This window comes from Danio rerio, chromosome 11, assembly GCF_052040795.2.
Source record: "Danio rerio strain M-AB ecotype USA chromosome 11, GRCz13ab, whole genome shotgun sequence".
Lineage (NCBI taxonomy): Eukaryota > Metazoa > Chordata > Actinopteri > Cypriniformes > Danionidae > Danio > Danio rerio.
The window spans coordinates 14,841,202-14,974,856 of NC_141031.1; the positions used below are offsets into that span (position 1 = coordinate 14,841,202).

The following is a 133,655-nucleotide window of genomic DNA, read 5'->3' on the forward strand; positions in this document are numbered from 1 at the left end:
GTGCAGGATGTGCTAAGGCATCCTTTTTCGCTTCAGATGCTTTCACGAAGCTTCAGAGAGAGTCGATAAGAGTTTTCTCTGACTGTTTTGACAGAGAGATAGAGAGAACGAGAAAGCAGGCTACTTCTCCTGGTCCAGAGTGTGTGATATGTGGCAGTGGTAGAGCTGGGTTTCTCTCTCGCCTGGCGTTCTTTGGGTCCGGTCCTCCAGAGCATTATATATTTTTACCAATTTCCTAAAAGAGCAACACGTTCGTGCAGCGCGTCTTTTTTAAGACGTTGCTCCGACTGTGCGTTTCTGGATGTGGTGGTTTCCTGTCCCTGGGTGATGGGCACAAGCGCTTCGTTTCATGCCTGGGGGTGCTGTGGTCGATGCGGTGCTCGTGGACAGTGCATGCCATTACTGCGGTGGCATGTCTGTTGAACAGTTATGATCACGGCTTGCTCTTGCAAAAGGGTTTACCCACCCCAGTTTTCCCCCGCTCCATGGTGGGCACTCGGGCAAATCTGAGGGTTACAGTGGGAGTAAATCTTCCGCCCTTAAGCTTGCGGAACTCTCGCTTCTCCACACATTTGTAAAAATACATATTTAATGCTTTGTTTATTTTCCACCAATAAACATGGAGCAAATTATAATAATAATGTAGATTAACTTGCACGCATATCTACATCAATAATCTGTAACAAATTATAATGTAGATTAAAGTGCCCGCATATCTACACCATTATTACTGTAGTAAATTAGCTCAAGGTTATTCTTCCCGCTCCTTTCCGCCGTTATAATGTTGCGAGTTATGATTTAGATTTTAGTGCTCGCGTACCTTCTGGACCATTATATTGCGGACTAGCTTAACGGGAGAAAGATTCATTTGAATGGGGCTTCAAATGAATCGACTCTTTAGATTCGAACAAACGAATCGTCCAATGATGCTATCAAAATAAAAACCCATAAAGTTTGAGCAGGGTAAAAAGATCAAAGTTTAAGACATTTAAAATAAAGACAAAAGACAAAATAAACTTTGTTGACTACTCTAACAAAAACTAACACCTAACACAAACACACATTCATACAAGCATAGGAAAGAGTAACGAACCTGAAGTAAAAGGTTGAGAGGATGTAATGATGGAAAAACCTTGGAGTTTGTAAGAACAAACCAAGCAAACCAAACATAGTCAAATTCAATAACCCTTCTATTGTCTCTTTAGGGTTAAATTTAGTTCACACCAGTTTAGATGTTGGGAGAAAGGTAATACTTGCGGTCTGTCCGTGATATCAGAGCTCCTGTTGTCTGACCATGTGGTTCGGCTGGCTGTTCCTTTGTTCCCGCAAGGTTTGTAGTGCGGGTGAGTCCGTGTTTGAAGTTGAAACAGCAACAGGATTCTGAAATGTGAAATGTCCGAGCTGTGCGATTAACCCTTTCCGTCTGGGTTTCCGCCTGTTTTCTTGGAGGTTTCTCTGCTTAGGTCCCGTTTTGAGTTTCTGAAGAAGTTGCAGAGAGTTTGAAGAAAAGTTTCAAAACAGCGTGTTTCAGAACAGAGCCAAGTTCAAGAGTTGCGGTTCAAAGAGAGACGGGGAGAGAGTGAGAGGTGTAGCTTGGTCCTAAGTTTTATAGGGCAGGTTCGGATCCACCCTCCATGGCAAGTTGACCAATTAGAAGCTAACTTCCTGGAATAATAAGTTTACGGCTCTTTGTCCGAGGCAGAAGAATTTGCATAGGCAAATTTTATGCAAATCGTGACAGAAATGTAAAAGTCTCTAAAAATGTTAATATGTTGCACACATAATAAAATAAAATGTCAGCGATCAATTTGTACAACGAGTAAGCTTTTCGGAAAGTCTAAACACGAACAGTATAAGTGCTTGTTTAGCTTCGGTACAGTTAAACATTATATGCAGAGGCATTAAAACCAAAAATATTAATACAGGAGAAAGGGAAACTTTGCAAAACACATGATTACACAAAGAGAGTAAAGTTTATATTAAAACATCAGTGTTAAACAAGCAGCTTAAAGGGTCCTGAACCGTTCTTTGTTCAATGCCGCGTGGCACATTCCTTTTAGGTCGTAAATACCTTGGAATCAGGTTTCGAGTCATTTCTGGGCAAAGTTGGCTCGGTTATGGAATAAAAGCAAAATGATTTTGTGTTTGGTCGGCCATATTTGTTACATGTTCCATCTAAGTTTCGGAGAAAGAAGAGCTCCATCCTCAGATGGTCCCCTTCTCACTTGATGACACCAAGGCTCAGATGTCCATCGCTTTATCGGAGGATGGGCTGTCATTGCCTGACTTAGTATTAGAACCCACTCCCTCCCTCTGGGGTAGCAAGAGCAGCATTGGATCTAGAAGCAGACATGATAATCATGCTTTCCTGGGCTGCTTCTGCCGTCAGCCAGGAGATGGTTTATCCCTTAGCCCCCGACCGGACCGACTAAATAGGTGTATTTGGAGGATTAAAAAAGCAAGACCTTCTAGCCTCCCTTCCCTATCTTCCCGGAAGTGTACAGTAGGCTCAGACAGTCTTGGAGAGAACCTTTTTCTGCCCGATCTGCGTGCGCCTCCGCCCTCACCACACTTGATGGTGGAACAGCCAGGGGGTACGAGTCGATTTCCCAGATTGAGAGAACCATTGCGGGCCCGTGTGTTACCTCTTGCTGGCAGAGTCAGCCTTGTCTCCCATCCAAGACGTGTTGGTTATCTACCTCTCTCGAAGCCTGAGCCCTCACAGCCGTGGGCCAGGTTGCTTCCATCATGCACACGAGGGCCACCTACCAGCGTTACCAAGCGCAGGCGCTGGCCCAGCTGCACAAGGGTGGTTCCAACCTAGGCTTGTTACGAGCCTCGCACTGCAACCGACTCAGCTCTACGACTCACAAGTCCACTGCATGTGCCCTGGAAAGGACAAGGCCACATTAGTGGTCCAGGAATGCCACCTCTGGCTAAACCTGTAGAAAAGATATGCGCAAAGTTGACAAAGTTTGGTTTCTTAACTCAACCATTTCTCAGGCCTGCCTGTTCGGCGACACCGTCATTAGATTCACCCAGGAATCCAGTCAGATATGATTGGCTGAGTCATCTATCGGTGGGAACATAAGACTGCTGCCCCTCGCCGAACCATCCAGAGCTTGTTGCCGAGGGCGTCTGCTTGTCCACACCTGCTCCACACCTGCTCCACACCTGTCTGCGTCTCCGGCAAAGCGGCAGTGCCAAGCACTTTGCAGGCAACCAGTGCTCCTCACCCCAGGGCTCTGCTAAGTCCAGTATTCTGGCCACAAAGTGCCCCTGAGACGGGCCATCTGGAAAAGAGGGGACAAGCTCCTTCCCCGGAGGGGGGCCGGGCTCTTCATCCAACGGCGCTTAAAAAATGCCATCAAATCCTCAAAGAAAGAGATTTTTTCCTTTCCTCGAATTTGACAGCCCAACACTGCCAGTCTGGGATGCCATGCCTTCCAGCTCACAGGGTCGGTGCACTTCGCCAGTGGTTCGCGAGGGGTGGGAGGACCGTCTCCCTTCTCTCACACTTCCAGCCACTTCTCGGATCCTGGGTGCTAGGTGAGAATGAGTCTTTCTCCTCCTGCTCTTCCGCAGGACCCCAGCGCTCCCCAGATCAGCTCTCCCATTCCACGCTTCCCCACTGCTGGCACGTCAGTGACAGTAGCGATGAAGCCATTAGCGAGGGCCTTGCCTGCCTGGTTAGCACGGGCCAGCCCTGGGCAGTGGGTCATACGCAGGATCAAAAAAATCGCGAATTCGGCCTTCCAATTTTACGGGTGTTTATCTCTCCAGGGTCAGCACTGTGCCCGCCATTGTCTTGCGAGAGAAGATTGCTGGCAAAGGATGCAATCTAGCCGGTCCCTCCAGCCAAGATGGAGAGCGGGTTTTAGCCTGTACTTCATTGTATCTGTTACGTATCGGATGCACCCCGCTACGCACATAAGATTAAGGATGACCACTATTAAAAGAGGTCACCCGGAGTCCCCGTTCCTGCTCCCCAAGCACACACACACACACACAGGCCAAGTTGTCAAAAGAGGTATCAGATTTATTAAACCAGTGGTTCTCAAACTGTGGTACGCGTACCACTAGTGGTACGCGGGCTTCCTCCTAGTGGTACGTGGAGGAACCGCTGAACAATGAAAGAAACAATTAACACTTTTAATCCTTTAATGCGTAATATAACATCGATGTGATCAGCATTGGCTGTTTTGTGAAGCGTACGATCACAACGCTGTGCTTAGAGTGTTTATTTTAGTGCACTGTGTCATAAGCTGTTATAAATCATTTCCCGAAGTTTAAGAATTGATTCTGAAGCGTGATTTGACTGACATGAAAAGTAGCCAATCACAGTCGACCTTGTCTAGTTGCGTAAAACGTAAGGGCGGGACAAATGCTTTCTGTGTTGCAGAGACAGAAAAAACAACTTAAAAACAAATGTTTTGTTGGATTAATGCTTCTCGGATGTTTTCACTATAGAGATGTCTAGCAGAGTAATTAAACCGCGGACATATTTCCTGCCTTTTTGATGATCTTCATACACGTTTCGCTCTCCGACAGCCAGTCTCTCGCCTCTGACCTGTCACTCCTCTAAATACATTCTGAATGGCGGCGCGGGAATGGAAGTATTGCGCAATTACTCATTTCTACAAATGTGGCGGGTGCTCTATTTTAACACGAGAGCGCATTCATGTACGCAAATCGCTAAAACAGATATGTGAGCTCTTAAATAGGCTTTTTTCAAATGAACTGCAAGTCCTCTCAGGATCGCCCGTGTGCTCAGATTGAATACAATCGCGATCTTTCCACTATTAAAGTAGACATTATTTATCTTTGTTCCTTGACAAAATTTAGTCAAAAGTATTCAAAGTTATTAAGTATTTAGAAATAGATTGATACATGATCGATGACAATGCTAATGGTCTTCTTATGTGTTGTGAAGTGAAACTTACTTTTAGCAAAGGTGGAATTTTTTTATTTCTTTTTCTTTACGACAAAAGAATTATGCTGGAAATGTTTCTGGATGAGGTATTTGTGTGATTTATACATTTAGCTGTATTCTGATCTGTCTTAAAGCATTACAGGTCAAAGCAATCCGTTGTTACTTATTGTTTATTTATCAAAATTAACAATAAGACTCTTAAAGTACTGCTTTGATAAATGTAGTGTTGTCATTTCAAATACCTCAAGTAAAATGAAGTCATTTGTTTTATTAATTTTTTTTTACTGACAGTGTACTTGTATTTTTTTTAAAGTTTCTATTTTAGATTAGGTTAAATGTAAAATAAAATCTACATGTGATGTACAGCTTTTTAAGAAACAAATTTGCCATATTGTAAAGAAAAATAGTGTAAAATATGTAAATAAAAGGCTAAATTAAATATTTTTACCATATACTTCAATTAAACCTTTCAAAGCTTGTAAATATCGTTTAAAAAAATGGGCAAAAAGTGTCTCTATGGCCTTAAAGATTATTTGGTAGTTTTACCAGTGCTATTGAAAAAGATTAATTGTCATGAAAGGAAAAATTGACCATACTTTCTTTGTTAGTGCAATTTCCTATACATGTAGCTTTGGGATTTAAGCAATTAAACCATTCAATCAGGTTTCCACGTAAAAAAGTGATTTCATAATGAAAATCAGATTTTTTTTTTCAAAAGTAACCAACTAGTACTTTTTAAAAGAGTACTTTGTACTTTTACCTAATATTAATATTATTTACTAAAATTTGTGTTATTTTAGCAGCGTAATAGTATTTTTACTTGAGTACAAAAAAGATTTCACAAGCATTTAGTGCAGGTTTATTATATTATTAATATATGATTAATAAATATTATTTTTTATGTTTTTTATTTGTATATATTCCTATGCAATGTTTTATGGGTTGCTGAGAATACTTTTCAGGTCTTCAATACATGTCAGTCTTGAAAAAAAATATAGGTGCTGGAATTGATTTTCATAAGGCTGTGCCTGTATGAACCCTGTCATATGTACATTTAACATATATTTCAAGATTTGTCTGAAAGTGTAGGAATATGACATATAGCCTATATTTATAAGATAAAAGCAACATCTCCAGCATTGATGAATAGGCTACAATGAATGCTTTAGATTTAAGTACAGCAGTTTTCTTTTTACTTTTTAAGAACAGCGCCATTTTTAATGAACTTTTAAAAGCACATTTTAACAAAAACTTTTTTTTTTAATCTGCAAGCACAGTTAATGTTCAGACTATTTCAAATGTTTAAAGTGACTGATAATAATACATATTCTTAATAATAGGAATTAATCTGCATCGTTTTTAAACTGCACACCTGTAGCTGCTTAATTAGGCCTATGACGCTATTTTTTTAATACTGGTTAAAAAATAGCGTCGTAAGGTGGTACTTGGAGAGACAATTTTTTTCTAAGGTGGTACTTGGTGAAAAAAGTTTGAGAACCACTGTATTAAACAAAAAGATCAATATCAGAATCAGGGAACAAAAAGGCCAAAACAACAAACAAAACAAGGTACGCTACCTATTAAACCTCTTACCTATACCAAAAATAAAGTTCCATAATAAAGCATACAATTCTAACCTCCATAACTAACCGCTAAACAGGAGAAAACTGGACAAAAGAAAAAGGGCCTTCCCTTTGATCATTCAGCATTAAGGTAAATATTAGTATCTCACCAGATAACTTTGCAACAGGGTTGTAGAAAGGCATTAAACAATCAGACACCGCTAATGCAGGTTACCGTCCTATTACCGTATTTAACAGAGTATCTCACCAGATTACTTTGGAAAAAAGGTTTCAGACAGATCACTGCCACACAGAGAACTCAGAGCGAACTGCTCAGACACACACACACACACAATAGCGAGGGGAAACAGGAAAAGAACTCGACGAGGAGCGTCATTGGCGTGGCTTTATAGCTGGCGCCGCCCCTCTCACAGCTGCACCTGATCTCCTCTCATGTGGAGAGAGAAAGAGATAGATAATGGAGGAAACACACACAGGAACAATACACACTAGCATTGTCAAAAATAATGTTACTCAATATGTAACACTCCTCCCCACCCATAGTAAAAAAAAAATTACACCTAATTTTTTTTGTACTGCACACTTTACACAGAGCTTTCAGCACCAGGAGCTCTGGACAGCGCATCCGCGATCACATTCTCAGTCGCTTGTACACAATTTTTAAGAATTCCTGCAGTAAAAGTGCCCAACACATCAACCGTTGATTCGCATTAAACATGCGATTTAGAAACACCAAAGGGTTGTGGTCGGTGTAAACTTTGATCGGGAAACTTGAACCACCCAAATAAACTTCGAAGTGTTTCAAAGCTAGCAACAAAGCAAGGGCTTCTTTTTCAATTGTGCTATAGTTGCACTGGTTTTGGTTAAACTTCTATGAAAATTAGCACACAGGTTTTAAAATGCCAGTTTCAGCACTTTGTAAAAGGACAGCTCCCGCTCCCACAGCGCTTGGGTCTACCTCCAGCTGAAAGGGGCGCTCAAAGTCAGAAGCAAAGAGAACAGGTGCGTTGCTCAGCAGATCTTTTACACCATTAAAAGAAAGTTCACACTTGGGAGACCAGCGAAATACGTTGGAGGGCCGAAGAAGATCAGTCAGGGGAGCCACCAGGCTGGCAAAGTTGCGGCAAAACCCTCTGTAATACTCGGCTATGCTGAGAAAACGGCGCAGCTCTCGCTTGTTAGAAGGCTTGGGAAAATTCATTATAGCCTCCACTTTAGCACTGACAGGGAACACTTGGCCCTGCCCCACACGTTTACCCAAATAGGTGACATAAGCTTTGGCAAATTCGCATTTAGCGAGGTTTACAGTAAATGACGCAGCTTTTAATCTTGAATTTATCTCACGTAAGGTTTCAACGTGCTCCTCCCACATGGAAGAGTACACCACTATATCATCTAGATATGAGTCACAGTTTTTGATATCTCGTAAGACAATGTTCATAAGTCTTTGGAATGTGGAAGGGGCGTTCCTCATCCCGAACGCCATCACCGAGTACTGATCAAAGAAGTCTGGGGTGACAAAGGCAGAAATTTCAGCAGCTCTTGCACTAAGTGAGATTTGCCAATACCCTTTATGCAAGTCAAGCTTTGTAACAAACTTTGCAGGTCCAATTTTGTCGATACAGTCATCCATCCTCAGCAAAGGAAAACAGTCAGGTTTAGTAACTGAATTTACTTTTCTAAAATCAGTGCAAAAACGAAAAGATGCATCGAATTTCGGAACTAAAAGGCAGGGGGAGCTCCATGCACTCTGAGATGGCTCTGCTAAACCATGAGCGAGCATGTACTCCACTTCTGTTTTCATAATTTTGCGTTTAAAAGGATTGACTCTATACGGGTGTTGCTTGATCGGAGAAGCGCTGCCAACATCAATATCATGACTCAAAACATTCGTGCGAGACGGAACATCTGTAAAAATCTCTGGGAAACTGTGTATCAAGCACATCACACTGTCTTTTTGACAATCACATAGGTAAGACAGACGGGAATTCAAGTCCTTTAAAACTACGGAGTAACTCCCCACACACACTGCGTCACAAATTTCCACTTCCATATCACTCTCTTTCGGATCAGCTGGCACTCCACTGCAGATTTACATTTCACTTCGCTGGGATTTCTTGAGTAATAGAGTTTCATCATGTTGATATGGCACATTTTGACTTTCTAGCGACGATCAGGAGTTTTTAACACGTAGTTTGTGTCACATACGGGCCCTCAAATTTAGTCTGGAGCGCAGAGCCTGGCACCGGCAGTAAGGCGAGCACTAAATCACCTGGCTCAAATGAACGGGCAACACTCCGTTTATCATATTGCTCTTTTATAGACGCTTGAGAATTGGTAAGGTGAATTTTGGCAAGCTCACATGAGCACAACAAACGTTTACGTAATGAGTTCACGTACTCCGTTACTGGTACAGTAGAAGACTCACTCGCTAGTAACTGCTCATTCAAAGCTTCAAAGGGCTGTGAAAAACGTGGCCATAAACGAGCTCTGCCGGACTATATGCGAGCAAATCTTGCACTGTTTCTGTCACAGCAAACATTAAAAACGGGAGGCTCTCTGCCCAATCTTTGTCTCCATCGACACAGTGAATACGCAGCATTGTTTTAAGCGTTTGGTGGAAGCGCTCTAACGCTCCCTGTGATTGCGGATGGTACGCACTGTAGACTTGATGTGACACTGAAATTGCCTCGAGCGCACGCTTAAACTGAGTTGACATAAAATTTGTGCCACGATCGGTTTGAATTACGCGAGGCAGACCAAAGAGCGAACATAATTTAATCAGCTCCTTCACAATAGACTGAGTTTTAATGTTGCGTAAAGGTACAGCTTTGGGAAATCTAGTGGCCCCGCACATTAGAGTTAAAATGTACTGATAACCCTGTTTAGATTTTGGAAGGGGGCCAACACAATCCAAAATCAAACGCTCAAAGGGCTCACCCATCACTGGTATAGGGTGCAAGGGAGCCGGCCGCACGACTTGATTAGGCTTCCCGGCGACCTGACACGCATGACACGAACGACATTAATTCCCGACACTTGATCTTAGACTAGGCCAAAAGAAACACTTTGTGATGTGACTAAAAGTTTTATTAACACCAAAGTGTCCTGCCATGACGTGGGCATGCACTAATTTCAACACTGCCGACCGATATCAGGCTGGCAACACAATTTGATAGATGGGCGGTGTGTCTGGATCAACCACAGACGCTGATGTCCACTTACGCATCAGAATTTCACCATCCCAGAAGTATCCAATTCTAACTCCGTCTAACTCCGACTCAGTTTTGACAGCAGAGTCAACACAATAAGACAATAACGGGTCGGATTTTTGCGCTTCACTCAATTGTTTACGACCAATATTAACAATTTGATTGTCCAATTTGGTTTCATTACCACTCACCACATTGTCATCCACTGACAGAACGAGCTCGGTAAGATCCAAACGCAGCAGAAACGAATCGGACAAATCAACAGAATCTTTAAATTTCCGTGACTGCGAGTGTGTGATCACACAGGCAGGGAAAAATTTAGACATGTCGGTTATCTTAGCATCATTATTATCAGGACAATCGGACTCAATTGGACAGGGGAAAACACTACCTCCGGCCAAATCGTTCCCCAGAATAAAATCTACCCCTTCAACGGGAAATTGTGCGAACACCCCTACTTTAACTACTCTAGTGACAAGTGCAGATTTTAAAAACCCAGAATGAACCAGAATTCTGACACAACCCAGTTCAATTCCGCGAATTAAAACATCTGAACCAGTATAAGTCCTCTCCGACAAATGCAGAATGTTCTCCCGAATGAAGGAGTGGGCGGCACCAGTGTCCCGCAAGATGGATACGGCTTTCACGGTCTCCCTTGGAGACGTGGAAACCGAGCCCTCTAGCAGAAAAGGTTTGAAGACATCATTGTGCAGCCCAGTGTTCTCAGCCTCCATCATTCGAGGTTCAGTTACTGCATGTGCGACACTTTTAGTTTTACCGGACGCATTCTTTAATTTTCATGCCTTGCACTCCGAAATAAAATGATTCGGATCAAGGCAATTAAAACAAAGTTGTTTTTCTGTACGACTATTTGCTCCACCCACAGGTGCTCTAGTGCGGGCAGTCTCTGGCTTCACGGGACACGTATTTGTGAAATCTCTCTCACTATCAACTTTAAAATTTCGAAGTGGGCGGGCTGCAGGAATGACAGCGTGGTGAGTGAGTGACACATCGGCCAGTGTAGCAGCTTTAGACAGGGTAGTGACTTTTTGTTCATTCAGATATAAAACCATATTCTCAGGCAAACCATTTTTGAAGTCCTCCAACAAAATTAATTCCTCGAGACCTTCAAAAGTCGTAACCTCAGATGCCGTGCACCATTTTTCTAACATGGTCTTTTTATCGCGAGCAAACTCTAAAAAGGTTTGTTGAGCTTTTTTAATATGGCCCCTGAACTTCTGCCTATATGCCTCTGGCACTAATTCGTACGCCTTTAATACAGCAGCTTTATTCACGTCATATTTGAGCGAATCTTGCATGGACAACGCGGAGCACACCTCCTGCGCCTTCCCCACAAAACTGCTCTGCAGCATAATCGCCCACATTTTTTTTGGCCAGCCCAATTTGCATGCCACTCTCTTGAAAGCAATAAAATAAGCGTCCACTTCCGACTCTGTAAATTGAGGAACGAGTTTCATATATCGACTGGGATCGAAACGACTACTCTTAGCAGCTTGCACTTCTCTCGCTTCCTGGCGTAGTTCTAATTCGCGAATACGTAATAAGTGAGTCTCATATTCTTGCTGTTTAATTTTAAACTCGAGTTCCTTTAACTTCAGTGCCACATTCACGTCGTAATCTACTGCAGGGGAAGCAGCGGCTTCGAGCTCCTCTGGAAAGACGCCTTGCGAAGTCAGTTCAGAGAGAAGTTCGGCTTTAATTTCAGCTTTCGCTGCAGCAGATAGAACAGATATTTTATCATAAAAGAACGGTGGGCTATGGCAAATCCTAGATCTGCACGTTTTGAACCGCTGTTATCACAAGCTGCCATTCAGAATGCTTACGCAGAGGTGCATCCTCTGGTGTGTTCGTCCTCTGGATTGGTCTGCAGCAATAGACCTGAAAGACATGTACTTCATGTCTCCATACTTCCACGCCACCATCAGTTCTTCGATCTGCATTTGAAGGTCAAGCCTGGCATTACAAGTCCTCCCCTTCAGGCTCTCTCTCTCTCTCTCTATTTCTTACTTCTCGGGTGGGAGCTGGACTCAATCACTCCTCTCCCGAGAGCCCGCCCAGCTGATGCTGACCTTTCTGAGAGAGTTCGACAGAGAAACTGTGGCCCCACTGATATTATTTCAGAGACTCCTCGAGCATATGGCATCCGCAGCTGCTGTCTTGCCGTTGGGTGCTCCACATGAGTCCCCTTCAGCATTAGCTTCATGATCAGGTCCTAAGATGTGCATGGCTTGCGAGCGCGCACCGGGTGAATGTCACTCCACTGTGTCGCCGTGCCCTAAGACTCTGGACAGACCCTGGATTTCTACAGTCCTGTGTGCCTCTAAAACAAGTGTCCAGGAATGTCATTGTTTCAAAGGATGCTTCCAGTTGCGCTGAAGGCCTGTGTGGTGTGGGCATGCAGCTGTGGGTCCATGGTAGGAACCTGGCTGCATTGGCATTTTAATCGCCTGGAGCTGTTGGCATTGTATCTTGCGCTGCGCTGTTTTTATACTAGTGCTGGAGCGGAAATTTTGGCTGATCAGGACAGACATGCATAATACGCATTTCTCCAGTGAGCCTACTTCCATAGATACTGTGCAAAGTCAGGGAGGATGAGGAACAGTGTTATATATTGTGCCTCTCTGGCTTTATCGACCTCTATTTCAGCTCTCTCCTCGTGATGGCCTCTCCCTGGCACATCCCCTGGAAGAGGCTTTTTCTCTGGCATAGGCACCGTTTAGCACATGTGCCCAGATCTATGCCTCCATAGATGGAGCGTGGAGGACTAAAGTGACCTACAGATTAGGTGATTAATGTCGTCACTCAGGTTAGAGCACCCTATATGAGGCATGATTATGCCCTGAAGCTGTGTCTATTTGCTGTGTGGTATACTTTTCCCTGAGAAGGTCCCTGAACATACCAGATCAGTGTGATGCTGTCCTCTTTCAGTTGGTTTGAGCTAAGGCTGTCCACTCCGCACTGAGGAGATGGCATTAGGATCATCCCCACTCAGAGGACGCAACGATGGCAGCTTGCTAGGAAAGCTTCACCTCATCATCCCGTTCCCAGAGACGCGAGATGTGGATGTTAATTCTCTCTTAGGAGAGGTCTGCTCGATCACTTGACTCAGTATCTTTAAGATGTCTGTCTGGGTAGACAGCTCCGCTGGTCGCATTGGCATTGGTCTAATGGGCAGGTATCTGGAGGGATTTTCAGTCAGCAAAATATGCCAGCATTTTGGGCTGACCTAGTTTCACATTTTTTCTGAGACCCCGGCTCACCTAGGTCCCGTAGGTTCCTACAGCATTCTTTTTAGACCACGTAGTGAACCTGCAAGCGCTACCCATGGAGAAGGCTGACCCAGCTCCTTTATTGCTCTGTCCTGTTTGCGCTTTCCATATTATACAGACCGTACTCAGAGGTTTAAGATCCTCTGAGTAGCTCTTAATTTGTTATGAAGATTGGCAGAAGGGACGAACCATATCTAATGGCCCGTTTACACTGAGTGGTATGGTACGGTTTGGTTTGGTTTGGTACGCTTTTATGGCTGTTTTCACTGTCAAAAGGCGTACCGAACCAAACCGTACCGTACCACTTTTTCGACTCAACAAACTGCAGAAAAAGGTCCCAAAAGGTGGAGCTACACGCGCAGCTGAACGCTATTGGTTTACAGGGATACGTCATTCGTAGACTCAACAAGCCAGAATGTACACAAAGGACCCACCATGTTTGAAATACACAGCGAGAGATTACAGCGGAACTATAAAAACATATGCAGCCAAGGTCGATCCTGCAAACAAACCCTGTCGTCATGATAAACAGCCACAAAGCCATGGAGAAGAGCAGATTCACCCTGTGCCGTGTAGTTTTTAACGAGCCAGTCTGAAGCCCAAGTGGTTTCGCTTTCTTTCTTGCGCTCGCCGCGCGTCTCTATCTGAAATAACAAACTTCTTGATCTGATGATAATAACATGCACTTGATTATTGACAAGCTTTGGAAACCGATCCTGTGAGAAGCTGACAAACGAGAGTGACACATTCAGAAAGAAAAGGACAAATGCGAGAGTGGAGCGCGAGAAAAAAGGTGAAGCCAATGAGCACGTTATTTCTTCAGCAAACGTGAACAAACTGCCTTGTTTTAATCTTTATTATCACCTTTTGGACTAATATGAACTGGGAATGATTGAATGACTCTAACAGAGGCTTCATGTGCTGATGAAGATTACAGACACAGATGAAAGGTTTTCACTGACTGTACTGTAGGCTATACTTTGTGTTGTTTTGAACCTAATTAACGACGAAGTGTCTGCTTTGTGTAGTTCTTCTGTAGTTGGTAACATATCGGAGACTTTAAGGGTCTGTATGTGTTCATATATGTTCATTTATTTATTTATTTAATATAATTATAGACGTTACAGTAGGCTATTTCGCACCGTCATTGATCTGCAGTTATAATCAACTCCTGTTTATAGAAAAGTTAGTAATAAACATTTATACACAAGTATTTATGTGTGTAAAGCATCTTTTTTTTGAGAAGTGCTTTTCATATGATATGTGAACGACCTATGCAGCTTTATTGTAGACATTTTCTCGAGCGAAAATGACGTCGACTGAAACTTTGTCATACACCACGCTCACCAAAAGGGTACCCTTGGTAGTGGAAACGCAAGCCTGATAAAGGTGACCCGTACCGACCCGAACCGTACCATACTGTACCAGTCAGTGGAAACGAGCCATAACATATATGGAACATACCAGCTGAACAGTGGATGCCATCTACCTCTCTTATCTGAGCCAGGGTGAGCTTTGTCCCCCAGAAGAAAGAGTGCACTTCATTCGGGGTGCGCATCCTTTTAGGCATTAACACGTGGCGCCTCTCTAACAGACATTGTAGAGCTGCGGGCTGGGTGACACCTAATACATTTCTGAGATTTTTTTTTTCATCTTTGAGGGGAGCCGATTTCTTCATGTGTGCTGGAAAATCCAGTGCTGGTGAATTGGTGTTTTTTTTTCTCTCTAACACAAAGATACGTACGCTTTCTCGCTTTGTCAGTTGAGTTCCCAACTTGGCGAACACTGCAGAGTTCCTCTGAGGGCCCCAGCATTTGACTCAGCAAAGAAGTCAAGTGTTGGCCCGTTACATTGTTGGCATGCCCGCTGGTCAGGCTACATTCTGGGTATTGGTGCCTGCTATGTGCGATCCCCCTGGCGATATGCTCACTCAGCCACAATGTAGTTCCCCTCCAGGTGGACCAGTGTCTTCCCTTCTCGCTAACCATCTCTTTTTCATGTACTCCCCCTTCTCAGGGCTAGCCTATATGTCTTCTTGCCACCAGGGCGAAAATGCCATGTTCCTTCACCACAATAATTGCCCCTTAGCTATTGGGCGTGACAGATTCCTCAGCTAGAAAAGGATGCCTAAGCTTGGCACGTGCTGCGTTCATATTTCAAATTGATTGTAAGTGGTGTCAGCTGTGCATGTTGACACTGCAACTCATTGGCAATTCATTGGCCTGTTTATATACTCTTTTAGATGATCGTATTCTGATGAAATCCCCAAAGTGGACGTTTCCACATAGCATTTCCATTCCTCCCCTTGGGGAACGGTGGTTACTTATAGTAACTGGAGCGTTTTTCATATACACAAGAGATGTATAACTGATTGTTGCATAGACTTAATACTCATCATTCATTAATTTTCCTTTGGCTTAGTCCTTTGTTTATCAGGGGTCACCGCAGCGGAATGAACCGCCAACAGTATCTGGATGAAGCCTTGATGATGCAAGCTCAATAGAGCTAGTGACATCACCTTGAGGGGTGAGGTTAGGTTAGTGCATTAAAAAGCATTGGATGCAGCTTAGATTGTACTGCACCTGGTCTGCATCCAAACCCCTCTCCAACTATTCCAGCATATGTTTTATGAAGTGGATGCCCTTCTAGCCACAACCCAGTATTGAGAAACAAACATAGGCCGTACTCACACTATGTACAGTTGCCTTGAACCGGGCCAAAGCACGCTTGTCCCGTCTTCCCCGACGGCCCGCACTCACATTACAATCGGGTCTGGGCAAGCTTACGTCATCAATGATGCGCTGGTGGTCAGGGGCGCTCTCATTCAGCACAGTGGAGATTTCTTCAGTTATATCGTTTGGGATGCTGTAACACGCAGTCAGACATTTCGTCGAAGAGATCAGCCACTTTTGACGCTCATAAACAATCATAAAGCCCTCGTGCTGCAGGGGAATTAGGAGGTTTGCTGAAGGTGCGCAGCTGTCGTGCAGTGAGAGGGTTGCATCTTTAATAAACTACGGCAGTTTGAGTTCATTAAACAGTAAGAATTATTAATAAATCCATATGAAACAGTCCCTTAAAAGTCATGTCTCGCTTTCAGTTTCAGGCTTTGGTGCGTTTTGCACTCACACACAAGCGTACCGCACCAAAGCCCAAGTGAAGCACGCACACCTCTTCCAACCGGGTCAGGGCCGGCCAAGTGAGCCTGAGCCTGATTCAGCGCACTCACACTTCTTAAACGATCTGGGAAACGGGCCTGGGCACGGTTCGGATAGCATATAGTGAGTACACCCATACACTCTCCTCTCGCATTCACACACACACACACTAGGGCCATATTTGTTTACCTAAACAAAATTTATTACTAAAATGTATTGATGTTTACCCAATTCATCTACAGTATAACACATGTCTTTGGACTGTGAGGGAAACCGGAGTAACCTGAAAAAAACCCACCCAAATATGGGGAGAACATGTACACTCCACACAGAAATGCCAATTGGCTTAGCTAGGACTCGATTCAGCTACCTTCTTGCTCTCAGGTGACAGTGCTAACCACTAAGCTACATTGCCATCTAGATTTAATATATTATCACATATTATAACATATTCACACAAAATCATTTAAATTAATAATATAAAACTGGGGCAGCACAGTGATACAGTGGGTAGCATGTTCGCCTTACAGCAAGAAGGTTGCTGGTTCAGGCCTCAGCTTGGTCAGTTGGTGTTTCTGTGTGGAGTTTGCATGTTCTCTCCCGTGTTAGTGTGGGTTTCCTCCGGGTACTCCGATTTCCCCCACAGTCCAAAGACATGTGCTTTCAGTGAATTGGGTTGGCTAAATTGTCTGTGTGTATGGATGTTTCCCAGGGATAGATTGTAGCTGGAAGGGCATCCTCTGTATAAAACATAAAAACGAAAACGTATAAAACGAAAAGAAAATAAATTAATGAATAAATCTATTATGACTAAGTAAAGTTGAAAGTGCCGGCCAGTTTGTTATTTGACTAATAAATGACATAAATAGGCTACAGTTTTTTATTTAAAACTTTAAAAGATTGCCTTTTTTCTAATGATATATGATGAAATTAATTTGCATTTTAAAAATAAGTATTTTATTAATTTCTCTTAATGTATAATTAAATAGAAAATGAGTTGAATAATTACAAAATGTTCCACATTTTAAGAAAAAAGAGCCACCCCTTACACCTGGCTGGCTATGCAAGGCGATAAATGGCGATGTGTCATTCTTGTTTAAGAGCTGACATGCAGCCTTTTGAATCATGTCTGATTGAATATGAGCCTGGATATAACAAGGGCCCAGAGAAGAAGTTGTGCAGCATACTCTGATAGTTTCTTATACACAAGAGATGTATGAAGGATTTTTGCTTAGATTTATTATATTATCACACATAATAATACTATTAACAATCCAGTTGTTTAAATTAATAATATTCAACTGTATAATTATATAATTAAATACAATTTTAAAATATACATTTAATATTTATTATAAATAATCCTTCTAAGTGTAAGTAAGTTCTTTCTCACATTAAGGATTACAAATGTATAACTATGAGCAGGTCTGCAAATGCACTCTAACAAGAAATATTGTTTTCTCTTTTTTAAAATGTAGAAAAATTCATGACAATTGCTTGCTTTTTTACACTCATTTTGGAGCAAATTGTCTATTAGATAATGGTAAGCTACTGTAAGTCATTTTTAATGAACACGTGATTGGGTAAATGGGTCACAGGAGCAACCATTTTTAATAATATATAGTCAATGCAAAATCAAGTATTTAAACTTATTCTCTTTACTGCATAAATATTTATAGGCTCGTAGTACCTTTTACATCCATGTAGTGGCGACAAAGCTTTCCTTTAATGGTCAGATTGGGCCATAGATCCTTAATACAAAATGTCATTATTCACGTATATGTACAAAACTAAAAAAAAATTTTCAAAAAACGGATACTTTTAGTGAGTTCAGAAACATATGCTACAGTGTGAATGTCTTAGAGTTCGTTGACACGCGACTTTCTTTCCGGGTTGCGGTGGTCTGATAATAAGGCGCAGAGAGAGGCAGATTCAGGGGAGGGACGCACGCAGCAGCAGCTCCTGGTTTCACAGCTCTCACACAGGGAGAAGACACTGGGCTGACACTAATGCTGCTGCGCCTCTGATAAAACAAACAAACAGCCGGGGAAATAACCTGAAATTTGAGGGGGAAACAGCATTGAGACACTATGGAGTGAGTATAGCAACTATTCTTAATTTAGTGGGCAGGCCAATGTACCGCTGGCCCTTAGAATGAGTGAATAGAGCCACACCTGCAAAACATCCCAAGCTCTGCTCTTCTCTTGCCTTTTTTGTTCAGTGTGATTTGCTGTTATCATCGGGGCTCATTTAAACGATATATTTTTAATAAGCATGTTTTTCTTTTCTTTTTTTCTTTTTATTGTACCCTTTGTCTTTTTTGTGGTGGTGTATAATGTGTGCGGTAGCGGATAACGGTATGACATCCAGCGGTGAGCAGCATCCAGCACACATGCGCTATTTAGCCCGTGCTGACAGAAATAGGCTTCTCCTAAACGGCTTTGTCATTCAGTGCAGTTGTTTACATGCCTAATTTAGAAACAGCATCTCTTTTTTAAATCTTTGCGAATTTGCGATAGGCTACTTGGTTATCAAAAATGCTATTCATCTGACGTGTGTGTTCAGCACAGCACAGAACCGTGATTCGAGGCCGCTCGTTCTCTATATAGTTCTCTATACAGAATTTGTACAATTTAATTGTTAGGTTCATCTCAAGTTTTTTGTATAACGCTTTTTTATTTACAGTAACTATTGTTCCAAAGCTGCTTCACAAGAGGTGTACATTATTAGGGTTCAATCAAAATCATAAAGTACAGTAGTCAATGATGTTATGTATTTGAGTATTAAATTTCACCTCAAAAATACAGATTAAAAAGAACAAATAGTTTTAAAACTTGGTTTTGCATGTAAATAAGCAGCACAGAATATAGGGGATCACTTTTTAACAGCTTCTAAGATATCCATCTCAACAATCATTGGCTAAAACTCCAAATAATAATTGTATATTCCCATTCCAAGCACACTATAGTGAGGGTTGACAAACATTCATCGTATTTTCCAATCAGCTTACAGTTATTTTAACAGCACAAAACATGTTTGTTCCCTGCAGGCACAGGACATCAACATACCATCATATTGACATTGTACGCCAATGTACCTCAATGTCATGGGCACGTTGGATTTTGTTTGGAAATGAAAATCAGGTTGATGTCAGAACCCAAAGCCAGGGTCAGGCTTACCAAATATCTACGTCTAATCGTGTTACACATTGACGTTATGTGGACGTTACCACTATAACATCTATCAGACGTTGGATTTTGGTCGCTTTCAAACACAACCTAAAATTAACCAAACATCAACATAATTTGACATCATTTTTGGATTTCAAAATAAGCTAGCCATTGAATTTTGGTCACCTGACGTCATGATCTAAATCTAACCTAATATTAACGTCTTATCTTATGGTGTTGTGTGCCTGCTGGGTAATCACAAATTGTGAAAAAAAATGTAGTAGAAAAACAATGGATGACCATCAGACAACTCTAACATCTAACATTAATTGCAAGTACATTGCAATGCTTGCAACTATAAGTTAAATCTAAAATCTAATTGGTGAATTACAAATTTGCATACAGAATTGTGAATGGTTTTCTTTTTTTCATGCATTTGGAGAATGAATTGTGGTGGATTTATTTTTTAAACTATTGCATTTGCCTGTTTCTTATACCTAAACGTCTGGTATTTTCTCAGAGACCTACCTTTAATGTTTAAAAAAAAATGAATTACACTTTAGCATTTGTGTAATGCTAAATGTTGCTAAATGTTGAGAGATGCCAATAATAACAGAATCAGAATCTAATATCACTATGACAGATCCTTTATTCTGTATTGTGATGTAATTAAATAAAATGAAATGGAAAAACCTGTGACAGTGCGGTTCCTGATTGGATGGAGGCAGATTTGAATGCAAAATGCATGCGATTGAAAGAAAGACTTAGGTTTATGTAGATTAAATGATTAAAGAGATCAGACATACATTATGTGATACAAGTCTGTCATGTCACTGCACTGTTAACAATTTCTGTAAATTACACAGTATTTAACTGTAAAATGAGCTGTAATTTACCGTAGAACAATTATACAGTATAGAACTGTATTTTAAAGTTGCATTGTGTGAAATATCCCATGGTGCCATTAAAATACAGTATGTTTTAATCGGCTGTAAATGGAAATACAGTATTTATACTGTAATTAGATTTACAATAAGTTACTGGCGAACTGCTGCCAGTGAGTTACTGTAAATTATACAGGATTTTTTTTACAGTGTGGCAGACTGGAATATTAAATATTTTGTTTAAAAAAGGAATAATGGTTAAAAAAATTATAATTTGTTCTCAAATTAGCGAGGGTTTTCTATTTCATGTTGACTTTAGTTGACAATGTGTAGTTTTACATTTATTTACTTCATCATCTATTTTCACTATCAGTTTTTAAATGATATAAAACAAATAATAAGACACAATAGATTTCTGTCTGTCCCCTTTGTGAATCTGAAAGGACAGACACTGTACGTCTTGACTGGGGCTTTAGCTAGAAGAGCAGAAACAACTGTTGGCAGACTTAATTACTCTAATGTACTACACTAGAGAGAGGGAGAGAGAGAGAGAGATGAGGGATAGACTGACAGTTGCTCTTGGAATCTGAATGAAAGGCCCTGCCCATATCGGATGACACATGCCTCTCCATTAGTGACTCGCAGAGGTCTGTCTGAAACCCCATAAATGACCACTCCGTTCAGAGGAGGATGAAATTAGTCGCTGTTTTATTGGCCCATTGAAAATATCTTCTCTGAAATATGACCTGAGCTGCTTTTAGCTGCAAAAAAAAAAAAAAAAGTTAATGGAAATTTTGTGGATCAATCTATTGTGTATTTTAGTTACAGTGCTTAGCATAATTGAGTACACCCAGTTTTGAAAATAAATATTTTTAATCTATTTCTCAGTGAATATAAGCAATGTATTTAGGTGCATTTAAACAAAACAGATTTATTAGACAGATATATTTATTAAAAATATATTTTAGTCACCAAAAAAAAAAATTTAAATTGAAAGATAACACAATTAAATTCAAGCAAAATATTGCAAAAAAAAAATCACAACCTATAAAATAAAGCATTCAGCTCAGGCTTCAATGAGAATGTTGATGGGCACACCAGTTCCTGTTGATGTTGCTTTGAAACTCAGCATGTGTACCATTTGCCCACTGTCGTCCTTCCCTCTTGCTTATGAAGTGCTGATTTCTGCCACATGTGCTAAGGAATTCTGTGAGGCTTCAAAGGACTCATCAGACTCTGTGTCTGAGCTCAGCCCTAATGAACAGGCCTGAAATTGCTATGTCAGTGTTCCTAAAGAATGAAGAAAACTGAGTGGGAAACAGCAAAGAATTAGCAGCAAGGGGGGAAATGCTTTTCAATACTCATCATCATACATTATGCTACATTCTTCCTGTACATTTTATTATCCTCTTGGCTCTGATGTTCACTATCTTTGTCATATGAGCTCACGATTGTCTCCTTTATCTGCCATGTCCAACACCCTTTGTTGACAATATGGGGTTAGCTTGTATAAATTAGACAGTCATTTTAATTCAGTTCACTGAGAAAATCGCATGTAATCCCATAGGGAGCTTCCTATTTTAGTGTTGTGAATAGTGTTGATTTCAGTACAGGGATTTTGGAAATGGATATCAGTCTGTGAATGTAGTATCATAAGATTATGCCTTTTCAGCAGTGGATGGAGTAATTGGAGTAAATGTAATTTCTTTCTGTACTTAAGTATAGATTTGGCTAATTTGTAATTGTACAGAGTATCGAATATATTAGCGTTTTTCACTCTTTACTACATTTTAAACTACTCTTACTACACTTTTAAAGACGTAAATGTACTTTTTACTCCACTACATTTTAATTGACAGGGAATTTACACTTTACATTTTGAATGGTGACTAAATTCCTCTTCTGATGTTTATTTTTAGTACAAAGGAATAGTATTACCATCTACAACAGTTATTTATTTTAACTCCAGAGCTGTGGGACCCACCACTCTGCACATTTGGTGTGTTTCTTTTACAGCTCTGCATCAGGAGTGTTTAATGGCAAAGATATACAAAATGTGCAAAATGGTGCAGTTTCAAAAACCGCATACATCCCTATTATATAGTATCTACAAAAACAGTATTTGATTTGAGAGTAGATTGTCCGAATTTATAATATTGGAAAACCGGAAGTATGACCCACAAGCTACTTCTAGATTCTGAAATGTGCATCCAATTGACACTTTACTATCCAATGAGACCACAGGAGATAATTAATGAATGGGAGTGAAGTGACCCAACTGACGTGGGTAGTCATGATATTGACGACATGGAAGATGTAGTACATCTGAATTTTATACCCATATTCACAGGGTGAGAATTAGACCAATCGGAGTGGGATCAAGTTTTTTCAGTTATGTTCGGTAATGTGCCTCAGTGTACCAAAGTTAAATATTGAATTTACTTACATCTAATTTATTAATCAAACTTTTATTTTTTTTTGAGGGATATTGAGTGGTTCTCAATAACATTGGTGATATTAAATAAAGGGTGACAGGTTTGCATTCCTGCACCTATTAAAGGATGACCATGAAAGACTGCACATATTTTTTATTTTACTGTTTAACTTACATGTGTAAGCAAGTGTATACTAAAATACAAGCTATGCATCTAGTTTTATGGACACCTACAGTACAAAAACCTTTTTTTTTTTTTTTTTTACAATAAACATGTTTTTTACGCTGTCTCTAGATTTGCCGCTATATTAATATTTTTTGCGCAGACGTGCGTTCACAATGGTATGAACCATTATAAGCGTTGGTCAAATGCATATTAACATGTTCTTCATGAGGTGTGAAGGGGAGTGTATATATCCATTATATTATATTTTAATGAATTATCCAGTTAACCAAGGAGATCTTTTTTTGGAGGATACTGGTTTACTTGTCATTCTACCCACCGTGATGCCCATAAAAGAAACAAGTATGAGAAAATAAAAACAACAAAGAATAAAAAATTATTAAAAACAGAATAAAAAAGAAAAAAGAAAAGAAAGACGTAATAGTGTGATCTGTCGGGTGTAGCACTGTGTTGTAAGTCTAGATTTGAATGTGCCTAATGTTGTAGTACATCTGATAATTTCTGGAATCTGATTCCAGCAGTGAGGAGCGCAGTAGCTGAAGGCGGATTCACCCTGTTTTGTATTCAGTGAGCATATCTGTAATGTATTGAGGTCCTAGGCCATTTAGTGTTATGTAGACAAGTAATATTTCTTTAAAATCTATTCTGAATGTAACTTGGAACCAGGTTAAAGACCTGATTTTCTGGTTTTGGTCAGAATCCTGGCAACAGCGTTCTGAATGAGCTGTCTGACTATCTTTTTGGAGGGCCAGTGAGGAGTCCATTACAGTTATCCAACCTGCTGGTGATAAAAGCATGAAATAAAGCATTTAGTTTTTGAGATGTATGCTTATTTAGTAACTGCTTTGACATGACTACTGAAACTCTGACTGCAGAATCACACCTAGATTCTTGACCTTATTTTTTGTTGTTTGACCTAAGAGCCAAGGTGCGCATTCACATTGAGAAGCTCATCTCTGTTCCCAAATGCAATCACTTCAGTTTTCTCTTTGTATAACAGAACAAAATTTTAATACGTCCAAGTGTTAATTTCATCAATGTATTGCCAGAGGGGGTCAATGGGGCTATTTATATCCAAAATATTATATTTTAACGAATTACCCATTATTTCAAGGAGATCTTTTTTTGATGGAGACTGGTTTACTTGTCCAATTTTTGAAAATTTAACTGAGTAGCTTAAATTGGCCTTGAGTGTTTATAGATGTTCAAAGTGGTGACCTTGATGTATTGCAGTATTTATTTTACTTTACACTGTGATGCAAAAATATATATTTTAATTTATATTTTTGAATATTATTTAGTTTTGTTTTGTATCGTCCACTATTCTTTTAATACCACTGACTTTATTATATGAAGAATTTTTAAAAAATGTTTTTATTTAGTATCCTATAAAATGTGCGTGAACTGGATGTTGTTCGGTGTACTTTAAACTGATTATTGAGTGGGGGACGGAGCTTTCTTTTGTGCATTGTTCACTCATAGAAATCTAATAAGAGAGACGTGGTTAAAAAAATATATTGGCTGAAGGCATCAAACTGACATCAACAGAGAAGGACCGCCATTCAAAGATGGAAGCAAATGATTAGACTTTGATTGAAGATTACCAAAACAAACATTTTGTTTCAGTGGATTAACTTGCATGGATGAATTGTTCACCTAAAGAGTAACAATGTGTGCTTGCAAAATAAATATTTAAACAACTAAACTAGGATTTCACACAGACTGTAGCCGCACAAATATATCAATTTTTTTTCATCAAAATATCCAAAAATTTCTAGAAAAGTGTTTGCATATTTTGTAAACATACATTATCCCAAATGTTTTAAAAATCTTTGTGACATGGATCATATCCTGTATCAACTTAAAAATGTTGTGGATTTTATTAGACTATATGTTTTATAACTATAGAACTAAAACATAATGTAAATAGAATGAATAAACAGCGCTGCTTCTTATTCAATGTGATCTCGATGCAGAAGAAGTTGACTGTGGCATAATAAAAGTAAATAATTTCAGAATGTACATTTTTGGGTGACTTAAGACTTAATTTTTTAAAAAACAAAACACATTTACGTTGGTCTCTTAGCTCAATGAGAAGCACCACCACAATCCAGCCTGTGATCTCCCGCTGCTCAGCTGTGCTTGTGATGACTCTGTAACCAGACGTGATTACTTTGCTGTGACGCTTCTGTCTTTGAGGCCACTGAATGCCTCAGTCTCTAATGCTGAGCCCAAAGGCATGAATAGCCCTTCACATGGTGTTAAACAGACTATAATCTAAGTCTGAATTCATCTATAGAGTCTGAGTCTATGCTTCAGGCTATGTATTATATTTCTTCGACTGAATTCGGTTTGGAAATTTTTAGACAATAGATTTATGACAACAGATATGATTTCAAATATTTATTATAAATTATTTCCACAATGAGCAGCAGTAGTAAAAGTCAGTGAAATACTTAGCATTGACATTTAAGTGAGTTATGGTTATTAGTTTTGCAGGGTCTTTATTGAAGCATGGCTCATTAGGCTGATTCTCTAGGGTTCTGCTGCTGGAATGCAAGACTTTCTTATGTGACATGATCTGTGATGCTAATTTGATTTGTGTGGGAACTGTGGTGTTTTTATTTTCTTTTATTAAATTTGTTCTGTTTTGCTTTTGTTCATGATCTTTACCCCATTATTTATTACTTAAAGGGCATGTTCACTCAAAAAGCAATTGCACCAGCTCATTCAAAGACCAGAAACGTATCAAAAGACATAGTCAACATCCATGTGTCTTCAACAATTCAATTAGATTATCAAGCTACAAACTATTTTTGTGTGCACATAAAAAAATGACTTTTGCTCCTCTTCGGTTGGGGAACTTCAGTGCTATAAGTGGATTTGATCTTGGAAAATCCACGTATGGGAGGATTCGGTTCAGAAGCCGCTTGTCTGAAAGAGTATTGAACTGGCCAATGAAGCAATGAATTGGCAGCGTAAGCTTGCGCAGGTGTGCTTCATTGCCAATTATCCCAGCATATAAGCACACCTGGAGCGAGCAAACGCCATCCTTTTCGCTTCAGAGACTTTCTGATCGAGTCGATGAGGGTTCCTCCTTCTGTGATCCAGCGATTCCGAGCGAACGAGAGCATTCTTCCGGTCCAGAGTGTGTACACGCAACTGCAGACGGTCGAGCTGGGTTTCTCTTTTGCCTGGCGTTCTTTGGGTCCGGTCCTCCAGAGCGGTGCGTATAAAGTTGCAACTTCACAAAGAGAGCAACACAGTCGTGCAGCACGTCCTTTTCAGGACGGCGCTCCGACTGTGCGTTTCTGGATGCGGTGGTTTCCTGTCCTCGGATGATGGGCACGGGCACTGCGTTGCATGCCTGGGGGGTCCAGCATGTTAATGCGCTGCTCGCGGGCAGTTCATGTCATCATTGCGATGCCATGACTGTTGCGCAGTAAAAGGGCAAAAGGGCAAACCACCCCAGTTGTCCCCTGCTCTGCAGCGGGCACACGGGCAGATCTGAGGGTTAGAGATAATCCATCGCCCACGGGCCCACGGACCTCCCGCTCCTCCAAGCGCTCCATCCAAGCTTCGGGCGGGGGAAGCGATCCGTCTAACAGATGGTAGCCCTTACGCTCGATGACACCAGAGACCAGACGTCCACCGCGGCATCGGAGGGTGGGCTTTCATTGTCCGATGATGATCCAGACCCGCTCGTCCCCTCCGGGCAGGTGAGCACTGTCAAAACGAATCCTGAAACGGACATGTTAGGCGTACTTTCCCGGGCTGCTACAGTCGTGGGTTGGAGATGGTTTATCCCCCAGCTCCGTGGCAGGACCAACTAGAGGGGCGTCCCCTTCTTCCCGGCGGCCAGGGGGTATGTGGCGATTCCTCAGGTTGAGTGCGCGATGGCGGTCAATCCGCGCGGCGCCTCTTTTCCAAATCCAAAGCTTGTAAGTCTCCCATCCAAAGCTTGTAAGTTACCTGCCTCCCTCGGAGCTAGAGCTTACAAGGCTGTGGGCCAGGCTGCTTCCGCCTTGCATGCGATAGCCACCTAACAGCGCTACCAAGCGCAGGCGCTGGCCGAGGTGCACGAGGGTGGGTCCAACCCAGGCTTATGAGCTTCGCACCGCAGCCGGCTATGCTCTTCGGACTACTAAGTCCGATGCGTGTGCGTTGGGGAGGACGATGTCCACACTAGTGATCCAGGAGCACCACTCCTGGCTAATATGCGCGAGGTTGACAAAGTCCGCTTTCTTGACTTCCCCATATCCCAAGCTGGCATGTTCGGCGACATCGTCTGTGAATTCACCCAGGAATTCGAGGCGGTAAGAGAGCAGTCTGATGGGTAATGTCTTATCGACAGGTCCGTAAGCCCGCTCCACCTGCCGTGCCATCCATACCTGCTCCTCGCTGAAGGTGCCCGCCTACAAGAGCTGCACCGCCCCCGCACACGCCTCTGGCGAAGCGAGCGCGTCGAGCACCTCGGAAGCAGGCAGTCCCCCCTGCTCAGAACGCCGCTAAGTCCAGCAACGGACCGCGAAGCGTCCCTGGGACAGGCCATCTGGAGAAGAGGGAACTTGGGGCCCCATTTCCAACGGCACTTTTTACTGCCATGAAATCATCATGAAAGAGCACTTGTCCACTTCCCTGGATGTGACAGCCCGAAATCTGCCAGTCTGGGATGCTATGCTTTCTAGCTTGCAGGTTTGGTGCGTTTCACCAGTGACTCACGAGCGCTGGGAGGACAGTCTCTTTTCTCCCACCCGAGCCTCTCCTCCAGAGCTCGGTTGCGGAGTGAGAGCAAATCTCTCACCTTCAGCTTTTCCGTGGGACCCGCGTGCTTCCCGGATCAGCACACCCACTCCGCGCTGCCCCACTGCTGGTATGTCAGCGATTGTAGCGATGAGTCCATTAGCGAGAGCTCTGCCTGCCTGGTTAGCGCAGGCCAGCCCTTCGCGGTGGCTCATACGACAATCAGACTCGGCTATGCGATTCAGTTTCCGAAATGGCCCCCCAAGTCATGGGTGTGTATTCACTAGGGTCAGCCCCCTGTCCGCCCCTGTCTTGCGAGAGGAGATTGCTGTCCTCCTGGCGGAGGATGCAATCGAGCCGCTCCCTCCAGCCGAGACGGAGAGCGGGTTTTACAGCCTACACTTCATCGTGCCCAAAAGAGCGGTGGGTCACGGCCAATCCTAAATCTGCGCGTTTTGAACCGCTGTCTGCACAAGCTGCCGTTCAGAATGCTCACGCAGAAGCGCATCCTCTGATGTGTTTGTCCTCTGGGTTGGTCTGCAGCATTAGACCTGATGGACGCGTATTTCCATGTCTCCACTCTTCTTCGCCACCGTCAGTTTCTGCGGTTTGCATTTGAAGGTCGAGCTTGAATGGCACGCGCGCACACCGAGTCTCTGTTACTACGCTGTGTCGCCGCGCCCTCAGCCCTTGGAGCAACCCCTCGTTCCTACAGGCCTGAGTGCCTCTAGGACAGGCGTCCAGTCTTGTTGTCGTTTCAACAGACGCTTCCAACACGAGCTGGGGGGCTGTGCGTTGCGGGCATGCGGCTGCGGACTTGTGGAAAGTTATCCAGTTGCATTGGCATATTGCCTGGAGCTGTTGGCAGTGTTCCTCGCTTTTTTTCCGGTGCAAGAGCGGCAACACGTGCTGGTCACGATGGACAGTACGGCGGCGTTGGCGTATATCAACCGTATGGGGGGTATGCGCTCTCGCCGCCTGTCTCTGCTCGCCCGCCGTCTGCTCCTCTGGAGTCATCCGCGGCTGAAATCGATGCACGCCATTTACATTCAGGCAAGCTCAACCGTGCAGCCGATGCGCTCTCACGGCAGCCTTGCTTCCTGGAGAATGGAGACTCCACCCCGAGTCTGTTCAGCTGATATGGGCGCAATTCGGGGAAGCCCAGATCAATCTGTTGCTTCCCCCGAGATTGCTTATTGCCAGTTGTTCTTTTCCCTGACCGAGGGCTGCACTGCACTGGCTCACAGCTGGCCTTAGGGCATGCGCAAATACGCGTTTCCCCCAGTGAGCCTGCTTGCGCAGTTACTGTGCAAGGTCAGGGAGGACGAGGAACAGGTTGCTGGTTGCGCCCCTCTGGCCCAACCGGACCTCGATGTCAAGGCTCTCCCTCCTCGCGATAGCCCTCCCTTGGCAGTTCCCTTCGTAAGAGCACCTACTCTCTCAGGGACAGGGCACCATCTGGCACCCTCACCGATTTTTGGAGGTCCTTAGACGCGAGGAAGACTTAGGTAACCTCCGATTGCGGTGGCCAATACCGTCACTCGGGCTAGAGCCCCCTCCCCGAACGCGCCTATGCCCTGAAGTGGAGTCTATTCACTGAATGGTGCGTCTCTCGCAGAGAAGACCCCCGTAATTTGCCAGATCAGTGTTGTGCTTTCTTTTTCGCTGAGAGTAGCTGGAGAGCAGGTGGCGCCATCCACACTCAAGGTTACATGGCTGCCATCTCCGCTCTCATGACGCGGTGGCTGGCGGCACTGTGGGAACGCATAACCTCATCATCCGGTTCCTCAGGGGCGCCAGGCGAAATAATCCACCCCGCCCCCTCTCATGCCCTCTTAGGATCTTGCCCTCGTTACAAGAGCCGCGTCAGATCCCTTCGATCCTCGACTCAGTATCTTTCTGTCCCTGAAGACAGCTCTGCTAGTCGTGTTGATATCGATTAGAGGGTAGGGGACCCGGAGGCATTTTTTCAGTCAGTGACTCATGCCTGTAATTGGGCTGGCTTTCTCTCACGTCCTGAGACCCCGCCCGCGATATGTGCCAAAGGTTCCTACCACTCCGTTTTAATACCAGGTAGTGAGCCTCCAAGCCCTTTCTTTATTGTCCAGTTCGCGCCTTGCGTATTATCCGGACCGCACTCAGAGTTTAGCAGCTCTTCGTCTGTTATGGCGGTTGGCAGCAGGGAAGTGCCGTATCGAAATTAAGTTTTCCCACTGGATTGTGGATGCCATTCTCTCGCTTATCAGAGCCGAGGTGAGCCGCGTCCCCCGAGAGTGCGTGCGCACTCCACTCGGAGCATCGCATCCTCTTGGGCGCGCGCACACGGCGCCTCTCTAACAGACTTCTGTAGAGCTGCGGGCTGGGCGACACCCAACACATTTGCAAGGTTTTACAATTTGCGAGTGGAGCCGGTTTCCTCAAGGGTATTAGGTAACCCTTTGGTGATTGAGGAAACGATTCGGTAGGGTGTTGAAACACGCTTGCGGCGCCATTCTCCCTAACACGGAGATATGTGCGCCTTTTTATCTGTCAGTAAAGTTCCCCGTCAGGTGAGCCCTGCAGATTCCTCCGTGGCCCCCAGCACTGACTCAGCGGAGGAGTCACTTGCTGGCCCACTACGTTGTTGGTCTGCCCGCTGGTCAGCCTGCGGCTTGGGTATAGGTGCCTGCTATGCATGATCCCCACTAGGCGATCCCATATGCTTATTCTGCCACGGTTAAGTCCCCCCCCCCCTGGGTGGACCCGTGTCTTCCCTCTCCGCTAACCACTTTTTCTATGCGTACTCCCCCTTCTTAGGGCTAGTCCATATGTAAATTCTGCCATCTATTCCCCCCTTGGGTAGCGGATGGCCTCCGCAGCGTCCTCGCTATCGGGATTGCACGCTTCCCAACGTACTGTCGTATTCCTAGAATTATCTAGATGCTCACAACTTACCAAAAAATATATCTAAATCCGTAAAACTTCTGTTATAGTGGGATAAGTTAGGGCCAGAGACACGTTGGAGGACCGCGCCTCCCATGATGGGGGTGCGTCACACTTGCTTGACTATACCCTCATCGGGGGCGTTGGTAGGGTGCAGTCATTATGGCGTTTTCCATAGTTCTCCCATACGTGGATTTTCCAAGATCAAATCCACTTATAGCACTGAAGTTCCCCAACCGAAGGGGAACGTTTGAGGTTACAGAAGTAAACCTTCGTTCCCCGAGGAGGGGAACGGAAGTGCTATACTCCATCGCAATAATGACTGTCCCTTAGCTGTTAGAAAGTCTCTTCAGCTTAAAAGGATGGTGTTTGCTCGCTCCAGATGTGCTTATATGCTGGAATAATTGGCAATGAAGCACACCTGCGCAAGCTTACGCTGCCAATTCATTGCTTCATTGGCCCGTTCAATACTCTTTCAGACAAGCGGCTTCTGAACCGAATCCTCCCATACGTGGATTTTCCAAGATCAAATCCACTTATAGCACTTCCGTTACCCTCCTTGGGGAACGAAGGGTTACTTCTGTAACCTCAAACGTTATGTGCACTTATGTACAGTAGGGCTGCTCGATTTTAGATTATGAATATTTAAAACTATTATCAGTAACATTGATTCATATTATATGTATGTTCATAAATGCTGTTAGACTCCACAGAAAACCATAAAACAAAACATGTTCTATTTTAGTCATCTTTGCTTGCATAATTTTTTATTATATTTTATGCAGATATATGAATTCTTTCCAAGTAGAGTTATTTAGGTCATCTTTTGTGAATTCTATTCACATTGCATATTATAATATATATTGCAGAAAAAACAAATATTGCAATGTCAGTTTTTTCCAATATCATGCAGCTCTAGTCTTCACTGTAGAAATTGAACTTGATTTGTTACTTATTAAAGCTGCAAAAGTCCTTCAGTCAAGAGCAGTTATTTTGTCAATAGTAACTGGATGCAACCTTTTTGATGCAAGCTGAGATTGCATCACTCAGCGATGCAATGTCAGACACAATGCACTCAATGGAGTGAGTGACGTAGTGACTGTGACAGGTAGGGTTAGGTGAGCACATTAAAAAGCATTGGATGCAGCTCAAATTGCACTTCACCCCTCACGATTTTATCCCTGTCTTTTGATGTTTGGTTAATAGTGATAAGCACTATCAGCAGCAGCAATTATAGCCCGCTTTCAATTTAAGAGCCACCCGGTTTACGATTTACAAATACATGAGGCTTTTCTTTTTGAACTCTTTATGTTCATTACACAACAAACAATGGTTCATGGAAATAATCATTAAGTGCTGTGTTTTGACTAGTGGTGGCCCGTGAATAACATTAACATCCAGCGTTAACACGAGACTCCTTATTGTGCGATTAAAAATATCGCAAATAATCTATTCTCAATGTTGGGTTGAGAGCTGGGTCTATTCTATGCAAGCTATGGTGATTTTAGCGTGGATGTATACCTGACCGGTGAGCTGTCTGACAAAAAAGTGCACCTCTGAAGCAAATCAGCAGGATGCATGATAAACTGCAGCTCTGCAATTACACTTTAACTCATGAACATTTCATTCATGCCACCATGACAAACTGGGGTATTAGACGCAAATAAGGAGTAATGACTGGTGAGAGTGTTATGGAATGTAATTTAATTTCCAAATGTGTGTGTGTGTGTGTGTGTGTGTGTGTGTGTGTGTGTGTGTGTGTGTGTGTGTGTGTGTGTGTGTGTGTGTGTGTCAGTGTGTGTGTGTGTGTCAGTGTGTGTGTGTGCTGTCCTTTACTGACAGCCGCATATGTGGATCTTGTCGGAAAATGACGGATTACATGACGGTAATAGTTTGATTGTTTTATTTACTTAAATGAGGCCACTAATATATGCATACTCCACATGTCTTAATTCCATTTCTGTTTAGTTCAGTTATGAGTTAAATTAAGGTAATCAAAAATCACTATTTCGAGCTTATGTAGGCCTACAGTTCTAAATTCATGTTTAACTAAATAAACAGTTAGTAAACACAAGTACATCTTATTGAACATACTTCATTTTCAATTCAATTCAATTCAATTCAGCTTTATTTGTATAGCGCTTTTACAATGTAGATTGTGTCAAAGCAGCTTCACATAAATGGTCATAGTAACTGGAACAGTGTGGTTCAGTAACTGGAACAGTGTGGTTCAGGTTTTAGTGTTTAAGTTCAGTTCAGTTCAGTTTAGCTCAGTTCAGTGTGATTTAATCATTACTGAGAGTTCAAACACTGAAGAGCCAATTCATCGATGCGTAGCTCTACCAATCCTGAACCATGCGAGCCAGTGGCAACAGCGGAGAGGGAAAAAAAAACAATTCATCACCAATTATCATAGTACAACAGTTTCTCAAGCAGTTTGTGATGCATTTTGAAAACAGGAGATGGTCTAATGCACAACCTGGCTTGAGAAACCTGTTCTCAAAGACTTATTTGGGTAGCACACATATTTCGAATGCCTTCAGCAGAATTCAAATCAGCCATTTCAATCTAGATTAATCTAGATTAATTCCGAGATTAATCTAGATTTTAAAAAATTAATCTATGCTCACCTAAGTTTTGACACAAATTTAGCATTTAATTGCCCTGTTAGCCGGGGACCCTAAGCTAAAAGATGACTTTACATGTGTGTGTTCTGTTCGTCTCTGAGGCTGAGCACATGCACACTACAGCACACATTCTCTTTCTTACCTTCAAAACGTGAATGAATTGAATACACTTCAACTAATGAGACACGTTCCATAATGCAAAAGTCACATTATGATTTAATTTATTTCATTATGAAACGTTGCTGAGGAGCGAGTGCAGACTGAGGCAGGATATGATGTAATAATCAAATGTCAGCAGCCAGAATGAGCATGAAGTGTAATAAATAAAAAGCACAGCACTTTTATGAACATGCAACCTAGTATTCTCATGGCTTGATAATATTCTTTTTTCTGGACTCATAGACCATTGCTTTCAAAGGAAGATGAAGGAACTTTCTGATTTCATCTAAAATATCTTAAATTGTAATCAGTAAATGAACAAAGGTTTCAGGGGATTGGAATGACTTGATGGAGTGAGTAATGAATCACATCATTTTCATTCTTGGGTGAACAATGCCTTTTAAAAAGATATGTAGCGCCTGCGTCAATTTGTTGCCGCTTAAATGCTAAACCCGAGCCTTTTTTTGTGATGCAAAAAAGCAAAAAGCGTAAATATCAAAAGGCATACAGTTCTTGTAATGTCTTCTTGTTTATTATTCAAAAAAAACTTCTTGACATTACGTTTTCATTTTAAATTTGGCCAACAAAAAATGCAATGTCCACGCAACCCTATGACCCTCCACCATGATCACATGATAAACAATTAACCATTTCATGTTTACCACAATCCAGCCCCTAATTATTACAGTCATAAATATGGAGAAATAAAAATTCTTCTTGATTCATCTAAAAAGGACGAGCAAACTAAGTGTTCATGTTTTATTGTTTCTGCCTTTGTTAACAGCTTTGTCAATTTTACATGTTATTCACCTTCTGTTTCTTGTATAAGAAACAGAAGTTTACTCAAACTATAAATATGTAGGTGATTTTTTTTCAGCCTAATTTTTTGTTAAAACCCTCTTGCTACCTTGCAATTTTTTTGATCCGACTTTATATTAAGTGTCCTTAACTACTATGTACTTACATCAAAAAATAAATAAATAGGGGTTGGGTTAGGGACAGGTTTGGTGGTGTGGGTAGGTTTAAGTGTGGGTTAAGGTGTAGGGAATGGTCAGCAGTGTATTTACAAATGTAATTACAGAAGTTTATTACAGATGTAATTACATACAGGTATTTAAGCAAGCATAAGTACACAATAAATACATGTATTTACACAATAAGTACATTGTAACAAACTATTAGTTTCTGTGTAAGTACATATTCGTTAAGGCCACAATATAAAGTGGGACCATTTTTTTTGTGTGTGATTTTTTTATTATATTTTGAATTTAAATTTGAAATTATATTAGTAATTGATAATATGGCAACCAGCACTTTGAGATTTACAAAAACATACACAGCCAAAACAAACTTAATACTTTATGATACAATCCAGTTTTCCGAAATGAAATGGTTGGTTTCATGGTTGATTTTGACAACTAGTTCAACATCTTTGTATGTAATGACTCAAGTAATGCAGTGAGGACTATTAGTTTTATATGCAATAACTATTCAGCATTTATGAGTTCAGTTAATTTTGGCTGACATGACAAAAGCAAATGATAATGTTATAAAACAGCAGAGAGTTGTATGAAAGCATTTGATGCACGTCCAAAAGCATTTGCAATTTGTTGAAAGAAAGGAGAAACTTCTACTATGATGTGCACAAATGACTAATTGTTTTGAGAAATGCATTAACTGTTGTGCAAATGTAAATAGTGAGAAATGCACCAAAGCCACTAGGAAAAACTGTAAAATATAAATATCAGTATTAAATTTTGCCATGACAACTAACTAAAACAAAATAAGTTTAAACATTAAAAGCTTAATTCCAAATGTGTTATTTTGTGGTCAGAAGAAACAAGTGAGAACAAGTGAGTAAACTTTAAAAGTCCTTTCAGTTTTGGGTGAATTATCCCTTTAAAAAAATTAATTAAAAAATGTTGGTCATATTAATAAATAAAGATATGAGCGTTGACGACGCAGTGGCACAGTGTAGCACGTTTGCCTCACAGCAAAAAGATCACTGGTTCAAAATGGGTCACTTGGTGTTTCACTTGGGTTTCCTACAGGTGCTTCTGTTTCCCCCACTGTCCAAAGACATGCGGTATAGGTGAATTGGTTAAGCTGAATTGTCTATAGTGTATGTGTGTGAATGAGTGTGTGTGGATTGAATAGCATCAGCTACGTTAAACATAAGTTGGCGGTTCGTCCCGCTGTGGCGACCCCAGATTAATAAAGGGACTAAGCTGAAAAGAAAATGAATGAATATATGAGCGCTACAGATTTATAGGCCTTACATTAATTTTGCGTACTTCAGACTGTGAGAAAAGAAAGAAAGTTGGCAGCATTAATCTATTATCCAAGTCTACAAACTGTGCTGTGTCAAAAACTTGCTTAAACCATCCTCTTAAATGACTTCTGCGGGGCACTCCCACAGTCATGGGGTCTCAAAGCTGTGCTTTTTCACAGCAGGAGCACATTTGCTCATCCACATGACCTCAAAACATCTCTGAACTGTAAGACGTGAAATGCTCTAACTGCTGAAACTGTGAGAAGAATGTATTCATACAGTGTTGGCAAGATTAGGTTCTGCTTTATTGAGTGGAAAAACATCTGTTTTAGTTCTCTAGCATGTCTGATGTGATTTCTTTAGGGTGATGCCTTGAATTCCTGCTTTTTCGTAGACTGTTTCGACCAAGCGATGCATGTCAAAGGCAGCTTAGTTTGTGAAATATGTCAATAGTTTGACATCTAAGACAAGTATAATATACCTACAATAAACACAATAGTTCTTTTTGAACTCAATACTCTCCAGAATTGAACTCTCTCATTATTGGCCAATAACATACAGATGTGGAGACAATTGTGGGTATGTGGGTTTTGTACAATCAGACCCTTTTACTTAGTATTTTTGGTCTGTTTTGCAGTTGTTTGTTTAAGGGTACTGTTGGAGCAGGCAGACTTATAACCAACTACAATACAAATTTAAAAATTCTCTTCACCATCAGCCATTCATTTATCTTATCCTAGATAGCATGCGGGGGTACTGAGAAAAGGTTTTGACTGATGCCGTCATCACAGAATGCAAGGAAAACTCCTTCAGACAAGCTCATGAAGAAAAGCTTTTTTTATTCTGACAGTATTTTTATTTACTTAGTAATAAATACATCTTCCACTGACAGTCCAGACAATTTATGTGGAAACACCTGTGTCACCGACTCGGTCCCAGTCATTCCCCTCCCCTTAGTATTTCACTAAGTTGGACCTCCGCAGTGCATATAACCTCATCCGCATACGACAGGGAGACGAGTGGAAAACGGGGTTCTCTACAATCGACGGCCACTATGAATACCTCGTTATGCCCTTCGGCCTAGCAAACAGTCCTTCCGTGTTCCAGGCTTTTGTAAATGAGATATTTCGAGACATGCTCAACAAATGGGTCATAGTATACATTGACGACATCCTGGTCTACTCCAATTCACTATCTGAGCACATTTAGCACGTCAGGGCAGTGCTCAAACGCCTCATCCAGAACCAGTTATATGCAAAAATCTCCAAGTGTGAGTTCCACCAAACACGCATATCGTTCCTGGGTTACATCATCAGCCCCGAAGGCGTGGCCATGGACCAGCAAAAGGTCGACCTGAAACCATCCGACAACTACAACGATTCCTGGGCTTTGCCAACTTCTACAGGCGCTTCATAAGAAACTTTAGTTCAGTTGCTGCTCCACTTACCGCCATGGTAAAGGCCGATAACGCTCGCCTAAAATGGAACCCAGACGCTACTCGAGCCTTTACTCAACTCAAAACCCGCTTCTCCAGTGCACCCATTCTGCGTCATCCTGATCCCGAGCAACCCTTTATTGTTGAAATTGACGCATCCAACACGGGCATTGGAGCCATCCTGTCCCAAAGATCCCTAGCCACGAAGAAGCTCCATCCCTGTGCCTTCTACTCTCGCAAACTCAACTCCGCTGAGCGGAACTATGACGTAGGAAATCGAGAGCTCCTCGCCATGAAGGCGGCGTTAGAGGAGTGGAGACACTGGCTTGAAGGCGCCAAACACCCTTTCACTATCATCACCGATCATAAAAACTTGGAATATATCCGCTCCTGTAAACGTCTGAACCCTAGACAGGCAAGATGGGCTCTGTTTTTCACACGCTTCGACTTCCAAGTCACATATATCCCTGGTTCGAAAAACATCAAAGCAGACGCTCTTTCACGCCTCTCAGACGATGAGACCTCAGAAAACAGTGATGAACCCATTATCAAGGATCCCCTAATTGTCGCTCCCATCCAGTGGGACATCAAACACGAGATCCTTCAAGCCGCCGAAACCAGTTCCACGCCACAGTCCTGTCCAGAGAATAAAATCTTTGTTTCCCTGTCACTTCGGGAGAGGCTCATCTCCGAGGTGCATGACCACCCCAGCTCCGGTCACCCAGGCAGCACAGCCACCGTGCAATTAATTCAATCCCGCTATTGGTGGCCATCCATAAACAAGGACGTAATCAGCTTCATAAACAAATGCTCACCCTGTCAGATGTCTAAACACTCCCGTCAATGTCCAGCTGGACTACTCCAACCCCTGGAGGTGCCACACCGTCCCTGGTCACACATCGCCATAGATTTCGTCACCGATCTACCTATATCCCAGGGCAAAACCACCATCCTTACTGTAGTAGATCGATTTTCTAAATCCTGCCGTCTCATTCCCATACCCAAACTGCCTACAGCCATGGAAACAGCCGAACTACTCTGCGAATGTGTGTTCCGATACTATGGTCTCCCCGAAGACATCGTGTCGGATAGAGGTCCCCAATTCACATCTCGACTCTGTTCAGCATTCTTTAAAAATCTGCAGGTGAATATCAGCCTAACATCCGGCTACCATCCCCAATCCAATGGGCAGACAGAGCGCTTGAACCAGGAGATTGGCAGATTTCTCCGCACATACTGTCACTCCAACCAGAATGAATGGGCTAAATTTCTTATGTGGGCAGAATATGCTCAAAATTCTTTGAGAAAGGCATCAACCGGACTAACTCCATTTCAATGCGTCCTGGGCTTCCAACCTCCTCTCTTTCCCTGGTCCGGAGAGACCTCCGAACTCCCCGCTGTGGACACCTGGTTTAAAAGCTGCGAAGAGGTTTGGAACGCAGCTCACACTCACCTCTCTCACGCCGTACGGCGTTTCAAGGAACAAGCCGATCGACACCGACGTTCTGGTCCCATGTATTCACCAGGACAATGGGTATGGCTTTCCACCCGTGACTTACGCCTCAAACTGCCCTGCAAGAAGCTCAGCCCCAGGTACGTGGGTCCGTTCCAAATTGAAAGACAAATATCTCCTGTTTCGTTCAGACTGACACTCCCTAATCATTTCCGTATTTCTCCCACTTTCCATGTCTCTCTGCTCAAGCCTGCTGTTGGTCCAGCCGAGGCGGATAGGGAGGTGGCAGCCGGTGAACAGGGTCCCCCGCCTCTCATGATCGATGGTGAGGAGGCCTACCAGATCCACGAAATCCTGAGATCCAGACACCGGAGTGGACAACTCCAATATCTCGTTGATTGGGAGGGGTACGGTCCGGAGGAGAGATCTTGGATTAACCGCAAGGACATCCTAGACACTACACTACTGGAAGAGTTCCACTCACAACATCCGGATATGCCGGCCCCTCGCCCCCGTGGAAGACCCCGGCGTCGAGACTTGCCTCACTTCAGGAGCCGTTCGTTGGGGGGGGGCTCTGTCACCGACTCGGTCCCAGTCATTCCCCTCGCTGGCCAGCAGAGGTCACCATCTCCGGACTTCTAACCATTACGTCATCCCTTCACTCTGATTCCAGCACACCTGTTCTCCATTCCACTAATGACCCACGTACCACATATAAGCAGCTCACACTCACTCCACAGTGCGAAGTCTTGTTTAGCCCCGGCCAGCATTTCTGAGCGTTCTATCCTGCCTGATCTCCCGTTTACTACTACAGCCCGTTTCACGACTCTGCTCTGTCTTCTGCCTGCCCTCAACCAAAGCCTGTTTCCTCGGACTCTGATTCTCGCCGCCTGCCCCTGACTAAAGCCTGTTGCACGGACTCTGATTCACGCTGCCTGCCTCTGACCCAAGCCTGGTAATCACACTGTGTCTGTCATCTGCTACTTCCCCTTTGATGTGTATGTTGTATGTCCGCACAGCCGTGCGAGTTGTTGATGTTTAAGTGTGACTTAATAAATACTGCAAAATGGATCCCTCCGTGTCAGTCTCCCCGTTACAACCTGCATCTTCTGCTTCAAACTGAATGTATGTCCAAACATTCTGAATGTTGTTGTTTTTTTTTGAGAGAATAAGGAATTTTATTTACATTTCAGGCAGATAATTAAATAAAAATAGATTTAAACGATAAAAGATTAAATGAACTGTTCAAAATGAAGAAAAATAATTCTTTAAACACTTTCTTCCCAAACTTTAGTGAAGCATGTTTGAAATTATTACCATAAATTACCATACCTGTCAGCATTGAGATGCAAAAATATGGGACATTAGTTAGCTTCAAATGATAGAATACATTGCAAACATTAGAAAATGTTGACAATAAAATAAAAATCATAGCCTTTAATAAAAACAACGGCCAATACAGAAATCAAAACAAGTTATAAAATCTCATTCACTTTTTCTTCCCTTTATTTAAATATTGATAAAAGTTACTCTATTAATTTAGTGAAGAGCAGTAAATATTCTCTCATTTTGTTTTGTTTGATAATAGAGGTGTCACTGTAAGAATGCCCAGATCTAAAGGCTAATGAAAGCCTTGTTTTGTGAAACGGACATGTTTACATAAAATTAAGTGTATTCTGCGGCTGGAAGTTAACGAGAATTATTTAGATTATTTATTAAATTTCCCATTAATTGTATTTTATGAATGCTTACCCCAACCCTAAACCCAACCCTTACAGTAATGTAAAGACAGATCTGGATCTGGAGTCTCCTCTATTATCATAGCTAGTTAACCATGTGGATGGATGAAATCAGCCTTCTGAACCTACCAGTAGGCGTATTCTCTTGAACAGCTCTTGCAATATATCAGATTTGTGATCGGCTCTATGTTGATGACACTTTCATTTTTTCATTGGGGATTTTGATTTGTATGGTATTTAAGTATTTTAATAAATAGTTGTTTGCAGTGTTTGTGTTTTTAAGCTTGCAATTCATATTGTGTGTAGATAATGCCTTCACTTGTAGAGACCATCATATTTATTTTAATAAATCAATTATGCGGCCAAAATATACAACCAAAAAAAAAAATCACTACAGTTATTAAGAATTACAAGAACAAATTATTAAATTACATTCAAAGTTATGTGTTCAAATGTGGGTCATTTTTAAGCTACTTTTTAATGGGACTAACGGAAAAGAGCAACTTGACTGAGCAGCGTAGCACTTTTATCTTACCCATCAGTGACTCTTACATAACATTACATGGCTACTTGGGCTTTCTGTTGACAGCTATTAAAGCATTAAGCTAGTAAAGGAAGTCTAATCAGCTGGTGAGTGGGGCGTTCTGACCGGACCGGCTCTGAGATCCTGCTGTTGTTTTTGCTTGTTGTGATAAGCATGTGACGGGAGAAAAAATTAGCCAGACACATGACCCTCATTTTTCTCAGCCTTAACTGTACAGAATTCTGCAGCTGTGAATAGATTTCACCAAAAGAGAAAACAAAAATTCAGTGTGAGGTCTGAGAAGCATGTTATGTCATTTTACAGCTGACAATGCTGACCTACTAACCTTGAACCCAGCACAGTGTGGCAGATTCTTTCTGAGGTCAGTTTGCAGAGAATGGTTTCTTTTTCTGAAGCATTTATTCTGTTTGTAAAGCTAATTAACCTGCGTATTTGTTCTTTTTTATAGCAGGCAAAAATAATTAAATATATCCATATATACTTTGCCATAAAATGAGATTCTTAATTGGAGCATTAGTCTTGTTTCTTGTCCAAATATCTAAAAATTCTTACATCAAAAAGTATTTTCTTGACAGGTAAAAAAAAAAGTCTTGTTTTCTTGTTTCAGAAAAAGAGTTACACAAGCAAAATAATCAGTTTTGTTGCTTAGAAATAAGACTATATTGCTTACCCCATTGGCAGATTATTTAGCTTATTTTAAAGGGCTCCTATTTTACCTCTTTTTTAAGATTTAATATAAATCTATTGTGCCTCCAGAGTGTGTCTGTGAAGTTTCAGCTCAATATACTCATCCGATTATTTATTATACCTTTTTAAATCTGTGAAATTCGAACTGTTAGGACATTGTAGCTGTTTTTGTTGCCTGTGCCTTTAATTCGAATGAACTGGTTCTCCCTGCCCACTGCTCTCTTGTGCGTGTCAGAAAGATAGCCTTCACGCAGATAAACAGCACAGTGACAGACAATGAAGCAAATCTCGCTTACTACAGTAAGAACTTTCCCCACTGTTATTTGATATATTTGTTGTGAAGTTAATTCAAGCCTTTCTGTAATGATGAGTCACAACCTCGTTATAAAGTTAGCTCATTTTACAATGCAAGATACAGGTTTAGCTTTGCACTGTTTTTGCATGACAAATGTGACAGGATAAACACTAATATCCACTGCTGTTTGGACATAAGTTATGCTAATGTACAAAATAAATCAGATTTAGGTTCACAAACCAGGATTGAATTGTCGTTTTTATAATTGTACTGATACTATGCGGCTGTGATGATGAATTACGTCGCGATTTTACTGTCCTTATTACAAATATGTTTTAAAAAGGTTTTAAACACATTTGATGATGATTGATGATCACAGCGAGCTCAACAGATCTTTTAATACCAGTTGCTTTGCACACGTCTTGTGGATTATATGCGTTACTACTGAGACATGCTAACATGTGGCTGTCAATCAATTCAGTGGGTGGGGAAACAGCACTCTTACGTCATGTTGTGGTGGGCCTCCAAATGGGAGAGATTTGAATCCTGTTATAATGTCAGGAGGCTTAAAAAGGAGACTTATTGTGTTTCTTTCACTCCAATATGACTGTGGACACACTTTATCTACAGAGTTCTGTTCAAACAGCTTACAAAAGTTAGGTACCCTTTAAGGAAAAACTCACTTCATTTTGACATTATTTCTGAAAACAAGACAACAAGTTTTACTGGTCTAGAAAATGCTTTTTGGTTTAAGAATTTGTAGATATTTTGACTTAAAACAAGACAAAAACAAAGAAAATACTTTTTTAAAGTTTGAAAGCTTCAAATGCCATTTTTTGAAGTAAAATAAAAAATTTTGATGCCACCAGTGCTATAAGCATGTTGATATTCAAATTATTTTATTAATAATATTGCACTGTGAAGAAAAATGGGTAAAGCAATACAGAGTTCCCCTCCGGGGGGAACTTCAGCACTATAAGTGGATTTGATTTGTAAAATCCACGCATTGGGAAGGATTCGGATCAGAAGCCGCTTGTCTGGAGAGTATTGAACGGGCCAATGAATGAAATTAATTGGCAGCGTAAGCTTGCGCAGGTGTGCGACATCTGCAATTATCTCAGCATATAAGCACACCTGAAGCCAGCAGACGCCATCCTTTTCGCTTCAGATCCTTTCTGAGTGAGTCGATGAGGGTTCCTCTTGCTGATCAGCACTTCAGAGCGAACGAGTGTGTCTCCCGGTCCAGAGTGGGTCTTCGCGGTGGCAGACGGTCGAGCTGGGTTACTCCCTTGCCTGCGGTTCTTTGGGTCCGGTCCTCCAGAGCGGTGCGTATAGTTGCAACTTTCCTAAAAGAGCAACACAGTCGTGCAGCACGTCCTTTTCAGGATGGCGCTCCGACTGTGCGTTTCTGGATGCGGGGGTTTCCTGGCGCATTGCATGTTTGGGGGTCCAGCATGTTAATGCGGTGCTCGCGGGCGGTTCATGTCGTCATTGCGATGCCATGACCGTTGCACAGCTAAGATCGCGGCTAACTTTCGCAAGAGAGCGAGCCACCCCAGTTGCCTCCTGTTCTAAAAAAGCAGCGGGCGCTCGGGCAGATCTGAGGGTTTCAGCGGGAGATAATCCACCGCCCACGGGCTCGCGGACCTCTCGCTCCTCACGGCGCTCCATCCAAGCTTCGGGTGGTGAGAGTGATCCGTCTAACCAGATGGTAGCTCTCACACTCGCTGACACCGGAGATCAGATGTCCTCCGCGGCATCGGAGGGTGGGCTTTCACTGTCCGACGAAGATCCGGACCCGCTCGCCCCCTCCGGGCAGGTGAGCGCTGTCAAATCGGATCCTGAAGCGGACATGTTAGCCGTGCTTTCCCGGGCTGCTTCGGCCGTGGGGTTGGAGATGGTTTATCCTCCAGCTCCGCGGCCGGACCGACTAGATGGGTGCTACGTAGAGGACCAGAAGGCGAAGCCTTCGAAGCCTCTCGTCCCCTTCTTCCCGGAAGTGCACAGTAGGCTCACGCAGTCTTGGAGGGCACCTTTCTCTGCCCGTGCTGCGTGTGCCTCCGCCCTCACCGCCCTTGACGGCGGAGCTGCCAGGGGGTATGAGGCGATCCCGTCAGTGGAGCGCGCTATCGCGGTCAATCTTTGTCAATCAAAGTTCGCTTTCTTGACTCGCCCATATCCCAGGCTGGCCTGTTCGGCGACACCGTCGGTGAATTCACCCAGGAATTCAAGGCGGTGAAAGAGCAGTCGGATGCGATGGGCAATGTCATCTATCGGCGTGGCCGTAAGCCCGCTCCGCCCGCCGAGCCATCCACCTCCGCTGTTCCACCCGCCAACGAGTGCTGCCCCGCCCCCGCCTGCGCCTCCGGCCAAGCGGGCGCGGCGTTTACCTCGAAAGCAGGCAGCCCCTCCTGCCCAGGGCGCCGTTAAGTCCGGTAAACGGACCGCGAAGCGTCCCTGAGACAGGCCATCCGGAGAAGAGGAAACTTGCTCTTTCCCCGCTGGAGGGCGGGGCCCCGATAACAACGGTACTTTTCAGTGCCACCAAAACATCAGTAAAAGAGCACTTTTTCCCTTCCCCGGATGTGACTGCATGAGTTCTGCCAGTCCGGGACGCGCTGCCTTCCGGCTCGCAGACTCTACGTGCTTCGCCAGTGGCTCACGAGCGCTGGGGGTACGGTCTCCCTTCCCTCAGCCCTCCAGCCCCCTCTCCGGAGTCAGGGTGCGGAGCCAGAGCGAATCGCTCTCCTCCAGCTCTTCCGCGGGACCCTCGTGCTTCCCGGATCAGCACACCCACTCCGCGCTGCCCCACCGCTGGTACGTCAGTGATTGTAGCGATGACTCCATTAGCGAGGGCTCTGCCTGCCTGGTTAGCGCGGGCCAGCCCCTCGCGGTGGCTCATACGCACAATCAGACTCGGTTACGCGATTCAGTTCGCGAAACGGCCCCCCAAGTTTACGGGCGTGTATTTCTCCAGGGTCAGCCCCCTGTCCGCCCCTGTCTTGCGAGAGGAGATTGCTGCCCTCCTGGCGAAGGGTGCAATTGAGCCGGTTCCTCCAGCCGAGATGGAGAGTGGGTTTTACAGCCCATACTTCATCGTACCCAAAAAGAGCGGTGGGTCACGGCCAATCCTAGATCTGCGCGTTTTGAACCGCTGTCTGCACAGGCTGCTGTTCAGAATGCTCACGCAGAGGCGTTCGTCCTCGGGATTGGTTTGCAGCCATAGACCTGAAGGACGCGTATTTCCATGTCTCCATTCTTCCACGCCACCGCCAATTTCTGCGGTTTGCGTTCGAGGGTCGAGCGTGGCAGTACAAGGTCCTCCCCTTCGGGCTCTCTCTGTCTCCGCGGGTCTTCACCAAACTCGCGGAGGGTGCCCTAGCGCCCCTTCGGCTCGCGGGCATTCGCATACTCAATTATCTCGACGACTGGCTGATTTTAGCCCACTCGCGGGAGCAATTGATTATGCACAGGGACAAGGTGCTTCGGCATCTCCGCCTACTGGGGCTTCAGGTCAACCGAGAAAAGAGCAAACTCGCCCCCGTGCCGAGGATTTCTTTTCTCGGGATGGAGCTGGACTCGATCACCATGGTAGCGCACCTCTCCGAGGAACGCGCTCGCCTGTTGCTGAACTGTCTGAGGGAGCTCGACAGCAAACTAGTGGTCCCACTGAAGTTCTTTCAGAGGCTCCTGGGGCATATGGCATCCGCAGCCGCCGTCACGCCGCTCGGGTTGCTCCATATGAGACCACTTCAGCACTGGCTTCACGATCGGGTCCCCAGACGCGCATGGCACGCGGGCACACACCGGGTCTCGGTTACTGCGCTGTGTCGCCGCGCCCTCAGCCCTTGGAACGACCCCTCGTTCCTACAGGCCGGTGTGCCTCTAGGACAGGCGTCCAGCCATGTTGTTGTTTCAACAGACGCTTCCAACACGGGTTGGGGGGCCGTGTGTCGCGGGCATGCGGCTGCGGGCCTCTGGAAGGGTGCCCAGCTGCATTGGCATATCAATCGCCTAGAGCTGTTGGCAGTGTTCCTCGCTCTCCACCGCTTTTTACCGGTGCTGGAGCGGCAACACGTGCTGGTCAGGACGGACAGTACGGCGGCGGCGGCGTATATCAACCGCATGGGGGGTATGCGCTCTCGCCGCATGTCTCAGCTCGCCCGCCGTCTGCTCCTCTGGAGTCACCCGCGGCTGAAATCGCTGCGCGCCATTCACGTCCCAGGCACGCTCAATCGTGCAGCCGATGCGCTCTCACGACAGCTGTTACGCCCTGGAGAATGGAGACTCCACCCCGAGTCTGTTCAGCTGATATGGGCGCGATTCGGGGAGGCCCAGATCGATCTGTTTGCTTCCCCCGAGAACGCTCACTGCCAGTTGTTTTTTTCCCTGACCGAGGGCTCTCTCGGCACGGATGCACTGGCCCACAGCTGGCCTCGGGGCATGCGCAAGTATGCGTTTCCCCCAGTGAGCCTGCTCGCGCAGTTTCTGTGCAAGGTCAGGGAGGACGAGGAACAGGTTCTGCTAGTTGCGCCCCTTTGGCCCAACCGGACCTGGATATCAGAGCTCTCACTCCTCGCGACGGCCCTCCCCTGGCGGATCCCTTTGAGAGAGGACCTACTCTCTCAGGGACAGGGCACCATCTGGAACCTCCACGTGTGGTCCCTAGACGCGAGGAAGACTTAGGTAACCTACCGACTGCGGTGGTTAATACCATCACTCAGGCTAGAGCCCCCTCCACGAGGCGCGCCTACGCCCTGAAGTGGAGTCTATTCACTGAATGGTGCGTCTCTCGCAGAGAAGACCCCCGAAATTGCCAGATTAGTGTTGTGCTCTCTTTCCTTCAAGAGAAGTTGGACAGCAGGCTGTCGCCCTCCACTCTCAAGGTTTACGTGGCCGCCATCTCCGCTTATCATAGCGCGGTAGCTGGCTGCACCGTGGGAAAGCATAACCTGGTCATCCAGTTCCTTAGGGGTGCTAGGCGAATTAATCCATCTCGCCCCCCTCTCATGCCCTCTTGGGATCTCGCCCTCGTTCTCACGAGTCTGCGATCCCATCCCTTTGAGCCACTCGAATCAGTATCTCTAAGATTTCTGTCCCTGAAGACAGCTCTGCTGGTTGCGTTGGCCTCCATCAAGAGGGTCGGGGACCTGGAGGCATTTTCGGTCAGTGACTCGTGCCTGGAATTCGGGCCGGATTACTCTCACGTCATCCTGAGACCCCGCCCCGGTTATGTGCCCAAGGTTCCTACCACCCCCTTTAGAGATCAGGTAGTGAACCTGCAAGCGCTGCCCCCGGAGGAGGCAGACCCAGCCCTTTCTTTACTTTGTCCAGTTCGCGCTCTGCGCATTTATGTGGACCGTACTCAGAATTTTAGATCATCTGAGCAGCTCTTTGTCTGTTATGGCGGTTGGCAGCAGGGAAGTGCCGTATCAAAACAAAGATTATCCCACTGGATTGTGGATGCCATTTCACTCGCTTATTCGAGTCGAGGTCAGCCGTGTCCCCCGGGAGTTCGTGCACACTCCACTCGGAGCGTTGCATTCTCTTGGGCGCGTGCACGCGGCGCCTCTCTAACAGACATCTGTAGAGCTGCGGGCTGGGCGACACCCAACACATTTGCAAGGTTTTACAATCTGCGAGTGGAGCCGGTTTCCTCAAGGGTATTAGGTAACCCTTTGGTGATTGAGGAGACAACTCGGTAGGGTGTTGAAACACGCTTGCTGCGCCATTCTCCCTAACACGGAGGTACGTGCGCCTTTTCTATCTGTCAGTAAAGTTCCCCGTCAGGTGAGCCCTGCAGATTCCTCCGTGGCCCCCAGCACTGACTCAGCGGAGGAGTCACTTGCTGGCCCACTACGTTGTAGGTCTGCCCGCTGGTCAGCCCGCGTTTTGGGTATAGGTGCCTGCTATGCGTGATCCCCACTAGACGATCCCATATGCTTATTCCGCCACGGTTAAGTCCCCCCCCTGGGCGGACCCGTGTCTTCCCTCTCCGCTAACCACTCTTTTGCTATGCGTACTCCCCCTTTTTAGGGCTAGTCCATATGTAATTCTGCCATCTATCCCCCCCTTGGGTAACGGATGGCCTCCGCAGCGTCCTCCCTATCGGGATTGCACGCTTCCCAACGTACTGTCGTATTTCCTAGAATTATCTAGATGCTCACGACTTCCCAAAAAATATATCTAAATCCGTAAAACTTCTGTTGAAGTAGGATAAATTAGGGCCAGGGACACGTTGGAGGACCGCGCCCCCCATGATGTGGGTGCGTCACGCTTGCTTGACTATCTCCTCATCGGGGGTGTTGGTAAGGTGCAGTCATTATGGCGCTTTCAATGGGCTCCCAATGCGTGGATTTTACAAATCAAATCCACTTATAGTGCTGAAGTTCCCCCCGAAGGGGAACGTTCGAGGTTACTAAAGTAACCCTTCGTTCCCCGAGGAGGGGAACGGAAGCACTATACTCCGTCGCCATAATGACTGTCCCTTAGCTGTTTGAAAGTCTCTTCAGCTTAAAAGGATGGCGTCTGCTGGCTTCAGGTGTGCTTATATGCTGAGATAATTGCAGATGTCGCACACCTGCGCAAGCTTACGCTGCCAATTAATTTCATTCATTGGCCCGTTCAATACTCTCCAGACAAGCGGCTTCTGATCCGAATCCTTCCCAATGCGTGGATTTTACAAATCAAATCCACTTATAGTGCTTCCGTTCCCCTCCTCGGGGAACGAAGGGTTACTTTAGTAACCTCGAACGTTTTTATGGTACATCATCAACAAGGATTCATAATGGAGGCATAAACACTGACTATGTTTACATGGACATCAGCAGTGGTGGAAAGAGTACTGAAAAATCATAATCAAGTAAAAGTACCATTACTTGCCAAAAAATGTAGTGCAAGTAGAGTAAAAGTATCCAGTAAATACTGTTCAAAGTATGAGTAAAAAGTAGCCTTTCAAAAGTACTCAAGAGTAATGAATATTACGCTGTTAAAAGCTGATGCATTTACATGTAATTTGTGGATATGTGTAAACGTAACATTCTGTAGCGCATCTAGTTATTGCCCAGCAGGCACACAACGTCAAAAGACGTTAATAGGTTAGATTTAGGTTGTAATGTCAGGTGACCAAAATTCAACTTTTAGCCAGCGTCTAACGATGTTATTTTGATGTTCAATAATGACGTCAAATGATGTTGATATTTGGTAAATTTTAGGTTGTTGGAAAGTGACTAAAATTCAACGTCGAGCCAACATCTTAAACCAATGTAACTGACGTCAAATACTGATGTTTATTTGTCAGATATGGCAACCAAAGTTCAACGTCTGATATACATCGTAGTGGTAACGTCCACACAACATTAAGCTGTAATGTCATTAGATGTTGATATTTGTTAGGTTTTAAGTTGGACATTGACGTTGGCCTGAGTTCTGATGTCAATTTGATTTTTTTTTCCAAACAAAATGCAATGTCTCCATGACGTTGGTGAACTTCAATCTGACATCATGTTAATGTCTTGTGACTGCTGGGTGTTAAAGGCCATTTCAGTCATCATACAGTCAACATTGTCATTCTCAAAGTCATCTTTTCATCAGTGACATCTAAACAATTGTCTCTGGGTCAATGCGTGTAACGATTTTGGACATCATTTTGGACACTTTTAATGCTTTCAAACAGTTTGCAGCAATTATAAATCGACCATGTCTTGAGGTAGTTCATTATGAGGTGATTTACCTTCTGTGTGCGATTTGATAGGACAGGAAGTAGTGACTGCAGGAGGAAGGAAAGTAATGTAGTAAAAGTAGTGATACAGCACTAAAAATATTAATCATGGAAAAGTGAAACAGCACTAAAAAAAGTACTCAAGGGAAAGTAAAAGTACACGATTTTAAACTACTTAGTAAAGTACAATTCCTGAGGAAAAACTACTCAATTACAGTAATTATAATTATTAATGATAACAATGAACAATATTATTGTATATATAATGATATAATGAACAATAATAATCCTGTTTTACATGTTAAAGAACATAGTTCAATTTATTTATTTATATATTTATTTATTTGTTTGTTTGTTTGTTTATTTACATTATGATTTCAATGTCTAAGTATTAAATTGTTAAAATTACTATAATTAATATTCTTAAGAATAAAATGTTCTTTTTTCTTTGGAAAAGTGCACTGATGATGCTATTATATTGTCATTCTGCCATTATAAAATGAGTGGCATAAAATGGTCTTAAAATGACAATATATCACCCATTGCAGTATATTTTTGTGCAATATATCGTACAACAAATAACAGACATCATGGCAGGTCTAATTAGTGTCATATTGTTCAGATGCTTTTATAGTTATAGGTTCAGTATAATTTCTTGTTGGATAGTAAATCTTTTTATGAATGTAGTAAATTTCATGTGCATTTTGAAACATATTTATTATGCATTGATTAATTGTTTTATATTTTTAGACAGATTTTTTTTTACCATAAGTTCATGCACAGCATATGTAAACAAATATTTTGGCTTATTCTGGCTTATTCTACATTTCTGTATTATTATTGTGCATCAATCATGTCAAATAAACCTGGAAAAATGTTAATAAATTCAATTAATTTTGTCAAAGTATTGCAACCTCTCCTGCTTACTAAGCCCCTACTATATGATTTAGCTGCTTTTTTCTGCTTTTTTAGCAGAATTTTTCTAGTGCTATATTGTTTATATTGAATATATTGTTTTGCTAAAGTATCAGGGGAAGAATCTTAAAATGTGAATTTCACATCTACATCTACTTCTATTACTAAACATTTCTGTTGGTGTGAATAGCCCTTGCCGGGTGGGTACAACTGTTTGTCTGACTGATTTCAGGCATTGGAAATATTCAAGAAAACCTAATTGAATTTGAATAGCATACTACTCTGAGTTGCATTGTTTTTGGAATACTACTTGTCCTGCAAGCAGGGTGTCTGTGGGGTCCTAAAAAGTCTTAAATTCACTGAAATATTGTGTTGTAGATCTTAAATAGTTTTAAACCAGTTTTATTTTTTTAATTTCTATGAACAGCTATTAAACTGCGCTAACATTCATCCAGTCACAAGCACAATGGGGTATATGCACACAGACTTTTAAATTCAGCCAGCCAGCCTCAGCTTTTCCAGTGAACTGTCTTTCCATTATAAAATTGCCACGTTTAAGGTCTGATTTCTTTAAAAATCTGAGATCTTCACTGCATGATAGATAAACGATTTAAAATGGGTCAAAGACCAGACAAGAAGCACTGCATTAAATTCCAAAACAAATTTGACAGTTTATTTTACACCAATATTTTATATAATAATAGAATTTTTGTGCACGCCTGTTGATGCTGACAGCACTAGTGATTACGTGGTCTTTTTTCTCATTTTACACTTGAAAAACGTAATGTATGCTTAAATCTATTCAATTGAATGTATTGTAATTACATTACAACATTGATGCTGCAAAAGGAAACTCGTAAAATTAAAAATAGTCCCATTAAGCTTTCACCGGAAGTTTATCATTGGCTGAAAAACACTAGCTGTGCATTTAGCCCATTAAATAAACAATAACTCGATGTACCAATATGGTGTATTTATCTTCCTCACAATAACATTTGTTTAACAGTACTCAGTGTATTTATAGCTACCTGGTTAGGACTAAAACTAATTTTAGTTTCTAAAACTTGTCAATTTTTTGGTTAAAGTTTTTTTTTTTTTTGGTTAAGGTTTTTGTTAAAAAGCTGTATTTTTCAAAGGCAGTTAAAAATCTTTTCCAACCTTAGCATTTTGCCTTATAAAAAGTCTAAAATTTAATTCACAATTGTCTTTAAAATGTCTTAAAAAGTCTCTTACATATGACTTGTAGAAACTTGCAAAAGTCACATTATATGATTACATTGTATGCTTGATGAAAAATATTGCTGAAAGAAAAAAAAACACATTTTACACAATAATGGTCAAAGTAATTAAATTAAAATTGGCTGAAATGTTGAAAACAGGAATAGAGTTGACATTGACAGGAGCCGTCTATCACTCTAATACAATCCTCTCAAATCAGTCAGAAACTGGACAATTATTTGGTATCACACACTGTAAAAATTGTAATGACAAACAAAATTTTTAAGTTAAACAACGTTTAACTTAATAATTTTCAGTCAGTTTAATTAATGTAAGTTGAAATGACTAGAAAAGATAATTTGATTCAACTATTTTTTTTTACTGTGCAACTTCATTAAATATAATGTTGTTTTTTTTGTTAACATTGGAAATATGACATGTATGGTAAGGGGTTTCTCTTGGTTTCTCTTGGATATTAAGGGTGCTGTTGGTTATTTTGGTGATTGATAAGCTGATTCAAATGGTTGTTAGAATGGTGGTTTTTGTATTTTTTGGGCTGTTGAAAGAGTGTTGGCTGTTAGTTCAGGTTCAGGGTGGTTACTGCAATAAAAGTCTCAATAAAAAGAGCACAATCATTTATGGTTACACATAATGGTTTGCACATAATAATATTAATATAATCGGGCAGCACGGTGGCACAGTGGGTAGCACTATCACCTCACAGCAAGAAATCTCTAGTTGAAGCTCAGTTGGCATTCCTGTTTGGAGTTTGCAAGCTCTCCCTGTGTTTGCGTGGGTTTCCTCTGAGTGCTCCGGTTTGCCCCACAGTCCAAAAACATGTGTTATACAGTAGGTGAATTGAATAAATTAAATTGGTCGTAGTGTATGTGTGTGAATACAAAAGTGTATGGGTGTTTCCCAGTGTTGTTACTGGAAGGGAATCTGCTGCATAAAATATATACTGGGTAAGTTGGCGGTTGATTTCACTGTGGTGACCCCTAATTATTAAAGGGACTTAGCCAAAAATAAAATAAATTAATAAATAATAATATGATGATGATCATAATGATGGTGAAGTTTGTGTGCAGGTTTACTGAGAACTGAGACACTGAGCATGTGATTCTTGTGACAACAAAACAGTGCATATGCTTATTTATTAAAACCTCCTTTGCAATTTAATAATCACACTAAACCATGTCATAATTTCATTTTTGTTTTTTTATTAATCATGCAGCCCTGTGCTTAATACAGCCTAACTGTATCTGATATTCTGCTCTACTGACTTCCTAAACAATGCCGAAAATGAAAACTCCCCAAAGTGGCAAAATGTAATCAAAATCATGTTTGCGAGTAGCTATATGAAATACCAACACAATCTCACGGTAATTCGTTACTTTTTGATTTAGTGGCTAATTGTTATAATTCGTATGACCTAATTTATACAATTTAGTACAATATCACTTAATGATGGTTGGATTTAGGGGTGGGGTTGGGTGCCACACCTCCTTTTTAAAATCATACAATTTTGTACAACTGAACTAAACTGACAAAAGGTAAAAGACTTATAAACAACTATTTCGAGTATTTCCTGGTATTTTCCTGGAAATATAACTATTTTATGATTTTGTCACTAATCTGTATGTTCAATTCATACTAAACTGTATGAATGAAATCGCACAAATTCATAGTAATTAGTCACTAAATCAAAAAGTTACGAATTACTATGAGATATCATTATAAATACTGACAATTGCTAGTTGGTGGGTAACAAAATGATGAATTAATACAATACAGTGTATAAAGAATGACATCCATTTTTTTAAGTGATTTGCTGTTTCTAACATAGGCAAATCAAATTATATTTTTTGAAGATTGGCTGTTCTGGCATCACTGACAACAGTGAATCAAATAATGGGATAAATATGAGCTGATGAGTCCAGAGCAGTGATTGCCCATCTTTTACGTTTCTAATAACTCTAACCTGAAACATGACTGCTTTTTTTTTAACAATCTTTTGTTTATAATTTTTTTTTTATTATTAGCTTGTTTATTCTGCAAAACCCAAGATTGTGGCAACACACCCCTGGAGTCATTCTGCCAATACAAAAACACTGAGATGGTGCAAACGAATGGTTCTCTGCATTTTAGAGACGGATGATCTTGGTGAGAATGGATCTAAGACAGAGTAGCATGAATTTGATATTGCGACTATGATGATGGTCTGTTCCATTCGGTTCCATTTTCAAATGGGAAAAACACGGTAAATATGGTCAGGTCACTTTAAAACTATATAAATATCTGGATTTGCGGAAATGTTTTATAGCTAGTCACGAGCCATTGGCAGGTGTGGCAGTAAGTTGGTTTTAGGCCCTGAATATGAGCTTTCAACATAAGTCAGTGGAATTTTGTCACCTATTTTATTATGAAAAAAGTAGTATTTTCAAACCTATCATTTAATGATGGATTTCAGAGATGTAGATATAAATTTACTATACAGATTCAATAGTTTATATAAAAGAAAGCATATGGCAATTTCTATGGGTTTATGATTTCACCTTTGTAAAATCAGCTTGAAACATTATTTCCTTCCGTAAAGAAGGTTCAGCATCAACATTATTCATGCTTTCAGCTGCTGTGTCACCATTCAGTTCCTCTGACAGACTGTTTGTACAGGTGTTGTGTTTACTCCGGAAGGGGGAGGGGAAAGTGAGTGAGGCGAGTCAGAGTACAGTCTTTACATTTTTCTTTTCCCTATTGGAATCTCACCTCAGCTTTTGTATAGGGGGAGCTGCTACAGCTGTGTCCTTCAGAAGATGGGGCCGACAGCAGGGGTCCATCTCTGAATGAGCCAGGCCCTTCGCAAGTGAACAAGGAAATGTGGGTGTGTTGTCAAGAAATTAGGTAGTGAGTTGAACTAGGATGTTCCTGATGGGAAACTAGATTTCATTTGTCATTAGGGAGAACTTCATGCTGGCATTTGTCTACAGACATTTCTCCCGCATGACCTTCAGAGGATGTGGTGAGCGTCAACACAGTTCTTCGGCCATTTCATGCTGTTCTTGGAATCAGTTGCACAAATAGTACAAGGAATTTTTGGAGTTTCTTTCCAAAGCTGAATTTTTCTTCTCTTGCTCAATCAAAATCAGCATAAATATAATCTTACAAAGCTCATTTTTCAAAATGTTCCCCTCTTGCATTACGAGAAAGCTCCATTTTATCCTGAATCTTGGCAGCCATTATTCTGCAGATTTCAAAGGTCTTTTCCATTTTTTCTAAAATTCCATCTTGACTGTTAATTAATGCTTTAAAGTGAGAGTTCTATGAAAATTAGTGGTGTGTTGTGTGGCTATGCAGGCCCCTAGCCAGAGGGGGTTCGGGTGGTTCGAAAGACTCATCCCCTACTCACAATTTCCAGAATTTGGCCCCTTTTTGAGCTCATTTGTCGCATTAGTATGCCATCATAAACTGTAAAAATAACAAATAGAAGAAGGCTTTAAAACAAATTTAATTATATGTTATAATTTAAATGGACAAATTCTGACTGAGGAATTGGGCTGGTCAGTTTATTTGCCTATAGGCTACAGTTTTAACAGATTTCTATATTTTGTTTTTAATGGTGGATAATAATAAATTAACAAGTATTTTTTTGTATTTCTTTGTTAAAAATGTTGACTTAAAATTTTTATCTCATTACATTATTTATAAAACTGTAACAACATAATAAACATTGTAAAAAAATATACATTTTTGTGAATATAAAATAGTATGGTAAGCACTTTGACAAAAAATAAGGACTTTTTTGTTGCATCAAAAAGTGTGGAATTAATAACACTATCCAGTATCCAGCAAAAAATATTGCTTAAAATGTCACTAAAAAGCAGTATTTGGTTTTCATAATTTAATAGAAAATGAGGCAAATAACTGCTAAAGGTCCACTTTTTGAGAAAAAAAGAAGCTCCCCTTTTAGCTACGGGCCTGCATTTACTGGTGCAAATATAGCAACTATGTCATTTTACACACAGACTTCACCAAAATAGCAAAGAAAAGCCAGATGCCAGAACAGGAAGCAAATCTTCCTTCTGTTTGTGGATATTGTACTACCTGGTAGCCTAATATATATTCTGTCTCTTTCAGGATGTCAGAGTCAGTCTCACAGCAGGAGCGGCTCCAGGCTATTGCAGTAAGTCAGATTCTCACACCAATTGCTCCCCTGGCGGTCTCAATAAACCCACCTACTGAACCCATTTCACAAATCTGAAACTGGGTCAGAGATTTTTACATATGCAGTTTGGAAACAGATGATTTTGAGCTGTGTCTAAAATGGCTTGTGTTGTCTAGTATCCTTGGCTGGAGACATATTATCGTCTGAAAAAACAACTGCAAAAGTGTGATTAAGTGTCATTATTTCAAAATTACAATTTATTTGTAACATGACAACCATGCATATAGACCATTTTGAGAGATGTAAACAGTAATGGTCCTAATGTATTTTCTGTTTTAAGTTTTAAATTTTCATAGCTTCTGAGAGTCAAAAACCCACCTATTGATAAATAATGTTATGAAAGCTGTTATAACATCAAGTTATAATTGCATCACCTCTTGCATCTGTGTGTGTATATGCAATAATATGTCCCATGGGAGTAGTAGTTCAGGTGAGTGTACATGAAAGTGATCTCCAAAAAGGAAACAATGCTGTCACTTAGCAAATAATTAAAAAACACTAGCAAAAATATCACAGCATAATATATGCTATTGTATGGTTGTTTGTGCTCACTTGTGTTTTGTTTAAGTTACATCAGTGGTTTGAGTAGGTATTATCTCAATATTAATGTTAATATCATATGATTTTTATTAACAGGAAAAGAGGAAAAGGCAGACAGAAATTGAGAATAAGAAAAGACAACTAGAGGATGACCGACGGCAGCTTCAGCACCTTAAGGTAAGACAATGACAAGAAAAGGCCCGATCAATGCAGTTTATGTTATCACCTGAAATTATAATGGTAAAATCACAATACTATACCCAATTATCCATTAATAAACAACTAATCAACTAAACTAACAAACAATTAAATATGGTTAAAATCTAATGAAGTATGGCACATTTAAAGAGTTTGAAGCCTCATTATATTTGTATTATATTATAAAATTAAGTAAGATTATTCAAATTAATGAATTATTAAGTTATTAATTATTGATTTTGAGATTACTTGAGAAGAGGAATTTGAGATACTAAGATACTTTACACTGAAAACCCTAATAAGTTAACTGAACTAAATTAATTGAGTAAACTCCTTGCCTCAATTTAATTGAGTAATAGAGTTTCCCAAAACTTGCATATTTAAGTTGATTTAACTTTTCGGTTTTGTAGACTTAATACTTAAATTGTTCAGTTCACCAAACTTAGTTATATATATATAAGTAGCCTTTTACTGAAAAAAAAGACCTTGCACTTAAAAGGTTGCACATATTATAATTTTACAGTCAAGACTACATTTGTGAAAGTTACCTTTTTTTTTTTATTTAAAGGATTAATTATAAGTTGGAGCTCACTACACTTGAAATCTTAAGTCTATACATTTTTATGGTACATAAGTAAAACCCAAATCAAGGTTATAAAATGGCTGTAAAATCTGACTCTTTGTTTATTTAAAAAATAACCTTAGTTTATTATAATATGACATAGTATTTCATCAAATTTTATTAAGTATTTGTGAGTTATTGTCATAAATATGCTTTAATAATTACACACTAACTATTAAATAGCAAATTTATATAGTTTTTTCTTCATATGTCATAATTAATATTTTATCTATCAGGTGTTGTATGACTGTCATATTTACAATTTATGTCCTACATTTATCTTATGACTTATCATAACTATAATTATGCATTTATGTTACATATTAATTTGGTCATAATTCTAAATTAACAATAAATTATGTGAGAAAAGTGCAAAAACACTTTGACTGATATTCTTCCTTTGTACATGTCTTCAGAGAAAGCCCTGGCCATTAATAACAAGCACACATCCACCATTAGAGTTTTCGAGCCAAACCTGCTGAAGATCAGAGATTATAGTTTTAGGATGCACAGATGAACACCGTAGTCTCCAAAGACGACATTTTTCTGAGCCACTTCATTTGGCATATTCAGGTTTTCACAGAGATAAAATTAGTCCTGTTTTAAATCTGCCACTATTCTGACATATAGGCATTTGTAGCTCCACCCACTTTTAAAAAAGAGTGCTGGGAGCACAGTCTCATATGTCATCATTTATATTTTATCTATAAATTAATATATAAATTTATATATAAATTGTTGCTGTATGACTCATAATTTTAATTTTTGCCATATATTTATCTTATGACTTAGTATATAATAATTAAATCTTTTATTATAATTATAATTATACACTTATATTACATATTCATTTGGTCATAATTCTAAATTTATTATGAATTGCATGACAAATGTACATTCAAAGTATTTGTTTTTCAATGTTTATTAATTATTCTAATGGTCTTCAAGCAATTTCAGGTAAAATGTCCCTTTAAGCAAAGACAGTTGGAATATGGTTCCCTGTTATAATTGAGTATTGCATTTTAAGCATGTCTGATGATAGCATCTTTGACAGTGGGCCTTGAAACATCAGTGTTGACCATTGACCAGACCACTGTAATTCGGTGCAGTCTGGGCCAAAAACACCCTGTCAGACACAGGAAGAAGAATCTTCCATGGGGGATGATGAGACATCCTGTTTGTGTAAAGAGGGAAATGTTTCACTTTGCTAAAAATGGTGTATTGTCTCTGTGGCCCTCGGGTCAGGTGTACAAAATCGTGGACTGTTGGTGGTCTGTTTACTGTTCATGATATAAGGGGTTTAAACAAAGTTGTGAGATAACTGTGTGTGAAAATAACCAGCCGCTAATGGTACACATGCATTAATTCTATTTTTTAATAATCACACCTCATAAAAACAGTCTGCAGACACTTATTGTTTAAATTTGATATTCTTCCTTTGTACATGTCATCAGCGAGAGAAAGCCCTGACCATTAGTAACAAGCAGACATCTGCCATTAGGATTTTCGAAGCATACCTGCTGAAGATAATGTCAGCAACTAAGAATTGAGTTTGAGGATGCACAAAAGAGCACCATAGTCTCCATACCTTCTTCTGAACCACTTCATTTGACATTTTCAGTTTTTCATAGAGATAACATTAGTCCTGTTTGAAATCTGCCACTATGCTGACACACAGGGCTTGACATAAGCTTTTTTGATCACCAGCCTCTATGGCTAGTAGATTTCCAACATTACTAGCCACTTGCCATTTTCACTAGCCACAATTTTGTTGGTTGGAAAAAAAATATTTTGTATTAATAAACGTGACTTTGACATGCTAAAACGACTTGATTTAGATGTGTTGTCCACATGCCTGCTCATTTATTTCACTGTTTGTGTGTGTTGTGTGTGAGCTTGCTCTCTGTGCATGAGCAAATGGGTTGTGTCGCATTAAAATGGTTTTTTATTTCACATGACTTTTTTTAGGGCTCAAAATTAAGGATTTACCAAATTTATCTCTGACCACACCAAAAAGAAAATGTATTTCTTAGCCACACATTTTAAATGTGTCAAAAAAAAGCAAATAAATAGCTGTATACATGCACAAAACTCTTTTTTTTTTTTTTTTTTTTTAAATGACATTTAAAAATAACTATTTTCATGTCCAAAATATGCACAGTAATCTGTCCTGGCTAAAGGTCCCAGATCAGAGGTTACTACACATAAATGTGGAGTTAATATCATATTAAAGCAATGTTATTGCAAAGTATTATAATTAAACTATATTAACAAAATAACTGTAAGCAACAGAAAGCAGGTAAAAACATACCACGAATGATAGTGAAAGGATGATCACGTGCGTGAGAATAATTCAAACGAGAGCAGTGACTACTGCTGCTGCTTACAAAGGTTTGCAGCTTACACGAGCATCGCTTTTTGTCCAGTCAATTTCAAAGAGAACCGATCGCTACAGTTGCGCTTCCTCTACGCACAGTTGTTTTTGCGCACGTAAACGGTAGCTTTTTAACAGTCGCGCGCATCACATCACCTGTGCGCGTGAGTAATCATCCTCTCATAAGGTATTCACCTGCTTTTGCTCGCGCGAACACAGTTATTATTGTCCGTCGTGCTGCTTCTCGATTCTTAGATCACATTTGCACGCATATTGGGCCATCCTTATTGTCGAAACCTGCTTTAAGAAAACTACAATGTAAAAATGATTTCCAACTTGCCAAAGTGGATCGTGGGCGCGGCTGTCTTAAGCCTGGTTTATACTTCTGCGTCAAGTGACCGGCGTATTCCACGGCACATGCGACGCGCGTAGCTGTGCATTTATACTTCTACGCGCTGTCTCAGTTGATCTGCATTAACACTTCCGAAACGCTAGTTGGCAGTGAGGTGTAAATGTTCCTCTGTGTCGAGGTTCTTCGCTGCTGTTTTGCTTTTCCTGAACACTTCCTGAATGTACAAGTGGCTTAAACTCGCTCATTTTGAGGCAGGAACTGGCGGACGTGCATCAACTTTAACTATGAGGTAAACAAAAAACTAAACTTTACATCCGGAGCTCCTTCACAGGACTCCACACTTGTAAACAATAGCTCCATCGGGGTCGCACCATTCGCGCAGCTCTGGTCCCGCCCAGACTCGTCATCGCTACTAAGCCGACCAATCACAGAGCTTGCGCTACGCGCCGATTTGAGGTTCACGTCAGCAACGCTGATGGCCATGGCGTAGGGCTATGCGTCAACACTGTAGCATACGTGTGCGTTTGACGCAGAAGTATAAATCAGCCTTTACCCACCAGAGGCTGAAATCTACCCGCATTTGGCGGGTTGGCGGGTGTTAATGTAAAGCCCTGCTGACACATATGCTTTTGTAGCTCCACCCACTTTTAAAAAGAGTGCTTGGAGCACAGTCTAATTTGAATGCAACAGTCACCAAAACAGCACAATTTGGATCAAAACCTAAAAGGGGCCATTTAAAATAGTTATAAAACATTATTTGTGGGGTATTTTAAGTTGAAATTTCACACAGACCCTCTAGCAACATCAGATAATTATTTAAAGTCTTGTAAAAAGGGGAATAATTCATTCATTTTCTTTTCGGCTTAGTCCCTTCATTAATCTGGGGTCGCCACAGCGGAATGAACCGCCAACTTATCCAGTATATGTTTTTACGCAGTGTATGCCTTTCCAGCTGAAACCTATCACTGGGAAACAACCATGCACTCTTATTCACACACATACACTATGGACAGTTTAGCCTAACCAGTTCACCTATACCACTTTTTGGACTTGTGGGGGAAAATGGAGCACCCCTAGGAAACCCATGCGAACACGGGGAATAATTGGTCTCCTTCAATGTCTCCGGATAAGTACCATGCTACCATACGACACTGATACACAAGCCTGATAAATGCTACCTCAGATCATTTTTGTGAACCAACTTTTGTGTTTAGTAGAACTTCACATCTTTATTTTAATCTAGATGTATTTGATGAGTATAGTGGCACAAATGTGTCACTCATAACTCTCAGTTAACACTGAGCTCTTGGCCAAAATCCAATTATAATGATGCTACTGAACACTTAATTGAAATATTGAGTCAACTAGTTTGAGCAGTTTGTTTGCAAAGACATGCTCTATAGGTGAGTTGGATTAACTAAATTGGCCATAGTGTGTGGGTGTGAGTGATTGTTAAATTGTATGGGTGTTTCCCAGTACTGGGCTGCAGCTGAAAGGGCATCCGCTGCGTAAAACATATGCTGGAATATTTGCCGGTTCATTCCGCTGTCGTGACCCCTGATAAATAAGGGACTAAGCTGAAGGAAAATAAATGAAAGAATAATTCTAGATGTGGATAAAGGTTTTTTAGTCCTTTTGCAAAATTATTTTATTTTACTTAAACTGTATAATGCTAATCATACTGGGAACTACTAATTTACTAGAAAAGCTTTACATTGCACTTATATTACTTCTGTCATATTCTGTATGTATACCATGCAGCCTATATTATGCTTTTTTTCTGTATGTGTAAAGTCAGATCAGCTTTGTAAAAAAAAGCAAACACATACATTGTTTTTGTATATCTTCATATTCTGTATACCATTGTTGCTACTGTTCACTCAATCTAATAAAAAATTATATTTATTGGAAAACCTAAACCTAATTCCTTTTTTGAAAATAAAACTCAAATCAAAATAAAGAGAATACTTTTTAAAGCAAAATTACTAACAGCCTTAATTGAAAATTTGTAGCATTTTGTCACTTTGATGCCTCTTTGTTTACTTGCACCAATATATTTGTCCAGGCCATGTGAATAATGTGAAACATTTACTATAAATGCATGATATTAGCAGTAATTGTGTCTTCTGCGCAAAAAAAAAAAAAAATCACCCCGAAAAACATCCCACGAGAAATCTAGAGTGCCTGGTTCTTGGTACTAACTTGGTATGGTGTAAACCATACTTAGGCCTAATCCCAACTCTACCCCTTAGCCCTTGCCCTTACCCCTACCTCTCATTTTACGCGTTCCTGCGAAGGGGTAGGGGTGTCCCAATTCTCTTTAGCTTGAAGGCATAGGGCTAATGTAAAGGGGTAGATTGCCCTTCGAATGAAGATCTTTCAGGACCACACTCAAAACCAAGGGGTAAAAAAATTTCCCAGAATACACCAGCCACAACGGTAGGATGGCTGCACCTGGAAATAAGGAGATGCACAAATGAGTATTTTTGTTATTCTTACAAATCTTTACAACAAACAAGCACATGTTTTACAGTTTTTCTCAATCGCTTTGGTGCATTTCTCACAACAGTAGTGCATTTCTGCACAACAGTTAATGCATTTCTCAAAACAATTAGTACAAACTGCAAAACCTAGTTGATAACCTGCAAAAAGCGTGTCACATGCTCAAAATGGCTAGTTCATTCCACACTGCTAAAATAAAAACCTCTAAATTTCGTGATCTATAATCTCTATTAATAACTTCTGTACAGCAGTCCCACAACATTTTTACACTCAAAGACGCTCAACTACCCTGTCAGAAAAATCTAGTTGTTATGAATGAGCTTTTTACAGTGTCTGCTATAATGTTACAGTTTTTCTCAGTCGCTTTAGTGCATTTTCCCCAACACTATTTACATTTGATCAACAGTTAATGCATTTCTCAAAACAATTAGGACAAACTGCAAAACCTAGTTGATAACCTGCAAAAGTGTGTCACTTGCTCAAAATGTATAGCTCATTCCTCAAAAGCAAGTATTCATGTCAATAAAAGAGTCAGTGTCATCAAGATGAAAAGTCCTGACACCATTGTTTATGAACAAGATAGTCTAATAGCTTTGTCATGTTTTCATGATGACAGTTTACTCTGTACATTTTTTACAGTGCAAAAAAGTGTATTTTGGTGACACTTCCTGAAAATGCTCAAGATAGCACTATATACTATTTGCACAGCCATTTGAAAACTCCAGTAAAGTTAGACATCACTGCATTTAGTGAGGTATCTGAGTACAAGACATTGAATATGTATGATTCACAGTTTTACTGCATATGCTCTTTGCAATTTTTATTTATTCACAGCATTGTACAAATGAAGAAATACCCCCTTATTTACAACAAACAGAAACTTCCTTTGGGTAGAGCTGTGCACAATTGTAAACAATATTGCAGTACATATTGGAACTGAACCTACAACATACACAGGTCTGTAAATCATTCAGGAAATTTTTCATTTTAGAAGATATTTTCAGGAAAAAAAAAATGTAAAAACATTTTATAAAACTTGCTTGACAGATTTTGACAACTAGTCCAACATTTTTGTATGTAATGACTTACAGTTTTTCTCAGTGGCTTTGGTGCATTTCTCACAACACTATTTACATTTGCACAACAGTTAATGCATTTCTCAAAATAATTAGTCATTTGTGCACATCATAGTAGCAGTTTCTTATTCCTTCCAACACATTGCAGATGCTTTTGGACATGCATCAATTGCTTTCATACAACTCTTTGCTATTCATAACTTTATCATTTGCTTATGTCATGTCAGTAAAAATTAACTAAACTTGTGAATGCTGAATAGTCATTTCATATAAAACTAATAGACCTCATTTCATTAATTGAGTTATTACATACAAAAATGTTGAACTAGTTGTCAAAATCTGTCTAGCAAATTTTTATAAAAAAAAAAATCTTTATTTTCCTGAAAATGTCAAAAAAAATTGAATAATTTCATGATTGATTTATAGAAATATGTATTGTAGGTTCAGTTCCAATATGTTCTGCAATATGGTTTACAGTTGTGCACAGCTCTACCCAAAGGAAGTTTGTTTGTTGTAAATAAGGGTGTATGTATTCTTTTGCACAATGCTGTGAATAAATTACAATTGCAAAGAGCAACTGCAGTAAAATGTGACACATACATATTCAGTGTGTTGTAGATTCCCCACTAAATGCAGTGATGTCTAACTTTACTGTAGTTTTCAAATGGCTGTGCAAATAGTATGCAGTGCTGTCTTGAGCATTTTCAGGAAGTGTCAACAAAATCTGACTTTTTTTGCATTGAAAAAATGTACAGAGTAAACCGTCATCATGATAACATGACAAAGGCATTTGACTATCTTGTTCATGAACAATGGTGCCAGGACTTTTCATTTTGATGATACTGGCACTTTGATTGACATCAATACTTGCTTTTGAGGAATGAACTCTCCGTTTTGAGCATGTGATGCGTTTTTGCAGGTTATCAGCTAGGTTTTGCAGTTTGTATTAATTGTTTTGAGAAATGCATTAAATGTTGTGCAGAAATGCACTAGTGTTGTGAGAAACGCACAAAAGCGACCGAGAAAAACTGTAAGTAATGAAATGAGGACTATTAGTTTCATATGTTCTGACTATTTAGCATTCACAAGTTAGTTTAATTTGACTAACATAACGTAAGCAAATGATAATGTTATAAAACAGCAGAGAGTTGTATTGAGAAACTGCTACTATGATGTGCACAAATGACTAATTGTTTTAAGCAATGCATTAACTGTTGTGCAAATGTAAATATTAAATAGTGAAAATATTGAAAAACTGTAATGTTGTTTTTAGTGTGTTTACATAAATGAACATGGCCACTGTGTAAATGTGTAGTATAGTTACAATCTTATTCCTACATTATATATCCCTTCAGTGAATTCCTGAAGATAAATACTAAAAAATAACCCAACTTGAATAACTACAACAGTTACAATTGTCTGATCTCATATGAAGCATGAGATCATGATGACATATGATGACGTGTGCTGTTGTAGTGGTGTCCCATTTCTTAGGGGTAAATTTTAAAGCCCTTCCACTTCACACTCAGTTTTATGGCGCAAAGGGGAAGGAGAAGGGGTATGGGTAGGGGTACAAAATAAAATTGGGATTGTGCCTTACTCTGCACTCAATTACATTGACCAACTAAAAGCGACATGTTCAAGAAGTTCTAATTTTGACAGCAAATATTAACTAAATTCTACTCTTAATATTTGTATAAAAATGGCAATTATTCTTAGTCATATCGTTTTTGTTATAAATAGTGCAGACAAATGAGAAAAAGTTCCAAATGCAGCTCTATTTAAGCAAAGTATGGTCGCACAGGCAATGTCTAACAGGCATAGACAGCAAAAAAGGGGTAATCCAAACCATAATCCAGTAAACAGGCAAAAGTGTCTGGGCAGGCAGCAAACAATCAATAATCCAAAAACAGTAAAAAAAGTGTGTGTGTGTGTGTGTGTGTGTGTGTGTGTGTGTGTGTGTGTGTGTGTGTGTGTGTGTGTGTGTGTGTGTGTGTGTGTGTGTGTGTGTGTGTGTGTGTGTGTGTGTGTGCAATGAGCTAATTATCAGCTGTAACTTGAGTTGACTGGGACAATGTCTCATGGGAGTTGTAGTTCAGGTGAGTGTACATGGGAGTGATCTCCAAAAAGGACAAAACCGCTGCCAATAACAACAATTGTCTTCTAAGTTAGTTTTTGTCTAGTTTTAGTCAACTAAATCTACTCTAAAATAAAATGAGTTAAGTAATTAGCTCAAAATAAGTAAATAAACTTTTTTTTCTGGGTATTACTGCAAAAGGCTTTATTAAGCTGGTGTTAGTTTAAAGGCATAGACAATAAGCTGTACTTGTGCTCTGATAGCAAGTTAAAAAAAATGCTGTTTGTGTTTGAGCCTCACATCCACACACAATATTTCATTTACAGCATTGACATCTCAACTTGTTTATCCTCAATCTTAAACAAATAAATGAATATGGGTGCTTGATTGGAATTGAAGCAGTGTAGGGATGTCATGGCACGGATATTATCTATAATCTATCATTTGATTATCTAACATACACTACATGACAAAAGTCGTATCACCTATTCAAGTTTTACAAACAACAAATAATAACTTGACTTCTAGTTGTTTATTTGGTATCAGAGGTGGCTCATATAAAAGGCAAAGTAACTTATTAATAAATAATCAAGTTATTAAAGTCATGACAAAGAAAGTGTTCTTGCAGGATTTCCAGAGTTCATCAAGATTCTTTATATTTATCATCAATGCCTACTCTAATTCCTTCATCTTAGCCCAGACATGCTCAATAATGTTTATGTCTGGTGACTGAGCAGAAGTACCTTGACCTTCTTTGCTTTTAGGAACTTTGAAGTGGAGGCTGAAGTATAAGAAGTAGTGCTATCCTGCTGAAGAATTTGACCTCTCCTGTGTTTTGTGGTGTATTGGCCAACAGAAATGTCTTGATACCTCAGACTGTTGATGTTTTCATCCACTCTGCAAAACTCTCGCATGCACCCATTCTAAATGTGACCCTCAACCATGAATTTTCCTTCAACCAAAACTTCACTGATTACTGTAAGAATCTTGGGTCTATGTTGGTTCCAATAGGTCTTCTGCAGTATTTGTGTTGACTGGGATGCAGTTCAACAGATCTGTCTTTAGCCACTTTTTCAAATGATCAACTAGACGTCATTATAAGTTATTTTTTGCTCTTACAACTGAGATCAATGACAAAAGATTTGTCAGGTAGTGTGTTTATCTGTAGAGCAATAATACATTTAAATTCAAAAAAGTTTTAGCAAAAAAATAAAAAATTGTTTCTTTTGATTTTTCCAGTTTTATAACATTTTATTTAAAAAAAAATCCCAAACATATTAATTTAGATGTACAAATTTTTTAACTGTTATCTTACGTTTTTGATTTATTTGTTACAGTTTCGGCTATGGGACTGAATAATCTAATGTACTGGATATACACAAACATATTATTGTAAAGGCATCCTATAGTAAATATGAAATAAAAAGAGAGATCTGTGAGGAGTATACTCATTTATTCCGAGCAATGTATATGATTCTTATTTCAACTGTTTTAAAGCTGTATTTATTTATTTTATTTATTCATTTATTTATTTATTTTTATTGACAAGCCTATCTTGTTTATCAAGCCTATTTATGTATATACTGTGGAAGTTAAAAATTGCCATTTTTTGTTTCTGCATGTGTTTTTGAGGCTTCACAACTTTACAGCAGCCAAGAGACTTTGCTGTGCTGGCCAGAGATAAGATCCAAAAACTCTCCTCATTAGCAGTTTCTATGGAGCTCCCATTTAGAGTCAGCAAAATGCTGAGGGAGAGAAAGAGAGAGAGATGAATGGCCGAGTGAATAGCGGGCTGCAGGTCGCTAAAGTATGCAGGGGCCTCTGAAAGTCCCGAAAACACATGCTCTCTGATATATGAGCAGGCTTTCCTCAATCTAAGATAAGGACCACAGTGTTCTGCTCAAATTTAGAACAATTCCAACCACTTGAGGTATGAAACTGCAGCTTTAGGCATCTGGCCAAGTCATGCTAAAGCTTATTTGTGTGTGAATTATATTATAGCTATCAAACTCATTCTTTTTTATTTTGGCTTCAAAGCTTCCCTTGTTTTAACTGGCTCAACAGTTTATTTAGACTGATTAAAGGATGCCTGATGTGCCAAGAGCGATCAGTACAGGATGCTAATAAAGATTAAGTATTGGATAGGTGTGGTTTGATTAGGCAGATAGGTTAAGATAGGTCTTTTCCTCTTTATTAATGGGGTGTCAGTATGTTTGTAGCTATTCATTGTGTTAATATGTTGTTCAATTTGTGTGCTGTGGAAAAGTTATAATTGATCGTGTAGTTGTAATTATTGAGTACTATTAACAATTAATCAAAATATTTGAATAATAAGATGTCACATGACACAAGATTAAGAGTGGTGAACTGTAACACTAACAAAAGGTACTTTGAAACTAGGACTTTTGAAAACAATAGCTCAGTCACTGGAAGCACATGGGAGATTGTGCGCTTTATCCTGTATTTTTCATTGCATTGTGTTGGTGGAGATGTTTGTGTGTGTGTGGTCAGTATGTACTCCCACAGCTGGTCTCTGGAGAGAGGGAGGTGGCAGTTCAAGCAAGAATGAACACTGAGATGAAAGAAAATAAAGAAATGAAAGATGATACAAGGTTCAAAATGAAGGAGCGATCATTTTTAGCGACTTTTTTTTTTTTAAATGACCAGCGCTAGTCACTGTTTATATGTTGATTGTGTTGGATTTACATATACACATTTTTGGCTTTATTATAATGATCTAGACGCAAAGTCTAAAGCGCATGTCGTAAAAGCATTTTACATGAAAATACAATTTGCACTATGGAGCATGATCTGACAGGGTTGTGCTTATTCTCTTAATGTGTTCTGGGTGTGTTTTGAGCATAACATGCATTAAACCCAACAGAGTTCATTCATTCAATCATTTTCTTTACGGCTTAGTCCCTTTGTTAATTTGGGGTCGCCACAACAGAATTAACTGCCAACTTATCCAACACATTTGCTATTTACATGGCAGACTTGTAAGTGGATTAAACTGAATGCTTCACTGGTGAGAAAACAGAACATCTGCAACGCGAGAATAAAGAACAAGCATCCTCCATTGAGCCTCTTTACTTTCTCTTTACTTTTACTCTTACTTTCGTAAAAAAAAAAGAAACAGTGTTGCACTCTAGTAAAGTTTCTGTTTAACAGAGAGAAGATTTTTTCAACACATTTCTAAACAACAGTTTAAATAACTTATATCTGTTGACTGATTTAATTTATCTTCACCATGATGACAGTAAATAATATTTTACTAGATATTTTTCAAGACACTTCTATACAGTTTAAAGTGACATTTAAAAGCTTAACTAGGTTAATTGGGTTAACTAGGCTGGTAAACTATCGGGAAAAATATAGCTTAAAGGGGCTAACAGTTTTGTCCCTAAAATGGCTTTAAAAAAATAAAAAACTGCTTTTATTCTAGCCAAAATAAAACTAATAAATAAATTTTCCAGAAGAAAAAAATATTATCAGACATACTGTGAAGATTTTCTTGATCTGTCAAACATCATTTGGGAAATATATTAAAAAAGAAAAAGAAAAAAAACAAGAAAAAAACAAAGGGGGGGGGGGTAATTTTGACTTCAACTGTATGTATATAATAAATAATACTGCCAATATTAATAATAGTATACAATTGCAAATTGTCATGAATAAACTGATAGAAGGCATGGAGGTAGTGATTTTTATATTTATGTATAAACCACAAATTTTGTAACATTTTAATCATTTAATTTTTTTCAAATGTAAAGATATTTGTGTACATCCTGTATGTATTAAGCAATGTAGAAGCATTTTGACCCACATAAACACATCTGTGTGTATTTGTCAAAATAGTCGAGAGTCAGAGAGAAGAAATGCAAGAGAGGCGCAGAGAAATCGCAGGAAATACACCGGCGTTTCATTTTGCAGTTCTGAGAAGTTCTCCGTTCATTCTAGTACACGGCTAAAAACGCAAATCATGTGACCACACACATGCACACTCTCTGCCAAGAGCTGCAGCCAGTAGTTCAGCGGGTGAGCATAAACCCCAGGTGAGAGTATAGTGCAGGTCAGACAGTTCATCTGCTGGATCTCATCTCACTATAGTTGTTAAACGTGATATTGAATTCATCTTGTTGTTTTAGCTGAGTGCAAAGATAAGCTAATATATTAATTTATGTGACCACGTACACTGATTCTGCACATTGACTGATTGCTTACATTTATCATATAAATTTATTGTATGGTATACTGTTATAATGGCCATTATTGATTATTAAAACTGATATTCTGCAAAAGAGACGGGGTAAAGTTTGTTCTTTTCAAAGAAAATGAAAGGAGGCAGTTATATTTAAGCCCTGTTTTGTTATAAATATGCTGAGTGAAGATGACGCTCATATACATATGTAGCTACACGAGGCTGTTTGGTGTCTGTTAATCATAATATCAAAATAAAACAAATTTGACTTATATTTTGTTTTCATTGTTTAGATAGTAAAACAGCAAGCAGGACGAGGTGAATTAGGTTATAAAGTACACTGTTCCCTTTGAAGATTTACCCATGCATTAGCAGGCAGTTTTTGTTATGTTTATTATTAAATATAGTCTGAGTGAATAATGTATTGAATAAGCTAAATTGGCTGTAGTGTATGAGTGTGTATGAGTGTGTAATATGGGTGATTTCCAATATTGGGTTAGGGCTGGAAAGGCATCTGCTGCATAAAACACGCTGGAATAGTTGGCAGTTCATTCCACTGCGGCAACCCCTGATAAATAAGGGACTAATGCGAAGAATAAATGAATATAAAAATAAAAAAAATAAATAAAAAATAAAAAATAAATGAATGAATAGTGTATTTTTTTAGAACTCAACAAATAGTTTTATGGACAGTATACAGAAATTAAATTGAGATTAAAGTTTGTATTTATTTATTATTTATTTCATATATATGGCTTTTGTGTTTTATAAAATATGAGTTGATAAAAATATTGGACGTGCATAGATAGATAGCATTTTGATTGAATGTAGTGGGCCACTCTGGCCCAAAATGCCAGGGCCGATTTTTTGCCCCAGTCCAGCCCTGCTTCAGACCACCTTTTAGTTAGTCAATGGCGCAGTCTATTTCATTTCTCAAAATAGCAATGCCAACTATCCTTTTCAGACCAGCACACCCAAGAGACCACAAAGTGGCACAAATGGACAACTATTGCTATTTAAACAACTTGGCACAAAATGTGAAAATTACTGTTGCGCTGGGCTGAAAATATAGCAACAAATCGCGCCAAACACGTCTTGCACCTTATTGCGAAGGGTGTATAATAGGGCCCTTTGTATGAAACAAATGGGGATAGAATATGGACAAACTCAACACTTGGGCTACAATTTTGAATTTAATTGTAAATAAATTCATACAGGGCAAAGCAGTGGCGCAGTAGGTAGTGCTGTCGCCTACCAGCAAGAAGGTCGCTGGGTCGTTGGTTCGCAGTTGGCGTTTCTGTGTTGAGTTTGCATGTTCTCCCTGCGTTTGCGTGGGTTTCCTCCAGGTGCTCCGGTTTCCCCAACAGTCTAAAGACATGCGGGACAGGTGAATTGGGTAGGCTAAATTGTCCGTAGTGTATGAGTGTGTGTGTGAATGTGTGTGTGGATGTTTCCCAGAGATGGGTTGTGGCTGGAAGGGCATCCGCTGCATAAAAACTTGCTGGATAAGTTGGCTGTTCATTCCGCTATGGCGACCCCGAATTAATAAAGGGACTAAGCCAACAAGAAAATGAATGAATGAATAACACGTCGGCACCTCTGAAATCTGACCTGGTACCAGTAATAGTAAAAGAAATAAGACTTTCTACAGAAAAACATAGAAAACGCTGGAAAAATTTAAGAGGATCAAGACACCCCATCTTTGACCTCACTTATTAACAAGATGCTTTTTACTCAACAATAATAGCTGCTAAATATCTGTCAACTCTTCACAATATAAGACATGGTTGATTTACTATTCTAGATAGATGTTATGTATTTTTAATGATGATAATGATGATGATGATGATCATCATCATCATTATTATTATTTGTTATTGCTGTTTTATTGAATCATAAATGTATTTCTTTAAATAAACTGTTTTTTTATTTTTTATTAATATTGTTATAATTTTTTTTGGTTTTATCTTCACTGAAGTGTATTGTTTTCATATATTCTGTTTAACAAGAGAAAATAACTTGATTTAACAAAATAAATAAATAAATAAATAAATAAATAAATAAATAAATAAATAAATAAATAAAGCAACATTAAATAACATAAATGAAAATAATTTAGCTTTTTTTTTTTTTTACAAAAAAATATTGCAATGCAAGAACAAATTTGAACTATTGCCCTCACTGTAAAAAAATCTGGGTTCCACAGAAATGATTTGTGTGGGACAACATGAAGGAATTAGGTTAACTTATTAGTTTTTACTTATTTAAGTGGATTATTAATAATTATGTTGTCCCCACAAAGAAATTGTGATAATTGTGTTGTTTCAGCTCATTAAAAACAATTAGCTTGAACAAAGAGCAATTTTTTTTTTTAGTGCTGATTATGTTTGCTTTTAAAAATAAACTGAAACAACTCAATTCTTAAGTTTTTATGGGAAACATTTTAATTGTTTTAGTCTTTAGTCCTTTATTTATGTTTAATTAACTTAAATTAGCTAAATAAACTACTGAGTTAACTTTATTCCTTCATGTTGCCCTAACACAAATAAATTGTATGGAATACAGCTTTTTTACATGCCACAATCTTCTTGTTGAGTCATAAGAGTAGGCTACAGAATCCAGAACTGGTACTGATGAACTGAATCAAAATACATAATGGTAGGCATGTGTTATTAGCATATAAAAATGTTATTTAACTTGACAGCAAGATAGAAAATGGCCATGTTCAAAAGTTTGATCAGTAACAGCTGGAAGAGGCAGGAATGTCTGAGGCCTGGAGCTTTGTGCAGTAAATGCCAGGAACCCCTTAGGGGATGGACAGCCGCCAAATGATACAACTCACTTCCATAATGTTCCGTCTTTAAGTGTGCGCAGAATAACTTTTCTGTGATCAGTGTTTTTTTTAATGCTTGTCAAATATCTGGAAGTACGCACAGAAAGAACTAATCAATCTTCAGTATGCTAGGTCTGCAATATTTTTAAATCTGCAAAAGGCAGATTTAAATGGGTTGGTAATAGATTGGGTTTGTATAAGATATTTTAAAATGTTTGTATAGCAGCATTATTGCCACAGTCATTTTAATATCTGCTGGAAAGAGTTTGCTATGTATATGTAAGATCTGAAGCAGTTTTATTAACATATTCATGCAGTTGCATCAACCAATAAGCAAGGATTGGTCTCTAAGAGTCAGAGCAAGATCAGTCTCAGAGAGTAAATCAGAGCAGTGTCTTGTTTTGTGCCAAGGCAGCTTAGTGCCAGCTCAACACTTAGATTTTAGTGCCAATTAGCTGAATAATTCAAGGCTCTGAAATCGAGAGCTGTGCACTATTCAGTTAGTAAGGATCTCTGCTCTCATACAAGATCTCCAAAGGCTAGCGATAACAGAATTTAAACTCTTTAGGGGCATAGCTGTTATTGTTCAACTGCACATGCATCTTCAGTTTCAAGCATGTCTTTTCTTCTTCTTTGCCATACTTTTTTTGTTTGTTTCATTTATAATGTTCTAAAGTATTTTATGTTTTTTAATCTGGCTTTTTAACCTCACCAAGGCATTTATTTAATCAAAATATTAGTCTTCAAGTACACTACTTATCTACCTATCCACTACCTATCCAAGTTTTAGGAACAACAAATAATAACTTTAATAACTTTAGTTGATTATTTGGTATCAGAAGTAGCTTATATGAAAGGCAAAGGCTTCTAGATTGTTTATTTTACCAAAATAAAATATGATAATGCCTTAATTTTTTATGATTTAATTAGGACAGTAAGGTCTGACTTTGCTGAGACAAAAGTCTTTTCACTTAACAGAAATAATGTACAGTATAAAATGTAAAGTCCTGGTACAGTGGAAAAACAATTACTATTGTGTATAACTCCCAGCTTGGAGAACTGCATCCATACATCTCTGCAATGAATCAAAAAACTTAATAATAAAGTCATCTAGAATGGCAGTTCATCAAGATTCTTTGGATTCATCTTCAATGCGTCCACCTTCATCTAACCCCAGACATGCTCAATAATGTTCAACTCTGGCCACTGGGCTGGCCAATCCAGGAGCACCAGTACTTTCATTCTCAGTACTTGTAATTGACAAAGAAGCATTATTTTATAAACTTAAAAAAGTACTCCAACTTGCAAACAATTTAGTTGGTTTTCAGCACATATTCACAAACAGAGAAAAAATACCTCTACCATAATTGTGAAAAACAAAATAACCCAAAACCCAAAAGTAAAAGAACAAACAAACGGCAAATAAACAAATGATATATGTTCAACCACACTATTATACACAGACAAGTCACAAATTGCTCACGGCACCACAGTAGCTCACTAACTCGCCAGGTTAACTGACTCCGAATTTAAGTTTGGGGCTTTCTTTTAAAGGTGAAGCCCCACCTCTTTGAAATAAACCAACATATACAAATTAAAATGTAATCTATCCTTATAAATAAACTACATAGTTGCAATCTAAACAACTACATTCACGACTAGAAAAGCCTCAAAGGTACATTATGTTGTCCAACAGCAGCAATATTTGTCAAACTGTAGAGTGTCCTCTGCTTGTTGCTATATGTGGGCAGAATAATACACAAGGGTAAAGGATGAAGAAGCGGGACAAGTGCTGTTATTTACAGAATATTGCAGTATAAAAAAGTTGTATTAAACATATAAACATGATTATATACATAAATAAAGATAGTATAAACATATGTTCTCTGCCCTATCCAAACGACAATAATTGAGTCATCCTATATATGGATAGATTAGGGAAAGTACCTTTTTTCGCCTAATTTTCACCTACCTAAACCTGAAGTCTACTCATACCTAAATACAATTGCATAAAAGCAATATTTCATCTCATACAGATAACCCTTTTAAACAACATAAAACCCTGCTGAAAGGGACAAATATTATTGTATAAATAACAACCTCAATACTCAAAAACCTTAAACTAATCATGTCTTTTTATTACTAGTTTCATGTATGCAGCTGTTAAAAGTTGTATAGTAATAAGTTGCTTGCAGAATCAACCAGCAATCAACATTTGACAAATTATTATTATTTTTTTTACTCTTTATTTGATAGTCAAAGGCACTTCGGGAAAGATGGCTGCTGGATGGTGCGCCCTCTGCAGGACAGGAGGAAGACGAGACAACTAAACAGCTGCGGGAGCATGAGGCCAAAACCAGAGGTCTTGAGGAGACCATTGTCAGGTAAACCCTCCTCAGCATTTTTTAAACATTATTTAAATATTAAGAATACACTTTTTTTTTTAAATAAAACGAGTACTAAAAAGAAGTAGATGTGTTAGAAAGGCCCTGATATAGGATTCATCAGGGCTGTGTAATATGGATCTAGTGACCAGGATTGTTCTTATCTGATTTGTCTCAGTTTATTCCCTATGGTGTAAAAGAGGCAGAATCTCTAATAGCAGAACAGTCGGTCTGAATGTCCAATACCCTGATTAAATTTCTGCTTTGGCTACAAGAGCTCCTTGTAAGCCACCCATGAGGTTAGGAAGGTTACTTTTTGAATTTACTTCACTACATATTAGAAAATACATTTTTTAAACAGTAATGAAATATGAACGTATATAATGTAAGGATTCTGAAAACTTTAACTAATTACTAAAAACGTTAACAGTTAAAGTTAAACTGACTATTCCATATTTTAGGAGCCATATATGTGAACAATCAACCTCTTTTAGTAGATTTTGCTATTCTGAGTACTACCAGAAGCCTTTCTGGCCTTTTCTCTTGAGCACAGCCTGGAGAGAGAGTTGGAGGAGCTAGAGACGGGTGTGTCTGCAACATCCACCAAAGAAAACCTTTCAGATGCACTTCAGGAAGTCAACACCAAGACAGTAGAAAAAATGGTGAGTTTTAACCGAATGTGTTTTGTAACCAATAAATTTCACCCCAGGTTTGGGATCTAGAGGCTTCTGTTGAAACCTTTGTACATGACACACAATGGGGGAAACGTCTCATGTCTGGCTACACAAAGGCCATCTTGATTAAAGTAAGTGATGGATTGTTCTGCTTACAGTGCAGTTTCACTCAGGCATCATGCGCTAAACATCTAGGACTGACAGTCTTTTGCCTCATGAAAGCATTAGTGTTCTGCATTCAGAGCAGAATCCATAGTAACAGCAGTGATGCTTCGACAACACTAATTATGTTCTCTAATAGTTCCTTTAAAGTACATTGTATGTCTCTGTCCAGGCATTGGCTGACCTCCAACTTACAGAATAAGTGTTGTGTCATCAGGACTGCAATAACATTTTTTATTTACTTTAATAAATTTCCCATTACATTCACAGTGTTTAATTGTCTAGATTACTGCATCTTTCATGTTTGTCTAGATGACAATAATTAAGAAACAGCAACTTAGACTTGAACCTGACAGTCCAAACAGTTTCTATGAAAACAAATTTAATGCCAAAATAGATACATGTGTTGCTTTGTTATTGATGACTACACATTGTAAAATTGAAGGGTAAATGTTATGTAACTCTTGACATTTGGCTATGATTTTAGTTTTTAGAAATACATTTTATAAAGTCAAATGTGTACATAGTTCAAATGAAATCCTGTAACACACTTTTTACTATGGCTATGCACAAATCAAAGGACAATTGAGCTTTTTTTTTTTTTTCCACAAAAGGACAAAATGTTGTGTCTCACATAACCATGATATTTTATAATTCATGATGTCAAGTAGTGTTACCCTGTGGATAGAGCTTACATAGGACACTTTAGGCTCTATCAGCCAAAAGCTATTATCACAAACAGCTATAAAGTATTGTTGCGGATAAAGTGCATGTATACATAGCCATTGTGTTCTCGGCCATTGATAGCCAAGCCGCATTTCCTAAACCATTACTAAATCACTTGAGGAACATTGTGGTGAATTTATATGAATGCTTTGTCATTTAATCACCTGACATGAACCCAAATGGACATAAGTAATTTAATTTGGAAACTACATCATCACCACTAGGGTTGGGCCGATAGACGATGCCATCGTCGATAACCAATGAACAACACGATACTAATCTGGCATCGCCATTCATTGCCCCACCCCCGTCGCAAACCTGCTGCCGAAAAATACACTCAGGCCCTGTTTACACTTATATGTTTTAGTGTTAAAATGGCATTTTAGAATGAAAGTGATTCACATCCACACCGTTTTACCTTGCAATTCTGAATAGCCCCCTGCTGAAAACTCACATCACGTGACCACACACACAGCCACACACACACACACACACAAACACACACACACACAGCCACACACTATCATGCGCTCCTCTGAGCTCCAGGCAGAGAGCACTGCACGTCAGAGAGCGCGTCTCACTATAACTGTTAAACGTGTTATTCAGACATCCCAAGTCTATGCATTTGCGGGACTTATAATGCCCGCAAACAAGTAATAATTTCCCGGAAATCGCGCATTTAACTCTCAGCCCTTAAATAAGTCGCACACTATTCTCACCCCAGAATCCCTCCTCGCTCTTCAGACCAAGTTTTTTTTTTTTTTTAAGTATTAATATGTACTTTTAAGGTACTTTAAAGGTGCAGTATATAAGTTTCACATCCAGTGGTTAAACTAGGTATTGCATTTCTGGATCAAAACAAACGCAAGCGCATGTTGCCAGTTTGACGACCAAGAGCGAGAATATCAAGCCTAACGTCTTATTTTAATCGTGTTCTAAATAAAAGCAACGGCACACGATAGAAGGAATATCTTTCATATTAAAAGGAGATCTTGTTCTAACCAACACCTCTAATCTAATTAATATATTAGAAATTATTCTATTTCTCACAAGTCAACAACAGGATAAACTGATCACCTCTGGTACACCTCATTTGCTTTATTCAGTTAAATGCTAATAATGTGAGTTTGAATGCCATTTCACATGCCATTTATTACCATACTACTGAATACTACACCATAATCACTATCAGTGATTCAGCATGTACATTTAATAAAGAGGTTTAATATGTATTTATTAGATCATAAACCTTACCATATTGTGAGTAAGTGAAAATTCTGTGCTTCTGAGTGGCTGTATTTAAATTTCTGTAGTGTTTCATCTGGTGCAAACAGCCAAGTTGAATCTGGTGCAAACAGCCAAATCTTGTCACATAGCGTGTTGTTGGGACACGTGGTTACAATGTTATCTGCTCACCTAATGTTTAGGTTCGTAATATTTATAATATTTGCTAATTAATAACCTCATGTGGAACTCTGAATCTAAGTCTCATTTTGGAGTTTGCTACTGTCCAGCGGAGCGAAACAGCCATTTTCAAAGCAGAATATCTGACTTCAGCATTGTTTTTCAGATAAACAAGAATGTTTACTTGGCATGTTTCTTAAATACCTGCAACCATATTATGGTATTTTGTGCTTTAGAAAAGTCAAAAACTTACACACAGCACCGTTGAATTATTTTATGCAAAAAAACGAGTGATATGTCACGCTCTCTTGGCATGAACATATTTTGCCATCATAATGGTTGTGTAATGGTCATATGAGTGCCTAGACAAATCAGGAAACAGACAGCAGTAGTCCAGAACACCAGTCAGAGAGCAGTTATGGACAGCCACACTAAACACCTAAACTAAACACCAACTAAAAACCAGCATTCCCAAACTTTTTCAGCATTTTCAAAACACTGTTTTCAGGCATTACAGTACCTGTAACAAAACTCTAAATACATTTTAAAACAAAAATGCAGTAGTGTAAACGGCAGCTGACGTTTGTTCTACAGGTTTATTTGTATGTCTTAAAAATAGCCAAAAAAAAAAAAAAAAAAACAATAGATTAGCAGCTTTTTCAATCATTCATTCATTTTTATTTCAGCTTAGTCCCTGTATTAATCAGGGGTTGAAAACAGCAAAATGAACACCAACTTATCCAGCATATGTTTTACGCAGCGGATGCTCTTCCAGCTGCAACCCATAGCTAGGAAACATCCATAAACATGCATTCAAACACATACAATACGGACAGTCTTTGCTTATCCAATTCACCTATACCACATGTCAATCTACTTGTGGCGCAAACCAAAGCACCCGGAGGAAACCCATGCGAACACGGGGAGAACATGCAAACTTCACATAGAAATGGCAACTGACATATGCCCAGGCTCAAACCAGTGACTTTCTTGCTGTGAGGCGATCTTGCTACCCACTGCGCCACCGCGTAAATTAAAATGAATGAGTTCTACAATGTGCAACACAACCACTTCTGTTAAAACCATGATCCTTTTAGTACTCTTAAACAGAAAATATATTGTTGTTGACTGTATTTGAATATTTCATATTAAATGCACACATGCATCACATGGATCAACCAGATCAAATTTTAAACAGCTTTCTCTCTCTCTCTCTCTCTCTCTTGCAGGTGGTGACAGAATCTGTTAAAGGTAACATCCTCAACCTGATACATCTCTAATGATAATCTATCCATGAGCAATATTTGATCTCCACACATTTTAAATGTCCGCAATTTATAGCTTACAGTCGGTGAAGGATATTTCAGTGTTGTGTTTAGTACTTCCTTTCCATCCCCGCTCTTTCTCCTCCTCTTCCTCACTCTTGCTTCTTAAACCTTATTATCATTCTCTATCCTTCTCTGTCCTCGTTCATGACCCTAATTAGAGGTCAAAGTTCACGTCAGCCCTCGTCTGGAGAAATCCGGAGGTGTCTCTGACATGATGAGAGCAGGTGAGTGTCGGTCCAACTGTAGCTCACACATTCACTCTTCCTGCTGTTTTTACCCTTTACTTCTTTAATTATGACAAAAAAGAACACTTATTAAAGGAAATAGAGTCAACATGAAAGTTAAGGTGGTTTTAGGATACAGTTTTGTATGCCATTGCAGAAATAGGAGAAAACCTTTCAGTGTATACCATATTAATGTCAACCCAGGCTCATTCTGAAAACATACAACTATATAAATTTCTGGAGAGCGCCAGTTTTTTTGCAGTTTTTGTTTTCGTGAATCCACCAGAGGCCGCTGTGTATGCTTTTAAGATTGCAAATTTCTTTCATGGGTGCCATTCCCGCCTGCTCTTCTCACATAAATCCACCAGAAGCAGCTATGGCCTTACTGACTGGCTGACTGATCAACTGACCCACCCTCCTCCTTCCCTGAACCCAACCAATAGTGTTTTCAAAAGCACTGATTGACCCAACCACCCACTTATCTAAACCCAACCAACAGTTTTAAAAAGATTGATTTTTACCACATTTTTAGATTTTACCACATTTTCACCCTGTTATTGACTTATTTATTTAATTTTTTGGTTTCTATTTTTTACTACCCTCTTTCTGGAACCGTTCTTCTCCGGACTCAAACCCTGTCACCGTGGTCAACTCCTCTCTGTCTTAAGTTTGCCGATGTACATGGCGAGCTACTGGTCAAACTGGTAACAGCGGAAAAGCCTTCCACACGGAGGTAATCGGTCAGCTGCTAGCGCGAAAAGGAACGGCATCATACCACCCCATAGCGTTCGTTTTAAAGACTCATTGTAGCCTTACGTACTTCTGAATCTCCAGAAATGTATATAGGGCTATGTTTTTAGAATGAGCCTATGCTCGTTAATGTTGTGAGATATTGTTGTCGATGTTCAGTGTATGCTTAGAAACTTTTCAACTCCTATTGCTTTTTTATCATATAACATGAATGTGCCAAACTGATGGCTAAATTTATGTTTTAGAGTCAAGTAACTGAACAAAAGTTTTTTGCTTTTTAGACATTTTGAAATGCACAAATGGCATTACAGAACTTAAAGACAGAGTCCTAAATATTTAAACACACCACAATTAAAAATGATCATTTGGTATCCAGATAAAACCAATGTAGAAATTATGTCTTTGTTAAAATGTTATCTTTTTAACTGCTCTTGTTTTTATATCCTGAAATATCATGTGTCAAACTGATTGCTGAACCAGTATTTTCAGCAGAAGTAAATACAGCCAGACAAGACTATTTAGAAAGTTATTTTTGTTGTTGTTGTCAGTGTTATCTAGCAGGTGAAACTGCATATTCCCTTTAATGTGTGTTTATTTATGTGTCCACTTGATTACAAAACCAGAAAATCCAATCACGTGTTGATTTCAACTAATCTTGTCTTCTGATTTTCTGTTCTCTTGGTTGGTGTGTTTGCATGTGTGTGCTTCCATGTGTGTCTCAATCATAAACTAAGCTAAATAACAAAGTTAAAGAATGTTATTTTTGGAAATTAAGCTATTAAACGATCCGTTGTCATGGCATTGCTGCCTCTGAATTAATAGCATGGCTGTATTCAGAAATTGCATACTTTCCTACTACATCATATGGTATGTAAAAAACAGTATGTGAAAATAGTATTGAGGATAGTATAGTTCATTCATTTTCTTTCCGGCTTAGTCCCTTTATTAATATGTGATCGCCACTGCAGAATGAACCGCCAACTTATCCAGCATATGTTTTACGCAGTGGATGCCCTTCCAGCTGCAACCCATTACTGGGAAATATCCATACACACTCATTCACACAAATACACAACAGCCAGTTTAGTTTAGTTTACTCAATTCACTTATAGTGCATGTGTTTGGACTGTGGGGGAAACCGAAGCACCCAGAGGAAACCCACGCAAATATGGGGATACATGCAAACTCCACACAGAAATACCAACGTACTCAGTCGAGGTTTGAACCAGCGACCTTTTTGCCGTAAGGCAATTGTGCTACCCACTGTGCCACCATGACGCCCAGTATAGTATAGTATAGTATAGTATAGTATAGTATAGTATAGTATAATAGACTAAACCAACAAAACCCCTGAAGATGATTTGTGAATGGCATTAAAGCTACGCAATTGAACATTTATGTCTGTAGTTGTATTTCTAAATGTTCTAATCACTCAAAATCTGCATAAACTCACTATTGGTCCAAGCCCCTGCCCCGGAGATTCGTCAGTCAATAGCGATCACTAATTGGCTCGTGTACTAGAAGGTGGGCTTCATTTGCCATGTTGATCGTTAAACTTTTCCCCATTGAAAACTATACAAGTGACATGTCTTGCGTATTCTTTAGTTTTGACAATATACAACTCCATCCCTTTCTAAAACCTAGAGAAAAATTATTGAAATGGACATATTTGTGAGAACGGATCTCCATCAACTTTCAATCAATTGTGCTGTTACTACTGCTGAACAAACAACTCAAGACTATGATAAAAAAAAAAAAAAAAATATATATATATATATATATATATATATATATATATATATACTTTTTTTTTTTTTAATTTATTTTTTTATTGACCTGGGACAGTATGCATAACTTTAGTTTAGGGATTTGTGACGTGACAAAAGAACTATTTGAGGACTCGGAAAATGAAAGATGAGATCAGCTAATTTAAACTGCCTGCCTGGAGAGACAAACAATTAATCTTTAGTGTCTCTTATAATTTTGTTGATGCATTATAGTTTTGTTCTTGATCGAGATGCAACAATTTGCATGTGTTTGTGAATTATATTAGAGAATAGGTATTTAACATATCAGCTGGCATTTCTGTGGGGAGTTTGCATGTTCTCCCTGTGTTCGCATGGGTTTTCTTTGGGTGCTCTGGTTTCCCCCACAAGTCCAAAGACATGTGTTGTAAGTGAATTGGAGCGCTAAATTGTCCGTAGTGTATGTGTGTGAATTAGAGTGTATGAGTGTTTCCCAGTGTTGGGTTGCAGCTGAATGGGCATCCGTTGCGTAAAAGCAAATACTGGATAAGTTGCCGGTTTAGTCCACTGTCACGAGCCCTTATTAATGAAGGGATTAAGCCGAAAAGAAAATTAATTAATGAATTAAATCAAATGTTCAGAATTTAATGCATGGTGGCTCAGTGGTTAGCACTGTTGCCTCAAAGCAAGTAGGCCGCTGGTTCAAGTCCCAACTTCGACACTTGGCATTTCTGTGTAGAGTTTGCATGTTCTCCCCATCTTCGCGTGGGTTTCCTCCGGGTGCTCCAGTTTCCCCCACAGTAAAAAGACATGTGGAATAGGTGAATCGAATAATCTAAATTTTCTGTTGTGAGTGTGTGTGTGTGTATGTGTGCGTGCGTGTGTGTGTGTGTGTGTGTGTGTGTGTGTGTGTGTGTGTGTGTGAATGTAAAACAAATGCCAGAATAGTTGGCATTTTATTCCTCTGTGCTGACCCCTAAAATAGGGGCTAAGCTGAAGGAAAATTAATAAATGAATGTTCCGAACTGCCCATCACTATAGTTGTATCGTACGGTAGATTGTATATCAGCCTTTTTTTGCACTCACACTCTGAGCAGTGTACTTAATTTACTGTAGATTATACAAATAAAATATGAAAAATGTTTTTACAAATTAACTCTTCACTTATCATTGCCTCGTTAGTCCTGATAACAGATTCATGGTGTAAACAATCGATTCTGGCAACGTAGTTGAGGATCCACACATAGTTTATTTAGCAGAGAATGCAACGCGAACAAACAGTACCATATACAGTAGGTAATCCAGAAGCATAGTCAGCAAAGCAGGCGATTGGTCAAGACAGGCAGTGAAAACAATGAAAACAATAAGGAAAGACTTTGTGGTGTTACACTACTAGTATAACAAGACTCAGCAAAGAGTTAGTGTGAACGAAGTGTCTTGATATTCCTAGTTATCAGACCTTTAGGAGCTTCCAGCTGTGTGTGTAATCAGGTGTAATCAGGAACTTGTGTGTGAGTGCAAAGACTTCTGGGAGTTGGATTTCATGTACTGGCAGATGTGTAGTTGTCCAGCCATGTGCACTGGCTAGATTGCTGGTGATTGTGAAGATCTAAAATGCCAAGCTTCTAGGATTCAAGCTAAAAAATAATAGAGAGGCCTTTAAGGACATTAGAAATAAAAGTAGTAAAACAATGCAGATCATGCCCCCTGTAATATTAACATAATATTCAATAATAAACGGAAATAATTAATCCAAAAGTATGCAATTTCAAATGCAGCCTATGGCTTTAATTGATTTTGTCCATATAGAATTATTGCAAAATACACAACAAATGATTTGTTTCTGATGATTAATATTATAATAAATAAAAAAATCTAACATTTTAATAAATATATATTTCTAATTTCTGATTAAGATAAATCATAATATACATTACATTAAAATACCATCGGACATACTGTCTGTCTGTTTTTTCTCATTTTACATTATTATAGTGATGGTGCATAGAGCTTCCTAAAATCATGTTTGTCTAGCTATAAGGAACAGGCGCAAAACTGTATGAATGTGTTTGTGAGTGTGACTTAATTTGAGTATGACAGCGCTTCATTGCAGGATGGTAATGTTTCCTTTTACATGCACTGCAGCAATGTACTCCGTAGAGATCACAGTTGAGAAGGACCTGGTGACTGGCGAGACCAAAGTCCTGTCCACTAACACACTGCTCCCCAAAGACCTCTCGCAGCAGGGGGTCAAAGTCTATGAGGATGAACAGAAAGGTGGCTGGCAATAGAGCAGGCGTGCTTGGCTTTGCTAGATATGCCCGCTTTATGAGAAGTGCACAAAATATATTATGGAAAATTATTGTAATTTATCCTAATTGATCAAACCTGTTGTTCAAGATTAAAGGGATAGTTCACACAAAAATTTATTAATGTACTTACCCTATAATTGTTTCAAACCAGTTTGAGTTCCTTTCTTGTTTGGAAGAATATTGGAAACTGATGGCCTTTGACTTTCAAAGGATTTTGTTTTATTATTACACAGTATTATTCCAGAATATGTTTTAGATGTTAGTGGCTACTGGTTTCACATAAGCAAACAAACAATTGTATATATGTGTCTGTTCATAAAGGGTGATTGTTTTTCTTATCTATCCCTTTATTCTTCAATCATTAACCAACATAAATGTAACCTCCCTCATTTTGTTCCAGGGCTATATTATTAATTTTATATTATATTCTAAACGCTCACTTTTTACATATTTTTGACTGCTGTCTTGTGGGTCATGTGACACACATGTGAATCATTCCCATTAGGTAGCAAATATGTATCTTCAAGAAGTATATTGAAATTTACAAAAGGCATTTGACATTTCATAGCTTTTAGATATTAGTTAATGCACTGTAAGATAACAAGAAACAATAATAAATGGCTAATTAAATAATATTAACATTTATTAGGGGAGAAAGAGGACGAAAGTAACGTGGGACGAAAGTAACAAAGCAATTTTCTCAAAGCCCTGACAACATTTGCTTTCCAGGCTATAACAGCACATTCAGCATGCAAGTGTTGATGGAAAGATCATGCGATTTCGAGACCATGTTGCACAGTTAGGTCCAAATATCTTTTTTTTTTTTTTTTTGTGCAAAAAGTAAATTATTGTAGCAGTTCTTTTTTGTCTTATTACAAGTTGTGTTTCTCTTTTCATGTGTCACACTAACCACAGGTTATTTAGTGCAATAACACATCCTTAAGTTTGAAATGTTTCTCAGTTTAAAAATAAATCAGAGTTTCTGTGGGGACAAAAGACACAATGTCCTATTGATAATAGACAATAATTTTTCACTTACACATTATAAATTTCTGTGTTTTGATTGTTTTATGAAATTAAAGCAAATTGCCAATTATGATAAAATGATTTAAAAAACTGGGGAAAATTTTTACATTATGCATTATTGAATTGCATTTGAAACATTTGATGGAAGTGAATTTTAAATTGAAAATGCCATTTAATAATTTTTTGCAAAAAATAAAGGACAATATGTGTTTGCAGTTAACATTAACAAGGTCATAGTCAGATATAATTAAAATAAACAAGATTAAGCAGTAAATCCACCAAATATTATTGTGTTAGTAATAATGTGCAACTTTTATTTTAAGTGATGTTATATTGAAGTTGTTCTACATTGATACAAAATAACACTCTTGTAAGTTCGTAACCACAGCAAAAATATATTTCTGCTAAAAATATATTCTTTTAAAGTAAGGTTTTATGAAAAATTTTACTTTGGTGCTCGCTCTCCCCCTATTATTAACAAGATTTAGAAACACTGTAATGTATTGTTCAGTCTTTGCTTAGTATATACATTAATTAAAGGATCCTTTCTGTAAAGTATTAATGGTTAATTTTGTTCATGTATGTTCATGCAACTTAAATTACACTTGTTTATTTCCATTGATGGATATATACATTACAATTTTAGCTTATTAGATATTTTACCTAAAAATGTCCCAAAATAGTCAAGAGTCGTGAAAATTTTATGCGGAAATGTCACAACAAGCCTTTTTTTCCAATGGGACTGGCTTTTAAAATCTATTGTTTATTACACTAATATAAATTAAGTAGCTTCTTTCTGCAGTGCTAAACACCTCTTTTGCATTCCATCCAGGGCTGCACGATATTAGAAAAAACTGAAATAGCAATATTTTGTTTTTCTGCAATATACATTGCAATATGAATACAATTTTACAAAAAATGACCTAAATAACTCCACTTGTAAAGAATTCATAAATCTGCATAAAAGATAAACAATTTGCAAGAATAAATTAATACAATAGAAAACAGATTTTAAAAAATGTTTTGTCTTTTCTGGTTTTCTGTGAAGTCTAAGAACATAAATGCAACATTAATCAAATAGCATTGCATTGTCTTCATTGTATAAATAATTCAATACAATTTTATCATTGTTACATTGAATTGTTTTATTTAAATTCTTTAGTCGCAATTCCTTAAAACAAATCCATATAAAAATCTTTCACTCTATTAGGGTTCAAATTTGCGATGACTACACAAATCACGTTTTTAAGCATGATTATAATCACAACACAGCATTGCAGATCCTGCGATGTGACGATTGCAGATGCGCATATTGCGATATCGATGCTAAAACTATATATTGTGCAACCCTAATTCCACTATAGAAAGTGAATAAGATCAATTTGGAACAACAGGAGGGTAAGCTAGTTTCAACTTGAATATTTGTATTTTACATTTGCCAGTTTTAAAAATAGCACACCATGATCTGTAATCAATGGTCACTTCTCATAAAGGAAGTTTATCTGAGCTTGGCTTTAAATGCAGGAGACCACAAACTTACGTTTTTTTTTTTTTTTTTTTGATCACTATTACATTTATTTCCTAGCAGAAAATACTATTTAATGCCTTTTTGGTCACCCTGCAACTTGACTGCTTGTTGCGAGCATGCAGCCGCTAAGCTTGGCCATGTGCCTTGAGTCCGACTTCTCTTTCCCCACTTAAAGGTGCAGTAGTTGATTGTCTTCAGAAACATATTTTTGTTGTGCTTGTTGAAAGTTTCTTTACAGTCCAATAGTAATGACTAAAATCAATCTTAATGTGTTATATGTATTTTTATATTTTGGATAAGGCATAAAACTAAAAAAATTCATCTAATTAAATATTGTCAGGCCGTCATCTCCCATAATTCCGATAAGTAGCCCAAACTGTCTGTCAACAAATGCAGATTTGGGCTTTTGCGCACCTCTGTTCATGCTAGAGCTGCACAATTAATCGAAATAAGATCGCTATCTCGATTCGACCCCCTAGATGATCTTAATCCAGCATTTCTACCATTCTGCCAATCATATTTTCAAGTTGAGGAGAGAAGAAAAGGCGACCGCAGAAGTCTTCACATTGTTTTACATACGTTGTTTAGCAACGTGGATACCAATGGTGTTGAGGAGTCACATACTGTATTTATAAGGTATACTTCACCCCAAAATGCCATTTTTGTCTTCATGTAATGATGTATTCGCGGCCGCGATATCTCAGGTAACGTTAGCTGCTGACCATGAGCTGTTCCCACAGAGAAGGTGGGTGCGCGCCTGTGAATGAAGTCTACTCTAGTGAACAGAACCTGCATAGTCTGTGAATAACAGGTAATAAAGTTGTAAATAACATTCAGTTTGTGGAACAGAGTGATTGTTTGAGAGCACTTAGCAGTGAAAATGAAACCGAAAGTGAGAACATTTAAATAATCATATGGCACAGTAGAGTTATGATTGCGACAAGCATTTTATATGCTTTTTTCTTTCTGAGCGAACACAAAGTGTTGTGCATGACAATAAACAGTAGACCTACATATTAATAGTTTTCTACCATATGTTTGAGAAATAACAATAATAATAGCCCACTCATATAAACCTTTATTTTACATCTACAGAATCGTGAGAAAATTGTGATCTTTATTTTAAGCAAAAAAAATTCGATTCTCACAGTCGCGGTAAAATCAAATGCTGCATTGAAAAAAAAAAAAAAAATTTGCATTGAAATCCTGAATCAATATTGGAGTTACTTTTGCATACTGGAGGAAGGATGACACCATGAATAAAGTATTTCTTTTAGACAGGTAATGTTATGTTTTAAAACAATTTTAGTCACGCAAAGCTGATGTAGATGTTGTGGTTAGAAATGGGTTATAAACACAGAAGTGTTGTTCAGCCACTGAAATCTTCCGGCGAAAGATTGATGTGACTATTTTCAGTTTCATAAGGAACCTTTACAGCAGGGCTATTCAATTGGTGGCCCGCGGGCCGAACCTGGCCCCCTGAGGCAATATGTTCTGGCCCTCCAATTAGTGTATCCAAGACATAAAAATAAATTTAGTTCAGTTGAAAAACGGCCACTATAGCTATGAAGTGGCATGCGTCTGTTCAATTCAGTATGAGCTGCAGAGGCTGCGCAGAGTGTGAGTCACCATAAGCGAGTGGTAGGGACAGCCGAAAACATTTGGATATGTTTTGTAGAAAATGCCTTTTGTACAATGCACTGTAATCATTAATAGGGATGCAGTAATTAGCTGATTTCACTATTAACTGCGATTTAATTCGTCACAGTTAATTAATCGTAAAGGCTTCTCTAAGCCCCATTTCTGTTCCACTGAAAAGTTATGACAAGCTGCCAACTGTGCGCTGTTTAAAGATCCAAGTATGCACACCAAGGCTAATACGCATGCACACCGGATTAACTATGGCAGCGGCCGTTCCCATATCACGTCTTTTCCGCTTGCAAGTTTGTTATTTCTAATGTAAGAATGACAATATGCTCGGACAAGCGAAGCAACGCGCTTGCCTCTGTCCAGGCGCACGCAGTAGAAAACATCTCACGGTGAGAGTTGCACGTGCCTTTCAGTGCAATGTATTCAAAATATATGTTAGACGAATTATTATTAAAATGATTATATACACATGAACCCAGATGATAACAACAGTTAATCTAAATAGCTACTTCCCAAATATAAAGCTTGTTGTTCTAAATTACATTAGACTTGATAACCGTGAAAGCATGATTATTCTTCAGACTATATCGTACAACAAAATCTATAATGTTGCATCACTAATTGTTATGCTGTTCAAAACATAATATATGATTGTGTCTGAATGTAGAAGAAGCCTACTTCAGCAAATGCACTGATTTTGTTGTACAAAATACAACATTTTGAATGTTTGTAAACCAACCATAGTTGGACAATGCAGTGATATTATGTTGTTTTAAAATACAATATATTAACATTTTAATGTAGAAAAAGCCAACATTGGTGTCTTTATGAGCACAAATACAGCATACAGGCTCTTATTTGTAGTAATGTCATCACTCATACAGTCATATTCCTCCGGCCCTTAGTTTGGGATGGTTTTCATGAACCAGCCCCCATGCCTAATTGACTAGCCCTGCTTTACAGCATCGATAATGTATATTTACATTTAATTTAGCAACAAAACATCAATAAATAGTGCTGTTCCACCTAGCCTACTTTACTGAGCTGAAGTTGCTTTTAATGTATATTCATATTCGGTCATGTTTGTACAATGACAGCCTGTGACGCACTCCCTATATTGTTTACTGCTACTCTGAATATTCACTTTGAAATAGCATGTATCTGTGGCTTAGTAACAAGTGTAATTCCAAGCCCTAAATACATTTCTTACTGGCGAATAACATTAACTAGTGGGTTGTCTGCTGTCATGTCATGGTGCGCACGTTCGTGATTTCAGGAGGCATCCCGTCCAAAGATAATATGCTAACCGGTTAGCATTTTGGCAGATCACCTACTACACCTTTAAATGTTTGTTGTTAAACAATAAAACAGTAATGTAGTACATTTTAAATTAATTCTTCAAAATGTTATGGATATTTAATGAAATACTTGTATCACTCATATTGCATCAGTTTTTAAGGCTTACGCCTCTAGCTACTAATGCTAACACCGGCAGCACTGCTTGCTTCGTGCTCTGTTTACTCAGCTTGCCACACTTTCCCTGTGTTTGATCCCTCACTCAAGTGAGCACTTCAAGTGAAGTTCACTTGACACATAACCCAGAAAGACAACACTAACAATAGTCCCTTACAAGGCACAGTATGCATTCCATAGATTTCATCAATGAGTAGATTGATGTTTTTGTAGGCTTACATTAGCCATGTTGGTATCCACCGTGTATGCACATTTTGGACTATCGCATAAAATGCTTCATAGAGATTTTAAAAACACACATAAAATACAAATGCGCACGACTGAGTAGGATATACTTTTTTAAAAAGTTTGCATAAACTACAATCGACACACATTTGATGAATAAATTCCAGCATGCATATAAAAATATATATATATATTGTTTTGATCGTGTTAACAAAAATGGCAAAAATTTACAGGTATACTTAAGTGGATAAAGAAGTTATTCTTGATTCTTATTCACTTACTCCCAGTGCCATTTATATCGAAGTTGATATTCAGCCACACCATGTTGGTGTTCCGTAACATTTAATCTTTACGAGGTGGGTCCTTAGCATAACACTTAAACCCCAACCTGGAGGACCCATTCTTCAATTTTAAATTTGATTTATGAGTAAGAAGTGAGAACCATTCGTCTTTAAAGTCAGCATGAAACTGATGTCCTTTATTCCAATATCATGACATAAATCCACTTGAAATGATCCTGAAATTAGGAAAGAGCTGTTTGGCTGTGCATGAGTTCATCCTTTGGGAACCGATTGGATCATTGGAAGATGGGCATTGTTAACAAAATTGAGGAAGATTGATGAATGGACAAAGGCAGGGAAGAAATCAGATGGCCACTGATAGAGCCGCACTTAAGACATTCCATGTGACCATAACTGAAGAAATGTCATTTCGAGGGGGAGGGAAGGTTATGGTATTTGAGGTTATAAGATCCATTGTTTATAACAAGCAGCACTATATAGAACAAGATTCAATTTTGATTTCATGCTGACTTTAAAGTGGTTCAGTATTATTACCTCCAAGAACTGTCTTCCTTCCAGAGGTGCGGTCTAGTTTCCAAAGGCCAGCTATTCATTGCATTTTGTCTAATTTATTAGATAGGAAAGAGACACATTGGCTTCTCCTACCACACTAAATAAAATTTTTATTTTTGATATTTGACGCCGTTTATCAGAAACTGATGATTTTGTACTCTTTGATTCATTGGATGGAAATGTTTTATGCGAAATTCCAGTTTTGTGCATAGGTTTAATTTGCATCTTTGGATGGAAACATAGCTATTGTAAGTGACATGTAAAACATACAATTACATAGTTATTTAAAATTATTTGTTTGACATAAAGTCATAAATGTACTGCTAGGGGTTGCTGTATTGACCTACCTACAACTGCCACTGAGAGTAAATTTTACCCATGTACGAATTCTGTTTAGAAATGCTAAAAAAATGCATTATTTCACTGTATTATGACACTGTAGTAACAAAAGTACCTGGAGTCATAAAATGATCATGTCTAGTCATCAACTTTATTTTTGTCCTGTTTTTTACTTTGAGGCATTTTAATGCAGGCTGCATTTTCACTTTCATAATGATAGGTTAGCTTTAAGGTAAACAAGTCTGCACTGACAAAAATAATTTATCAGTCAATTCATGTTTTGTTGGTTTAATAATAATCATATATTAATATATCCATGTAATTTAAACTATAATGAACAATAATTCACATCACTGCCTATGATGTATGATTCAAAGACACATTTAAGCGCACAGCTTCACCTAATTAATTATTTTGTCATATAATTTAGCCCACACGGAATCTGTGCGCTCAGAAATCTGCAGATTTTTAGCCCATCATTGAGTCTATTTATTTACTTGTGTAAATGTCTGTATAATCATTTAGTAATAATAATGACTACTATGAAAATTATTTATTTACAATACAGTACAATATTGTCTTTTTGCAGATAAATCAGAGACTTGCTTTGTTTATCAAATTTATATATTGGATTTGCATTGTAAACTAATGCTAACTAAACTGCTAATTTTTTTTACAAAATTCTCAACAGAATGTTGGCAGATTCTGTCTCGCCCTACTTATAATTTATAGTTTACATAAGAGAACTCCAATAAGAGTAGACTAAAATGTATAGATCTAATCATGCGTTGAGTATCAGAGGCTCTGGATCGCTGTCAGATGAACTCTCAGATACTGAGGTGACCGAGCTGGGCACATCACTTATTTTACTACCTTTACAAATCACATTCTTGTATGTTCTTTCACATTCTTTCTTTCTTTATTTATTTATGATTGATTATCATTAATCCAGCACATAAAAATGTGTTGCCATGCAGCATACAAAATTAAAACACAAACAGCAGATCAATGCAGGCTTTTTATAGCAGGGTTTGACCAATGGTGGCATGTAAAAATGCCCAATTTATTTTTTTTTTAACTTTTTTTTATCTGGTTTTACCTAAACTATTTTTGACCTCAAGGAATTGTAAATGAGGCAATTTTAGCAAAAGTCAACAACCTAGAGGCTTGAATGTTATGTTGAAGGTCTTTGTTTGGTACATTTGAAATGGAATGGGTAAAATTTACTCCATGACGGTTAGTGTCAAAGAAATATTATTTTACGTCTTTGCAAAAAGCATATTAAAACTTATTTTAAGAAGATTAAGGCATTTGTTTTTCTTTTTTTTTTCTTTCATATTAAACAATTTTTTTTCTTTAACTGTATAAAAACCTGCAACCTTTTCTTGATCTTGAGCACTCTTGTTTGTTCAGGTCAATGTTTCTCCAGGCATTGTCATGTCAGTTCAGAAACAAAATGCAGTCAGTCAGAAAATTATTGAGAGGTCTCTGAGTGACTTTCCCTGACTCAGTTTGTCTTGTTTTTCTCTGTATAGTGGTGCATGAAGTGCGCAGTGTGGATGGCACAGTAACCAATGGTGTTCACCAGCTGAGCTCTTCAGAGGTTGATGAGCTCCTCCACAAAGCTGATGAGGTGACCATGGGCGAGAGTAGCAAGACAACGCCACGACTGGAGCGAGGGCAAGCCGAGAAGGAGGAGAAACATGAGAAAGATGTAACCCCAGCTGAAGCTAGCTCTACCCCCATCATGGAAATCACGGGCGTAGAAGCGAAACCCGCAGCCCCGCAGACGGAAGTGAGCGGAGCCAGTGCGGAGAACCCAGTTACAATGGTTTTCATGGGTTACCAGAGCGTAGAGGATGAGGATGAAACAAAGAAGGTTTTGGGGATGGAGAGCACGACTGTGAAGGCTGAGGTGGTGCTCATTGAGGATGGAGAAGGCAAAAATGCTGGCAGTGACACCAAGCAGGAGCAGGCGCCCCCTAATGGCAGCCCAGCAGAGGCAGATAAGGCTGAAGAGGCAGCAAGAGAGTCTGAGCAGCCAGAAGGGGACAATGCTGAGGTCAAGAGCAAGGAGAAACAACCATGCAAGTGCTGCACCATCATGTGAGCCCAAACACACCCTCCCAAACACGGACTTTACTGATGAAATGCAACAACATGCAAAGAGAACAATGTCAAGGCAGAGAATAAACGTTCAGTATCTTTTGATAAGCTGTTATTTCTTTAATTGATTTTTACCTGTTTTATATTTTATATATTACTTTATCTTTCCCCCATGATACTCTCTAACCTCATTTCATTTTTATTTTGAAATAATTATTATTTTGTTTTATTTTTTGTGAATGAAAAGAATGATGTCATATAGAAAAGTCTGAAGATTAAACCAAACTCAACCGATCAGTGTCCGTTCGCTTTAAATAGCGTTTCCTTTCATTGACTTTATTTGACTTCCCTTTTTGCGAAGCAAATGTTGCATGCACTACAAAATTTTTTTACTCTCACATATAAAAAGCTCAGTTTATTAATAAAGTAAGTTGTGAGATGCATTTAATTCATTATCATTTTGTTTTTTAAAGTAGGAATAAAACCTGTGGTATTGATGCACCTTTTCTTAGTATTGACAGTATTGTTTTAAAATGACTGAGCATTAGCTGAGTTTTTTAAAGGAATGTTCCAGTTTTATTTAAAAGTTCTCAGTTACTACAGATAAAAAGGACAATGAATTTTTACCCATCCCCCAGTTTGTATTTGCATTGAAATATTAATTTGAATGTGATTTTTGAATGTGATTAAAACAGATTATCAACTCTAAGGTTGCCTAAATCATTCTCCTTTTATGGGAGCATGTACGCTACCATCCTAAATGCTTGGGGTAGGTAAGATTAAAAATATATAATCTATAATATATACAAAATGTCATGTTTACTGGGGGAGCATTTATTTGATAAAAAAATCAATAAAACTGTTCTAAATTGCTTTAATAGTTCACATTTAAAACAACAAATTACTAAATGCTATCTATTCCCATGATGGCAAAGCCATTTTTATTTGGGAATAAAGAAACAATTCTTATTGTTATCAATTTTAAAAAGAGAATTACTGCTTTCAATTTTGTGGAAATTATTTTATTCTAAAGTACAGTATACATTTCCGATAGTACTCTTTTGTAATTTGATACAAACATTTACCAACCCAGCCTCATTCTGATTACGTACCCCTATATACATTTCTGCAGAGTATCAAATACGTTCCAGGAGCTATTTTTTTTTCTTTTGCATTTTTTGAAAAAATGTTTGCAAATCCATTACCAGGACGCTGTGTAAATTTTTGAATACCTCAAATTTCTCCCGCAAGTGCCATTCGCTACTTCTTTTCTCATGTAAAAAATCCACCAGAGGCCGATGTCAACTGACTTACTGACCCTCTTCCTTCCCTAAACCCAACCAATAGTGTTTTAAAAATAACCGATTGACCAGCACCCACCTACTTCCCTAAACCCAACTGACAGTGTTTTCGAAAGCTATCCAGAAATATAATCTATAATATGTATAACAAATGTCATATGTTTACTAAGGGAGCATTTATTTGATTAAAAATTCAGTAAAACTGTTCTATATTGCTTTAATAGTTCACAATAGTTCACAACAAATTTTAAATGCTACCTGTGGACCACTTTGAGGAATGTAAACGATAACATTGATCCTAATGTATTTCCTGGATTACATTTTGAATTTCCATAGCTTCCAATAATCCAGAAAGGTCCACATATTGATAAATAATGCTATAATAGCTGCTTTAATATTATGATATTGATAAATGTTTTAAAAAATAACCGATTGACCAGCACCCACCTACTTCTCTAAACCCAACTGACAGTGTTTTCGAAAGCAATCCAGAAAAAGAAAAGCCCTCACGGCAGCCTGATTTTTACCACTTTTTCAGATTTTATCACATTCTCACCCTGTTATTTACTTGTTTATTTATTTATTTATTTACCTGCTTTTGTTCTTGTCTTACTCTTTTTCTGGAACCGTTCTTTGCCAAACTTGAACCCCATCGTCAAGTCAACTTCTTTCTGTGTCTCAAATCCTCCAACATACGCTGCGAGCCACTGTACAAACTGGTAACAGCAGAAAAGCCATCCTCATGGTAATGGGGTCACTTGGTAAGCATTAAAAGGAACGAAGTCATACCACCCCTAAGCGTTCGTTTTAAACTCAAAATGCAGACATACGTTCCTCTGGGTACATAATTTGCAATCTCCAGAAATGTATTTAGGCTACGGTTTCAGAATGAGCTTATGTTGCCATTTACTGTTAATTTTGATCAATATATTGCATCCCTGAATAAAAGTGTTAAACATTCCTACCCCAAAACCTTTGAATGTTGGTGTACATAGCCTTGTAGCCACTTAAAATGCAAATATGAACGTTAAAGACTTTCTTAGTGTTTGCAAATGATACATTTTTGTTAATTTTCACTATAATATAAATGATTTAGAATGATTTTGTGGTAAAAAAAAAAAGCATGTATTCTGTAGCATAAACTAATTTCAACCAGCATTCATCCAAATACACAAGTAACTGTATTTTGTGCAAAGGCTAAGCTTTCAGTTATTACTATTTGTTTCAACTCAAAGAATGTTAAGTGCTTTTATCAGAGAACACCTTTAATTTTTTTTCCGTTTACTATCCCTCAAACATAGACACATGCTCAAAGGAAAACATATACACTTTCTATTCCTTATCTTTGTTCTCCCGTGAGTCCAGTAGATTGCGCTCTTTCATATTGAAATGTAGGACAGGTGAGCTGAGAATATCTCAGTAAGCTTTGATGTTTTGTTAGGCTGTTTGGTGGTTGTTCACAGTTAGACTTTTACATCAAAGAGCTTGTGCACGTGTTTGTATTCTTCCTATGTGGTTTTAAACAAAAACACTTGAATTAACCCCCCTAAAGTGCTCTATTTGTCAAAAATAGAGATTAAGAGTAGAGAGTAAATTGTTCTCTCGTACATTCTGCATGATATAAATTTGCATTTCATCATTTGTAGCCTTCTTGTCACTTCATCTGCATCACATTTTGAGTATTGAAACTGAACTGGGCTTGTTTTGAAAATAAGAGGTCTGTAAGTATCAGACTGGCTGTGTCCAGGATGGTATTTTGATTGTATGCCAGTCCACACTGCCATCAGCCCTCAGGAAGGGTCAATGACAGCTCATTCCAAACAAGTAACATCAACAAACTGCTGCAGCCAATCCTATGCAAGAGCCCTCATGCGTGTGAACTAGTGTCAGATAGGCGAATCTCTCTTCCACGCTAATCAAAACAGTTCAAGTATGGAAAGACAGGAAGGACAACATCCGCCCTTTCTTAGCTGTTCCTAGGAAATAGCTGGAAGTGTGGTAAGGGGACAGGAAAAGCTTAATAGGTTACTATGCCAAGTACTAAACAAACTTTCTTTCTCTTTCTTTCCTAATTTTTGTGGGAAAAATTGGGGGGAGGGAAAACTATATTACCAAATACTTCAGTAAATTAAAACTTGTTGTTTTGTAACGTGTTTTTATAGAGAATAGACTGACTGAATTGACCCTTCGCAAGACCCAGGTTTCAAATTTTAGCCAAAAAATAACACTTTTAGTTCATGCTAGTCCCCTTGTTATACAGCAATATAAAAATGTGCTTTTTGTGAAGAACAAGTGTACATACATTTGATTGTGTGACAGAAGGCAAGTTTTGTTAATATTTGATCATAATTGCCTCTTTAATGTACTGTGGAGTTACTTAGTTACATGTATTCTGTCTCCACGTAAACTGGCTTCAGATTACTGTTGTCACAGTTAACATCCTCCTCATTTCTTAGCATTATTAATGTTCTGCTATACAAAAGATGGAGTAGCACATCAATTTGCCATTTGCGGGTCTTTCATGTAGAGAAATTATGATTGCTAAATGATGATTCAATAAATAATGAACAAACATGTTGTTGCATGTGAAATAAAATGCAGATAACAATATTTACCACCAGTGTAGATAATTATTAATTATTTAAAACTGTCTTTTTAACTGTAGTCATGCACTTTGTGGAGTTTTTTTCAACACTCTATTTGTGTTAATCATTGTAATCAAGTTCTAAATTAATCCTTTGTGTACTGTTTAAATTTACTATTCTTTTGTAATGTTAGGTATGAAAACATCCACTGACTTAAACTGCTGTAAAAATGCATTAGACAAATATTTATTTCAAAATGTTTTGCATAACCTCAGTCTTGATCAAAACTACTAAATTGCTACTACATTTACAGGATTTTAACTCTTTAAATGGTGAATTTATAAATGAAATCACTGATTTGGTGAAAAAATAAAACACAAAATGACTTATTTTCAATATAAAAAGTAATTTTGAACTAGATTATTTTTACCTTTTATCACAGTCTTGCACATGTAATCGATTAGTACCAACCTTGGCTTTGATGCATTGTTATATTTTAATTTTTTCCATTAAATTACTGTTGGTGGCTGTTTTTGGTCAAATTGACCTGCATTATAATCACATTTGATGGTGCATAAATATTTACTCCATAGATCTGAGAGCTGAGATGCAAATTTAGATTTTCAAGTAAAATGCGTAAAGGTCACTCTCACACACTCAAAGACACACACTTTAATATGCTGTACACCATATAAAAACCAGAAAAAAAATTTTGTGCACAGGCCTATGTAAAGGTTTAAATCGTGCCAACTAATGATCAACAATAAAAATTACAAATCTTCCCAACAGGGAAAACCACCAACAATCAAAAATTTATGACTATATGGTGTCATGGTTTTATAATGATAAAAATGTGGTTATAATGGAAGTCAATAGGGCAAAAACATTCGCCAACAGTGAATTAGTGAGAAAAAATGAAAATCAATCAAAAACAATGCATCAAAGGCAATGCTATTTCACATGTCCAAGACTTTGATAAACGGTTAAAAAAATCCAGTCCATTATTACTTTTTATATTGGAAATACATCATTTTGTGTGTGGGTCTTTAACTAAATCTTATCATTAATGAATTTAACAATTAAGGAGTAAAAATCCTGCAATTTTCTAAACAATTTAGTAGTTTTGATTACAACTGAGGTTGATTTAACAGATTTATGTGAAAAGAAAATTGAAAAAAAATATTTGATGCATTTTTACAGCAGTTTAATTTAGAGGATGTTTTCATCCCTAACATAACAAATTTGCCCAGAGTGTATTGTTGAGTTTTCATTTATTTATTATTTTCTCAGAGCCTTTTTTCAAAATATGTGTCAAAATAAGATTTGTCACCAAAATCATTCCACTAGCTGAAACACAGAGAAAGTTGTGGCCAAATTAAGACAGAAAATAACCCCAAAAGTGGATGAAAACATCTCCAACAGTACATAAAGGTTAACATTAAGGGCCCTATCATACACCCGCGCAATAAGAAGCAAGGCACGACGCAATTGTTGTTTGCTAGTTCGGCTTAAGAGTCATTTTGACGTTTTGCTCCACGCTGTTTAACTAGCAAATGCATTTGCGCTCATATGTGGGCCCATAGGCTTTCTGGTCTAAAAAAAGGGTTGTGTTGAGGCGCATCGTTGGCGCATTACTATTTTGAGTAACTTACATAGGTGGTTCAATAAATCAAATCAAAGCTGGTCTATTGTCCAGCGCAGAGCGTGTTAGTTGTGCGCCTCACTTACACATTGCTTAATACACACAGGATGTACAGCAATACGCAAATATCTTTACAAATGAAAAAGAATTAAAGGATTAAAACATTACAAAAATTATTATTTTCTAGCCTACATAAAAACCATACTTTCATGCCTTCTTCATCTCGGGGGGCTTTTTCAGTTTATTCATAACAATTTGCTTTTGTATAATATTATGATTATTAGAAGTTTTATTTATTATATGCATATTTATATTTGTTTTATTAAAAACAAGCTTACATTTGCCACCTGTCAGGTTTTAGACCATATAGGGCACAGCATGTGTATTTGGAAATAACTCAGTTTTTGGATATAAAACAGTTTTTTTTGACCACACTTCGTTATTATTGTTCATTTCTTCGTTTGCTGGAGATTAGAATTAAATTTAGAAATAGTTTTAAAACAAATCTTTGCGCTTAACAAATAAAATTTATTATTTATAGACTAATAGATGTCTGTGTGTACGACATGTTTCCCTATCCACGAGAGTGAAAGTGAAAGTAAGCAATGAGGAGGCTCATCTTTCATGCTCGCGCTGTAGATGGTCTGTTTAACTGTTTTCTCTCTAGCAAAGTGTTCAGTTTTTCCACTTACAAAGTCCACCATGTAAATAGCAAATGTCCTATGGCGCAGTGCAAGTGGCTCTTAAAGGGAATGGGAGATGAGACTCTGATTGGTTTATTCTCAAAACACACCAATAACTCATTAAAAGTTCAACCCTGTAAGACCATGCGCCACATGCAAAGTGGATTTTTCTGTCCTTATAACAGCAAAAGTGGATTCTGACACGCCCTTAATGCGTTTGCGCCCTGGGCTTTGCACTTTGCTCATGGATCGTCAAAAAAGAGCCCTAAATGTGTTTTGGACTCTATTAGCCACTATTAAAGTGTACATAGATCAGCACCTTGAAAATTGTACAGAAAATAGTGGAACGCCTGGGAAACTTCTGAATATTCATAGTGTGTTTGGGACACACTAATTGTAATTTCCTCTACTATTAAGATGCATGCAATATGGGATGCAGCAAAATACATTTCACATATCTGTAAAAAAAATTGTGCATACTTACAAAAACAACAAAACGTGCTTTTGTAAAATAAAGAAAGCATATAGGCTGCACTTTCTGCTGATTCAATATCTACTTTTTGGCACAATTTCTGCCATCTTTTGAAATTGTGGATTTTTTAAACAAGTTTATAAGCAGAATGTGTGTATTGAATGACCTATTCACTCTGGGTATGTACTATCTATGTCCCATACAAGGAGCAGTTTTCAAGTTCAAGTTCAGTGTTAATCTACTAATTGTACTGTTACTGTGTGATTTGTTTGTGGTGCAACATGGCAGATAGCAATATAGAGGCACGTAATATGAGAGTTGTGATTGGTAACATGACCTGATAATCAAACTACTTGCAAAGGGTCAATTATGCTCAGCTATGCGGCACTAATACAATTTTTGTTACATTTTATTTTTATGTTTTCCAGTAAAACATGACATTAAAGGTGCATTCAGCAGTCTGAAATCACAATAGTGTCATTGATTAATGTGGTCCTGTATGATTAGCTTGAGTTTTCTATAAATTACATTGAATCATATTGACAGCATATAATAATCATAGGTCATATTATAGGTCTCAAACTTGATTACTGGAGAGCTGCAGCTCTGCACAGTTTTGATCCAACCCTAATCAAGCACAGCTGATCCAACTAATCAAGGTTTTCAAGACTACTATAAACTATTAAGCAAGTGTGAGGTGGTTGGAGCTAAACTATGCAGAGCTGTAGCCCTCCAGGAATTAAGTTTGACACCATTGATCTATATAATGGTGCATTACCCAAATTTTCAAAATAAACAAAACTACTACTCTCTATCTATTTTTCTCTATCGCTCAATCTGTCCACACTGCATAGTTGGCTCATTTTTAAATATGATTGTTTTCAAATAAGTGTTTTGGAATTCAAATAAAATGATGCAATTTCACCAAGTTGTCATGAGTTATCAAAACCTTTTGTTTATTTGTATCACTAAAACGTTAATAAGCACATTAACTGTCTAATTTTCACTTCATGCAAAAGGATTTTCCTCAGTGTTTAATAAAACGTTGCTTGTCGTGACATGGTGACCCAATTCTGCATGGCATAACACATAAATAAAACACTTTTTTTTTTAAATGAATTCTCGCAAAACACCATTCTTCATGTGTAAAGTTTAGCACCAATCTACTGAATGCACTTTTATTTATACATTACATTAGAAGGTTTGTTGAAGAGTATTACATTTGTTTTGTACTTTGTAAACAATGTGTTAAATTTAATTAGACTGCAAGTTATAAACCATTTTAAGGGAATTAAATTATCCTGCTAGCTGGTAAAGGTAATCTAGATAAAGTTTTCATGTGTTTTGCTGTGTGCTTATATGTATTATTTCAGTTCAGTTAACATGTCCTATATCTCTCATTTTAAAAGGAAACTCAACTCTTTTCTTTTACAGTTTTATCATTTTTAAATAATTCAGCTGATCTCTTGGTCTGGCTGGAGCACTTTTAGCTCAGCTTAGCATAGATCATTGAATCTGAATTACACCATTATATTTTTACTCAAAAATGACCAAATAGTTTTGATAATTTAAAGCTGGACTCTTCTATAGATTGCGTATTAAGACCAACAGAAAGAAATGTTGCCATTGTCTAGGCCTATATCGCTAGGAACTAGGCTACACAAGCATAATAATAAAGGAACTTGGCTGTACCATGGCTGCAGCAGGCACAATAATACTGCCTGAAAATAGTCCCCAGTTAGGTAACTTCCAATGTGACAGACTGCCTAGATTCAGGGGCAGATTTTGTGATTTATATTGCTGTTTTTTTTTGTTTTGTTTTTTTTTATATATCACTCAATCTTTTTTGGACATTTAGAATTAATGCAATCTCTACATTTTAAATGGTTAGTTTTCTTAAAATTAATTTACAACTAAAAATAATTTTTTTTTTTCATAAATTTGACTGCTGGACAGCTCCATGATGGATATTTAATTTTGTAATATTACTATCATTATTACATAACATTACATTATTTTAATAGTATTTTATTTGATTGTATATTAAATAATATTTTATTACGTTAATATTGTATTTGTTTAAAGCTTACCATACAAAATATAGTAGAAAATGATGTTGTATATTTTTGTATACACATTGATATAGTTACTTAAAAATATTTTTTGATTTGGCCCCAGATTTCCTGGGGCCCTAAGCCGACACTTACCTCGCTTATTGGTTAAATCCCTCCCTGCCTAAAATATCACAGAGTATATACAGTAATCAGAGAGTAAAATTCAATACTTATTATAAATAGGTAATTTTTTTTTACTCTTTTCATACATTTTATAACCATTTTAGGTTTCAACTGAAAACACTTTCGAAAATTTAACTTACAGTATATTTAACAAACATAAAATTTGGTAACTAATCCAAAGCTAATACATTATTCATATACTGAATAACAAACTATTAAAATCTAGCTAATTCAGCAGGTTGACACCTATCCGCTTGTTAAGTTTGACGTCACGCAAAGCGGCTTCCGGGTCCAAGCACTCTATTCAACTGAATGGGGAGACTCATGAAATGCTACTAATAAACGTTTACAAAAAGGATTTTTTACTTTCGAAAATCACAATCGCAATATATGTCCATGCCTAATATCCGATGGCCAGAAAGTCATTCATTTTTTATAAATTGTTACATTTTTTTGTATTTGTTATGCAGCAAGCCCAGAGATTGTTGTGTACATTATGTTTTTATATAAAATTAACTTTAATGTGTGATAGGAATAAAACGTGATCATAAACGAATGATTTCTCCACTCAAATGAATGGCGGCTTGGACCCGGAAACAGTATTACATACGTCATCACTTAACAAGCAGATAGAGCTGCAGAAATAATGGTGTTGCCTTGGTTACTGCAGTACACAAAGCAGCATGATGTCAAATCTAGCAGGATTTTATTGATTTCATAAACTACACAGCATCCTTATGTTCGCAGATTTAATTCAGGTAAACCTTACCATACAACCATACACTGCTTAATTAAAAAAATATATATAAATAATTGAATACCTTCAGAATAGCATTTAAGACTTTTTAATAATTTTTAAGGGTCTTAAATTTCTCTACATTGATTTATCAACTTTTAATACTTTTTAATACCCCGTGGACACCCTGTATCAGCCTAGAAACTAATTTTCCATTGATCTTACACTACATAGTACAATATGCAACTAAATAATAGGGAAGCTTTGAATAGGAAAGTTATCACATCTCTTTGGTTTTTTTTTTTTTTTGAGAATGATGGTAATATGCTAAGCTAAGACCTTGAAGCTCTGCTGAATTGATTGAAAATGTGTAAAATTCAAAAGTTTATCTAGGGACTTGTAAAATGAGCCTATTTTCCAAAAAAAAAAGTGGAGTGTTCCTTTTGACATTAGTTAAAATATCAGTTTAACTGCCCAAATCATTTGGAAGAACTTTGTGGAAGTCAATGTGCCTATGTGTTCAGATTCCCAGCAGGCAAATGAGATCAGCATGATTGCAAAAAAGCCTTTCTATTTATCTTCCTCAATTATGTGTACATTTTCACCTGTCCATGTTTTCACTTCACTGATTTAAAACAGAATCTGTGAGGTTATAATTTACGGTTTACTGATCTGTCCTCAACTGGGCCCCATATACTTTAAAGTCTTTGGTCACTGTAAGTTTCATAGTTGCCTCACTATGTTGTGGCTCACTTTACTGTTCATCTGTATTAACATTCCAGTTTCAATGTGTTCCTCACCCCTAATTGCCTTGTTGTCTGGCCATGGGCCTGACATATCTCTTTTGTATAGATGCATGCTTTTATAGACACATAAATCACACGTAGCTACATAGAGATATCCATTTTCATGTTTAATGTTTGAGTGCATGAGCCCCTAATCTCTGATGACATGCTGAGTTCAAAGACACAACAGAACAGAGGACAATGTAGGATTAAATAAACTGGTTTTAATAGTTACTAGAGTGGGCATGCCAGTCAGATTGGGTACCCAACTACCCATCACAGCCCACTCTTACTGGTTCCTCTGATAGCAAGTGTGTGTGCTTTTACTGCCACTGTTGACTGTGTTGTGAAAGTCTGCTTTCTAATCAACTCGAGTTGTAGAAAGAGTTAGAATGAGACATTAAAACGTGATGTGCTTTGATGAAATCACTGCCTCTGTCCTTTTTTGCATTGCATATATATATATATATATATATATATATATATATATATATATATATATATATATATATATATATATATATATATATATATATATCACATTGCAATATTGATGTTGAAATTACATATTGTGCAGCTCTACTATTTAATCACCGCCTAGTGGTTGCCAATCTTTACGAGTTTCTTTATTCTATTGAACACAGTAGAAGATATATTAATAAAAGCAGAAAACCTGTAACCAAAAACAAATCCCATGGAATGCAGGTTTTCAGCATACCTCCAAATATCTTCAACAGTGTTTGAGAGAAGAAAGAACAAGTAAAGGGTGAGTAAACTACAGAATGTTTTATTATAACTATTGTTAGAATATTACTATTATATCTATAACTAACTGTTATAGTAGACAATTTAATAAAATTAATCATTATTCATTTTTCTAAGTTAAAAAAAGTGTAATTTCTTATTTCTGAATACTTTTAAAATCACATAAAAGTCACAGGCCTCAAAAAAAAACCTTGCAAAAGGATAAATTATATGTTGAGTGATATAATCCTCTCAACATTGTATATAATTGCGAATTGATTATAGCAAATGATCAAATTGCAGTATTAATGTTGAAACGATATATTGTGCAGCCCTACTATTTAATCACCCTCTTGTGGTTCCCAATCTGTACAAATTTCTTTATTTTGTTGAACACAGTAGACGATATATTAAAGAAATCAGAAAACTTGTAACCAAAACAAATCCCATGGAACCCCAATGCAAATTTTCAGTGTTCTTCAAAATATCTTCAACAGTGTTTGAGAGAAGAAATAACAAGTTAAGGGTGAGTAATCAATGACACGATTTTTTATTTGAACTATTGTTATAATATAACTATTATAACCAACAGTGCTCTATTCTGATTGGCTAGTGAGATTTTGATGAAAGGCTCAGTGTCCTCGAAGTAGAGACTTCAGTAAGTGCACTTGCATGCACATTGTTTTTTTAACAATTGAGGCAGTATAAATATGATTTCACTTTCAATAATGGTTTTACATTAGTTTCACGGTTTAATCATATCTGGAGACACACCAGAGCAGAGCATACAATAAAAAAATCAATTAATCTTAATAGATTGTTCTTTTAGTAGTTCAAATGATAAAGTAATATACATATTTTATTTATTTTTAAAAATTAATCTTGTTTCAGGCCTTGCACTAAGGAATGTCACTGTTGCCATCCAGAACTAAGAGCCACTGCATTTTTGTCATTCCTATTGTTGGTGGCTAAATGACCAGGCTTCACAGAAACTATGCGGTGCATTATGGGATAGCAAAGGGGTATTCTTACCTTTTGTGCAATGTTTGCTGATTATAGCAGTATTCCAGACTGGTATCCCTGCCCTCAGCACACTCACAGACACTCACAGCTACTACATGCATGCATGCACTGAATCTCTGACTGTGAGCCAGGTCACCCCACACACACTGTTGCCTTTTATGCTTAAGATGATACTGCTCGTTTTGGCAGAGAACTGTAATTACCACATGCAGCCATATCGGAGGAGGAGCTTTACCAGAGCAACTGAACCAAAACACAAGTTTTATGGGTAGTAGGTGAAAACTTGTTGTTCAGTCTGGCTGATATGGTCTAGACCAGATTGATACCTGCAGTGGCACTGATGGGGAAGGCCGGGCCTGTTTTCAGCTGTATGAAACACAATGGTCACGCCATTTCCATGGAAATACAAAAGGTGAGGTAAGTTATTCCAAGCAGGAAATAATGTTTTATTTTGGGGACTAACAACAAAATAAAATAAAAAATATATACAGAAATGTAAATAATTTGTACAATTTTTTAAAAACTCAAATTCTTCCACAGACTGGACTCTGGACCGCATAAAGCTGAGCTCATTTCACGCTACTGTCTCCCTTCGAAGCTCTAAGAAGCAAGAACTGCAGCAAATACCAGCTCAAAGAAGCATGTTCAAGTACACTCCTCCCTGGCAGGTGTTGTGCAACAGTCTAGATCATGATTTTAAGGTAAGGTTGCACAAACCCTTTCAGTGTTAAGCATACATAAGTACACCCCTTAAAATCTCTCATTTAAATTCATGCTTTACAATATTATATATATATATATATATATATATATATATATATATATATATATATATATATATATATTTTTTTTTTTTTTTTTTTAAGTAAAAATCAAGAGAAACAAAAAAATATAAAATGATGCAATTTTAGTTTTTTTTTTCAACATTTTGCTTGAATTTTTATTTAAATGTATTATCTTTTAATTTCTAAAGATATTCGGTGACTAAAATTATATTTTAATAAATTTAATAAACCTGTTTTGTTCAAATGCACCAAAATCTATTACCTATATTGGCTGAGAAATGGATAAAAATATTTTTTTTCAAAATGGGGTGTATTCATTTATGCTGAGCACTGTATGTTTAAAGAAGTTCATTTATGTAAGGACTTTAAAATAAATTTTTATTCTACAATATTTTGCTTTGACCTCCTCTAAACAGCTTCATAAAACTTTCATACATATGCTGACTTTCATTCGTCTGTATAAAAAATTTAATATATATTTGTATAACACTACACTATAAAAAATATCTGTTTCTGTATTTTGTGTTTTCCTTCTATTTAAGGTTGTGAATTTGATAATAATCTCTGCTCTGTGCACATTTGATGTTGAAAATTCAACTGTACAGCTTAACAAAGTGACTTATATTGTAATTTTAGGTGTTTAAACAATATAATAAGAAAAATATTTACAAACAAATGAGTCTGCAAAATTACAGAAACTGTACTGGCAGCTTATTACAAGTTTTTTGCAGCATAAAATACAACACCAACTCAAACAATATATCACTTTAAACTATGAAAAATGTCTATAAAAGCTACTTTTTCCAACTTTTTAGGCTTAAGATCAAGGTCTCATAATGCAAGATCAAGGTTAAGATCAAGGACTCATAATGCAATTCAAAAGCATACATAAAAATAAAAAAATAAATATGAATCACAAAACACAGAGAACTGTTAATTTTTTGGATATTTTTACAGCGTGTTTCAAACTATCATGCTAATAAAACAACTGTTTTTTTTCTTTAACTGTTTAAAGAAGTACGAGTTTGCAAGGGCTATAAAATGTATTTCATTCTACAATAATTTGTAAAACTTGACCACAGACCTTACCTAAACAGCTTTATAAAACATACAAGACTTTTATACATACTGACTTTCACTCATAAAATATAATTTGAGTTTGTACAAACTTTATGAAGCTATAGCTATTAAAATACTTGTAGCAAAATACATTTTCTGAAAATGTTTTAATTTGATTATAACATTTACTTAAATGCTGGATTCCTTTAGCTGTGCAAAAAAAATAATAATAATAATTAAATATTAGATTCAATCATTAAACAATTATTGGAAAACTCCTTCAGAACTGCTGTAATTAAAATTGTAGTTTAGCTAAAAAATTAAGCTTTTTACTTACTGTTCTAAACATGTATGTGTTTCTTCCTCTGCCCAGTATATCATTTCAGGATCGATATAGCAATGTGTGGATCAGCAATAGTCAAAATGCAGGATGTGCATTGTGCAATGTTGAGTTGGGATTATAATTATCTAAAAATCACACAGGATTTGTGGAGCCTTAATGAATTTAAAAATGAAAGTATTAGTATAAACAATTTTTACTCTGACATTTTTTAAGGTCTGCGACTGTAAGATTTAAAGCAAATATTAACCATTTGAAAACAAAAAATTCTAAGGTTTGCCGCGTTAAAAATGATTTATTGTTTTACTATATACTACATAATAATACTATACAGTGTTATTTTAGATTTTGTAATTGATTTATTTGCCTCAATATTGCTAGATTCCACCAAAACAAAAACCATAAAGCGCTGTTTATTTTGTTTTATCTGTTCTGTTGTTTTCATCTGTGCTTTTTTTTTAAAAAACTAAATGTTTTAATATTTTTGAACATTTTATGAAGATGCACTGGGCGCAATGGATGTAAAACTATAAATTCTTCCCAAACAAAATACAAAATATTGCAATGTCAGCTTTTTTCAATATCGTGCAGCCCTACTCTGAATACAAAAGAAGAAATGTTTAGTGGGGAAACTAGACAGTCGATTGAGTTTTTAATTGACTTTAAAACTCTTAGACTGCCTTCTATCCAATGGTTGACCATGTTTTTACTGTTTTAAATGTTGACTGAAAGGGTCGTTTAAAGAATGACTGTTTTACATAATGGTTTACACACAAAGCACTGTTGGTTTACAAAAAAACAAACAAACATCCTGTTGCACTACTACACTTGAAAAAAACAAAAGAACAAGAAAGCTTGTTAAATGAGATTGTGAAATATTTTATGGCATACATTCTCATACGCATTTGTAGCACCTTATAACCTATATTTATAAAAATCTGTACATACAATTCATTATCCAAATGTTTTTGACTAACTGCATCTCTGTTTAATGTCTGTTTAATGTCTTTTTTCATATTTGTTTTGTGTTGTCACTTGTCACTTTATGTACACTGGAAGCTTTTATATATAGCCAAAACAAATTCCTTGTGTGTGTGAAGCACACTTGGTAATAAAACTGATTCTGATTAAAAAAGGTGATTTAGTTTTCAAATTTTTTTTATTTTGAATATTTTTTAAATAAATTGGTCTTACACTTCATATTTTCAGATTTTTCTTAGTATATGTAATAAGTCCAGTACTTTTACAATAAACCGACATATTAACCATTTGGTATTTTAGAAATTATGGGATGTGTTGAAAAAAATACATTGAGTGAGTTAACTAGCGATATTAAGAATAAAGAAATGCAATCCAAACATTTTTTTTCTTGGTGGGGTGGATGAAGGGTTAAAAAGCAACATTGGAAGTTAAACATTTTTTCCAAAATTTCTTCTTTCGTATTCAGCAGAAAAAAAAAGCTCATGTATACGTGTTTTCAACCAGAAGGGATGTAAACAAGGAGGCTAAGTAAACAAAGTTTAGGTTTTGAGTTGGGAAATCTCTTAAAATTGCCCAAGTTTTTTTGTCCACTAGATGTCAGCATTTGTGTTTTGATTATTATTTTTAATCCCGTAGAAACATTTGCTCAAAAAGATTTAATTATTTTATTATGAACAATTCTCTACACGCTCAATTAAAGAGTAACTAGGCATGATTTGTAAAAAAAAATAAAATAAAATACTTTTACGGCCATAAATTCAGGAATGTAATATATGAGTGTCATGCTCTGCAGTTTTCACTCCTCTCATCTGCTCTGACACGAGGGAGTTTCATTGTACAGCTCAAATGACAGCTTCAGCTTTTATTTTAATTGCACTTCTGTTGTTAAACCTCCCTGCACTCCTATGCATACATGTAAACGGAGTTAACAAGAATGTTTATGAGTTTAGTCATTAAAAAACATTTATTTTAATTCTGTAAACAGAAGATTCAGAAACAGGCTGTAATAATAATGTGCCTGATAATTATTTTCATTCTAAACTGCATCCAAAACTATCAGTGTTTGTAGTCTGAGTGATAGGCGTGTCTATGCGTGCATATGTGATATTAGCTGAACTTTGTCAAGACAGTGCAGTAAAGACAGAAGCGTCTACTGATGCATGTGACACAACAGCTTCTGACTCCACAGCTGATGTCGGAAGGTGAGTGCTGCTCACCTTTTTTTTTTCTTTTTTTTTTTTTGGCTAAATCGTTTTATGAAATCTTATTAATTAGTATTATTATTTTTTAACTTGTGGATAAATATTTTATACTGTGCAAAACAAAAATGCCTACTTATAGTTGTTGTCTTGTTTCTAGTCCAAATATCTAAAACTACTAAAATCAGGATAAGTAAAAAAAAAAATAAAAAAAAATTATTGTCATGTTTTCTGAAATAAGTCCAAATCGAGTGTTTTATTATATATTTTTGTTATATATATATATATATATATATATATATATATATATATATATATATATATATATATATATATATATATATATATATATATATATGTATATTATTATTATTATTATTATTATTATGAAGACAGAAGTAAACAAAATTGGCACACTGCCATTTTAGGTGACCTGATAAAGATTTTGTAGGTCAAAACGTTGTTTAATTAAATAGTTTTTTAAAAACTAAAGTGGCAGTGTGACTATATTGTTTACTTCTGTTGTTATTTTGTTTGGCTTGATCAAGCACCTGCCATCAAGATTTTTTTCTATGTGGACACTAAATCAAGCAAAATAATTTTCCAGTAGGGGATAGTAAAATAATCTTAATTTCAGTTTGAAGTATCAACTTAATTTTATACCATAAACAGATTATTTTGCTTGTTTTAAGAAAAAAACACTTTATTTTGACTTATTATTTTTTTTAAACAAAATAATAGTTTTTTTAGGATTTGGACTAGAAATTAGACAAAATATCTGTGAAAGAAATAATAATGAATCCCTACATTTATATAGTGCTTTTGTTTTGAAATGCATTTTTTTTTTTTTTTTTTTTGCAGTGTATTTCAAAATAAAAAGGTCATGGATTGATATTTAAGATGCCTAAATCATAGGAGAACAGAAAGGGATGAAATGTAAACAGTAATTTGAAACAATTAGCCTACCTGTTACAGTATGTTAAATAATAAGGTTATATATTTTATAGAATTGACCTTCGTGAAATTGCATCTAAATATGAAACTGTAATATAGTGGCCATATTTTAAAATATTTTATGGGCTAAAGATTATTTTAAGAGTTATTTACTATTACTATTTAAGGGTAGAGGTATTACTTGCCAGATTCAATGTTCATCAAACATTCGTGAAGCTACAGTATAATTTCTGCAATTTTGGGACACCCCGCAAACAGTTTCAACCAATCAGCACAGGCAAAGTAGTAGTTTCCAGGAAACCAGCCTGCTGTCATTTTATCAGTAGTTCACAGTTCACGATGTCACACATGGACACCCACTGACAGTGAGCAAAACTCCCTTACAACTACGTAAGCTTGTTCAAAGCGGCAGACAGCTTTATCTATTGTTTTGATGCAGTATTTAGCACAAGAGAATAATAAATAGTTGATAAAAGACAGAACTCTCCTGTAACGTGAGGTAAGTAACAGTTTTTTTTAACTTATGTAATCACTGTTTGAAGACTTGTGACTATTCAAAAATGTAATGAATAATCTAAAATAATGAAAATTAAAGATCCATCATTTGAATAAACAATCAACTTCAAGTGCATGCAATATAATTTGCATTGTATAGCATTTGTTTTTCCTACTAGGAAGTTAGTGGTTACAGGTTTTCAGCTCTCTTAAAATATCTTCTTAAGTGCTCAACAGAATAAAGAAACTCAAAGGTTTGGAACCACTTAAAATTATTAACAAGACGTCATTAAATTGTAAGCATTTTTTATTTTTGTCTTTTCATCCTTTTAAGCATGAAAGTGGTTAATTCGTTAATAAAAAAGAAGCAGGTTTTTTCAGTCAATAGGTTTTGAAGTTGGATAAACTATGACAATTTGACATAATGTTTCTATAGTAAGTAAAATATTTTATTAAAAGTAAAAAAAAAAAATTAAAAGTTGATTTTAAACAAATAAAGTTTATTAAAATAAACATAACTTCCACTAATGTAAGTTACAATAATTATAAAAACAATAAATATAAACTGATAATAAATTGATAAACTAAATATTAAAAATATGTAAAAATAAACATCGTTAAACTAAACAGAACAAATAACGACTATTAAATGACTACATTTTGGTTATTCTACTAATAATGTTTCACAAGAAAAACATGTCAGGAATAAAAGTATTATCTGCTTCCAATGTTTTTATTAGATATTGTTATGTACAATATAATGTTCTACAGCAATTCATGTAAAATGTTTAATAAATTTTATAATTGTACTTTCTAAATGGTTTTCGCTCTTATCCTTCTAATCCTTTAAAGTTCAGGCCTCTTAAACATTGTACGCATCTTTTTAAATTCTACACATAAATAGGTTTTTGTCAGTCCTGTCACATTTACATTAAATTTAACAAAAATGCGTGTAATAAGGCTATGACCCGGAGTGACCTCATTTGACGGACAAGAAGCTGACAAGGATGCGTTTTATCATTGAATTGTATGATTTTAAGTTTGTTTTTGTATTATTATTTTTTTTAGAATGACAAACTTAAGTCAGGCCCTGTCACAATTTTTAAAAGTAAAAATGTACATTTCTGGTTGAATGTCCCTTATAAACAACAAATTAACATGGTTACTAAAGCTCTCTCTCTCTCTTTTTTTTTTGTTACCAGAGACAGGCATCAACTGTAACAGTCAACCCATATGATGCATACACACACCCCTTAGCAGAGAAGCAGTCTGTGATCTATTCCCATTCTTTGTTAAGACCTTTGCTTCCAAGGCCTGCCCAAAATCACCCACCACCCAGAGTCCCCATGACTAGCAACCCAAAGCGTTGGGTGATAAAGCCCTTCTCCCCTAAGCTAGAGCAGTTGGATTTACGCTCCATACTGAGCCCTACTGACCAACCACAGTCGCTAGAGAAAACGTGGAGTAGCAGTCAGGACGATGATTCTTTTAATTATAGCTTGGAAAGCACAACAGTAACAGGCATGCAGCCCACTGTGATGGTGTCATCTGAGAGTGGCAAAAGCACTCCAGAAGTGGTTGTCCAGGCTCGACAAGTGTCTGTGTCTGAGGATGGAAGTGACAGTGAAGACTGGAGGCCCAGTACCCCAAGCAACCCTAGCAGCCCTAACAGCAGCACAGGTTCACATGTTGGGTTCTATTCCTTTGTAGATGACCCAGCTAGCCCAGAAGCAGAGCTTAATAAAGTTTACATGGTTTCTCCAACAAGACAGGCCAAGTTAAACACCCTGAAGCAGAAGAACACCTTTAAACTACAGACTTACACAGAGGGAAATAGACCTGGAAGGCTGTTTGAAGAAACGAATGGAGATGACCTCTACCGAGTTGAGGAAGCCTCCACGGAGGAAAATCCAGACCGAATTGAGATCATTCGAAATCAGGCACCCAAGAAAAGCCCTGCCCTTAAAGAACAGTGGAGTGCCTTAGAAAATCTGGACCTCAGTAACACTCCACAAAGGCTCCTGGATGGGTTTAGTTTGCTCTACAAACCAGTGAGTGCCAAGACTGAACAAGCCAGGGTTGAGCCTGAAGCCATAGACAAGGAGCAAATTGACTTCAATGCAGCACGAAAGCAGTTTCTAATAATGGAACAATCAAAAAAGAATGCCTTCCAACAGAGTCATCAGCATCTCCCTTACTCCCCCAAAATGCGAGGACGAACTATGTCCTCAACAGCCAGCATCTTTACTCCAAAAGAAGTAAGCAAAGAGAATAGTCTAGAAGAGAATCAGTTCACACTAGCATCACAACAAAAGACAGAAGTAAACACTGTGACTGTGACAGAAGATCAAAAAAATGGAGTTCTGAGTGTTGCTATAGATGATGTTGAATCTGATCTTGGTGAGCTAACAGTAGGTTATACCAGTAATGAGAGAATTTCAAATGACCCTTCCATTTCGGAGATGGGAAGCAGCTTGGCTTTGCTTAGTACGGAGGAGACTCCCATTCAAAGGGAAATTAGAATTTCTAGAGAACGAGAAGAGGATTTGCGGCGATCAAGGGGTATCTTGCGCACAGACATTTCAGAGATGGTGGAGATCAGGACAAAACCAATTCTTTCCTTTTCATCATCACAGATAAAAGCTGCAAAATCCAAGGAACCAAACAAAGTAAGCTTTCTTATTCAGAGAGAGCTTGAACTTGACAAACAACAACAGTTCCCAATCCCAGATCATAATCAAAAAAACCAACCACTGGAAAAGAAGTCGTCATTTGAGTCACATCCACAAGAAATTCCAAACATATCTTTGAAGGCAAGTCAAAGAGAAAATGAACTAGAACAAAGAACAGATTCTGCAGATGACATGTGGATTACAGAGCAACCTGAATTATTAGAGGAAGGTGACCTCTCTGACACAAAGGAAGTTCTTTCCCCTTGCTGTCCACATCGACATCCTGATGAATCTACGCTTCAGAGAAGCACTGACTGCAGCACTTCTAGAAGCAAAGTCCAAATAGGTCCATATTCTGAGAAAAACGACTATTCTAAAGTAAGGGTTTATAATGAAAATGGTGTTGACAGCCAAAACAGTAATCCTAGAAGACAGAAAAAATACTCCTGGAATGTGGAAAATGACAATAACATGCTACAGAAGAACAGAGTATACTCTCCAACTATTCTGTCCCAACTGAATCTTGAAAAAACTAGGTACAGCCCTTCCTGGAGATCTCACCTTGAGCCAACCAATTGGAAACCTAAAATGCAGAATGCCCCAGACAGTATCCGCCAAGAAATCGAAGAGGACCTCAGAAGAGAACAAGAGCTTCAAGAGCTAAGAGAGTTTATCTCAGTACCCAACTCAGCTGTGACTTCGCTGAAAACTTCCTCTGAACCCAGATCTCCACTAATCGGGAGTGAGGAAAACTTATTATCATCAGAAACTCCAAAGAGGCACATAGAAGAAGTGGATTCTATGCCTCCAGAAAAGAAGACAGATCATAGTTCCCCTTATTCCTGGAGTCTGGCTACTTCCTCTGTATTCCAGTTATCCATGGCAGGTATAAGAATCTGTTTGGTCACAATGCACTTAAAACATGTAAACATAGAAAATGGGTAAGGTGAAACTGCATACAGGTACCATTGTCATTCCAATTACCTGTTGCCAGGAAACAGTCCTATTGTTCTGTACAAATGCATTTCATAACTTTCTTGTTCATAGCTAACTGATTAACTTAAGTGTTAAATGTTTATGGATGTCACCAGCACCAAGGAATGAGAAAGAATTGCCAACTTAGTTTCTGAACTTTGGACATAACATGGCATTCTGCTTCACTGAAGAATGATTAATCATTTACTTTGTGGATGTAAATCTACATTTCAAGTTAAGGTGTACTTTTCAAACAATCAAATGTCATGTTTTCCAATGTAATTTGTCCTGGTGGCTAGTGCCCTCTAGATATAGAGCAAGTCCACAGTACACAAATCAGTTCAGAATCTGTAATTATTGAATCATTGATCATCCTAATCAAGTTGATTCATAGAAGCTTTTGTTTCAGAAACACTCGGGAGAAAACATGACTAGCAAAAAAAGTCTAAACAAAATGTGTCAAAATACAGCAAAAAAAAAAAAAAAAAAAAAGTATGGGAAAACAACTTTAATACATTAGCTTACATTAACTAATACAACTCATTTTACAGTGTAACCCGTGTGTGAATGAAGCAGACTCATTTTTCCCTGTTTATCTTTCCAGATAAAAGTCAACAGATGTCCTCACCACTACAGAATTCCAGACTGCCTTCTATGTCAATAATAACACCCCAGCCTTGGGGCAACCAAAAGCCCATGTCCCCAACAGTTTCCTTGATAACCCCCATCAAACCCTTGAGTGCACCGGTTGACATGTTATCACCCACCTCTCAAAAAGGTCTGACTGAGACACTGCTCAAGGACTTTGAGGACAGGAAAATAAAACTGAAGCTGGAAGAAAGTGCAGTGAGTAGTCTCATTTAGCTGAATTTCACAAATGATTAAAAAAAAAAGTGTGATTATAAAAAATAGAATTCATTATTTTTTTACCAAGAGACTGTTTTCAGACACTATTGACACAATACTGTGTTTTAACCACTTATAAAAGTGACTTTTGCATAATACGTCCCCTTTAAAACTAAGCTAATTTTTCTTTCCTCATTTCTTTATCTCTTTATAGTATGCTGGAATCCAACCTATCGATGCCATAAACAATGAGGTAAGATGAGGTTTTCAATGTCTTGTGAGTTCTGTTGATCCGGTTTGATCATGTTGTGTAACTGTGGTTTCTCTGCAGGTCGTAGAGGCCACCCGTGTAACAAGGCATAAAAACCAACGAGCCTTGCAGTGGGAGGCAGGCATGTACGCCAACCAGGAGAGCGAATGAATCGACAGCAACTTAACAGATGCACCAACATAACAGCTGCAATCCCTCGGTGGACTGGATTTAACTCCATACTGCACTTACAAGCAAACTACACTTGCACCACCTCACTATATAAAGTCAATGCCTTTAAAACATGGACATTTCATTCAGTTTAGCTATAGCTGTTCAGAATTGACTGGCATTATGGAATTAGGTGTAGGAGTGGAGAGCATCTTGCCTGCTTGAGGTGAAGTGTATACATTATACAGATTAGTAACATCCCCAACTGTCAAATAGTTTTTAGGTGAGGCTTGCTTTTTGAATGAGGAATAAAATTAAAGAAGTAAATTAAAACCACGGCCAAGTTTTTACACAAACAGAAGGGCCCATGAAATCTGAACATGGACACAAACTCATTTAGACACAAGCTTGTAGATTTAATGTAGTAATTTCTATTTTGAAATAATGCTGAATTTTGTTTTTTACTGAAAAACCTTTTTTCTAAATTGTTTTATTTTTTATCATTTGTATTGAATATTGAAGATGCTAATTATGGCTTTGGAGATTTTTGCAGTATTGTAAGCTAAATGTCTTATAACGATTGTCTTTTTAAAGTGCTACATTAAGGTTGTATTTTGTTTCAATAGTAGTCTATGTTTAATATCAAGAGATGATACTGTTGTCTACTGTTTTTAATAATAATAATAATAATAATAATAGGCTGATCATGAAAGAGGTTTTCTTTCTACTTATATTTTAAGAAAACAAAAATAAATAATTGTTAAAGAATTTGGGTATTATTTGAGGTATTTGCTTGTGCGCTGTATTTCAAATTATTTCAATTTATGTTTATTTCTATAGCGCTTTTACAATGTAGATTGTGTCAAAGCAGCTTAACATAGAAGTTCTAGTAAACTGAATTTGTGTCAGTCCAGTTTTTAGAGTTCAGTTCAGTGCAATTTTAATTTCACTGCTGAAAGTCCAAACACTGAAGAGCAAATCCATCGATGCGCAGCTCCACAGGTCCAAATCCAAGCAAGCCAGTGGCAAGAAACAAAACTTCACCAATTGATGAATTTAAAGAAAATATAAACCTCAAGTGAAACCAGGCTCAGTTGGGCACAATCATTTCTCCTCTGACCAAACTTCCTGTGCAGAGCTACAGTCTAGGCACCGGAGGGTGGAGAACACTAGACGTCCATCATGGAGAAACCGCAGGTGTTCAGGCTGGCCCACAGGATCAATACAAAGACTTATCTGTCACTGTGGTCTTTCAGGATCAGTCTCATGCTTTCAGGAATCAGTCTTGTGTTCAGTCTCAGTCTCAAGTATTTAAACTGCACCACTGTAGCCTATTTGTTGTGATAGTGATTCTGACTTTGTTTCATGTTTTAAAAGCTGAACCTTGTTAATATGTTGGGACAAATATGCTATTAATTTAAATAAGCAAGTAATTTAAAATTAGTAATTCTCGAAAAAAAAAAAAAAAAAAACTTTAAATCAGCTTAGAGTATGTGCAATAAATCTGAGTGTCTTGTTTGCTAATATTGACAAGCATCCCGCTCTCAGCATAGCCTACCTGCTGTCTTTCCTTACATGCATGGTTTCAGGTCCTAATCCCTCTCTGAATATAACTCTGCAATTTCCGAAAGATTATTTTATCAAGCTAAATAATTACTGTTCAAAAACTATTTTTTTGATTATGCTTTGAATGCGGTACATGCATGACAATTGGACTACTGCGCCCCCTAGTGAATAAACATCATTAACATACCAATATAAATGCATGCATTTCAACTAGCCTAAATGTTTGGTCATTATTGAATAAAGCCATAAATGGTAAATAAATAAATAAATAAATAAATAAATAAATAAATAAATAAATAAATAAATAAATAAAAATTCTAAGATTGAACCCTTATGTGTTGGTGACACTTTATGTTCTCCGGTAAAATAAGTGCAATCTCAGGGATTTTACAAGCAGCAACAAGTTTCCTTTAAAAATCACTTTCATTTCAGTCACACAGCTTCCAACCTGCATTATCTTTTGCACTTTCAAATTAGTTAAAATCCATACCTAGTGGATACACTCCTGTGAGTATGTATGCCAATTTCTTTCCCTGCATGAATCAACACTGAGATCTATATGAACGCATGAAACGTTTTATTGTGTGTGTGTGTGTGTGTGTGTGTGTGTACAAATTATCATGTTGCTCTGAAAACTGATATACAGGATAATCTCTAGACCATATGTAAAATACTTTGGCTTTTAGTGGTCAACCTGACTCTCTTAAAACAGTCATATGCTACTGAAGGTAAAATTATTCCTTTTTGTTACATTTTTTTTTGTAACAAAGAGTGCTGTCAGAAAGGTGTATCTTTTTAACAGATTTTTTTTTTAAAGAATAGTTTTAATAATTCATTTCAAATAAATATATTTTTTTGTCTTTACCATGATGACATTTTTAAATATTTTACTGGTTATTTCAGAAGCTACCATTCAGTCTAACATGCAATGAGCTATATATGCAGAGCTAGAGTTTTTGAGCCAATAATGAGCTTCCGGTAAAAGCTTTATGTGACTATTTTCAATTTCATAACATTCCTTTTACAGCATTGATGTTGGAATTTAATTCAAATATAATCAGATAAATAGACTTAAGCATCCATTTGGTAGTTAAACCATAAAAAGAGTTGAAAGAGTGTTTAAACACACACACCATCATTAGCAGCAGGGAAGTGCAGAAACTCATTTGAAAATACTGGGGTAAAATTAATTAGCATATTTTAAAGACATGGCGAGGAAAAATACAACTTAATGCAGTGCTTCTTGTTTGGTCTGATACCCACTTTACATCGTATCTCAGCCAGGCAGTGAAGATCGCTGTTTTTTAAAGAAATCAGGTCTTAACAAGGCGATTTTGTATGGGATGACAATTAACCGGAAGCCCTGGTGCTGGCTGACTAAAATTAAAAGTCTGTGTGCATAAATCCCATTTAAAGGATAGTCATCGTACCATAGTGGTATTATCTGTAGCTAACTAAAAAATTTAAATAAGTGGGCTAATAATATTGATCTTATATATAAAAGGCATCAATTAAATGTAAATAATTTATGTAAAAATTTACAGATTTTATTCCATCCAAGCTAAAAGACTTTTGCTTTAGAAAAAAATATTGTGTAAATATTGTGTAAATATATTTTATTATATGAAATATTGTGAAAATGTCCTTGCTCTATTAAGAAATATCTGAAAAAAGTTCAAATTTCTTTTTCAAATATTTTCCAAATGTTGTTTAACAGAGCAAGGCAATTTTCACAGTATGTCTGATAGTATTTTTTCTTTTAGAGATTGTCTTATTTGTTTTATTTAGGCTAAAATAACAGCAGTTTTTAATAAAAAAAAAAATAAAAAAAAAAATATATATATATATATATATATATATATATATATATATATATATATATATATATATATATATATATATATATATATATATATATATATATATGCCCCTTTAACCTGTATAATTTTTTGATAGTCTACAGAACAAATCATCTTTTTATAATAACTAGCCTAATTGCCCTAACCTGCCTAGTTAACCTAATTAACTGAGTCAAGCCTTTAAATGTCACTTTAAGCTGTATAGAGGTGTCTTGAAAAATATCTAGTAAAATATTAACTACTGTCATCGTGGTAAATACAAAATAAATCAGTAATTAGAAATGAGTTAATAAAACCATTATGTTTAGAAATGTGTTGATAAAAATCTTCTCTTTGTTAAACAGAAATTGGGCAAAAATAAAAAGGGGGTTAACAATTCAGGGGGACTAATAATTCTGACTTTAACTGTAGCCTATATTTATACATAGCATTTATACACCTACTTCTTTTGTCTTAAAGATTCAGACATCTTAAGATTCCATCCTGTCGATCAAATGGGGCCCATTCTGAGTTTAGTGGAGCCAGTGGTTGTCATCAATAAATTGGGGACATCTTTCTTTGAGATGGCCCTCACACAGACCGTGTACAACCGTTCGATGAAGGCAGCAGCAGGAGATAGCAATCAAGCACAGGCAATGTCCTCACGCTTTCTTCTAATTCAGAGCGTGTTGTCCTCTGTGATGGCAATGTTGTCCATCATTCCACTGAGTCGTATGGCAGACCATCATGGACCTAAAGTCTTCTTGGTGTCATCTCAAATGGGTTCTGTTTTGGGCATGTTTACGCTTGTCATCTTCATGTACTGTGAGGTTCCCCTAGAGTTTCTTTACTTGGGATCTTTGTTGCATGGATTGAGCGGAGGTGGGCCAATGTTCTGGGCCGGGGTGGCTGCTTTGGCATCTCTGAGCTCAGAGCAGAGAAAACGCACTCTTAAACTCAACATCGTGGACTTCTGTTTTGGGATCGCAGGGGTTGTGGGAGGTCTCCTTTCTGGATATCTGTACCAAGTAGGACCATCAGTTCTCCTCCTGACAGCCATTTTGATCACCGCTGTTGCACTATTGTACTCTGTGTTCGCCCTCTCTGATTCAAGATTGTCTTATTCTGAGGGTGAGCCGCTTCTGCCAGAATCTGAAAGTGGGAAGACAATGGATCGAGTTTCTTTAGGGTTGCTAATGACATCCATGATGTTGTTCATGCTAGGAATGGTCGGAGCAGAAAATGTGCTCCAGCTGTTTGTGCTGAAGCCTCCTCTGAGCTGGGACTCAGTGTGGGCAGGATATGGCAGGGCGGCCACCAGCGCCATGTACCTCAGTAGTTTTTTAGCAGTCCTAAGTTTGTTCAATGTGATGGGGGACACAGCCCTTACACTTCTTGGTATTGTGTCCAACTGCACTGGGATGGCAATCATGGCATTCGCAATGGAAAGCTGGATCTATTTCCTGGGTGAGTTGATCTTAAGATAATTAAAAGTCTTTTTTATGTGTTCTGGGTGATATACATTGGAACATCACAGCTTGCAATACATGGATAAGTGTCCTAGAACAGGGGGTTTCAACAGAGGTGTTTGAAACCTTGGTAAACTCCTGAAGAACTTAACTTAAGTTTAAATAAATAAGAAAAAAAAAGCTAAATATAAGGTTTGTGTACTATTTAAGTTATCATTGTCTTAAAAATTTGGATATAGACTATTTCAATGTGGCAATATCATTGGCCCATGAACATTTCCTACTTGCTGTCAAACTATTTCGTAACTGTAACAAGATGTAATTGAATCATATCTTAACATTAAAACAGCTGTCATAACATTATCTAGCAATATGTGGACCTTTTTGGATTCTTGGAAGCTATGTAAATTAAAAATGTAATACAGGAAAGACGTTAGGACCATTTTATTGTTTACATCCCTCAAAATGGTCTATATGACACATGAGGACTTTTCAATTAACTTTTAATGCATAGTGTAATAGATAGTATAAAAATGTGTACCATCCATCAAAAAATTGTTAAATGGGAAAATATAACAATTAAAATACAGCACAATGGAAGATAAAATATACTTCAAATTCTACATCTTGAATAAAATGTGTATAACTTTCTTCAGAAGAAAAAATCTACCTCTACATATACAATGCTGATGCATATAAGACATCTGAAGATGAGGCTTTAAATATCTGACTTTATTTCACCATTACTGCTGGATTCACTTTGCATTATATAAAGTAAAAACAATCTTTTAAAGAGTATCCTTTCAAAGAGCCAGATTTGATGCAGTGGCCAGAAATATATTTAAGACAGAATACAAAAATGTTTGTTGAATTAATGAGGGTAGAGATAACAAAGAATTAAAACATACAAACATAAACATCTATTTATCCTGTGTGCACAGATCCATTTTTTAATGGTTATTTTGGGGCTTTTAAGTTTGTTTGTTTTTTTATCTGTGCAAATATTAATATGTTTTCATCTGCGATTGATTTTTATGACATCTTTAATTGTTACTCAAAATAAAATTATATTGCATCACTCCTGGTAATTCTGTTAATCAAATATTAACTGTTGGTTGCACCTGTAAACAGATATATTATTAAATAATTATTATTATTTATTGTATATTTTAAAAAATATTAAGTAATAACAAGTTCTTTTTAGGTTTAAATAAAATTGTAAGAAGCAGTTTTCTTCTGAAATGTTCACAGGTTTTTATACAAGTAGTACACTTAAAACAACAGTTCACCCATAAATGAAAATTGATTCACTATTTACTCATCTTTTTTTGTATTTAGCAAAAGAAAGAAACTCATAAAGGTTTGAAACAAGTAAAGGGTTCATATGGCTCATATGAATCTTTAACTCAAGTAAAGTAAACCTACTCAAGTGTTTTGAAAAAACAAAACATTTGGATTAATACAAATCTGAAAGTTATTTGACTTTAAGCGGCAAGGAACTCAAATTGCAACAGGTAACAGTAATGGAAGGGAAGAAATCTGAGAGATTAAAAAAAACTTAAAGAAACAACGGCATTAATGTCAAAAAAGGACCTTTATTTTTAAAAGTGTCTGAAGAACCAAAAATTGTGTGCAAAGATAAAGACACATTGATATACATCCATCAAGACAACATGCTTTAAGTTTTTTTTTTTTTTTTGAAAACTTTTATTTAGAAAAGAAGAACTGCACAATATAAAACAGGAAGTAATCTGCGAGAGACTGGAATACAAGAACTGTACATACAATTACAAAGTGATAGGAAAATAAGTAACAAATAAGAAAAAGAAATAAAAAAGAAAAGAGAAGAAGATAAAGGAAGGGGAAGTATAAAATGAATTTAAAAACACAGAAAGCATTCAATATTAATTTACAGGAAGCATGTTTCTAAATTAACTTGCAGAATTTTTTTTTGTTAGATAAACATAGCTTTAAGTAAGGAATCAATTTTAATTAATAAATGAGCAAATGAGGGAGAGGATTTAAGAATTTGTTGTTTGTGGATGAAGAATTGTGCATATATTATGAAAAAGTGTGTGTATATATATATATATATATATATATATATATATATATATATATATATATATATATATATATATATATATATATGTATGTATGTATGTATGTATGTATGTATGTATATATATATATATATATATATATATATATATATATATATATATATATATTCTTCATTTTTATTTTTACTATTAGAATAATAATATCTTTCAAGTTGAAGAGTTTTTTCATTGATTGAGATTTATTTTGAAAAATTACAATTATGTAAATCTAGCCAAAACGTTTGTGAGATTTTACACGTAGAAAACGTGTCGACGTTTCCTCACTTTCCTGACAGAATAAAGTATTTGCAGTATCAGTAAATTTTGAGATAAATGCATTGACTTGGTATAATTTGTGTAGAATTTTCAAGTGAATTTTCTTTGCTTTGTTTGGGATTACATATTTATATAGAAGAAGCCATGTCCTTTTCCAATCAATATTTTGTATTAAAAGTGCAGGTGATCTGCCTGTTAATATAAATCTCTGAAAGTCCCTCCCCTGCCATCCACAGCTATGCCTCCTTAACACGACAAAAGATGACAACACAACTCTGTCTTGTGTTGAGCTAAAGCTAAATCTTGGCCGATGGCGATCAGGAATTACACTCATTACTTAGTCATACTTACATGCTATTTCTGACCGAATATTTAGAGTAGCGGTAAACTATATAGGGAGCGTATCACAGGTCGTCATTGTTAAAAAATCTGTTAAAACCAATGTAAATATTACACATACTTCAGCTCAGTAAAGCAGGCTAGGTGGAATAGCGTTATTTACTTGTTTTGTTTTTAAACTAAATAAAAATCTACATTATCGATGCTGTAAAAGGTCCCTTATGAAACTGAAAATAGTCACATCAATCCATCGCCGGAAGCGATAGATTTCAGTGGCTGAACAACACTTTTGTGCATATAACCCACTCAAAAGAACTCAATCTACATCAGCTTTGAGGGACTAAAATACTTTAAAATCATAACATTACCTGTCTAAGAGAAATACTTCAGCCATGTCGTCCTTCCTCCAGCGTGCAAAAGTAAATTCGATATTGATTCAGGATTTTAAGTTTTAAGTAATTTTAAGTTTTGATTTGCCATTTTTTTACCGCTCGCTCTCACGCTCACTCTCTCATGTACAAACAGTTGCGCAGTAGCTCAAATCTGCATTTGCTGACAGACAGTTTGAGCTTCTTATCAGAATTATGGGAGTTGTTAGGCTGACGCTATTTTAATTGGATGAACATTTTTTAGTTTTATGCCTTACCCAGAATATAAAAAAATACATTTAGATCATTTACTATCTTAATGCACCATTAACTCTGACCAACATGATTTTCCTCTTAGAGCAGTTAGATTTTTTTGTTGCAGAACTCGAAGAATAAGTTTGTTGTTGCATTTCTTATCATATATTCTAAAAACGTATTATAATAAGAAGGGTTTTATGGTTCTTTTATTTATATATTAAATATAATGTTTTGTTAAATGAATAATTTTTTTGTGATAGCATTTACAACAATGTTAAATTTCTTATATGGGATAGGAATCTGGTGAATTTTTATGAATTGTTTGTAAGTTAACAAGTTTTCCGAGTCATCAAATAAGGAAAATAAATGTAATATATCTCTGTCGTACTAATTTGCAAAAATTAATAAATAAATAAATAAATAAAGATTTATTTGTAATTGTGAGACAGCCAGAGGGATCATGATGTTTGCCTGTGTACCCATGCCAACACTGCGAGCTATGCTCTCCAAGAACCTGCATCCGCAACAATATGGTAAACTGCAAAGAAAACATACACACACACACAAATAAATAAATAAATATATATATATATATATATATATATATATATATATATATATATATATATATATATATACACACACACACACACACACACATACTAGTGAGGTCTTATTGTTATAATGTTAAATAACTGATACAATAAATACTTTGTCTCTTGGCAGGCCGAGTCTTTGGGCTGCTCCAGTTGCTTCTGGCTGTGACTGATCTTTTATCAAACGTCTGTTTCACTTCCATTTACCCGCTAACTCTCAGGTGGTTCAGTGGCTTCTGCTTTATCCTCTCCTGTGCTATTAGTTATATCAGCGCTGTCCCGATCATGTAAGTAAATCTGATGAATCTGATGATTCTTCTCAGATAATGTATAACAGCTTATTTTGTTTTTCAGTTATCTAAGTGGCCGAACCTTGAGAGATGGAGCCATCTGAGAGGAGTGCCATTTACATGAAAATAGTTTAGATTCAATACTAAGGAGTCCCAAGAAGACATGGTGATGGATAAATAAATAAATAAATAAATAAATAAATAAATAAATAAATAGATAAATAAATAAAACTTGCCTAAAAACTTTGTATTCACTAAGAAAATCTTTGTGTGAAATAAAATGTTAGTGTTCCCAAGAATCAATGTTTTGTTAGATAACAAAAAACAAAACAATAACATGTAAAATTGTAACAAATGGGTTTCTGGTGGAACAGAAAAGTTTTATAAGCAAAAACAAATGTCTGTCTTGTCAAAAATATATTTTTATTATTAAAGTGGAAAAACCCTAAGCCAAATTGTAAAAATATACACTGATACTGACACGTCACATAAATACAGGAGAAGAATAGAACATTCCGTAAACATACCTTCTCTGCTGTCTGATCATGAATCCATTATTCTATAATTATTCTAATTATATTTTTAGCTCAGTTGGAGGTTTACATTTTTGTTGCACTGTATTTTGACATCTCTAAAATACCTTTAAATTAATCTTATTTTCATAAACAGCCTTTAATATGATGGTCCCTTACATATAAATATATTTTTTCTCCACATACCTATTTTATTTGGAACAATAAAAATATTAGATCTCTTAAAAATCTTTTTTTTTTTTTTAGAACTGGTTTAATAAACATATACTTTTAGTTAGTAAGCTTTTAGATGCCCCTTTCTCATATGAAAAATGTATGCTTCAGTTCCCCTTCGGGGGGAACTCCAGCACTATAAGTGGATTTGATGTTCTAAATCCACGTATGGGAGATTCGGTTCAGAAGCTACTCGTCTGAAAGAGTATTGAACGGGCCAATTAAGAATGAATTGGCAGCGCAAGCCTGCGCAGGTGTGCGGCATATGTGCGGCAACTGAGTATATAAGCACACCTGGCGCCAGCAGACGCTATCCTTTTGGCTTCAGAGACTTTTCTGATCGAGCTTCATGAGGGTTCCTCCTGCTGTCTACAGCCACTTCGAGCGAACGATAGTCTCCCTGTCCAGAGCGAGTCCACGCAGCGGCAGATGGTCGAGCTGGGTTTCTCCCTTGCCTGGCGTCCCTTTGGGTCCGGTCCTCCAGAGCGGTGCGTATTGTTGCAAAGCATCCTAAAAGAGCAACACAGTCGTGCAGCACGTCCTTTTCAGGACGACGCTCCGACTGTCTGTTTCTGGTTGCGGGGGTTTCTTGGCTCCGGATGATGGGCACGATCACTGCATTACATGTTTGGGGGTCCAGCATGTTAATGTGGTGCTCGGGGGCGGTTCATGTTGTCACTGCGATGCCATGACCGTCGCGCAGTTGAGCTCGCGGCTAACTTTCGTGAGAGAGCGAGCCACCCCTGTCGCCTCCTGTTCTGCAGCGGGCGCTCGGGCAGATCTAAGGGCTTCAGCGAGAGATAATCCGCCGCCTAAGGGCTCGCGGACCTCTCGCTCCTCCAAGCGCTCCATCCAAGCTTCGGGCGCTGGGAGTGATCCGTCTAAATCAGATGGTTACTCTCACGCTCGCTGACACCGGAGATCAGATGTCCTCCGCGGCATCGGAGGGTGGGCTTTCATTGTCCGACGATGATCCGGACCCGCTCGCCCCCGCTCGACGTGTTAGCCATGCTTTCCCGGGCTGCGGACCGACTAGAGGGGCGTTCCCTTCTTCCCGGCGACGCACAGTAGGCTCACGCGGTCTTAAAGAGCACCTTTTTTCTGCTCGTGCTGCGTGTTCCTCCACTCTCACCATTCTTGGTGGTGGAGCGGCCAGGGGGTATGTGGCGATTCCTCAGGTTGAGTGTGCGATGGCGGTTAATCCGCGCAGCGCCTCTTCTTGGCGGGGTCTGCCTAGTCTCCCATCCAAAGCCTGTGAGTTTTCGGCTCCCTTGGAGCTAGAGCTTACAAAGCTACGGACCAGGCTGCATCCGCCTTGCATGCGATAGCCACCGACCAGCGCTACCAAGCGCAGGCGCTGGCCGAGCTGCACGAGGGTGGGTCCAACCCAGGCTTATGAGCTTCGCACCGCAGCCGACTAAAGCTCTTCGGACTACTAAGTCCGCTGCGTGTGCTTTGGGGAGGACGATGTCCACACTAGTGATCCAGGAGCCCCACCTCTAACAAAACTTGGTTGATATGCGCGAAGTTGACAAAGTCCGCTTTCTTGGCTCGCCCATATCCCAAGCTGGTCGGCGACACAGTCTGCGAATTCACCCAGGAATTCGAGGCAGTGAGAGAGCAGTCCGATGGGTGATGTCTAATCGGCGGCCCTGTAAGCCCGCTCCACCTGCCGTGCCATACATACCTGCTCCTCGCCGAAGGCGCCCGCCTACGAGAGCTGCACCGCCCCTGCACTCGCCTCTGGCGAAGCGAGCGCGTCGAGCACCTCGGAAGCAGGCAACTCCCCCTGCCCAGAACGCCGCTAAGTCCGGCAACGGACCGCGAAGCGTCCCTGGGACAGGTCATCTGGAGAGGAGGGAACTTGCTCTTTCCCCGCTGGAGGGCGGGGCGCCATTTCCAACGGCACCTTTTACTGCCATGAAATGAAAGTGCACTTTTCCACTTCCCCGGAGGTGACAGCCCGAAATCTGCCAGTTTGAGCTCAGCTCTCTAGCTCGTAGGTTCGGTGCACTCCGCCAGTGGCTCACGGGCACTGCAGGCCCTGCCAGCCTGGGACGCGCCGCCTCTCAGCTCGCAAGGTCTGCATGCTCCGCCAGCGGCTCACGGGCGCTGGGGGGACGGTCTCCTCCAGCTCTTCTGTGGGACCCTCGCGCTCCCCGGATTAGCACACCCGCTCCGCGCTGCCCCTCCACGGGTACGTCAACGATTGCTGCGATGACGTCATTAGCGAGGGCTCTGCCTGCCTGGTTAGCGCAGGCCAGCCCCTCGCGGTGGCTCATACGCGTGATCAGACTCGGCTACGAACTGCAGTTTCGAACGGCCTCCCAAGTTCACGGGCGTGTATTCACCAGGGTTAATCCCCTGTCCGCCCCTGTCTTGCGAGAGGAGATTGCTGCCCTCCTGGCGAAGGGTGCAATCGAGCCAGTACCTCCAGCCGAGATGGAGAGCGGGTTTTACAGCCCGTACTTCATCGTACCCAAAAAGAGCGGTGGGTCACGGTCAATCCTAGATCTGCGCGTTATGAATCGCTGCCTTTACAAGCTGTTGTTTAGAATGCTTACGCAGAAGCGCATCTTCTGATGCGTCCGCCCTCAGGATTGGTTTGCAGCCATGTCTCCATTTTTCCACGCCACCTTCAGTTCTGCGGTTTGCGTTCGAAGGTCGAGCATGGCAGTACAAGGTCCTCCCCTTCGGGCTCTCTCTGTCTCCGCGGGTCTTCACCAAACTCGCGGAGGGTGCCCTAGCGCCCCTTCGGCTCGCGGGCATCCGCATACTCAATTGTTTCGACGATTGGCTGGTTTTAGCCCACTCTCGGGAGTAATTGACTGCGCACAGAGATGAGGGGCTCCGGCATCTTTGCCGATTGGGGTTGCAGGTCAACTGGGAAAAGAGCAAACTCGCCCCGGTGCAGAGGATCTCTTTTCTCAGAATGGAGCTGGACTCGGTCACCATGGTAGCGCGCCTCTCCGGAGAGCGCGCTCGCCTGCTGCTGAACTGTCTGAGGGAGCTCGACAGCAAGTTAGTGGTCCCACTGAAATATTTTCAGAGGCTCCTGGGGCATATGGCTTCCGCTGCGGCTGTCACGCCGCTCGGATTGCTCCATATGAGACCACTTCAGCACTGGCTTCAAGATCGAGTTCCGAGACGCGCATGGCATGCGGGCACACACCGAGTCTCTGTTACTGCGCTGTGTCGCCGCACCCTCAGCCCCTGGAACGACCCCTCGCTCCTGCAGGCCGGTGTGCCTCTGGGACAGGCGTCCAGTCATGTTGTTGTTTTGACAGATGCTTCCAGCACAGGCTGGGGAGCCGTGTGTCGCGGACATGCAGCTGCGGGCCTGTGGGTAGGTGCCCAGCTGCATTGACATATCAATCGCCTAGAGCTGTTGGCAGTGTTTCTTGCTCTCCGCCGTTTTTCTCCGGTGCTGGAGCAGCAACACGTGCTGGTCAGGACGGACAGTACGGCGGCGGCGTATATCAACTTCATGGGGGGTATGCGCTCTCGCCGCATGTCTCAGCTCGCCCACCGTCTGCTCCTCTGGAGTCACCCGCGGTTGAAGTTGCTGCGCGCCATTTACATCCCAGGTATGCTCAACCGTGCAGCCGATGTGCTCTCACGGCAGCAGATTCACTCTGGAGAATGGAGACTCCACCGCGAGTCTGTCCAGCTGATATGGGCGCGATTCGGGGAGGCCCAGATCGATCTGTTGCTTCCCCCGAGAACGCTCATTGCCAGTTGTTTTACTCCCTGACCGAGGGCTCTCTCGGCACGGATGCACTGGCCCACAGCTGGCCTCGGGGCATACGCAAGTATGCGTTTCCCCCAGTGAGCCTGATCGCGCAGTTAATGTGCAAGGTCAGGGAGGACGAGGAACAGGTTCTGTTAGTTGCGCCCCTCTGGCCCAACCGGACCTGGATATCAGAGCTCTCCCTCCTCGCGACGGCCCTCCCTTGGCAGATCCCTTTGAGAGAGGACCTACTTTCTCAGGGACAAGGCACCGTCTGGCACCCTCGTCCCGATCTCTGGAACCTCCACGTGTGGTCCATAGACGCGAGGAAGACTTAGGTAACCTGCCGCCCGCGGTGGTTGATACCATCATTCAGGCTAGAGCCCCCTCTACGAGGCGCGCCTACGCCCTGAAGTGGAGTCTATTCACTGAGTGGTGTGTCTCTCGCAGAGAAGACCCCCGATCTTGCCAGATCAGTGTTGTGCTCTCTTTCCTTCAAGAGAAGCTGGACAGTAGGCTGTCTCCCTCCACTCTCAAGGTTTACGTTGCTGCCATCTCCGCTCACCATGACGCGGTGGCTGGCGGCACCATGGGAAAGCATAACCTCATCATCCAGTTCCTCAGAGGCGCTAGGTGAATTAATCCAACTGGCCCCGTCTCACGCCCTCTTGGGATCTCGCCCTCGTTCTCACGAGCCTGCGATTTGATCCCTTCGAGCCACTTGATACAGTATCTTTAAGATTTCTGTCCCTGAAGACAGCTCTGCTGGTTGCGTTGGCCTCCATTAAGAGGGTAGGGGACCTGGAGGCATTTTCAGTCAGTGACTCGTGCCTGGAATTCGGGCCGGGATTTTCTCATGATATCCTGAGACCCCGCCCGGGTTATGTGCCCAAAGTTACTACCACTCCCTTTAGAGATCAGGTAGTAACCCTGCAAGCGCTGCCCCCGGAGGAGGCAGACCCAGCCCTGTCCTTACTTTGTCCAGTTCGTGCTCTGCGCATTCATGTGGACCGTACTCAGAACTTTAGATCTTCTGAGCAGCTCTTTGTCTGTTATGGCGGACGGCAGCAGGGAAGTGCCGTGTCTAAACAACGTTTATCCCACTGGATTGTGGAGGCCATTTCATGTGCTTATTTGAGCAGAGGTCAGCCGCGCCCCCCGGGAGTGCGTGCGCACTCCACTGGGAGCGTCGCATCCTCTTGGGCGTGTGCGCGCGGCGCTTCTTTAACAGACATTTGTAAAGCTGCGGGCTGGGCGACACCCAACACATTTGCAAGATTTTATAATCTGCGAGTGGAGCCGGTTTCCTCAAGGGTGTTAGGTACCTTTGGTGATTGAGGAAACAACTCGGTAGGTGTTGTACACGCTTGCGGTGCCTTTTTTCCCTAACACGGAGAGATGTGCACCCTCCTGTCTGTCAGTAAAGTTCCCCATTCGGTGAGCCCTGCAGATTCCTCCAAGGCCCCCAGCACTGACTCAGCGGAGGAGTCACTTGCTGGCCCATTACATTGTAGGTCTGCCCGCTGGTCAGCCGGCGTTTTTTGGGTATAGGTGCCTGCTATGGCCGATCCCCGCTGGTGATCCCCATATGCTTTTCCGCCACGGTTAAGTTCCCCCCCTGGGCGGACCCGTGCTTTCCCTATCTGCTAACCACCTTCTTATGCGCACTCCCCCTTCTCAGGGTTAGTCCATATGTAATTCCATTTGTTTCCCCCTATTGGGTGCGGATGGTCTCCGCAGCGTCCTCCCTACTGGGATGGCACACTTCCCAACGTACTGTCGTATATTCCTAGAATTATCTAGACACTAGCGACTCCCAAAAAAATATACCTATTTTTCTTTAAATCTTCTTTGAAGTGGGATAAGGGTTGGAGGACCGCGCCTCTCATGATCTGGGTGCGTCACGCTTGCCTGACCGCTCTCTCATGGTGGGTGTTGGTAAGGTGCAGTCATTATGGCGCTTTCAATGGGCTCCCATACGTGGATTTAGAACATCAAATCCACTTATAGTGCTGGAGTTCCCCCGAAGGGGAACGTTCGAGGTTACTAAAGTAACCCTTCGTTCCCCGAGGAGGGGAACGGAAGCACTATACTCCGTCGCCATAATGACTGTCCCTTAGCTGTTAAAAGTCTCTTCAGCTTAAAAAGGATAGCGTCTGCTGGCGCCAGGTGTGCTTATATACTCAGTTGATTGCATATGCCGCACACCTGCGCAGGCTTGCGCTGCCAATTCATTCTTAATCGGCCCGTTCAATACTCTTTCAGACGAGTAGCTTCTGAACCGAATCTCCCATACGTGGATTTAGAACATCAAATCCACTTATAGTGCTTCCGTTCCCCTCCTCGGGGAATGAAGGGTTACTTTAGTAACCTCGAACGTTTTCTCTTCCAGCTGTTTTGGTGCAATTTCTGATTGTGTTATAACTGTAGTCAAATCTGGCCCTAAAGGTTCCTTAAATTCATTTATTTTTAACAACACAAACCTTTTTGTTGATCAAAATCTTTTCAGTTCTCTGTCAAACAAAGATATTCACACAGTTAATAATAGATCTTTTGGCTTCAACTGAAAATAAATTAAATAAAAAAATAAATAAAGCTGTTGAAGTCTCAATCAAAATAAGTAATAATTGCTACCCAATAAATACCAAACTATCTAAATTTAATAACATTATTTCCCCCAAACACTCATTTTCAATACGAAGAAACACTAAATCGTTTATTTTAAAAGCGTACTTACTGTAAAGTGTTTTGGGTTGACTTGTCCGATTTTATTAAAAGATTCTTATTTCCAAACTTCTGTATAACCCTAAATATTGTATTCTTCGGTTACTGCCTGAACCTAGACCCATCTCATTATAAAATTATTATAAATTTATTGTTTTTTTCTGGCTAAATTTTACATTCATAAATGTACATTTCCAAAGAAACTTTTTATTTTCAGAAAGGATCTTGACTTATATGTGACATTCTTAATTATACTGCATGTAAAATACTTTGTTGGTGTAAATCTTTTAAACGTGTATAATTTGCTGGGGTTTATGTAACCATTTTGTCTCTTTGTTCATATTATGTCTTTGTATTTTTTTCTTGCATAATAATAATAATAAAACATTTTGTAAACAATTCACAAATTAAATAACAAAAAAAATCTGGGGTCCGTTCTTCGTACGTGGATTACTCAGTTAGCTGGATTTGGATATTGACATGATCCAGGATTGTTTCGTTCTTCAAAGCTGATCCGAGAGTTGTTGTCATAGCAACAGTTCTGCTAGCTCAAACCTGATCGGAAGCAGGTTCAGATCATATAAACAGGATTAGATCGGCTCAGTGCATGCAAAGATAATAGAGAAAGTATGTACCGAATTCTGATACTTTCTTACAGTAGTAGTTATATACACTTGGGAAAATAGTAAATAGTAATAGTAATATTTTAACTATATATATATATATATATATATATATATATATATATATATATATATATATAAAGTTATAGTTATTAAAAAAATAAACAAAGTTATAGTTATTAATCAAACATGCAATCTGCACCCCCGAAATAAAAATACAAAGACTGCCACCTGGTGGTGCAAAGAGAAAACTTATTGATATGAACTTTTTAGATCACTTTAGTACAAATTGTGTATGATAATAGAAATGC

At 38.5% G+C, this 133,655-nt stretch overlaps 3 protein-coding genes and 1 long non-coding RNA gene across 11 annotated transcripts; 3 read left to right on the forward strand and 1 right to left on the reverse strand.

Annotated features, from left to right (window-relative positions):
* Positions 1–18,155: 18,155 nt before the first annotated feature.
* On the forward strand, positions 18,156–94,193 carry palm1a (paralemmin 1a). 5 transcript variants are annotated; one of them, XM_087272373.1, is made up of 9 exons: positions 18,156–18,271; positions 55,712–55,757; positions 56,436–56,516; positions 74,831–74,958; positions 75,512–75,620; positions 79,154–79,175; positions 79,411–79,476; positions 84,117–84,248; positions 92,914–94,193. In XM_087272373.1, exons 1-9 carry the CDS (start codon positions 18,267–18,269, stop codon positions 93,486–93,488), a joined length of 1,164 nt encoding a protein of 387 aa, XP_087128499.1. In that variant the 5' UTR covers positions 18,156–18,266; the 3' UTR covers positions 93,489–94,193.
* On the reverse strand, positions 32,629–42,498 carry LOC147841712 (uncharacterized). Its single transcript, XR_015502484.1, has 2 exons — positions 39,560–42,498; positions 32,629–36,487 (listed from the first exon to the last, which is right to left on the reverse strand). It is a non-coding gene; the product is annotated as an uncharacterized LOC147841712 (long non-coding RNA).
* An 11,210-nt stretch (positions 94,194–105,403) lies between the features above and the next one.
* On the forward strand, positions 105,404–117,187 carry misp (mitotic spindle positioning). 4 transcript variants are annotated; one of them, XM_087273487.1, is made up of 6 exons: positions 105,404–106,109; positions 106,233–106,393; positions 112,708–115,063; positions 115,757–115,998; positions 116,213–116,251; positions 116,330–117,187. In XM_087273487.1, the coding sequence occupies exons 2-6, from the start codon at positions 106,334–106,336 to the stop codon at positions 116,417–116,419; spliced, it is 2,787 nt and encodes a 928-aa protein (XP_087129613.1). In that variant the 5' UTR covers positions 105,404–106,109; positions 106,233–106,333; the 3' UTR covers positions 116,420–117,187. The 4 variants fall into 4 exon arrangements, with proteins under 4 accessions (XP_087129613.1, XP_087129614.1, XP_087129615.1 ...); XM_087273488.1 differs by having other exon boundaries at positions 105,758–106,104; XM_087273489.1 differs by lacking the exons at positions 105,404–106,109; positions 106,233–106,393 and adding an exon at positions 109,991–110,059.
* Positions 117,188–120,338: 3,151 nt separating this feature from the next.
* Positions 120,339–125,756, forward strand: si:ch211-262i1.4. The gene is made up of 4 exons (XM_087273514.1): positions 120,339–121,290; positions 125,085–125,168; positions 125,362–125,518; positions 125,586–125,756. The coding sequence occupies exons 1-4, from the start codon at positions 120,339–120,341 to the stop codon at positions 125,623–125,625; spliced, it is 1,233 nt and encodes a 410-aa protein (XP_087129640.1). The 3' UTR covers positions 125,626–125,756.
* The last annotated feature ends 7,899 nt before the right edge of the window (positions 125,757–133,655 follow it).

What these genes read in the sequence shown, in the direction of transcription:
- misp (XM_087273487.1), top strand. Translation starts at nt 106,334, where the DNA reads ATGTTCAAGTACACTCCTCCCTGGCAGGTGTTGTGCAACAGTCTAGAT. An exon ending in TGAAGCTGGAAGAAAGTGCA is followed by an intron (nt 115,999 to 116,212) that starts GTGAGTAGTCTC and finishes ATCTCTTTATAG; the next exon opens with TATGCTGGAATCCAACCTAT. An exon ending in TCGATGCCATAAACAATGAG is followed by an intron (nt 116,252 to 116,329) that starts GTAAGATGAGGT and finishes GTTTCTCTGCAG; the next exon opens with GTCGTAGAGGCCACCCGTGT.
- si:ch211-262i1.4 (XM_087273514.1), top strand. Translation starts at nt 120,339, where the DNA reads ATGGGGCCCATTCTGAGTTTAGTGGAGCCAGTGGTTGTCATCAATAAA. An exon ending in CCTGCATCCGCAACAATATG is followed by an intron (nt 125,169 to 125,361) that starts GTAAACTGCAAA and finishes GTCTCTTGGCAG; the next exon opens with GCCGAGTCTTTGGGCTGCTC. An exon ending in ATCAGCGCTGTCCCGATCAT is followed by an intron (nt 125,519 to 125,585) that starts GTAAGTAAATCT and finishes TTTGTTTTTCAG; the next exon opens with TTATCTAAGTGGCCGAACCT.
- palm1a (XM_087272373.1), top strand. An exon ending in CCAAGACAGTAGAAAAAATG is followed by an intron (nt 75,621 to 79,153) that starts GTGAGTTTTAAC and finishes TCTCTCTTGCAG; the next exon opens with GTGGTGACAGAATCTGTTAA. An exon ending in GGTGACAGAATCTGTTAAAG is followed by an intron (nt 79,176 to 79,410) that starts GTAACATCCTCA and finishes GACCCTAATTAG; the next exon opens with AGGTCAAAGTTCACGTCAGC.